At 47.6% G+C, this 144,179-nt stretch overlaps 1 protein-coding gene and 1 long non-coding RNA gene across 2 annotated transcripts; both read left to right on the top strand.

The window, feature by feature from the left end:
- The first annotated feature begins 39,825 nt into the window (after window positions 1-39,825).
- On the top strand, window positions 39,826-49,325 carry LOC140428750 (uncharacterized). Its single transcript, XR_011948855.1, has 3 exons — window positions 39,826-39,895; window positions 40,567-40,686; window positions 49,265-49,325. It is a non-coding gene; the product is annotated as an uncharacterized lncRNA (long non-coding RNA).
- Window positions 49,326-67,315: 17,990 nt separating this feature from the next.
- On the top strand, window positions 67,316-143,956 carry LOC140428749 (nectin-1-like). Its single transcript, XM_072515457.1, has 6 exons — window positions 67,316-67,454; window positions 94,348-94,683; window positions 108,039-108,374; window positions 111,260-111,371; window positions 121,724-121,777; window positions 143,492-143,956. The coding sequence occupies exons 1-5, from the start codon at window positions 67,379-67,381 to the stop codon at window positions 121,737-121,739; spliced, it is 876 nt and encodes a 291-aa protein (XP_072371558.1). The 5' UTR covers window positions 67,316-67,378; the 3' UTR covers window positions 121,740-121,777; window positions 143,492-143,956.
- The last annotated feature ends 223 nt before the right edge of the window (window positions 143,957-144,179 follow it).

Raw genomic sequence — 144,179 nt, 5'->3', positions numbered from 1 at the left:
ATGTGCAGGTTAGGTGGATTGGCCATGATAAATTGCGCTTAGTGTCCAAAATTGCCCTTAGTGTTGGGTGGGGTTACCGGGTTATGGGGATGGTGTGGAGGTGTTGACCTTGGGTAGGGTGCTCTTACCAAGAGCCGGTGCAGACTCGATGGGCCGAATGGCCTCCTTCTGCACTGTAAATTCTATGAAATCTATGAAACAGGTACTTTGGGGTAGAAGATAGGTGCGCAAGGTATGCGGGGGGGGGCAGCGAACCATGTCCACATGTTTTGGACATGTCCAAAGCTCAGGGGATTCTGGCAGGGGTTTGCAGCCGTCATGTCCACGGTGTTAAAAACATGGGTGACACCAAGTCCGGAGGTGGCGATTTTTGGGGTCTCGGAAGATCCGGGAATCCAGGAGGAGAAAGAGGCAGAAGTCATGGCCTTTGCTTCCCTGGTGGCCCGGAGGCAGATATTATTAGCTTGGAGGGACACAAAGTTGGAGACCTGGCTATCTGACATGGCTGGCTTTTTCTGCTTGGAGAAAATCAAGTTAGCCTTGAGAGGATCATTGCTATGGTTCGCCCAGAGCTGGCAACCGTTCGTCGACTTCTTTGCAGAAAATTAAACGTCAGCAGAAGAGGGGGGGGGGGGGGGGGGGTTAGTTTAGATTAGAACAGGGGATTAATAAAGGTGGGACCTGTAAGGGAGGAAGCAGGCTTTTTGCACTATGTTTATAGACTTATGTACGCTGCTTATTTTGTCATTGTTGTAAAACCAAAAATACCTCAATAAAATAACTTTATTAAAAAAAAAATGGAATAAACCTCCAGACTGGAATCCAAATTAAGTTCCTAGTCATAGTTTGGACCACTGCTTCTTCAAAGAAAGAAAATTTGAGTGTATCCATGTCTTGGACGGGTTGCACCTGAACTAAAATGGGACCAGCGTCCTTGCCGAAATGTTTGCTCGAGCTGTTGGGGAGGGTTCAAACTAAATTGGCCAGGAGATGCGATCCTGAGAGACGATTCAGCGGAGGGAGATGTACAGCCAGAATTAGAAGAAACAGCAATTGATTCAGGAATGCACAGACGTTGTAGGCTAGTTAAGTCACAAGGGAGTTTCGCAATTTTAATGCAAGGAGCCCGACAAACAAGACAAATGATTTGAAGGAATAAATTGAATCATGGGGGTATGATGTCATTGCTGGCACTGAGATATGGTTGAGAGAGGAGCAGGATTGGTAGCTCAATATTTCAGGATATTGGATCTTCAGGAAAGACAGGGAAGGAGGTAAAAGAGGAGGGGTGTTGCTATTTTAATCAGGGAATCAATTACAACATTAAGGAGGGACAACATCTTAGAAGCTGTTCAAATGAAGCCTTATGGGTAGAACTTAAACACCCAAAAGGGGGCAATCACATTGCTGGGAATGGTCTATAGCGCCCCTAACAGTCTGAGAGAAATAGAAGAGCAGATATGTCGGCAAATTTCAGAGAAGTGTAACAATGGTAGAGTTGTGATACTGGGGATTTCAACTTTCCCAACATTAACTGGGGTAGTCATAGTGTGAAAGGTTTAAAAGGAGTGGAATTCTTAATATGCATCCGGGAAAATGTTTTAAACCTGTACGTAGAAGGTCTTACAAGAGAGGGGCAGTCTGGACTTAATTTTTGGTAATAAATTCAGGCAAGTGGTTGAAGTATCAGTGGGGGGGGCATTTTGCAGACAGCGATCATACTTCCATTCGATTCAAGATTGCTATGGAAAAGGACAAGGATGGGCCTGAAATCAAAGTTCTAAACTGGTGGAAGGCCAAAATAGGTCAGATATGGTTTGGCCACAGTGGACTGGGAGCAGATACTTTTGGGTAAATCTGTGACAGAACAGTGGAGCGCATTCAAGAAGGAAATAGGGGGAGTACAGGGTCAACATATTCTAATAAATAAAAAGGGTGGGACAAACATTATCTACTTGGGGTTGGCCATTGATGAAGGAACTGTGCCTGAGACACTATTCTAAAGAACTCTTATAATAATGTTTTGGAACTGAGGTAGTTGGCCTCCATCAACTTCAACCATTTTCCTTTGTGCTAGACATAACTCCAACCAGTAGCGAGTTTTTCTCCTGCTTCATATTTGACTTCAATTTTTCCAGGGCTTCTTTTTTTTTAAAATATATTTTATTAAAGTTTTCAAACACAATTTTTTCCCTTACAAATCAAAGAAATAAAAATAAAGGTAACATGATAACTGCAATATAACATTGTGTAACTAACATGGTAAACTAACCAAATAACACAAAGTAATACTCCCCCCCGCCCCCTCTCCCCCTCCAAAAACCCGAACAGTTTACCCCCCCTCCCTCCGCCCCCCCCCCCCCCCCCCCCCCCCCCGGGTTGCTGCTGCTGGCCATCTATCTTCCCTCTAACGTTCCGCTAGGTAGTCGAGGAACGGTTGCCACCGTCTGGTGAACCCTTGAGCCGATCCTCTCAGCGCAAACTTCATCTGCTCTAGTGTTATGAACCCCGCCATATCGTTTATCCCGACCTCCAGTCCAGGGGGTTTAGCTTCCTTCCACATGAGTAAAATCCTACGCCGGGCTACTAGGGACGCAAAGGCCACGACATCGGCCTCTTTCGCCTCCTGCCCTCCCGGCTCATCCGCTACTCCAAATATAGCTAACCCCCAGCCTGGCTTGACCCGGACCTTCACCACCTTCGAGATCACTCCCGTCACTCCCCTCCAATACCCCTCCAGTGCCGGACACAACCAAAACATATGTGTGTGGTTCACCGGGCTTCCCCCGCACCTCCCACACTTGTCCTCCACTCCGAAGAACCTGCTCAACCTTGCTCCCGTTATGTGTGCTCTATGCAGCACCTTAAATTGGATCAGGCACACGAGGAAGAGGAATTTACCCTGCTTAGGGCATCAGCCCACAAACCCTCCTCAATCTCCTCCCCGAGCTCTTCTTCCCATTTTCCCTTCAGTTCGCCCACCAACTCTCATCTCCCGGTATATCTCTGACACTTTGCCCTCCCCGACCCACACCCCGAAAGCACCCTGTCCTGGATCCCTTGTGTCAGGAGCAGCGGAAATTCCCTCACCAGTTGTTTCGTGAACGCTCTCACCTGCATATATCTAAAGAAATTTCCCCGGGGCAGCTCATTTTTCCTCAAGTGCTCCCAAGCTCGCAAACGTCCCGTCTATAAATAACTCTCCCACTCTCCTGATTCCTACCCGGTGCCAGCTCTGGAATCCTCCGTCCAGCCTCCCTGGGGCAAACCTATGGTTGTTCCTGATCGGGGACCACACCGAGGCTCCCAGCACACCCCTCTGTCGCCTCCATTGCCCCCAGATACTTAATGTTGCCGCCACCACTGGGTTTGTGGTAAATTTTTTTGGGGAGAGCGGTAGTGGCGCCGTCACCAGCGCTTTTAAACTCGTCCCTTTGCAGGACTTCATCTCCAACCTTTTCCACGCTGCTCCCTCTCCCTCTATCATCCATTTACGAATCATCGCCACGTTGGCGGCCCAGTAGTAGTCGCCCAAATTCGGCAACGCCAGTCCCCCTCTGTCTCTGCTACGTTGTAGGAACCCCCTCCTTACCCTCGGGGCCTTCCCTGCCCACACGAAGCTCGTGATGCTCCTATCTATTTTTTTAAAGAAGGCCTTAGTGATCAATAAAGGGAGACATTGGAACACAAATAGGAACCTCGGGAGGACCATCACCTTAATTGCCTGCACTCTGCCCGCCAATGACAGCGGCTGCATGTCCCACCTTTTGAAATCCTCTTCCATTTGTTCCACCAGTCGTGTCAGATTGAGACTGAGTAAGGTTTCCCAGCTCCTGGCTATCTGAATCCCCATGTATCGGAAGTTTATTTCCACTCTCCTTAACGGTAGGCCATCTATCCCTCTACTCTGGTCCCGGGGTGTATCACAAAAAGCTCACTCTTTCCCATGTTAACCCTATATCCCGAGAAATCTCCAAACTCCCTCAATATCTGCATGACCTCTGTCATCCCCCCCACTGGGTCCGTCATATACAGCAGTAGGTCATCCGCGTAGAGTGACACTCGGTGTTCCTCTCCCCCTCTAATCACCCCTCTCCATTTTCTGGAGTCTCTCAGCGCTATGGCCAGTGGTTCAATTGCCAACGCGAACAGTAATGGGGACAACGGGCATCCCTGTCTTGTTCCCCTGTGTAGTCGAAAATACTCCGACCTTTGCCAACCTGTGACCACACTTGCCGTTGGGGCCCCATAGAGGAGTTTAACCCAGCTGACAAACCCGTCCCCGAACCCGAACCTCCTCAGCACCTCCCATAGATACTCCCACTCCACCCTATCAAATGCCTTCTCTGCATCCATTGCCACCACTATCTCTGCCTCCCCCTCTGCTGGGGGCATCATTATCACCCCTAATAGCCGTCGCACGTTGACATTTAGTTGTCTCCCCTTTACGAACCCTGTCTGGTCTTCGTGCACCACCCCCGGGACACAATCCTCTATCCTCGTTGCCAGCACCTTTGCTAGCAACTTGGCGTCCACATTTAGCAGTGAGATAGGCCAAGAGGACGCGCACTGCAGCGGATCTTTATCCCGCTTCAAGATTAGCGATATCGTCGCCTCCGACATTGTTGGGGGTAGGGTCCCTCGTTCTCTGGCCTCGTTAAAGGTCCTTACCAGCAGCGGGGCCAACAAGTCCACATATTTTCTATAGAATTCCACCGGGAACCCATCTGGTCCCGGGGCCTTCCCTGCCTGCATGTTCCCCAGCCCCTTGGTAACCTCGTCCACCCCAATCGTCGCCCCCAGGCCTTCCACCTCCTGTTCCTCCACCCTCGGGAACCTTAATTGATCCAAAACCTGCCACATCTCCTCTTTTCCCGCCGGGGGTTGGGACCTATATAGTCTCTCGTAAAAGGTCTTAAACACCTTGTTTATCTTCCCTGCTCTCCGCACCGTAGCTCCCTTTTCATCCCTAATTCACCCTATCTCCCTTGCCGCTGTCCTCTTTCGCAGCTGATAGGCCAACAGGCGACTCGCCTTTTCCCCATATTCATATCTCATCCCCTGTGCCTTCCTCCACTGGGCCTCCGCCCTCCTTGTGGTCAACAGGTCAAACTCCGTCTGGAGTCGTCGCCTCTCCCTGTATAGTCCTTCCTCCGGGGCCTCCGCGTTTTCTTTATCTACCCTCAAAATCTCCCCCAGTAGTCTTTCTCTTTCCTTGGCCTCTATTTTCCCCTTGTGGGCCCTGATGGAGATCAGCTCTCCTCTGACCACCACCCCTCCCCGTCGTCATTGGCCTCCAGGTACCTTTCGATACATCCCCGCACCCTTCCGCAGACTCCCCCATCCGCCAGTAATCCCACATCCAGTCGCCAGAGTGAACGCTGCTCCCTCTCCTCTCCTAGTTCCAGGTCCACCCAGTGTGGGGCATGATCTGAAACAGCTATGCCTGAGTACTCCGTTCCTTCCACCCTCGAGATCAGTGACCTTCCCAAAACAAAGAAATCTATCCGGGAGTACACCTTGTGAACATGGGAGAAAAAGGAGAACTCTTTGGCCATCGGCCTAACAAATCGCCACAGATCCACTCCCCCCATTTGGTCCATAAACCCCCTAAGCACCTTGGCCGCTGCCGGCCTTCTTCCGGTCCTAGATCTAGATCTATCTAACCCTGGGTCCAACACGGTGTTGAAGTCATTATCAGGTTTCCTACCTCCAGGTCCGGGATACGTCCCAGCATCCGCTTCATAAATCCCGCATCATCCCAATTCGGGGCATATACGTTAACCAACACGACCTCCATCCCCTCCAGTCTGCCACTCACCATCACATATCTGCCTCCGCAGTCTGCTACAATGTTCCTAGCTTCGAATGACACCCGTTTCCCCACCAGTATGGCCACCCCTCTGTTCTTTGCATCCAACCCCGAGTGGAACACCTGTCCCACCCATCCTTTCCTTAACCTAACTTGGTCCGCCACCTTCAGGTGCGTCTCCTGAAGCATGGCCACGTCTGCCCTCAGTCCTTTCAAGTGCACGGACACTCGGGCCCTTTTAATCGGCCCATTTAGGCCTCTCACGTTCCACGTGATCAGCCGAACTGGGGGGCTGCCTGCCCCCCTCCCCTGTCGACTAGCCATCACCCTCTCTAGGCCAGTCCCACGTCCCGGTTCCACGCACCCACCCGTTCCCCAGGCGGCGCATTCCCACCCCGACCACCTTTTCTTTTACCAGTTCCTCTTCGATCTCTGCAGCAGCAACCCTGTTATCATCCCCCCCCTCCCCCCCGCTAGATCCCTATCTAGCATGATTACTCCCCCCATATTGCTTCCGAAAGTCAGCTGACTTCAACTGACCCCAGCTTCTCCCGCTCTCTCCTTGACCCCCCCCCCCCCTGTGGGGAACTCCCATCTACCTTGCGCCTATCTTCCCGCCATCATCTTTCTGGCGCGGGAACAAGAACAATAAGCCCCGTGTTCTCTAGAGCCGTCCCGCCCCTTGTGGCGCAGCTCCCTCTGCCGCCCCACTTCCATTCCCCATCCCCCGCCTATGACTCTTCTTCCCCCTCACCGGCGCCCACATTTCTTAGTGTCCCCCCCTCCCCAATTTACATCTCTATATACATTAGCATTGTCGTTTCCCCTCCAACATCAGTCCCTCAGTTCTGATCCAGTTTCTCATTTTTAATGAAGGTCCATGTTTCTTCCGCCGTTTCGAAGTAGTGATGCCTCTCCTGGTGCGTGACACACAGTCGCGCCGGCTGCAACATCCCGAAATTCACCTTCTTGTGTAGCACCTCCTTGGCTCGATTAAAACTCGCCCTCCTTCTCGCCACCTCCGCACTCCAATCCTGGTACACCCGTACCACCGCATTCTCCCATCTACTACTTTGTACCTTTTTGGCCCATCTCAGAACCACCTCTCTGTCATTGAAGCGATGAAATCGCACGATCGTTGCCCTAGGTGGTTCTCCCGCCTTTGGTCTCCTCGCAGGGACCCGATGGGCCCCTTCCACTTCCAAGGGGCCCGAGGGGGCCTCAGCTCCCATTAGCGAGCATAGCATCGTGCTCACGTAAGCCCCGCCGTCCGCTCCTTCCACTCCCTCGGGGAGACCCAGGGTCCGAAGGTTCTTTCTCCGTGATCTGTTTTCTTGGACTTCAATCCTTTCAATGCACTTTTTGTGGAGCGCCTCGTGCGTTTGCGTTTTGACCGCCAGGCCCAGGATCTCGTCCTCGTTGTCCGTCACCTACTGCTCCACCACGCGGAGCTCCATCTCCTGGGTCTTTTGTGCCTCCTTAAGCCCCTCAATTGCTTGTAGCATCGGGGCCAGCACCTCCGTCTTAAGCAGCTCCACACACCGTCTCAAGAATTCATCTTGGTCCGGCCCCCATGTCGCCTGGGCTCTCTCCGCCGCCATCTTGCTCCTTTTTCCTTCTGCCCCTGTCCTCGAGGATTCTTCGCGATCTGGCCGCCGCTGCTGATATTTTTCTTTTTCGTTGGGGGGGACTCCCTGTTGTCTCACCCCACACCGGGTTTCGTCCCGAAAAAATTCCCCGTTGGGGCTCTTAAAAGAGCCCGAAGGTCCGTTCGAGCTGGAGCCGCCGAAACGTGCGGCTTAGCTGGTCATCGCCGCAACCGGAAGTGATCTTTTCCAGGGCTTCTTGATACCACACTCTGTCAAACAGTGCCTGGATGTTGAGATAATCGTTTTCACTGCACCTCTGAATTCATGCTTTTTGTTCATGTTTGTGTCAAGGCTGTAATGAGGTCAGTAGGCAAGTGGTCTTGACGGAACACAAACTGAGCATTGGTGAGCAGACTATTGCTGTGTAAATGCTATGTGATAACGCACACCTGGACCTCTCTACCTCGCTTCCTTCCTTTCAGACGCTTCTTAAAGCATGCCTCTTTAAGCAGGTTTTTGGTCATCTGACCTAATATCTGCTTATATGGCTCAGTGCTATATTTTGTTTAATAATGCACCTGCTAAGTGCTTTGGGATGTTTATGTTAAAGGATTTATATAAATATAAGTTGTTCCCAGTGTTTCTTGACACCACGTGGAATGACTCAAATTGGCTGAATATTGGCGTCTTAGATGCTGGTGACCTCAGAAGGATGCTATGATGTATCATCCATCAGACCGTCTGGCTGAATATGATTGCAAATGCTACAAACTTGACTATTGCACTGACATGCTGGACTCTCTCATTATTGAGGATGGTGATGTTTGTGGAGCCTCCTCCTCTGGTTATTTGTTTAATTGTGCACCACAATTAGTGTCTTGAATTTGGTAGGTTTGTAAACTTTTGATCTGATTGATTGGTTGTGCAATCACCTTGTTCTGCCGATCGCATGCTGCTTCCGCTGATTCGAATGCATGCCGTCATGGACTGTAGCTTCACCATTTTTAGGTATGCCTGGTGCTGCTCCTGGCATGCTCTGCTGCACTCTTCATTGAACCGAGGATGATCCACTAGCTTGTTGGTTAGTGAGGGATTTAAGAAAATGCATAAGAACATAAGAAATGGGACCAGTGTTAATCCATTCGACCCTCTGTAGTGTTGGGTGTTCTGATGTACAGGTGAACCAACACGGTTGTATTTGGTACAACGCTGTTTTATTTCAACTTGTTATTTACAGTTCTGTCTTGATACTCTGCACATGGTGACTCCCTGTGTGTGATGTTAATCAGGTCCTCTCCTTGTCCTGGTCTCCAGATCTACTGGCCACCAGGTGTCGTGTTTCTTCTCTTATACTGTCTCTGTCCTTGTCTATGATTGGTTGTCGTGTTGTGTGTGCTGATTTGTCTGTTGGTGTGTCTATCATGATGTGTGTGTTTGAATATCATGACACCCTCAAGGCCGCTCTGTTAGCTAATTAGATCTGATTGTCGTCTTCACTCAGCTCTCCTGCCTGGTTCCCATAATCCGAACTACCTCAATTATCAAAACTGTCTGGCTCAGCCTTAAATATATTCAATAACCCAGCTTCAACTGCTCACTCGGGGAGAGAATTCCAAACACCAACCAGTCAGGCTGCAGGAGCAGAGGGGCATGGGTGAATAAGTATATAGATCATTGAATGGGGCAGGACAGGTGAAGAGAGCAGTTAATAAAGCATTTAGTATTCTGGGCTTTATTAATAATGGCATAGAGTACAAGAGCAGGGAGATTATGCTGAACTTGTACAAGACACTAGCTCGACCTGAGCTGGAGTATTGTGGACAATTTTAGGTGCCATACCATGAGAAGAATGTGAATGCATTGTTGAGAGTGCGAGAACCAAGAATGGTTCTAGGGATGAGAAACTTCAGTTATGAGGATAGATTGTGAGGTTGGGATTGTTGTCCTTGGAGAGAAGAAGGCTAATAGGAGATTTGACAAAGATGTTCAAAAGCAAGCAGGGACTGGACAGCGTAGATAGGGACTAACTGTTCCTACTGGTAAAAGGATCAAGAATGAGAGAGCGCAGGTTTAAAGTGATTTGCAAATGAAGCAAATGTGATGTGAGAAAAAACATTTTCACACAGCGAGTGGTTTAGTTATGGAATGCACTGCCTGGAAGTATGAGCAGGTTCAATTGAGGCATTCAAGAGGGCATTGGATGATTATTTGAATAGAAAAAATGTGCAGGGTATGGGGAAAAGGCAGGGAATGGGACTAAGTCATAATGGTCAATTTGGAAAGCCAGTGCAGACGCAATGGACCAATTGGCCTCCTTCTGCGCAGTAACAAACCTGCAATTTTCTTCTTAAATAGGAGACCTCTTATTCTGAAATAGATCCCCTACTTCTAGATTCCACTGCAAAGAGAAACTTCCTCTCAGCATCTATCCTATCAAGCCCGTCAGAGTCTTACATGTTTCAATAATATCACCTTCTAATCTTCAATAATGAAATCTTCTTCTCCTGGAATGAAGAACTTGTCTTATGAGGAACGGTTGAGGATTCTGGGTCTGTACTCGTTGGAGTTTAGAAGAATGAGGGGGGATCTTATTGAAACTTACAGGATACTGTGAGGCCTGGATAGAGTGGACGTGGAGAAAATGTTTCCACTTGTAGGAAAAACTAGAACCAAAGAACACAGTCTTAGACTAAAGAGACGATCGTTTGGAACAGAGATGAGGAGGAACTTCTTCAGCCAGAGGGTGCTGAATCTGTGGAACTCTTTGCCGCAGAAGGCTGTGGAAGCTAAATAACTGAGTGCCTTTAAGACAGAGATACATAGATTCTTGATTAATGAAGGGATCAGGGGTTATGGGGAGAAAGAAGGCAGGAGAATGGGGATGAGAAAATGTCAGCCGTGATTGAATGGCGGATCAGAGTCAATGGGCCGAGTGGCCTAATTCTGCTCCTGTCTTATGGTCTTATGGTCAATAAGTATAGGCCCAACCTGGTCAACCTTTTCTCGTAAGACAACGCTTTAATCCCAGAAATCAATCTAGTAAACCTTATCTGAACCTCCTCTAATATCTTCTTAAATAAGGTAACCAAAACTGCACACAGTACTCTAGGCGTGGCTTCATCAAGTCCTGTACAGTTGTAGCAAGGTTTCCTCACTTTTAGGCTCCATCCCCTTTTCAATAAAGACCAGCACTCGATTTGCTTTCCTAATTACTTGCTGTGCCTGCATGCTGCCTTTTTGTGATTCATGTACCACAGCATTTTAGTCTCTCTCCATTCAAATAATATTCTGCTTTTTTATTCTTCCCACGAAAGAGGACAACCTCACATTTGTCCTCATTATAGGCCATGTAACAAATGTTTGCCTATTCACTGAACATATCCATATCCTTTGCAGGCTATTTGTATTCTCCTCACTACTTGCTTTCCTATTTATCTTCACAGTGTCAACAAAACTGGCTGCAACACAGAGGAAATGCCGAGACAAGAGGTTACAGATTGTGTTTGAATACAATTCTGCTGCTGCTAATGGCCAACATCATGGATGCCCAGTTTGAGCTGCTAAATCTGCTCAGAATCTAGCCCATTTGGCAAGGTGATAGTGCCACAGAACAGTCCATATCCTGAATGTGAAGCCAGGGTTGGGCAATGGTCACTATTACCAACATTGACATTGACAGATGCATATACAGTAGATTGGTGAGGACAAGTGCAGGGTTTCCCTTCTTGTTGACTGTAGCCACCTGAGTTGGCCAAGTCCCGATTTAAAATGGCGAATGGCAAAGGCTGAAGGGAAATTCAGCCAACACAGGCAGAAACCAGCAGGTGCAGGTTTGCTGTGTATTTAACTCTGCAAAAGCCCAGACAGCATCAATACCAGCGACCATCAGCATAATAATGTAGCAGCCATCTACATAAGCAATCCCCGGGAACAATAGCAACATTTGGGACAGACAAAACTAAGCCAGACTCCCCGGCGCCAGCAGAAGCCAACACAAAAGAGGTTAACGGACACCTCAAGACCGCCCATCGATCAGGGAACCGCTCCAGTATTGGAGAAATCGAACCAAGCAATTGGAACAAAATCCAATCGCCTAGAACCAGGTACAGGGTCTGCCCCGAAAGGCGGGAAGCCCCTGGGGACTATAAAGTTAAGCCCCAAGTTAAAATCAGCCGCTCTTCTTCCTCACCGGGTCACCCAGCAACGCGAACCAACATTGACCGTGACCGGTCCAGTGGCCGCCGAGAGATCGTGAGTCTTAAGTCAACGCTCACTACGAGATAGGCGCTCCTAGCTATCAATCCGTACCTACTTTGAATCCCGCAGACTCAGAACCCGAACAAAAGGCCATTTGTTCCCCTGACCTGGTGGGCCAGTCCGAAGCTAAGTACAGGCCTGTTAGTCGTAGAAGTAGCTTAGACGTAGAATTTGTGCATGAGTAGCGATTACTGTGTATAATAAATGTGCTTTGATTTAAATCTTACTAACCGGTGTATTGAGTTATTGGTCATTACTCGAACTTGAACCTCGTAGCGGTATCATAAAGATACCTGGCGACTCGAGAGCAAAGGTTATAAAACAGAGCCATGTGAACCAACCAAAAGTTTGCAACATATTACTGGCAACATTCTGACGGGACCCGACTTAGAAGTGGCGTAACCACTCCGGGAGAACCCAAAAATTTGAATTAGAGATCCAATTGGGAACAGAAAACCACAAGTGTTCAAGCAGTTCTGACCAATCCTCATAATTCGGAAGTGTGTGTATGCATGCGTAACTAACAGGGCTATAAGGTACACTGATAGATTTTTTGTTGCGACAAAACTGTCGGGAAATTGTACTTCGGAAATGAGCGAAAGCCGTACCCGTATTTACAGCACCGCCTTAGCTCCCCTGTTCCAAATTTAAAAGAAACATTCGGACAACAAAGATGGCAATGCAGGCAATGCAGCGCCTCATGAACCCAGAGGAATTTACGGTCACAGCGACCAGCAGCAGTAGAGTAGGACAATGTCCCGTATGGAGGAAGAAATTAGGCAGTGCTTCAAAGGGAAAGGATGGCCCCTTTGGAGCGAATTCTGTAGCAATGAGGAAACAAGTCCCGGGAGTATAGGACATACTTGGTGGGAGAACCTGAGCAAGATTCACAAGAAGAGCATAGGGAAAGCTCGCAGCCAATGGCAATCGTGCCCTGCTTGGCACAGTTGCGAGGCACAGAGGAGGTCATTAGGACGCTCCGGAAAGAGATAGAAGGCATACATTGAATGAGTAAGATCGATGTTAGTGAGGTAGAAAGAGAGAACTTAGAGTTGAGGAGCAAGTTGGCAGCAAAAGCTGGAGAGGTGGATGATGCCAAGATGGGTCACCAGTCTTGTCTGGCGCATTTAAGCAGCTTCCAGTCCCAGGCCTATCAGGACACGCAACGTGCAGTCCTGGTACGTGAAGAAACCGAGAAGCAGGTAGAAGCATTGCAGAAGCAGTGTAGTGACCTGAAGGCAGCGTTAAGAGCACTCCATGCTGCCACCACGGAGCAAAGACAAAGCTCGTTAGACCACGCAAAGTGCCGGAAGCAGATTGCAGAGCTACAATCTCTGCTTTCAGTCCAAAAAGGATTCCGGGAAACCTTTGGAGCAAAATTAGATGAGGAAGATGGCCCTGATTGGGAAGAGTTGAATGAAACAGCACAGAGATATATTCAGGGAACATGTGCGCAGGGAAAGCCACAAAAGAGGTAAGTGCCCCAACCCCCCACAGAGCAGATAGTTCAGGCTCCAATGAACCCAGTCACCACCCACCGCACAGCCACATCGGACGATATGGAATTTTTGTATACCACCCCCTTAACAGTGACCCAATTACGGGGCGCATGTGAGAAAATCACACCGTTCCTCCCCACCTCAGACCCCCACCATTTCTTTGCCAGAGTAAACAGCAGGCGACCATGTACGGCCTGGATGAGCGAGAGCATGTAAAGCTCACAGTTTTAAGTTTAGACCCTTCGGCCGTAGCAGCCCTTCCCGACCCACAGAATGTAGGAGGAGGCACCTTTGCAAAAATGCATACCGCGATCCTGGATGCGATCGGGTATAACCGGGGTGACCCCGTAGATGGCCTCAATAAATGCAGGCAAAAGGAAACCGAGCACTCCACAGCATTTGCTGGACGCCTGTGGATCCACTTTGCAGCAGTTTTTGGAGACTTAGACCCTGCCCATTTGTCGCCAGACAACATGGCCAAATGGACCCGCACCCTTATCTCCCATGCCACAGAAACAGGACAGAAAGCGTGCGCGAATTATGATCCCTCAGAGGAGGCTCATAATGAAAAATGTGTAGTAAAAGGATTGTCCCGCGCCTGGGAGCAGTCTGTACAAAACAAACCCGCAGTTAAAAATCCCAAAGAAAAGCAGGCCGACGCGGATATACAGGCAGTTAAAACATACCAGAACCCCGCATGGGTAAATGAAGGAAAGAACAGCCCCCCACAAAAGTCACAGGAGTGTTACAACTGTGGACAATTGGGACACTTTGCAAGGGAATGCAATGCGCCACGAAAGCCACAGAGAGCCCAGCAGACGGGCACTCTAAGTAGGAATAAGACAGAGCCATTCATAGTGTTAGCACCCGTTCAGATCAGACGGACCTGACCGGAACGGACTGACGGTGTTCGAGCTCCCCCGGTTGGGTCTGCGACACCCTTTGGGATAGGTCCGGATGACTGGTAGTTGCAGCGAAAATTCGGGGACAGCCCATCGAGTTTCTCTGGGACACAGGAGGGTCCCGCACCACAATAAATTCCTCCACCATGTTCCAAAAGGACACATAGCCCACTACAGCCACTATCACCCTCAGCGGCTTGACAGGCCACTCACAGCAGGGACACATCACAGCCCCTGTACCCATTCAAATCGGAACCATCACCACCAAGCACCCCGTAGTTTTAGTTCACCTGCCCCACACAGCAGAACACATTCTGGGAATAGACTTCATGAATTCCCACAATCTATCATTTGATCCAGTCAACCAGTGTGTCTGGAAATTGGCAAAGTCTGCAAGAGCCCCCGCAACGATCACAATAGGTGAATACGCCAACAAAATCAGTGCAGTAGGCGAATTTTGGTTCAACCCGACCACACTTAGCACGGACAAGCAGGTTAGGGCAGTTCTGCAAAAGAACAGAACAGCATTCGCGACCCACAAACACGACTGTGGACGGATGGCTGGTTCCATACAAATCACAGGACCTGACCCAAGACCCCAAAAATAGTATGGATTTCCCCAAGAGGCAGAGGGAGAAATCGCAAAAGTAATCGAAAGCTTATTAGAGCAGGGCGTACTTAGATCAGTAGCCTCCACTAATAATGCCCCGATTTGGCCAGTGAGAAAGCCCGATGGATAATGGTGACTGACCATCGATTACTGGGAACTCAACAAAATCACCCCGCAGCAGCCCCCACAGTAGCCACAAGTCCCGAGACCATGCTCAAACAGGGAATCAATTCCCGATTCTTTACGGTTTTGGACATCAGTAATGGATTCTGGTCCATTCCATTGGCAAAGGCGAGCCAGTACAAATTTGCCTTCACCTTTAAAAACCAACAGTACACGTGGACATGCCTTCCACAAGGATTCCACAACTCCCCCTCCATTTTCCACTGACAGCTGGCAAATGGTTTAGCCAAATTTTCTCGCCCCAAATGTCTGGTCCAGTACGTAGACAACCTACTACTGCAGACAGACACGAAGGAAGAGCACATTGAGTTTCTGTCCGAACTCCTGGAGCTCTTACATTCAATTGGTTGTAAAGTTAACCCCAAAAAGGCCCAGATTTTGGAAGATAAGGTGATATATTTGGGTACAATCATCACACATGTAAACGCGAGATCGAGCATAAAAGGATTGACTCGATTGCTAAATTGCCCCTTCCCCAGAACGTTTCAGCCCTCCAGTCATTTTTAGGACTGGTTGGCTACTGCCGAAAGCACATTGACGGTTTCGCCAGCAAGGCAGCACCCTTCTCAGACCTCCTAAAGAAAGGAGCCCCCTGGGTATGGCTTCCGCAGCATACGGATTATGTGGATGCGTTGAAGCAAGCACTCATAGCAGCCCCCGCACTACAAGTTCCAGCCCCTTACGCTATAGAGGTAGCAAGCACAGACCGCACCCTTTCGGCCGTGCTCCTTCAGGAATGGCACGAACAGTTAAGGCCGGTGGCTTACGCCTCCAAAGTTTTAGATGCTGTGGAGCAGGGATTTTCAGCCTGTGAAAGGCACCTGCTCACAGTTTTCTGGGCAGTACAGTATTTTTCATACATTACTGGACTCAACCCCATCACTATTCTCACCGAACACCCCCCCCACCCAAGTTTTACTGGACGGACGACTCAAGGACGGTACAGTCAGTCAGATCAGAGCAGTTAGATGGACCCTTCTTTTGCAGGGACGGGACATCACTGTTAAAAGGACAAAGACCCACACTTTTTTAGCCGACAACTTACAGTACCCCGGAACCCCCTATGAATGTGAAATTATCTCTCCACGCCACAACACAGGCCCCTTTATTGCAAAAACACCCCCCAGAAAGATAGGTAGTTCAACCCAGAGCCCCAAGCACACAGACACGTGCAAACCCATAAAGATATAGGTGGATGGATCTTCCACAATATTAGAAGGGAAGCGCATAACAGGATGCGGTATTTATGTCGAGGACGCGCAGGGACGCGCCCTAGAAGAAATAGCAATAAAACTTCCAGGACACTTAGGCGCGCAGGCAGCGGAACTTGCGGCCATCGCATACATAGTGGAACACCCAGATTCCTTCCCCAGCCCAGCAGACATATACTCGGATAGCCTCTATGTCTGCACAGCCTTACGGAATTCCTGCCCCTGTGGAAAGCAAGAGGATTTGTTTCCGCAGACGGAAAACCCCTCCCTTCAGCCCCATTGCTCCGTCACATTTTAGAGAGAGCACAGAACAGGACTTTTGGGATAGTCAAAGTTCGTAGTCACCATCGTTCCTCCCCCCCTGGAAATGTAAAAGCAAACGCACTGGCTAAAGCAGGTTCCAGGCATGGATATTTTTGGACACCGCCCAAAAGCGCACCATTGAATGCAGTTCAGGTCTCGCAGACTAATATCAAGGATTTAGTGCAGGCCCAGAAGCAGGACAGCAATCTCAGGGAGATTTTAAAAGGAAACTATCCAGCACCCTATGAGAGGTTTAAAAATGCTCTGACCACACATGACTGTGTGGTGTTAAAAGACACCCTTTATGTGGTTCCTGAACAAGATGGGAATCAACTGATTTGCTTATTCCATAACGGTCATGGACATCAGGGAATCGATCCCACGACAGCCCACATCAGGCAGCTCTGCTGGTGGTTGAGTTTAAAAGAAGATGTTACTCACTACGCTGAGAATTGTCTTATCTGTGCCCAGAATAATCCGGACAAATATGCCAAGAAGGCTCAACTCAGTCACACCCGACCCGTTAATGGCCCCTGGACTAACCTCCAGATTGATTTTATAGGACCATTGCTCCCTTGCAGAAATGGTTATAAATATGTACTCGTGGTGATAGACACATTTACCAAATGGGTGGAAGCATTCCCGTCCAGAACTAACACAGCAAAGACCACAGCCAAGATTTTGACCCACCACATCTTTACGAGATGGGGACTCCCCCACAGCAATGAATCCGACCAAGGTTCCCATTTTACGGGACGTGTCATGAAGAATGTCCTCACGATATTTGGCATTACCCAAAAAATTCCACATTGCATACCACCCCCAGTCAAGTGGTATCATGGAGCGCATGAATCGGACCCTAAAATCCACCCTCAGAAAAATGGTCCAGCAAAACAACACCACTTGGGACTCAGTCCTCCCTTTTGCACTGATGTTTCTGCGCAATACAGTTTCAACTTCTACAGGTTATACACCACACACTCTCATGACCGGACGCCCCATGAAAGGCACAGAATTTTTATTAGGCTTAGACTTGACCAGCCCCGAAGTGACGGCCCTCACACATGAGAACGCAGTCAAGCAATTAGGAGAGAATGTTAAAACGGCTCAGCTAGCAGCCGCAGTGAAATTGGGCACAAGAAAGAAACAGAGCAAGGCTTGTTTCGATAAGACAGTGCATGCGACTGAGTTCAGTGTAGGACAGCAAGTCATGCTCTCCGTATAAAACCCCAGCACATTCCTGTCACCAAAGTACTCGGGTCCGTACTCCATTGCGGACAAAGTAAGCCCTTCCATCTACAAAATAAAGTACCCCAATGGAAAGACCGCGTGGTTCCATATCAACCAGCTGAAGGCATATGGAACACAGTCTCACCATGCACACCACGTCATGCTCGACGCAGCACACCACATCCCACCCACAGCCAACGTAACCCTACCATCCCCCAACACGTCCAGCCCAGCCACAGACTCAACCTCGACTCCACCCCCGAAATTTACACTCCGCCCCGGAACGCCCACAGACTGCAGCAGCAGCGACAGCGACTGTGACTCAGACGATAGCCACAGCACACCTCAGGAATTTCCTCTCCAGCCTCCTTCGGTATTCTGGAGTAGATCCCATCAGGCCCTGGGGACTTATCTACCTTAATATTTTTTAAGACACCCAACACCTCGTCTTTTTGGATCTCAATGTGACCCAGGCCATCTACACACCCTTCTCCAGACTCAACATCTACCAATTTCTTCTCTTTGGTGAATACTGATGCAAAGTATTCATTTAGTACCTCGCCCATTTCCTCTGGCTCCACACATAGATTCCCTTGCCTATCCTTCAGTGGGCCAACCCTTTCCCTGGCTACCCTCTTGCTTTTTATGTACGTGTAAAAAGCCTTGGGATTTTCCTTAACCCTATTTGCCAATGACGTTTCGTGACCCCTTCTAGCCCTCCTGACTCCTTGCTTAAGTTCCTTCCTACTTTCCTTATATTCCACACAGGCTTCGTCTGTTCCCAGCCTTTTAGCCCTGACAAATGCCTCCTTTTTCTTTTTGACAAGGCCTACAATTTCTCTCGTTATCCAAGGTTCCCGAAAATTGCCGTATTTATCCTTCTTCCTGACAGGAACATGCCGGTCCTGAATTCCTTTCAACTGACACTTGAAAGCCTTCCACATGTCAGATGTTGATTTGCCCTCAAACATCCGCCCCCAATCTATGTTCTTCAGGTCCCGCCTAATATTGTTATAATTAGCCTTCCCCCAATTTAGCACATTCATCCTAGGACCACTCTTATCCTTGTCCACCAGCACTTTAAACTTACTGAATTGTGGTCACTGTTCCCGAAATGCTCCCCTACTGAAACATCTACCACCTGGCCGGGCTCATTCCCCAATACCAGGTCCAGTACCGCCCCTTCCCTAGTTGGACTGTCCAAAAATTGTTTTAAGAAGCCCTCCTGGATGCTCCTTACAAACTCCGCCCCGTCAAAGCCCCTGGCACTAAGTGAGTCCCAGTCAATATTGGGGAAGTTGAAGTCTCCCATCACCACAACCCTGTTGTTTTTACTCTTTTCCAAAATCTGTCTACCTATCTGCTCCTCTATCTCCCGCTGGCTGTTGGGAGGCCTGTAGTAAACCCCCAACATTGTGACTGCACCTTTCTTATTCCTAATCTCTACCCATATAGCCTCACTGCCCTCTGAGGTGTCCTCCCGCAGTACAGCTGTGATATTCTCCCTAACCAGTAGCGCAACTCCGCCACCCCTTTTACATCCCCCTCTATCCCGCCTGAAACATCTAAATCCTGGAACGTTTAGCTGCCAATCCTGCCCTTCCCGCAACCAGGTCGCTGTAATGGCAACAACATCATAGTTCCAAGTACTAATCCAAGCTCTAAGTTCATCTGCCCTACCCGTAATACTTCTTGCATTAAAACATATGCACTTCAGGCCACCAGACCCGCTGTGTTCAGCAACTTCTCCCTGTCTGCTCTGCCTCAGAGCCCCACTGTCCCTATTCCCTAGTTCTCCCACAATGCTCTCACCTTCTGACCTATTGGTCCCGTGCTCACCCCCCTGCCATACTAGTTTAAACCCTCCCGTGTGACACTAGCAAACCTCGCGGCCAGGATATTTATGCCTCTCCAGTTTAGATGCAACCCGTCCTTATATAGGTCACACCTGCCCCGGAAGAGCTCCCAGTGGTCAAGATAACGGAAATCCTCCCTCCTACACCAGCTGTTTAGCCACGTGTTTAGCTGCTCTATCTTCCTATTTCTAGCCTCACTGGCACGTGGCACAGGGAGTAATCCCAAGATTACAACCCTAGAGGTCCTGTCTTTTAACTTTCTGCCTAGCTCCCTGAACTCCTGCTGCAGGACCTCATGCCCCTTCCTGCCTATGTCGTTAGTACCAATATGTACAACGACATCTGACTGTTTGCCCACCCCCTTCAGAATGCCCTCTACCCGTTCGGAGACATCCTGCACCCTGGCACCAGGGAGGCAACATACCATCCTGGAGTCTCTTTCACGTCCACAGACGCGCCTATCTGTGCCCCTGACTATATAGTCCCCTATTACTATTGCTCTTCTGCGCTTTGACCCTCCCTTCTGAACATCAGAGCCAGCCGTGGTGCCACTGCTCTGGCTGCTACTGTTTTCCCCTGATAGGCTATCCCCCCGACAGTATCCAAAGGGGTATACCTGTTCGAGAGGGGGACAACCACAGGGGATTCCTGCACTGACTGCCTGCCCTTTCTGGTGGTCACCCATTTCTCTGCCTGCACCTTGGGTGTGACCACATTTATATAACTGCGATCTATGACGCTTTCCGCCACCTGCATGCTCCTAAGTGTATCCAATTGCTGCTCCAACCAAACCATGCGGTCTGTGAGGAGCTCCAGTTGGGTGCACTTTCTGCAGATGAAGCTATCTGGGACGCTGGAAGCCTCCCGGACCTGCCACATCTCACAGTCAGAGCACTGCCCGCAGTGGACTTTGTTCCAATCGCTTGGTTCGATTTCTCCAATACTGGAGCGGTTCCCTGATCGATGGGCGGTCTTGAGGTGTCCGTTAACCTCTTTTGTGTTGGCTTCTGCTGGCGCCGGGGAGTCTGGCTTAGTTTTGTCTGTCCCAAATGTTGCTATTGTTCCCGGGGACTGCTCATTAGTATATAGATGGCTGCTACATTATTATGCTGATGGTCACTGGTATTGATGCTGTCTGGGCTTTTGCAGAGTTAAATACACAGCAAACCTGCACTTGCTGGTTTCTGCCTGTGTTCGTTGAATTTCTCTTCAGCCTTTGCCGTTCGCCATTTTAAAACCGGATTTGGCCAACTCAGGTGGCTACACACCTCCTTGTGATCCTAACGCGAAGCGTGAAGGAACACATAACTGTGTTGCTTTCCATTCCCTGACCCAGCGAGCACTCTTTGATGGCCTCTACACTGACCATAACTATGCAAAAATGTTTTAACTAACAATTCTGAGAGGCGCTATGTCAAACAGGAACATGCATTACAAAACAAGAAAATGGGAACCTCTAACTATCCTTAATAAACTACACTCACTCAAATATTTGATCACACTAACTTCCTAAACCATACAAACAAAATCATAGCAGTTTTATACACATTTTCCTGGCTTGGCAGTCAAGCTCAGGATCGTACAATTGCTCATGAACATTTCTTTAATAACAACAAAATGCAAATGAATGCTCTTTATTATAGATTGTGCGGGTTGGGGGTCTGGTCGCATCCGAAAATAGGGGATCTTATTCTATATACCGGGATTCGAGCCCGGTAGGCTCTCCTTCTCCATTTTCTCAGACGAATAGTCTGCATGATGCAGTAGAGTATCGCCAATACCAATCGGGATTCTATCAAGTAGGACAGGGAGTGCCAGGTTATAAACCTGTCACACCAAGATGGTGTGGTGTCGCTTGTGACTGGGCTCTGGGTACTGTGGGGAAGTGAATCATTAACAGCTGGGGGAGGTGAGGTCAGGGGGTTCGCGTTCGCGCATAACCAAATGTCCATTATAACGATGAGCCATGCGGAGGATGTCCTCATGGTTCTTCTTCTTTCACTTCTCTTCTCTTCTCTTCTCTTCTCCGGTCCAGGAGCTTCTGGAGTTCTGTGAGATCAAGCATAGTGTCTGTTACTACCTTGTGTTAATATCTCATACGATAGCCTGTCTGTCCTTTAGTGCCAATTACTCCCTTTATACCTGGTCACTATGTGTGACTCCCTCATTTTTTTCTCTCCAAAAACCGAATTTCAGGACAAGACACACATACAGATAATGAACCAGTGAGAGCCGTCTCGCAGACTGTGCGGTTTACCCGCACTGTCCGCAGAGACTTGTAAATGTCCCAGACGCCAGTTCAGCGGAACTCGTCTGTCGACGGAAACACAGACCCCCGTTCGTAACTGCTCTTCTGGTTCGAGGAAGGAACCAATATGGCAGCCCCCCACGATGACTACATTTCTTGCCCGTTCTTGTCAGTTGCTCAGGCAGTGGAGAAACGGCTTGGGACCTGCCCTGCCTGGGAACCCCCCCTCTGGTCAGCTATGCTCGGGTAGGGCACACACGGCATTGGTCGCCGTCCTACCCGGGGACTCCATCCAAATCGTACCCGTTGCGGCCCATACGCACCTCATTTCGGAATGTTTGGTTCAAAACGTTTTCTTTTGTTTTCAGGTGACCCTTAGTTTGCCAACCTTATGCTATTTATATCCTCAAACATTGGGATGGTAAGCCGCACAGTCTGCGAGACGGCTCTCACTGGTTTATTATCTGTACGTGTGTCTTGTCCTGAAATTCGGTTTTTGGAGGGAAAAAAATGAGGGAGTCACACATAGTGACCAGTTATAAAGGGAGTAATTGGCACTAAAGGACAGACAGGCTATCGTATGAGATATTAACACAAGGTAGTAACAGACACTATGCTTGATCACACAGAACTCCAGAAGCTCCAGGACCGGAGAAGAGAAGAGAAGAGAAGAGAAGACGAAGAACCATGAGGGCACCCTCCGCGTGGCTCATCGTTATAATGGACATTTGGTTGTGCGCGAACGCGAACCCCCTGACCTCACCTCCCCCAGCCGTTAATGATTCACTTCCCCACAGTACCCAGAGCCCAGTCACAAGCGACACCACACCATCTTGGTGTGACAGGTTTATAACCTGGCACTCCCTGTCCTACTTGATAGAATCCCGATTGGTATTGGCGATACTCTGCTGCATCGTGCAGACTATTCGTCTGAGGAAATGGAGAAGGAGAGCCTACAGCGCTCGAATCCCGGTATATAGAATAAGATCCCCTATTTTCGGATGCGACCAGACCCCCAACCCGCACAATCTATAATAAAGAGCATTCATTTGCATTTTGTTGTTATTAAAGAAATGTTCATGAGCAATTGTATGATCCTGAGCTTGACTGCCAAGCCAGGAAAATGTGTATAAAACTGCTATGATTTTGTTTGTATGGTTTAGGAAGTTAGTGTGATCAAATATTTGAGCGAGTGTAGTTTATTAAGGATAGTTGGAGGTTCCCATTTTCTTGTTTTGTAATGCATGTTCCTGTTTGACATAGCGCCTCTCAGAATTGTTAGTTAAAACATTTTTGCATAGTTATGGTCAGTGTAGAGGCCATCAAAGAGTGCTCGCTGGGTCAGGGAATGGAAAGCAACACAGTTATGTGATCCTTCACGCTTCGCGTTAGGATCACAAGGAGGGTGTGTAGCCACCTGAGTTGGCCAAATCCCGATTTAAAATGGCGAACGGCAAAGGCTGAAGGGAAAATCAGCCAACACAGGCAGAAACCAGCAGGTGCAGGTTTGCTGTGTATTTAACTCTGCAAAAGCCCAGACAGCATCAATACCAGTGACCATCAGCATAATAATGTAGCAGCCATCTATATACTAATGAGCAATCCCCGGGAACAATAGCAACATTTGGGACAGACAAAACTAAGCCAGACTCCCCGGCGCCAGCAGAAGCCAACACAAAAGAGGTTAACGGACACCTCAAGACCGCCCATCGATCAGGGAACCGCTCCAGTATTGGAGAAATCGAACCAAGCGATTGGAACAAAGTCCAATCACCTAGAACCAGGTACAGGGTCTGCTCCGAAAGGCGGGAAGCCCCTGGGGACTATAAAGTTAAGCCCCAAGTTAAAATCGGCCCCTCTTCTTCCTGACCGGGTCACCCAGCAACGCAAACCAACATTGACCATGACCGGTCCAGTGGCCGCCGAGAGATCATAAGTCTTAAGTCAACGCTCGCTACGAGATAGGCGCTCCTAGCTATCAATCCGTACCAACTTTGAATCCTGCAGACTCAGAACCCGAACAAAAGGCCATTTGTTCCCCTGACCTGGTGGGCCTGTCCGAAGCTAAGTACAGACCTGTTAGTCATAGAAGTAGCATAGACGTAGAATTTGTGCATGAGTAGCGATTACTGTGTATAATAAATGTGCTATGATTTAAATCTTACTAATCGGTGCATTGAGTTATTGGTCATTACTCGAACTTGAACCTCGTGGCGGTGTCATAAAGATACCTGGCGACTCGAGAGCAAAGTTTATAAAACAGAGCCAAGTGAACCAACCAAAAGTTAGCAACATGACTCTCTCACTATCTGGCATAGACTCAGTCTACCAGTAATGGATATGAGGGCTCAGCCAGCTCAGTCAGTACTAGTGTTACAGAGTCTCTTTTGATGATGGGCATTGAAATGCCCTACCCAAAGTACATTTTCGGGCCTTTCTATCCTCAGTGCTTCTTCCAAGTGGTGTCCAACATGGAAGAGCACTGATTCATCAGCTAGGGAGCGGGTTAGACGCCTACCCATGAGGGTTTCCTGGTCCATATTTGACCTAATGCCATAAGACTTCATGGGGCCTGGGGTCAAAGTTATGGGTTCCAAGAGCCACTCCATCCTTGTATGCCATGCTGCCACCACCTCTGGTGGGTCTGTCCTGCGGTGGAGAGGATATACCAAGGAATGGTAATGGATGTGTCTGGGATATTGGCTCTAGGCATGATTCAATGAGTATGACTATGTGAGGCTATTGTCCTTCCAATCTTGACACAAGTCCAGAGATGTCAGAAGACACTGTAGGGTTGGCTAGGCCGGTTGCATCTTTTCCATTTCCAGTACCTAGGTCAATGCTGTGGTCAGCCTAATTCTCATTCAATCTTTCTACCTTGCTTTCATACAACTGAGTAGGTTGTTGGGCCATTTCAGACACAAGCCAGACCGAGTAAGGACAGCCGATTCCCAGTGTCTGAAAGCAGAAAGGTACAAGCATAAAGGAGCATAAGGGAGATGCTCTGGCTGATTTTGCAACCCAGCTCTTGATCTGTAGCATTGTAGGTAACAGATGAGGAACATATCAGCCATGATCGAATGGTGGAGCAGACTTGATGGGCTGAATGCCCTAATTCTACTCCTATATCTTCTGAACTTATGAACAAGGGCAGGTTGGGGTGAGGCAGTGACGAAGCACAAGATGTGTATAGTTACACCAACTGTGGCTAGGAAACCTAAAGAGATTGTGGGATGAAAGTGGGATGAGGAAGATCAGTTCTGAGCAAACTACCATCATCATTGGTTTTAGCCCCAGCGCTGGCCACTGCCTTCAATTTTCCCAGTACTGTCTCCTTCTTGGGGGTGAGCACATGCAGTTGTGCCTGATCTCTGCTGGTTTGCTGCTGCCACCTATTATGGGTCACCTTGTCTAGCAAAAGAGGAGCTCATTTTTCAGTGAGCGTGATGATCTATGTTTGGGTGACTTGCCTGCTACAGTTGAATAGCTGGCAATGTATGGTGGCTGTGAAATATGAGGACAGAGCTGGCAACACTGCTAGGTGTGTGAGAGGGAGATGGGACCATGAAGGTGAAGTCTCTCTTGGGCAGTCCCTCAGCATCCAGGATGACTTACTTCCACTCCTGGGAGCTGGGATCTGCAGTGGCTAAAAGGTCCGATCCTGGATCCGCAGACTGCCACAGGCCTGACAGGTGGTGTTTGATGAGGTGGGAGGTTGGGACACTCTGGATTCTGCACTCTCCTTACGCTGTTTACACTTGGCCTCCGCATGCTCCACCCTACGATGCTGGAGGTGATTGGCACCTTCAAGGATGCTTTTTCTCCAGCATCGATTCTAAGGCAAGCGATTCTCACATGTCGGTGGGGATGTTGCATTTATTTAGGTAGGCTTTCAGAGTGTCCTTGTCGTGTTTCCTCTGCCCACCTAGTGATCACTTGCCATTGCGGAGCTCGGAATAAAGCACTTGTTTTGGGAACCTTGTGTCGGGCATGCGGGCAATGTGGCCCACCCATCGCAGCTAGTCGAGCGTGGCCAGTGACTCAATACTGGGAATATTGGCCTAGGAGAGGGTGTTCACACCCTCGAAGGAGTTCACGAAGGTGAAGCATGAGTTGTGTTTGATCTAGGTTTTTGGTGAATGATGAGAGTTTGGTGCATTGAGCAGTATCTGAGACAATTGGTGCACTGGTAGCATATGGCACATGGTGATGCATTCACTGGCTTTGACCACTCATGTGAGATCAACATATTTTCAGCATTACATCCAAGTTCTCAGAGTTGGACTGCTGGCATTACATGCAAGGGCTCCCTGCTCTCAGTGGCTCTCATATCAACCCTGGAAGGCCTTCTGGTCCCCTCAGGGGACCCTCTCTCCTCTTCTGCACTTCCTCTGCCAAAGCCTCCAACGCAGCATCCAGAAACACTTTCTGATCTGTTGTGCCATCTCTCAACTCTTCAACTCTCTTCAGCCAGTTTCAGCCTTGCCTCAGCCATTGTGCCCTTTATCTTTCAGTTGTGCAGTCTGGCGTTAAATGATACAGGCTATCTTTACACCACTTTGGCCCTTGTGATGAGCCATGCAGCCAGAAGAGTGCGTTCAGATGTTGATGGCACACACCACAATGATTGCAATTAGCAGGCAGCATAGAAGTTTGAGTTCTGCCTGCATCACTTTGAACAAGGGCAGGTCAATTGCCCATCGCAATCCTTCCACCCAATTTTTGGAACTATCCAATTTAACACCAACAGTACCTAAACAATTGTTGAAAAGGCACTCAAATTATAAAACAAATTAAAGAGCAACTAATTCACATGAATATATGGGGTCACAGAATGAGCGGCTCATGTGCGATCCCCACAGGCATTGTATAGCCTACAATGGTACACCCGCACTCCCTTCATCTAGAACCTGGAGGGATTGTAACAAGGGACGGTATAGTGACATCAAAAATCAAGGATATGAAGTTCAAAAGGGTGAAAACTAATATTGAACAAAAATGAAGGAACTTAAAGCAGTTAAAACATGTTTTGTGTGGGGTGGAAGAGGGGGATAAAATCAATTGCTGCAGATGGTTTCTCAAAATTACCCGGTAGATAGGATTTACTTTGTTTCAAATTCATTTTACGGGGTATGGGCTTCGTTGGTTAGGCCAGCATTTATTGCCCATCCCTCGTTACGTTTCAGAAGGTGATGGTGAGCTGCCTTAAGGAACTGCTGCAGTCCTTGAAGTGTAGGTACACCCACTGTGCTGTTAGGGAGGGAGTTCCAGGACATTGCTCCAGCGACAGGGAAGGAACGACGATATATTTCCAAGTCAGGGTGGTAAGTGACTTGGAGGAGAGCCTCCAGGTGGTGGGGTATCTCAGGTCCTTCTGGATGGTAGTGGTTGTGGGTTTGGAAAGTGCTGTCTAAGGGACCTTGGTGAGTTACTGCAGTACATCTTGTACACATGCCTGACACTGTTTATCGGTGGTGGAGGGTTTGAATGTTTGTGGAAGGAGAAGCAATCAAGCGGCTGCTTTGTCCTGGATGGTGTAGAGCTTCTTGAATGTTGTTGGAGTTGCACTCATCCAGGCAAGTGGAGAGTATTCCATTACACTCCTAACTGGTGGCATATAGATGGTGGAAGGCTTTGAGGGGGGTCAGGAGGTGGTTTACTCGCCGTAGGATTCCTAACCTTTGACCTGCCCTGGTAGCCACAGTATTAATATGGTAAGCCCAGTTCAGTTTCTGATCAATGGTAACCCCTAGGACATTGATTGTGGAGGATTCAGCAATGTAGTGCCTTTGAATGTCAAGGGGCAATGGTTAGATCCTCTCTTGTAGGAGGTGGTCATTGCCTGCCACCTGTTTGGCCCTAATGTAGCTTGCCACTTGTCAGCCCATGCCTGGATATTGTCCCGGTTTGCTGTATTTGGACATGGACTGCTTCATTATCTGTTGACCATAAGACCATAAGACATAGCAGCAGAATTAGGCCACTCGGCCCATCGAGTCTGCTCTCTCATTCAATCATGGCTGATATTATCTAATCGCCATTCTCCTGCCTTCTCCCCATAACTCTTAATCCCCTTATGAGTCAAGAACCTATCTAACTCTGTCTTAAAGACATTTAATTATTTGGCCTCCACAGCCTTCTGTGCCAAAGATTTCCACACATTCACCACCCTCGGACTGAAGAAACTCCTCCTCATCTCAGTTTTAAAGGATCGTCCCTTTAGTCTGAGATGGTGTCCTCTGGTTCTAGTTTTTCCGACAAGTGGAAACATCCTCTCCACGTCCACTCTATCCAGGCTTCGCAGTATCCTGTAAGTTTCAATAACATCCTCCCTCATCCTTCTAAACTCCAACGAGTACAGACCCAGAATCCTCAACCATTCCTCATACAACAAGTTCTTCATTCCAGGGATCATTCTTATGAACCTCCTCTGGATCCTTTCCAAAGCCAGCACATCCTCCCTTAGATACGGGGCCAAAAACTGCTCGCAATACTCCAAATGGGGCCTGACCAGAGCCTTATACAGCCTCAGAAGTACATCCCTGGTCTTGTATTCTAGCCCTCTTGACATGAATGCTAACATTGCATTTGCCTTCTTAACTGCCGACTGAACCTGCAGATCAACATTAAGAGAATCGTGAACAAGGACTCCCAAGTCCCTTTGGGCTTCTGATTTCCTAAGCATTTCTCCATTTAGAAAATAGTCTATGCCTAAATTCCTTCTTCCAAAGTACAAACTTCACACTTTTCCACATTGTATTTCATTTGCCACTTCATTGCCTACTCTCCAAGCTTGTCCAAATCCTTCTGCAGCCCCCTTGCTTCCTCAATACTACCTATCCCTCTACAGATCTTTGTATCTTCTGCAAACTTAGCAACAGTGCCTTCTTACAGATCATTTATGTATATTGTGAAAATTTTGGTCCCAGCACAGACCCTTGAGACACACCACTAGTCACCAGCTGCCATCCTGAAAAAGACCCCTTTATCCCCACTCTCTGCCTTCTGCCTGTCAGCTAATCCTCAATCCATCCCCTTAACACCATGGGCTTTTAAATTATTTAACAGTCTCTTATGCAGCACCTTGTGAATATGAAAATGAAAATTGATTATTGTCACAAGTAGGCTTCAAATGAAGTTACTGTGAAAAGTCCCTAGTCGCCACATTACGGCGCCTGTTTGGGGAGGCTGGTACGGGAATTGAACTGTGCTGCTGGCCTGCCTTGGTCTGCTTTCAAAGCCAACAATTTAGCCCTGTGCCTGTCAAAGGCCTTCTGGAAATCAAAATAAATCACGTCCTCTGGTTCTCCTTTGTCTAACTTTCTTGTTACCTCCTCAAAGAACTCTAACAGATTTGTCAGTCACGGCCACCCTTTGACAAAGCCATGCTGAGTCAGTCCTATTTTACCATGCACTTACAAGTACTTTGCGATCTCATCTTTAATAAGACTCTAAAATCTTACCAATGACCGAAGTCAGGCTAACCAGCCTATCATTTCTCGTCTTCTGCCTCCCTCCCTTCTTAAACTGGGTGTGTTACATTAGCCACTTTCCAGTCTTCCGGGATTCTTCCTGCCTCCAGTGATTCCTGAAAGATCATCACTAATGCCTCCACAATTTCCTCAGCTATCTCTTTTAGGACCCTGGGGTGTAGTCCATCCGGTCCAGGTGACTTATCCACCTTCAGACCTTTCAATTTCCCCAGAACATGCTCCTTATTAATGGCCACTGCACTCACCTCTCCCCCTGGTTCTCCTGGAGCTCTGGCATCCCACTGGTGTCTTCCACCATGAAGACTGATGCAAAGTAACTATTCAGCTCATCTGCCATTTCTTTGTTTCCACTATTACTTCTCCAGCCACATTTTCCAGTGGTCCAATGCCTATTTTTGCCTCTCTCTTACCTTTTATATGTTGAAGAAAACTCTTCCTATCTTCTTTTATATTACTAGTTAGCTTGCACTCATACTTCATCTTCTCCCCCTTATTGCTTTTTTAGTTGTCCTCTGCTCGCTTTTAATGGCTTCCAAATCCTCTAGCTTCCAACTAAATCTTCGCCACTTTGTATGCTTTTTCTTTAGCTTTTATGCTGTCCTTGACATCCCTCATCAGCCATGGATGCCTTGTCCTTCCCTTAGCATGTTGCGTTGCGAATGTTGCTGAACATTGTGCAGTCATCCACAAACATAGCAACATCTGACCTTATGATGGAAGGGAAGTCATTGATGCTGAGATGGTTGGGCCAAGGACACCCTGAGGAAATCCTGCAGTGATGTCCTGGAGCTGAGATGATTGACCTCCAACCACCACAACCATCTTCCTTTGTGCCATGTATGACTCCAACCAGCGGAGAGTTTTCCCCTGATTCCCACTGAGTCCAGTTTAGCTAGGGCTCCTTGATGCCATACTCAGTCAAATGCTGCCTTGGTGCCATGTCAAATGCTGCTTTGATGTCAAGGGCAGTCACTCTCACCTCACCTCTGGTATTCAGCTCTTTTGTCCATGTTGAACCAAGGCTGTAATGAAATCAGGAACTGAGTGACCCTGGCGGAACCCAAACTGAGAATCCATGAGCAGGTTATTCTGAGTAAATGCTGCTTGATAGCACTGTTGATGACACCTTCCATCACTTTGCTGATGATGGAGAGTATACTGATAGTGTGGTAATTGGTTGGGTTGGATTTGTCCTGCTTCTTGTGCACAGGACACACCTCAGCAATTTTCCACATTGCTGGGTAGATGTCAGTGTTGCAGGTTACTTTTCGACACAAAGAGCTAAGGTGGATCATCGATCAAGATTCCCCTCGCTGCCCACAAAGTATTAATAAGATTCATATTTCCTGATCTGGATAAGTGTAGGGGCTTGTTAAGAGATCTCCATTCTTACACTTTGACATGCAACCTGCCTCAGGATCTGACAATGTCGAGGCTGTGACTCATTGTGTGTTTCCCTTTCTAAATTTATAAATCTCTCTAGCGTGTGACTATCTGTCCGGGTGTTCATTTCAACAGTCATAGTGATTACACTGGGTGCTGCGGCGAGGCTTGTAAGATCGACTACTTGCTACTCCTGAAGTTCAAGTATAAAAAAGGAAGTGCATCTGATAAGTACATGTAAAAGTGTTACTTCCTCCCATAAAAACATGTTTATTTATTCCCAATTATTCAAAAAGGAAGTGTAATCATCCTCCAGATTTAGAAGCATAGTGAAGGAAAATTCTCCCATCCCATGATCGGAACGGTTGCTTCTTTTGGGCTGGCCAGGGGTTTCATGTACTCTACTCCATTGACAGTTTGATCTCTGCGCCTTCTGTTGAATACAGACTTCAGAAAAGAACAGAATAGTGTACCCCAAAGGAGCAGGTATTTAGTAACTTATGTATTTTGCCTTACAAATGCTGACTGACTTGTAGTGCACATCCACCATTTTACATCTGATCGTCATGTGTGTGTAACATTGTGCACATTGTACCAGAATGTGAAGAGTCCTGATAAATTGTTACTGACCTGATTCGTTAACTCTGTTTCTCTCCACACAGACTGCCCGACTTGCTGATTATTTCCAGCGTTGCTGCCTGGCCAAGGAACCACCGTACCGGGAACTCAGTCCTGGGCAGCAGACCACCCGCCACAGGAGAAGAGCAAAAAAATGTTTGTGTGTAGTCCTCAATGCATCTCTAAAGAAGTCAAACATACCCGGGGGACTCACGGGAGACCCTGCAGAGGTGAAGTAGTGACATTGGAGGGAACGCACAAACCTCCAGAGAAGCACTCTGCCCCTCTCCAAGTACCACCTGCCCTGCGTGTGGAAGGATCTGCAGAACGCACAAGGGCTTGAGGTTCATAAGGAGGAGGTATTAGAAATTCTGGAAAGTGTGAAAATAATAAGTCCCCTGGGCCGGATGGGATTTATCCTAGGATTCTCTGGGCAGCTAGGAAGGAGATTGTTGAGCCTTTGGCTTTGATCTTTAAGTCATCTTTGTCTACAGGAATAGTGCCAGAAGACTGGAGGATAGCAAATGTTGTCCCCTTGTTCAAGAAGGGGACTAGAGACAACCTCGGTAACTATAGACCAGTGAGCCTTACTTCTGTTGTGGGCAAAATCTTGGATAGGATGTGTAATCATCTGGAAAGGAATAATTTGATTAGAGATAGTCAACATGGTTTTGTGAAGGGTAGGTCGTGCCTCACAAACCTTATTGAGTTCTTTGAGAAGGTGACCAAACAGGTGGATGAGGGTAAAGCAGTTGAGGTGGTGTATATGGATTTCAGTAAAGCGTTTGATAAGGTTCCCCACGGTAGGCTACTGCAGAAAATATGGAGGCATGGGATTCAGGGTGATTTAGCAGTTTGGATCAGAAATTGGCTAGCTGGAAGAAGACAAAAGGTGGTGGTTGATGGGAAATGTTCAGACTGGAGGCCAGTTACTAGTGGTGTATCACAAGGATCTGTTTTGAGGCCACTGCTGTTTGTCATTTTTATAAATGACCAGGAGGAGGACGTAGAAGGATGGGTGAGTAAATTTGCAGATGACACTAAAGTCGGTGGAGTTGTGGACAGTGCGGAAGGAGGTTACAAGTTACAGAGGGACATAGATAAGCTACAGCGCTAGGCTGAGAGGTGGCAAATGGAGTTTAGGCAGAAAAGTGTGAGGTGATGCATTTTGGAAGGAATAACAGGAAGACAGAGTACTGGGCTAATGGTAAGATTCTTGGCAGTGTGGATGAGGAGAGAGAACTCGGTGTCCATGTACATAGATCCCTGAACGGTGCCAACCAGGTTGAGAGGGTTGTTAAGAAGGCGTACGGTGTGTTAGCTTTTATTGGTAGAGGGATTGAGTTTCGGAGCCATGAGGTCATGTTGCAGTTGTACAAAAGTCTGGTGTGGCCGCATTTGGAGTGCTGCATGCAATTCTGGTCACCGCGTTATAGGAGGGATGCGGAAGCATTGGAAAGGGTGCAGAGGAGATTTACCAGAATGTTGCCTGGTATGGAGGGAAGATCTTATGAGGGAAGGCTGAGGGACTTGAGGCTGTTTTTGTTAAAGAGAAGAAGGTTAAGAGATGACTTAATTGAGGCATACAAGATGATCAGAGGATTGGATAGGGTGGACAGTGAGAGCCTTTTTCCTCGGATGGTGATGTCTAGCACAAGGGGACATAGCTTTAAATTGAGGGGAGATAGATATAGGGCAGATGTCAGAGGTAGGTTCTTTATTCAGAGAGTAGTAAGGGTGTGGAATGCCCAGCCTGCGCAACAGTAGTGGACTCGCCAACACTAAGGGCATTCAAATGGTCATTGGATAGACATATGGACGATAAGGGAATAGTGGAGATGGGCTTTAGAGTGGTTTCACAGGTCGGCGCAACATCGAGGGCCGAAGGGCCTGTACTGCGCTGTAATGTTCTATGTTCTATGTACATTGGACATATCAACCACCCGGGAGCCCACTGAACCGGGTGGAAGCAAATCATCCTCCATCCCGAGGAATCCCGAATAAGATGCTGCTTTCCAGAATTCTCTGTTTTTATTTCAGAGTCCCGGTGTTCACAGTTTGTTGCTTCTTGTAGAATGCAAAAACCTTGTTAACTGAATTTACTGCATGGGAATGGTCAGATTTGTATATGAATGAGGGTGGGTAGGAATATTTTTGGCTGTTCTGTCCGTTTCCCTTTTATACCCGCAGTCAATTGTATCCCCGTTGCAATTCCAATGGATACTGGATCAACTTGCGATCAGTATAATTAAAGCTACTGAAGAAAACCCGATTGAAATGTCGATCGCACTTTGTTTGAGTTCCTGCCTCGGTTTGTGGTTGCCTCAGTTCATTCGCCTCCATCCCTATTACTTATATTGTCTTCCTCTGTCTACAGGCATGTGTCATGGATACACACAGATCTCCGATAGCAGTCTGTGCCTCTCTGTACTGTTAATCGTTAACACTCTATAGTTTATGCTACTTTGTCATATACCCACGCATCGGCTGTGTAAAGTATGTTATACTCTCTTCCCCACCCCACACGCTCATCACCTTTGCACTGGTTAATTAAATGTCTTGCTGATTCAGTGGTATTAGGTCAGGTAACTTTGTAGTGGTCAGTGATTATTAATTATCACTTACCTGATGCGGAAATTGAACAAATTAGTTATTTTATTTATCAGGGAATGGCACGGCCTTGTACTGAATGATAAACATATACATTGTGGGTAAGCGCTTTGGGATTTCTTAATTGCTGTCAATTTGTAAGTGTGAACTGTTGTGGTTTTGCATGAAGCAGGTCTGAAATTCTGCAGCTTATCTAACAAGGAAGCAGGAAGTTGCATTGACAGAAATGTGGGATTCATCTGGGAAGAAGCACTTCTGCTGCAGCTATTTGTCCTGTAGTGGCTTAAGGGACGCCAGAAAATGTTATCTACCTAGAACTACAATTTCCTGCCCTGGGTAGAGCTGTGACGGGAAACATGCACACAGTTTCGCTCTCAGCCAGCTCAAATTCAATATCCAGCTACTTTAATTAATTCTTTGTAAATGTAATTGTCTAGGAAGTGCAAGTTTGTTTTTAAACGTGATGACCCTCCACTGCCCTGTCAAATGCAAGTGGTGTTAAATCGTCTCTTCTACAGTCGGGTCAAGCCATAATCGATAAAATAGAAACCCCAAATGCAGCTACTATTATTAACTAAACTGGCACCTTTTAAAAGTAATTTTCATTAGTGTTGGTGAGTATTTCGAAGTGTATCTCACACGCACGTCCGGGACCAACACCGGCTACAAGGAAAACGGTGTTATTGGTTTAATGTCCGTTTTAATGTTGCAGCTAAAATGTCTGAACCAAAAGATTGGTGTTGTGAGTCAGAATAATCCAAACGGATCATGTTGCATTGCCGTGGTTCTGAATTCGTTCTCCAACCAGCCGGCTGCATCTTCTGTTCACTGAATATTGAACACTTTACACGTTATAATGCTTTATTATTTGAGTATAATGTGCCAGTCTCTTGAGTTTGACTCCTTTTAACGAAATCATTGTTATTTTTCTAACTGATCGGAAAGCATGTCTCGCTGTTTAGGACTTATCTGTTGCAATTGACAGGAACGGGATTTGGATTTTGGTCTGATGCAACCCCATGTTTTTTCAATATATCGAAATATAACGGAACAAAACCTAACAGTTTGATGAAAGAAATCACGATACGGAAGCAAGGTGCTACATAGATAGATGTTTATACATTTATATTTATTTAAATATATATCAAGTAAAATTTTAAATTATTAATTATTATTTAAGTGTAGCGATGTTATCAATTTACGTATCACGCCCTATCCGTTAAATTAGTTTATGTATAATATCCGCAACACGGAAATTATCAACGAGAAAATCGTGCAACTAACTCATCATTTAAACGTTTGACTTGAAATATGTATTCCCAACTCCAAGCAGGCAGTGTGGACACTGACTCGCTCTGCTTTACATGCACTGGCCAGCATTGTTCCGGGCCTGTCTTTCATTCAACTACTTTCTCAACCTTTTTACATCTTCATTGCAGACAGTTGGCAGTTTAGTTTCGTCGCTCGCCTCCTCTAACCACTACCTGAGCAGGAGGCGAGAACCACTCGCAGTTACTCAGAGATTCAGGAAGTTGCAATTGCGCCTCGTGAAACAAGTTGAAAGTGGAGTGGGCTTGGTTCCGTGATGAAGTGGACGAGAAACCCCCTAATGGCTGCCCTGTACAGCTGGTGGTTGCTAGGTAAGTCCCTGCGGACAACTGGCACGTTCTTGTTGCCTCGCCTTGTCTATATTGTGTTGTATTGTAATCAACTTGCAGCCTAACCCTGTGTCTCCCCCCCCCCCCCCCCCCTCAATCTCTTTTAGCTGTCCTGCAAACAGCGGCCGCAGGAAGCATTACCAAGGTTGTAAATGGAACGGTCAATGGCAACATCTTCCTAGAAATTCCAGCCATGGTCATCGCTGAACAGGTACACACCATAGCCTGGATACATGTGAGTCCCACCAGCCGGCACTCCATCGTTCATTTCATACCTGATAAGGACAACCAGGAACCATACTGGTTCAGCGACTACCATCCCCGGGCACAGATCTACCCGAACGGCTCTCTCTCCATCCAAAATATCATGCTGAACGACTCCGGGACATATTCCTGCACCATCACAACACAGAATGGAGAAGAGTTCACCCAGGACACGTTAGTGAACGTGATCGGTGAGTACACCCGACTATTCGGTGTTAAATGCAGGAGAAAGTCAAGAACTGGCTAATTATTGCAGTCCTTGAAACGAATTTGTAAGTATTAATGTTCATTAAATAAAATAATTGGAGGGGGAACACAATGCGTCAAACAGTCCCTGTATATGCACAGGGGAGATTACTGAGCGCGGCCTGACCTGATTTTCCTGCAATTAAATCCTTGGAGCGAAACGTTTTGACATTTTTTAGATTGTGTGATGCTCAATGCTGCATATGCGTCTTCGTCATCCATACCAATCTTTACCAGAAGCTAGATGGCTCGCAAGATCAAACAAAGATCCCTGCCTCGAGAACTCGCTCCTCACGTCCCAGTTTCAGAAATGCAAATGTTTCCACAGGGGAGGAGACACTCAGCTGTGTTTCTCCCTCACAACCCGCCTTCCACCGCGGCTTGGCGAGCCGGGAAGCACCACATTTACTTCAAGATCTCACCTTCCAAACTAAATGGCACCTTGCATCTTGCTGCACCTCACAGCTTTTACAGCCTACACTTTCGCCCTGACACATAAATCATTATTACCTCATTGATTTGTTATCACGAATCACTTTGAAGCGTATCAGTTATCACACATAATTGGAATTCTCAATCCATTGCCTGTCTCTATAGTGACCAATACAACTTGGTCTCCCTGCCCGTTAGGGAGCAATGAGAATCTCCCTTTGGAATTCCTGCTTTTCCTAACGAATCTTTAAGGTATATCTGACCCCAATGTCAGCACCAAAACATATCTCTACTGGTGACCGCTTGAAAAATAACAGCTATTAAAAAGGTGTGTTAAAATAGACTAAGATAGATAAACTTATACAATTAAATGGTATTATTAGGGACACCGATCTCCAAACAATGTCTGGGAAAGGGCGTTATTTTTGACAAGATTGAATCACAGGTTCTTGCCACCAGGATTTGACCACCCCCTCAGCAATGCAAACAGCGGAAGGAACCCCGTACTAAATTCAAGGCCTATACCTGTGTACCTGTGCAAACAGAAAAGGGTAGTCAGAGAAATATCAGTTTGTCTGCCATGAAATTAAAAGGAATGTGTCATTGATAAAGTGGTTAGCGTGAGTCCTTTGAATGTGTGAGTCATTCATGTCCACCCCCACATGTCTGGCGTTTTGAGGACAGACATCTAAAATTCTGCCCGACACCGCTCACCTAAAATTCATTTTTGAGTTTCCTTGTTGTTATTGCATCTCACGCATTTCTCTCCCCCCATTAACCCCCGCCCCGCCCGCCATTCCTTCTTTCATTTCCTCTTCCCTGTAAATGCATTTCACCGCTGCCATTATTTGTGTGTGTGTGTGTAGGGGTGTCAGGAGAGACTTGGCAGTGCTGTCTGCTGCTGTGTTCACCTTCTGCACGGCGCTGCTGCTGGCGGTGGAACCACCGCGCGCTAGTAGGAAAATCCCAGGCAATATCTAAAGGTTAAAGAGAGTTTCTGAACTCCTGCAAAGATGACCAATTTTTGCGGCAACCGCTTTAGGTGGCGGGGGCAGTACCTTCAGCACATTTGGCAGTTTGCTGAGGAGGGTGGGGGTCAGCCAGCTCTCCCTCCCAAATGGCTGCCACTCCTCCTTCCATCTGATTTAGGGCTAACCAGGCACAGGACACTGGCGTTAATCTGTAGGGTGGAGTGGTGCATATTTGAAGAATTAAGAGCAATGAAAAGGCTCGACGAGGAAATAATGGGAATGGAAGTGATAGAGTTTTCAACAGCACAGAAAGATGCCCTTCGGCCCATCGTGTGTGTGCAGGTCATCAAATACAAATCTCTTCTAATCCCATTTACCTGCACTTGGTCCGTAGTCTTCTTTAAATGTTTCCAATTAAGGGGCAATTTAGGGTGGCCAATCCATCGACCCTGCACATCTTTGGATTGTGGGTGAGACCCATGTAGACACGGGGAGAATGCGCAAACTCCACACGGACAGTGAGCCGGGGCCGGGATTGAATCCAGGTCCTTGGCGCCATGAGACAGCAGGAGGTGCGCAGTTTTACATGCTATGGTTTTTCAAGTGTTCACAGTCTGAAGGAAAAAAATGTTTTATTGGCAATGAGAGACCCATTTCCTCAATTCAGTCTGTCTGGCTTGCAATCCCCAACTCAAAGTAGCCATTTTTGGATGAAAAATTGTGTGAGAATTTGAAGTCAATTTGAATAAAAAGGTGTCATCATGTAAAGTTGTTGGATTGTTTGAGAAGTCCCAACTGATACAGTAACACCATTTTTCGAAGGGGACAGTTTGTCCTTACTAGGTCAGCCTTTGTGTGACTCCAGCCCCATACCAGTGTGGTTGACTGGTAGCTGGTTTTCCGACAGCAGAAGGCACTCAGTTGTATCAAACTGCTACAAACACGAAGTGCAACACCATCACCTTCTCCAAACAACTAAGAATGGGTAATGAATGCCAACCTTGCCAGTGACAGTAAACAAAAACAATTGGTCTCAGCAAGCCAGTGGGCAGTGTATGCTTGCGAGTGGGCCTGCTCTGATTCTATCATCCATTTTGTGAGCAACCTCACCAAGACCAACAAGTTCTTGATTAATCCCTTTTCTAATTTGGAAACAAAAATATGTTGATGATTCTACCTGGTTAACAAACTGAACATTATGGTTTTGGGGATTTTTATGTTTGTATTATCACGGCATCCTGTTTTTGAAGTCTATAACAATTGTGTACTTCTCGCTTGCTTTTAAATCTCTTTGTTTCATAGATTTAGCGAGGGATTAGAATCATTCAAATGGATCTTTCCAATGTTCTGCGTTAATACATGTAGTATGTTTAATTAGAGGTTGCTGATGTCTGTGAAAGATCAGTGTGAATGGAATCAACAGAAAAATCCTGTATAAGGGCAATATAGAAGTAGCATGATACTTATGCAGAGGTTACAATTTTATTAGAAAATCCATCAACAACAAACATTATGGGTCTAGCTCATCAATTCTGTTAGCATCACTTAATCATAAATCCTTATTTTCATTGGTTGGTCTTGGACCTTGGGTTTGTTTGCATCATACAGTATCTGTTTTTATTCATTCACGGGGCGTGTGCTCCAATGGCTAGGCCAGCATCTATGGTCTATCCTTAATTGCCTAATTTCATAGGTGAAAACCCATGCTACTGCAGTTGGCTATGAGCCTCCAAGATAAAGGTTTTTTAACTGACTAAAGCAGTTTGTGAGATTATTGGCCTTGTTGGTGAATTAGATAACGATACTGTCAGATTTGTAAAAGTAACCAAGCATCTGCCTTTTTGCATATCTGCAAGTAAGTTTTGTATTTCACATTTATAGCTCTGCCAGCAATGGTAACGTTCATCAGTCCACATTTTGAGAATGGCAATCATGAGGTAACCATCAGTACAAATAACATTTATGTTACTAGTCCATCTCAGCGAGTGTACTGTTTCAGAAATTTCATTGGCCTGTGGATCAGTTGCCAATCGGATAGAGTTGGACCATGGAAAAACAGCAATCATGCAAAAGATCTGACCGTGGCCCAACCAATGGGAAGTAAATAATTCCCATAGCAATAAAAAAACATGTTGTCTGCAAGTAACACACAAAATTTCTCCATTTGCCACTAGCCGCAGCCTCTGCGAACCTCCCTGATGACTCTTAGGACTGTGTTCACCTCCGCAATTGTTTCCTCAGCCTCCACTTCCTCCCCAGTCTTCAGTTTCTCCATGGTCTCCATCTGTCAGCAAAGCTATGAGTGACCAACAAACATCATTAAAAATACAAATTGCCGAAATGTTGTGGCATCTTATACATCTGACAGTATCCTAATTCACAAAAATGTATATCTGCAAAAAGACCAATCCATGTTTGTTATTAATTACACATGAGCATTTTCATTTCCAGGGGAAGTAGTGATAATAGATGAAACTGCAGACTCTAATCTAACTCATGTGAAAGCCAATGAAACGAATGGTAAGAATGCTGTTTGATGAGCAGATTGCTCTATTTTGTAAAACTAATGCATAAGTTATTAAAAAAGGCATAGCAAATTAAACTTATAACATCCCAAATATTATTTAAACTTTAATGTCTGTTTCTATCATTTCTGATATTCTGTTCTTTCTGCCAACTTCTAAAAGCTACCCCCAAACCTTCTAAACCTCCCTCCAATCCCCTTCATTCACTCGATTGACATATATTGAGGAAGTTGCAGCCTTTTTAAGAAACTAAAAGATGTTTATCTCTTTTACCTCCTTTGTCTGATACAGAGCCCAAAGCACGGTTTGAGCTCATATGTAGGCGGACAATTCTGTGGCAATGGAACGAGTGCTGAATTGCTGAAGGTGTTTAAAGTGAAACTTTGACAGGACGTAGATAAGCACGAATGTAAATACACAGGCCTCCATTTTTCCTGATCAAAGAATTAATTGATGTTGCAAGCAATGTAACTGGCTTTATGCAATATTTTTGTCTGAGACCAAAACCATTAAGATAGCAGTGCCCATTAATACCTGATTATAAAAAAAGCTAAATTGCACAATTCCTACTGTTGCAGCTCCTCACTGAGATATGGTCATCTTTATTTACAAAATATCTCTTCAATGCCACCTGCTCTCATCAATTATGTTTGATTTACTTTTTAGATTACCTTGTAGTAAATTGTGGCTTCATAGCTGCGTTCTCTGGAGCAGGAGCACTGATCGTCATAGCTATTTTAACATGGGCTGTTGTGAGATATTGTAGGAAAAGGTCAAGGAGGCAAGGTAAGTGGAGACAAAGTAAAAATGTGAATTAGATTATTGAGAGAGCAAAAAAATGGATTCTACGCAAGTACAAATCAGGGAGCACGGGAGCACTAAGTGATTGAAAATAAGCATTAATTAGAATCTCTTTTTTAACTATGTAAATAGAAAAAGTCAGCTGGTATCAGTAAAGTAAATCAAAGCAGTTGGATTGTCAGAAAACAATTTTCTAATGGGCTTTAGTGAAGAAACTTGCTGAGTTTGCCTGGTCTATGTGAACTCACAACGTGCCTAACTCTTAGCTGCTCTCTGAAGTGATCCATCAAGCCATTAAATTGCTCTGCAGTTCAAGAAGAAGACACACCTTCAATGTTAGCATTGTCAACAATACCTATATCCACAAATTAACTGAAAGAAAAACAACCAACATTGTAAATTTCCATAATCTCATCGATTGATCTCTATAAGGTTGCACTGTGCAATTTATTTTTTTTAATGTGGATAACCAATTAAACAACTGACCTGTCAATGCAGATTCAGAGAAAGGCTGTGAATGACAGCACAAAAATCAGGGAAATGCTTAAAAGTCTTATGTTAATTTCTACACTGATTTTCTCCCTGGTCTGCCCTATCTTTCGCGGAAGACCTGAATGAACAACCCCCACATTTTATACAAGAAGAACAATTTGCATTCATATAGAGCTGTTAATATGAGAAGAAATAATTAGCTAAAAATAGATCCAAACCCAGAAAATTTATATTCAAATCTAGGATAGGTGAAGAAAAGCTAGATCAAAGACACACAGTGGGATTCTCAATTCCTGACACTACATGTTGACACTGGGGCAGGATTCGCGAACTTCAACGACAGCAAAACTGGCACCGCACCTGGACCGATTCAGTGACCGTTGAGGGACTATCACCGGCACCGCGTAGAACACAATCGATTCCAATGAGAAACGTTGCGGGATTCACCAGTACCATGATTGACACTCGGGAGGTTGACAAGCTGCAGCTGTATATACATACTTCACTCCCCACGGACACTCATCCCAGCCATAAAGATGGCATTGGCTGCGCTGGAGCGTGCCCATCCTGCTGATGGGTCGGATGGGGCCAGAGAGCATCTGGGGGGGACACCCATACGGCCTGTGGCCCAAGGTTCAGAGTAGGCAGTCAGTGGTGTGCACAGCCACATGGCTGCATTGGAGGCTGCGGTAATGTGTTACGTGCCGTCCACCCCGACCCCACAGCCCACCTCCGACTCCCTCCGGCCCTGACAGGAGCCCCCAGCCAGCGGCACGGCATGACTGTCAGTAAACTATGACGATGTTGGACACTCTCCATCCAACACCCCTCCCTCAGCAGCCACAGCGCCTGTTTCATAAGTTTTAAAAGCACGGTAGCACAGTGGTTAGCACAGTTGCTTCACAGCTCCAGGTTCGATTCCTGGTTTGGAGCACTGTCTGCACGTTCGCCCCGTGTCTGAGTGGGTTTCCTCCGGGTGCTCTGGTTTCCTCCCACAGTCCAAAGATGTACAGGTTAGGTGGATTGGCCATGCTAAATTGCCCTTAGTGTCCAAAAAAGATTAAGTGGGGTTACTGGGTTACGGAGATAGGGTGGAGGCATGGGCTTAAGTAGGCTGCTCTTTCCAAGGGCCGGTGCCGACATGATGGGCCGAATGGCCTCCTTCTGCACTGTAAATTCTATGATTTTATGAACCTCGCCATTCACCCCAATAGAGGTGGAGAATCGCAGAGGCCCCCGGAGAATACCTGGTCAGGCCCGCTAATGATATGCTAACGGTGTTTACTGTATGTGCGGAGTGGAATGCATTGACGTTGCTGTCAAGGCACCGGAGAATTGCGATTTGCCGTGTGTGGTGGTATGTATTAGGGGTAATTGTGGTACCTGTGAAGCCGAGAGGCTATTGGCTGACAGGTCCCGGGTCCTGGTTGGATCTGCCGACTTCTGGCTCCGCCCTGAAGGCGGAGTATAAGAGCCCAAGCTTCTCCCTGCAGCCTCATTCTGTTGCTGAGCTGCTGGGGACAAGTCTCGCTTAATAAAGCCTAGATCGACTTCATCGCTTCTTGTCTCGCGTAAGTCATTGTGCGCTACACCGTGAAACCGGCGCCCTCCATGATTTTGCCATCAAAATTGATTCTCCATCCAATCCAATCACGTTTCCTGATTCAGGGGTCAGTTGAAGGAGAATCCCGCCCAAGTGTTTTAAGGAGGAAAGGGAGTTGGAGAGGTAAAATCACTAATTAAAACATCAAGCATCAAAGCAATAAACATAATTAAAGAGGTCACAAATTAGGATTAGATGTATAAGAAAAGTTAAGTTATTGTCTACCTGATAGTTATTTTTTTTTTACCAATAGAGGATAATGGTGATTACACAGTGTTGTATTTTTAAATGATTTTTAAAAATTCATTTACCGGGTGTGGGCGTCTCTGGTTCAGCCAGCATTTATTGCCCATCCCTAGTTGCCCTTCAGAAGGTGATGGTGAGTTGCCTTCTTGAACCACTGCTGGACTTGAGGTGTAGGTACACCCACTGTGCTGTTAGGGAGGGAGTTCCAGGAGGTGAAGGAACGGCGATATTTTTCCAAGTCAAGCTGATGAATGACTTGGAGGGGAACCTTCAGGTGGTGGGGTTCCCAGGGCTCTGCTGCTGTTGTAAATGGTAGTGGCCATGGGTCTGGAAAGTGCTGTCTAAGGAACCTTGGTGAGTTACTGCAGTGAATCTTGTAGATAGTACACATGGCAGCCACTTCAATGATTTGCATCATCGTAGTTTCAAGCTGTGATTGTCCAATATCATCTCACCGAGGATCCTTGCAACACTTCTTCACCACCCAGTAAGCCATTCATAATCATCTCTGATTCCAACAGCTTTGAAAAATGGAAATTAAAAAGTTACAGATGTTTCTGAAATGTTCTATAGAAATGACATAGTTAAGATTTATCATCATACAAAAATCAGTATTGCATTTATTGTAAATGCACAGAATCCCTACAGTGTAGCCCACTCGGTCCATTGAGTCTGCGCCAACCCACCAAAAGAGCACTCTACCTAGGCCCACTTCCTCGCCCTATCCCTGTAACCCTGTGCATTTATCATGGCCAATCAACCTAACCTACACACCTTTGGACACTAAGGGGCACGTTAGCATGGCCAATCCACCTAAACTGCACACTTTTGAAAGTGGAAGGAAATCGGAGTACCCAGGGGGAAACCCACGCAGACATGGGAAGAATTTGAAAACTTCACACAGATAGTCACCCAAGAGCGGAATCAAACCCAGGGCCCTGGTGCTATAAGGCAGCAGTGCTAACCACGGTGCCACCCATACTAAATAATCCTGCAAAAGTATTAAATTGCTTTTGCAAATGAATAATAATTTAAATGAGCATAACCGTACATCAAATAATATTTTGTGTAACTTTGCAGTCACATTTTCACTGTTGTATTATTCAGAAAACAGGTTGTTGTATGGCTTTGGAAAATACAGATCACATCATAGACCACAACCACAGACATCTCGTGGACCAATAAACCACAAACATTGTTCACCAATTTTTTACATAATGCTGATAACACAGATATTACATGGAAAGAAGATAGCAATTACTTTACACTACAAACAATGTAATCGACTTTAAAGGATGGCGTGCTTCATAAAAGTCAACCCATTAAGCAACTCATACTGAGAGTGCAAAGTAACTCATTCTATCAATGTCTGCCCCTGTAAATGTCATGTAAGCACAATGTAAAACAGCATCAGAATACATACTAATACTCCTTTTTTTGTGGTAAATACAATAGATAGGATAATTTATACCTTTAAGCAAAATACTGCGGATGTTGGAAAACTGAAATAAAAGTGGAAAATGCTGGAAATACTCAGCAGGTCAGGCAGACTACGTGGAGCGAATAACAGGTTTCAGGTTGATGTCTTTCCATCATTCATACACCTATTTGATATTCAGTGCTAATTTAAAATGATGTGTAAGCACAATGTAATTATTTACAAAGAAATAATATATTCTAAAATTTCAAGAATTGCAGATTGTAATTTCAAAACCATACATATATATTCAGGCACATTGGGAGGAACCTTAACCTCAAAAGGTTGGTGAGTTTGTGTTGGGGTTATAGGTTAAAGTGTTAAAAATCTGAATCTGAGTCCAACCTTCTGCCAACCCGCCCATTTCTCAGCTGTGATTCAGTTGTTAGTACTTGGTACTTAGTCAAAATGTTGTGGGTTCAAGAACCACTCCAGAACCTTTGACACAACAAGCCAGTGCAGTATTAAACGAGTGTGGCATTGTCTTTCAGACAAGCCATTAAACCAATGCCCTGCCTGATCTAACAGGTAGACATAATGGATTCCATGTCACTATATTGAAGAAGAGCAAAGGAGATTACCCGTCTGAACTGGGCACTATTTATTCCACAATTACCATCATAACATGATAACATCATTAACATATTGAATACATTCAAGAGGTGGCTAATACGGCACATGAGGCAAATGGGATTAAGGGATATGGGGAGAAAGCAGGATCAGGCAGTTGAGTGGACGATCAGCCATGAGCGTGATAAATGGCGGAGCAGGCTTGAAGGGCCAAATGGCCTCCTCCTGCTCCAATGTTCTATGTTTCTATCACAAAAACAGATTATCTGATCATTGCTGTGTATGCATTGGCTGCTGAGTTTCCTTCATTACAATAGTGACTATACTTCAAAAATACTCCATTTGCTGTAAAGTGTTTGGGCATATCCTGTGGTTGTGAAAGGCACAATTTAATTTTTTTTAAATTCATTTTTGGGATATGGGCGTCACTGGCTAGGCCTGCATTTACTGTCCATCCCTAATTGGCCTTTGAAATGCAATCTTTCTTTTCATTTCTGGTTTCACCAGAGCCAGGATTGGATTGTGCAAGTGGCCAACTTCTCCCAGGAGGCAGGTTGGCAATTTAAATATTATTATGTGCATGCGTCATATATACCCACCATTTCAAATGTAATCCTCAGTGCCCAAGATTTTCCCCATTGCCCTACTACTTATCCACTCTCCCTCTCTGACCCACCCCTCGACACACACTGTGGGTCTCCAATCCAATCTCCCCCTAGGCTCTGATCCCTAAGACCTCTAGACCTACCTGGTCCTGAGGCTTCTTCTCCAGCATTCTCTGCCCTACTGAAAGCAAAGCCTGACGTCTGAGAAAGGTACCTGTCAATATTGTCTGAGGCTGAAAAATTCCACATGGGGAAAAACCTGGACGTGTGGGTTTCCCGTGTGGGACCGGACACCTTCGCTGGATTCTCAGTTCCTGAGTGTTGATGCCAGGGCAGGATTCGTGAACTTCTATGACAGGAAAACTGGCGCCTTACCTTGACCGATTCAGCGACCGTTGAGGGGCTAGCACCGGGCCTCATGGAACACGATTGATTCCAATGGAAAACGGTGTCTGATTCACCGGGTCTGAATTGACATACGCGAGGCTGACAAGCTGCGAATATACACACTTCACTCCCCAAACACACGCATCCCAGCCAACAAGATGGCACTTGTTGAGTTGGAATGCACCCATCCTGTTCGGTCAGCTGGGGTCAGAGGGCACCTAGGGGGATACCCATATGACCCGTGGCACTAAGTTCACAATGGGCAGTCAGCGGCATGTGCAGCTGCATGGCTGCCATGCAGGCTGCGACAATGGTGTTCCATGCGCATCTACCCCAACCCCATAGCCCACCTCATGGCACCCCCTGCTACTCCCTCCGGCCCTGGCTGAAGCCCCGCAACCAGCGGCACAACCTCCAGCACACTATGGCGATTTTGCACACTTTCTGTACCCCCTCTCTCCCCCTCAGCAGCCATGGCACCTGTTTCACCTTGAAAACACAAGTGAACCTCGCCATCAGGAATTCGCCTCGATGGAGGCGGAGAGTCGCGGAGACCCCGGAGAATACCGGGTCAGGTCCGCAAATGATATCCCAATGGCATTTACCTAACATGCGGAGTGGAACACATTGACGCCGCTGTCGAGGTACCGGAGAATTACGATTAGGCGTGAACCCAGTGCCCGCCACGATTTCGGCATCAAAACCGATTCTCCGCCCAATCGCCTTTCCCGATTTTGCCAACAGCAAACGGAGAATCCCGCCCCCTCACTTCCAGCAGGTCAAAATTTTAAAATCTTCTCCATTATCTGGGAAAATACAAGCCATTCTTTTCCTGTAGAGATTTCTCATGGCTATGAAAGGCAAATTGACAAGTAAATGGAAGAAAATTACATTGGCTTTGGCACTGATTTATTGACTTAAGTAGCCTTGCTGTAATATAAAAGCAGTCTGTGTGAGAGGGTGATTCTCTTGTACTTTCCTGGGCAAAATCAAATGCTGCTATCATATTTGATTACCCATACAAACCAGTGATGCAATTCATTTTTGCCCCCAGCCATTCGAAAAATAGAAGTTCTGGAAAGAAAATTATGAATGATCATTTCAAAGCATCTATTATTGGCAGTTGTAGTTCTGTTGCTTTCATGGTATGAAATTTGTCCAGTGTAGATTTCAAAGTAGCACAATTTCAGGTTATGCTATAATCTCAATGAAAATTTAAAATGCAGATGGGGAGAGAGAGGGCAAAACTAGTTTTAGAGAGGCTGCTGTGACAGAACCTGATTGGCAAAATGTAATTAGAAATATTTAATTACAGCTTGTGTTGATCTTAAACCAATATTTGTGTAATGTAGTGGACAGCTATCAACCCCAGTTACAATTGTTCATCCAAAGTTTTGCTTATGCATGCTTGGATGCTCATTTTTAATGTTAGGAGTGCACTGTGTTTAAGTAATGTCTGCATATTTTTCAAATGTAACATTGCAGTAAGTCACAGACATGCAATACTTGCTGTGAACTTTAATTGGTGTGAGAGTTCCTGCCAGACAGTTTCTCACGCCTCCAAACCTCATTGGTCTCAAGTGTCAGATCAGGAACTGACTTCTATGTTACATACCACTATTTTCATTTTGATGCTCATCAGAAACCTTTTCATATCAAAGTGAAAGTGGTAATACGTATAGCAGGATCAAACTGAGAAACTGGCCTGAATTTAAACACACAACTTAAAATAGGGAATAAAATGGAAGTCAGTATTTGTTCTCAGAGACAAAATGCATTGCTATTAAATAGCAATGGTCAAATAAACCGATTCTAGTTCTCTACAGCAGGAAGGTGGGTTCACCATATCTACTATAACAGGGCTTCCATCATTTGAATCTAGGTCATGAATTTGGCTCCACTTAAATTGAACAGTGGCAGCCGCTTCCTCACATGAGTGCTTCTTATAAAAGTTGATTGCCTTATGTCTACCAACCTGGTAGTATTACCCACTTATGCCTTCAGGAGACCAGGATCAAGTGTATGTCTATTTCCCAGGGCTCCCAGTGCACATCATCTGGAGGTTTCCTCTGAGTTTGCCATGTGCTGAGTTCATAATAATAATGGGCTGGATTCTCCAGTCGCCGACGCCAAAACCGCATTCGGAGAACGGCCGGAGAATCCAAGTTCTCGACCAAATCGGGGGCGGCACCGCGTTCGCGATGCTCCGCCCCTTCCAAAGCCGGCGCGCCATGTATTTACGGCCTCAGGACATTGCCTGAGGTCCGCCCCCCGGATGCTCCGCCCCCGACTGGCCGAGTTCCCGGCGACGTGGGTCGCGTGTGGTCTCACCTGTCGAGAACTTGGCATGGTGGCTGAGGACTCATTCCAGCGCCGCCATAGTCAGGGGAGGGCCGATCCGTGGGCAGGGGGGCATTATTCGGGGCTGGGGGCACTGTCGGGGAGGGGGGGGGGGGGGTTGGTCCTGGGTGTGTGAGCCGGCCAAAGGTGGGGACTATTTCTTCTCGGCCTGGTCCGTGGGCTGCGTCCGCCATGAAGTATGGTCTGGCTGCTGTAGTCTGCCGCTGTGCGCATGTGTGGCCACAAAGCCGGCAATTCTCTGGGGTGTGTCAGCAGCGAGAGCCAGGTGCTCTACGCTGCCGTCCTAATAGCCGCCAGCAAAACGGGGAATCGGTAGCCGTTTTGCGCCAGTTTTCCTGCCGTAAAACGCCACCAGTCCCACGCCGGCGTGGGGACATAGCCCCAGAATTGGAGAATCCAGCCCCATAGCTTTACCATCAATGGCTTTATTAGAAAGTGCCATTTTAAATGTTTTTGATCAGTTGTCCTTTTGTTTCAGTAACTGGGGGTGTCTCTGCAGGATGCTTTTAAGATCTCCTATTGAATCAAATGCAGTTTCCAAAGACCCCTGTTTACCCTTTAATCTGAGAGCAGGGGAAGCTTTGGAGAAGGAGAATCGAAAGCAATCACATAATAATAGGGGAAAATAAATATAATTTGAATCTTACTGCTTTGTGCTGAAGCAATATGGTTACAAATCAATATTCTGAAGCATGTTGTCACGTGGAAAACACACATCACACCTTAAAATCCAAGTTCAGTGTGAAATTGTATGTAAACAAGATTTCCCCCCATTTCTTGAAGAAACATTCACCATAATTATACATTTTTTTAACTCAACAGGTAAAGGAACCAAGGACAAACAATCCCATAATGAGAGTGAGGATGTCTATGAAAATATGGGGAGAGTACCGCAAGAAGCCTGAACAAAGACATGTAAAAATATAATTATGTCAGTTATGCCAAATAAATTTTTTTTAAATCCCTTGATCAGTAAATCCTTGACACTCTCGACATTTTCCTGCTGTAACTCTGGTGAGAATGTGTTGCAAAGCCTGCAAACTCAATCAGGACTTAGGGTATGCTGGGTCTTGCCTAATATCAGAAATTCAGAGAGCCTTTGTTCAGGGTGGAGCTTCCATTCACTCCAAACAAAGGTACAAGCACTGAGAAGGTGGGCATTCCATACAGTTGTTCCTGTACCTCTGGTCTCTCAGGAACATAGCGCCTCTTTGGAAGCCAGTGTTGCACTAAGATGGAAACATACCAACTTCTTCCATAGGGGCTGCAGCGGACATGTTTAAGTGTCTTTTGAGGGAGGAAAAATAAATCTCAGACACCAAGGCTGCATTTTCCAGCTTGATCTGGCAGCCTGAGATGTACTCCTGGAGGTACCGTCGCTGATTATTTGGCTGTAGCTGATGTGACTTTCTGTAATCCAGAGGTTAGCGGTGAACCAGTTCCTGGCATAATTGTCAAGAATGCAAATTGAGCAACTTTGACACATAAATATTAAACTTGGCTTGCACTTTTATAGACAGTCCTTACCCATTTTAAGTGTTTACAAACAGTAATATTCTTAATTAGCTACTGACAAGAATTAAATCCATTTGGTCCATCATGCATGTGTTTGGCTACAGAAAGAGTGATTCAGGGCACGATTTTCCCACTACGTTATTCCCAGTGAATAGCAGGAGAGGCCAGAAATGGGTTTCGCGCCGAGTCGAGCACGATGCACCCGACCCACTATGCCTAAGGCTATTTGGATCACACCCTCGCTGTTTGTGACCTAGATCAGCAAACTTAAATGAATCATTAAAAAGGGGCTGGTTTAGCATAGGGTTAAATTGCTGGCTTTGAAAGCAGACCAAGGCAGGCCAGCAGCACGGTTCAATTCCCGTACCAGCCACCCCGAATATGGCGACTGGGGGCTTTTCTCATTAACTTCATTTGAAGCCTACTTGTGGCAATAAGTGATTTTAATTTAATTTAATTTAATTTAATTTCATTTAAATATGTGTATCTGTTCGAGGCCACAGTCTCCTTGTTCCCAGTATTCACCGTATTGTGGGTGAAGGTGTGTATAAAAGAGGGGTTGTGAAGGAGGGGCCTGAAGGGAGGGACTGAAAGGCGGGTGCCCTTAAACTTGGGGAGGGCCGTCAGTGACCCCATAGTGGGGTATGCTCACTTGGAGGGGGAGGGGGAAGCGATGCCAATGAGGATGGATGGTGAGGGGGTCGGGTCATCGATATCCCTGGGTCGTGTGGGGATGGGAGTTGATGTGGGTGATGCTGGGAGGTTGCCCCTCTGGGACTGCTGGTGGGGTATTGCCCATACCTGCAGGGGGTCACAATGTCTGTGGGTGGGGGGACCCTCCCTATCTCTGAGGAGCCGGTCTTGCCGGCATCTTTAGTTACCCAATGCAGAAAAAATTCAAGTATAGGATGATTCAGTGAGAATTTTCATGAGCTCCAAAAAAATGACTTAGTGTGGGTGAATACCGATCTGGATCATTCCCAAACACTCGGCTGGAGTCATCCCACGAAACACACCCAAAATGGCACTTAGTCATTTTTTGGGGGTGAATCGCGCCCTCACTCTTTTTCATTTCATTGTTCTCTTCCCATATTTGTTACTCTAAGAAAATGTTCACTTTCCTTTTAAAAGCTAATATGCATCTTGTTTCTACCACGAGTAGAGAAAGTCACTTTCCAACAGCCCTTCATCAAAAAATCAATCTTTCTCTTGGTGATCATCTTACTTTCTGCCCTCTGGTTACCAAGTCACTAATCAGTGGAAATCATTTTTCCTTATTTACACCATTAAGACTCTTCAGAATTTTGAATACCTATCAAGCTTCTTTTTACCTTCCCTCCAATAATTCGAAGAGCCCCAGTTTCTCTAGTCTCGCAACCCTGGTGTCATCAGAATGAATTGCTCGTGGTGGAGACAAAGGGCACCCAAATCTGAATATTCAAACTGTAACTTAATGATTCATATACATTAAGTGTTACCACTTTCCCCGTGTACTCTGTGTCCCTATTTATAAAAACTAGGGTGCCAAATGTTTGCTTTTTTTCATTGTTACCAATTTGCATTCCCACTTTTAAAGATTTGTCTATCTGCTCTTTGAATTCCTTTACAGTTTTAGCATTTAGTACATTAGTCTCTTTCCTTCCTATTATAATCCATATTCTTCCTTCGAAGATGTATCACTTCACACTGCTCTCAATTCAATTTCATCCAACATCTATTTTCCTAACTTAATAATCAATGGTCTTCTCTGAAATTGCACAGGCTGGGAATTTCCTCAAAACTCCTACCATTCCTCTCTCCAGACTTCACTAGATGTGTCACAGAAACTCTGGGTGTGATTCAGTGGCCTCATCGTACCTGACTTGGTGCCGGGACGAGGCCGTTGAATCTTGCTATAGAGATAAAATCTGAGACACAAAGAAACACGTGACAAATGTCAGGCTCCAAACATAATCTAGAATCAGGCTGAATATGAAAAGTACTGTTGAGATCTTTTTTAAAAAAGGAATGAGAGGCAATTAAAGACATTTGTTAAAGGACAAAAAACACAGAGTAGTGGGGAATGGATGTTTTTCAGATTGGGAGGGAATGTGTACAGTGTTAGTCCCCCGAAGTTGGTATTAGAACCACTGCTCTTTTTGATAGATATTAGTGGCATGGACTTGGGAAAAGAGGACATCGTTTCAAATTTTACAAAAGATGCAGAATTTGGCAGCACGGTAGCATAGTGGTTAGCACAATTGTTTCACAGCTCCAGGGTCCCAGGTTCGATTCCCGGCTTGGGTCACTGTCTGTGCGGAATCTGCAAGTTCTCCCTGTGTGTGCGTGGGTTTCCTCCCACAGTCCAAAGATGTGCAGGTTAGGTGGATTGGCCATGCTAAAATTGCCCTTAGTGTCCAAATTGCCCTTGTGTTGGGAGGGGTTACTGGGATAGGGTGGAGGTGTGGGCTTGGGTAGGGTGCACTTTGCAAGAGCCGGTGCAGACTTGATGGGCCGAATGGCATCCTTCTGCACTGTGAATTCTATGGTCTTGGAAATGTAGTAAACAATGAGGAGAATAGTAGCAGACTGTAAGGAGACATAGGCAGACCAATGAAATGGGCAGACCCATGGCAGATTAACTTTAATGTAGAAGAATGTTCAGTGATATATTTAGGCAGGGTTATGAGGAGTATTTTTAAAAATACAATTTTTCATTCTTTTTCTGGCTGGATTTATAAAAACTAACTGTAATACCATTGTTAAATTGTAATATTTGTTCATCCAATTTGTGTAAATAAACCCCTTTATTGTGTCAAGCCCATGACTCGTGTTATGCTTTTCAGTGTATCTTTTGAGAGAGAGAAAGTGAAAGATGAATTCATGTAGCAGCATTTAATATATGCTGGTTGCCAGTATACAGCACAAAGGTTGCCCAATACAATTTTTTGGCCTTACATGAGTTGCTGCTAGGCAAATAAAGGTACACCTTGGAAAATACGGGACTTGAGATCAACTTTCAGAAGTAGCTGGTGACTCAGAACTGAAACCATCTTGTCTAATAACCCAAAGTCTGGTGCCAATGCATAGATACTAGAAATAAATAATAGATTCCAGGGAGGTTTCTCAATCACCCACTGTAACTTCAATAGGAAGGTGATGCAAATGGTGTTTCGATTGTTCTTCCTGGATATATGTCGATCTTATGACAAAGTTCTGGCATAACGTATGCCAAAGTTATGGCGTACAATTGGGCAAATGTTCCAATTATTGAACCCCATAATGTACTTTGGATTGCATGATTGGGCAGGATGCCTGGAAAATGCAGAAATGCATGATTGCATGTAATCATGCTGGAGCACAATGGAATATTGGAACAAATTATTCACAATGAGGGATGTTGTTTTCTGACCAGAAATACCTCCCCAAATCTTTTACGTACTCTTACTTAAAGAACTGTTTAATAATCATGGTGTGCTGAAAGATCCAGTTGCCTGTAAATATTTTATTTCAAATAAATTAATTCAATCTTTTGAGAGATTGCTACAGAGGGGGAGAAACTGGAATCTGTTGCATCCAGGTTAAAAATTGTGTGTTAAGTGTTATGGGCCAGGATTTAGAGAACCCCAAAGTGTATCATGGAGTTCACCTGACCCACAACTTTTAATTGATTGTGGTTTGGGGAGCACACAGCCCACTCTACAGGTGTGGTACAGCAGAAATGGAAAAGTATTTTTTAAAGCAAAACAATGTTTATTCTATGAACTCAAGTTAACCTTTTTAAAACATACAGTGAACATCTTAGCAACCATTAATTCAAATACAACCCCCAAAAACTACAACACTAAGTAACCCTTTAAGCTTTCCTTTTAACATCCATAAGACTTAAAAACAGAACCTTTAACAGAAGCACATCAGGTTAAAGTAACTACTGAGAGCAATTATTAGTTTTAAATCACCAAAGGATCGATTTACATTTTTTAGATTACAGAGAGAGACTCATACACCTTCTAGCTGTGACTGCAGCTATCCAGCTCTGAAATCGAAACTAAAACACACCCTGCCGCAAACAGCCTAAATCGAAAGTAAAAAGCTGACCGACAGCCCAGCTCCACTCACCCTCAGACATCACTGATAAACACCCATTTCTTAAAGGTACATTTCTTAAACACCCATTTCTTAAAGGTACTCTCATATGACATAAGAGCCCCACTGATGTCACCTGCGAGAGTGTCTCAAAACCCTGAAGGATAACTTGAAGAATGAACAACCCAGTGAGGAACCAAACTAATCTTTGTGTACACAATTAATCAAGAATATTTATTAAAGTAAAAATAAAGAAAAAACACACGACAAAAGACTACCTATGACATTTAAATATATTAATAGCTAAACATGCGGTTTTATCTGAAGGCACCTCTTGTTCCCCAAAAAACCCACAATCCCTGAACTCACTGAAACACTCCTTTTACCAAGCTACATCCAATTTTAGTAAATCTATATGGGTCCCATTGAGTTAATAGTTACCAAATAATACCACTTAGGTGAACAAGTCTGGGAAATATCATTTCCTGGTTCAGCAAAGGCACGAAACTGCGCCTTTTAGCAGAGAATATATGCAATCTGCATTGGCTCTAAATATTAGCTGGAACGGGCCTCCATGGCTCGTCACAGATGAAACTGGCCTGTCTGACTATTAGATGGAGAACTAGCCTCCTTCCCCAATGAGGATCTAGCAGTTATATAATTCAGTCTCTTTGATAGCCCACCCTGTGGATTCGGCTGTCTACGTCACTCGAATTCCTTGCCTTTAGAAGATATAATTTGTCTAGCCCACTGACCTCTACGAAACAATGTTTCTGATATGGCTATTCACACCTCAATGACCCTGGGTGCCTGTTTCCCTCGGAATTGGGCCAATCACATTTCATTATTCCTCTAGATGTCTAAATCTGGTGAAATCATTTGGCGCATCCCTAATGGCAAATAATAAAAATGGAGTGCCTTTGTCCCAATCATGAGGGTAATCTTGACTAGACACTCTCATTATAGTTTTCAAAGTCTAATGTCACCTCTCTAATATTCCCTGTGACTCTGGATGACACGGCAATGATTTGTATTGTTTTATCTCCAGGCTATTCATGTCCTCTTTAAATAACCTTGGCATGAAATTTAACCCTTGATCTGATTGTATTTCCTTCAGTAATGTTTTGGAAATGTCTAGGGGCTGGATTCTCCGATTTTGAGACTATGTCCCGAGCATGTGACTGGTCTTATGACCAAAAGGTCGGCGCCGCCCCCGCACCGATGCTCCACCCAGTGGGGGGCAAGCAGCCACGCCATGTCCCGGCTTTACCTGCAGATACGGAGAATGGCCGGGTCCGTGAATGTGTATGCATGCTGCGACGACCTGCGGCAGCTGTGCTGTTCAACGTGGCGCTGCCGCACACCGACCCAGTCTGCCAGATAGTCTGCCCCTATAACCCACCCTCGCCACCCTCTGACCACCCCCCACCAGTCCCCCCAGCCCTCACTGAAGCCCCCCTGCCAGCGGATCAGCTTCCACCCCCCGCCCCCCGACTGTGGCGGTACTGGACACAATCCGCAGCCGCCACGCGAGGTCCCCGAAAACTGTGAGCACACGCGACTGATGCTGTCGGGAAGTCGGCCGATCAGGGGCAGAGCATCGGGGGAGGGCCTCAGGTGATGTCCTCCCAGTAATGTCCAGTGTAAAAAAAGCGATTACACTGTTTTTGAGGGGGCCGAGAATCGGAAAAAAGTTGCCGCCCCCGATTTCGGGATAAAAACGGATTCTCCGGCCAATCGGCAAACGATATTTTTGCGTCGGCAATCGGAGAATCCCACCCTAGCGTCAGAGAACCCCCGGAGGCTGGCGCGAATCCCGCCCCGACGCCGGCTGCCGTATTCTCCAGTGCCATTTGTCTGGCGGGAACGGGATTCACGCCACACCGGTCGGGGGCCGCTGACAGTGGCCCCCCCCGGCAATTCTCCAGGCCCCGATGGCCGAGCGGCCGTCTGTTTTGGCCAGTCTTGCCGGAGTAGGATGCAGATGGTCCCACACGGCGGGACCTGGCAGGTAAGTCGGCGGGGGCGGTCCTCGGGGGGGGGCGCGTGGGTATCCAACCCCTGGGGGGGTCCCCACAGTGGCCTGGCCCGCGATCGGGGCCCACCGATCTGCGGGCGGGCCTGTTCCGTGGGGGCACTTATTCCTTCCGCGCCGGCCCCTGTAGGGCTCCGCCATGGCTGGCGAGGAGAAGAGAACCCCCCGCGCATGCACCAGAATACTCCAGCCGGTCTGCGCATGTGTGGAACCACGCCGGCAGTTCCGCGCATGTGCGAGATCACGCCAGTCCTTCGGCGCATGCACGACCTTGCGCTGTCCCGGCTGGAGCGGCGCCAACCCCACTGGCGTCCACCTAGCCTCCGAAAGTGCAGAGAATTCTGCACTTTCGGGGGCTGTTAACACCTGAGTGGGTGGCACCGGTTCTCTCGCCGGCGTGGGGACTTAGTCTCCAGACGGGAGAATCCCACTGTAGGTGTTTGGTAGATTCCTTCATAAGGTATAAAACACCAAACACAACAGTGTGGAACCAGTGGGCCCCACCCGGATGATCTGTCAAACGTGAGTTGTTATTGCCTTACTGACTGACCATACCCTCCCATTGACCACATGTCCATTCTACCCCAGGTCCTCCAGCCGACAGCGCCGGCTCATTTCGCATGGCCCCCTCTCCAGTCTCCCATAGAGACCACCTCAGAAGAGAGCTCTGAGGATGCCACTGTTAATAGTCACATTATACCCTCCACCAGTGCAGATACATGCACCTCAGTGAGAAATGTTAGTAGCCAAGCTTCTGGGGCACAATCTGGTGAGCACCACACTGCTGCTGATGTACATCAGGTGGAGGCAGGAACCCCCAGGCGAGACAGCAGTCGGAGGTCTGCTGGATCCAGGACCCAGCTGTGTCCCATCCTGATGCTGAGCCTGTGGAAAAGGTCATCCCAGAGCCGATGGAGACATTAGGGTGCGGCCGGGAAATTCAGAGGGAGATGTCAGCGTCTCTCCAACAGATCCATTGCCACTTGGAGGAGTTCCAGAGGCTACGGGCACTGGAGCTGTCACCGGTAATACGAGGCACTGAGGCCAACACTGCTAGGGTGGTGACCGCTGTGGAGACTCTGGTGCACGGCGTTGGCACGATTAGTGAAGGTATCCAAGGCATCGCTCAGTCCATGATGGCCATGTCTGAGGGTCTCGGCAGAATGTTCGACTCACTGGGGAATGTCACCCAGTATCAGGCTGCCCTTGATGAGGTGCTGTGGGAATCTGAAACCTTTAAAATGACATGAGAGTGGAGGATCCTGATGATGGGTCAAAGTGTGCTAAGGTATTGCAGAAAACAAGTCCAAGGTCCTATACTGTGATAACTAAGCAAGGACATGTTTTAAGGAAGAATAGACGAGCACTCTTAAAAGTGAAACAACCAGCTGCTGAACAGCATGTACATGAAAATTTACATTCATCGAAACCAACACAAGCAGTGAACGAGTTGAATGTCAATGTACAGAATGATGTTCAGAACAATGGTGCAATCATAGTAGATGTATAGAACTTCATACAGAAGTTCAGAACATATTTGGGAAGGATGCGAATGGTTTGAAGGGGGTGCAGAAAATATTTACTACAATGGGAAGAGAGATGAGGGATTCTATTTATGCGCAGAGACTGCAAGGTAGGGATTTTTCTTCTTTGAGTAGAGAAGATCAAGAGGAGATTTGATAGAGGTCATGAATGGTTTTATTGGAGTAAATAAGGAGAAACTATTTCTATTGGCACATGTGTCGGTAGCCAGAGGACACAGTTGGCTAAAGAACCAGAGGTGATGTGGGGAGTTAAAAGCAGATTCAATACTAATTTTCTAATAAATACTTGAAAGTCTGTGAGGTAAGAGCAGAGGTTTGTGACCAAGTGGTAACTTTACCAAAGAGCCACATAGGCACAATGGATCAAGTAACCTCCTTCTGTACTCTATCATTCTGCAAGAATATAAGAAATAGGAGCAGAAGTAGGCCATTCAATCCCTTACGGCTGCTCCACCATTCAATAAGATCATAGTTAATTTTTTAACTCAGCTAACCTTTCTACATTCTCCTCAAATACTCAATAACTGAAATGTATTCTAACCTCAGTCCAAAATGGTCAACCCATTGTTCTGAGTCGGTGATGCTTAGTCCTAGGTTCGACTGCAAGGGGTAACATCCTCCCAGCACTTACCTTGTCAAACCGCTTCATAAATGTCTTTGCTTTAATGAGACAACCTCTCATTTTCTCAAATCTAGAGAATACAGGCCTAGTTTCTTTTTTAAATTCATTTTTACGGGATGTGGGAGTCGCTGGTTGGGCAGCATTTATTGCCCAATCCTAGTTGACCTTCAGGAAGTGATGGTGAGTTGCCTTATTGAACGGCTGCAGACCCTGAGATGTAGGTACACCACAGTGCTGTTAGGAAGGGAGTTTCAGGATTTTGGCCCAGCAACAGTGAAGGAACAGTGATATATTTCCAAGTGGGGATGGTGAGTGACTTGGAGGGGAAACTACAGGTGGTGGGGTTCCCTGGCATCTGCTGCTCTTGTCCTTCTGGATAGAATTTACAGTGCAGAAGGAGGCCATTCGGCCCATTGAGTCTGCACCAGCCCTTGGAAAGAGCACCCCACACAAGCCCATGCCTCCACCCTAACCCCGTAACCCAGTAACCCCACCTAACCCTTTGGACATTAAGGGCCAATTTAGCATGGGCAATCCATCTAACCCGCACACCTTTTGTCTGTGGGAGGAAACCGGAGCACCCAGAGGAAACCGACACAGACACAGGGAGAAAGTACAAACTCCACACAGACAGTCACCCGAGGCTGGAATTGAACCCGGGATCCTGTAGATGTGAGGCAGCAGTGCTAACCACCACGCCACCGTGCTGGTCGTGGGGTTGGAAGGTGCTGCCGAAAGAACTTTGCGAGTTCCTGCAGTGCATCTTCTAGATGGTACCCATGGCTGCCACTGTTCATCGATGGTGGAGGGATAGAATGTTTGTGGAAGGGTAGCAATCAAGCGGGCTGCTTTGTCCTGGATGGTGTAAAGCTTCTTGAGTGTTGTTGGAGCTGCACTCATCCAGGCAAGCGGAGAGTATTCCATTACATTCCCGCCTTGTAGATGGTGGGAAGGCTTTGGGGGATCAGGAGGTGCGTTACTCACCAGAGGATTCCTAGCCTTTGATCTGCTCTGATAGCCACAGTATTAATATGGCTAGTCCAGTTCAGTTTCTGATCAATGGTGACCCCCCAGGATGTTGATTGTGGGGGATTCAGCGATGGTAATGCCTTTGAATGTCAAGCGGCGATGGTTAGATCCTCCCTTGTAGGAGATGGTCATAGTCTACTCAATCTCTCCTCATAGGACAATCCTCCTATCCCAGAACTCATTCTATTGAATCTTCATTTCACTCCATCCAAGGCAAGTAAGTATATTAGCCGAGATTCTCCCCCAACCGGCGGGACGGGCCGTACCAGCGCCAAAGAGTGGTGTGAACCACTCCGGTGTTGGGCCGCCGGGAAGGTGCGGAATCCTCCCCACTTCCGGGGGCTAGGCCGGCGCTGGAGTGGTTGGCACCTCACCAATCGGCGCCGAAGGGCCTCCGCCGGCTGGCGCGAATTGCCGCATGCATAGGAGCGCCAGTGTGTTCTGGCGCATGCACAGACCTGCTGGCGTGATCCCTGCGCATGCGCAGGGGGTTTCTTCTCCACGCCGGCCACTGCGGAGCTTTACACAGGCCGCCGCGGAGGGAAAGAGTGCCCCCACAGCACAGGCCCGCCCGCAGATCGGTGGGCCCCAATCGCGGGCCAGGCCACCGTGGGTGTCCCCCCGGGGCCGGATCCCTCACGAGGACTCCGCAGTCCACCCTCAAAGCCAGGACCCGCCAGTATGTACCTTGTCCATACCGACTTTGCGCAGGTGAAGGAGACACAGCCTGAGTCAGACACATCCAGAGTGGGAATTGGAACTTGGTAATTTGGTGCAGTGAGGTAATTCGGTGCAGAGTGGGAGAAGGTGCTTTTTCCCTACCGTTTGTTCTCTTTCTTCTGGCCAGTAACTGTTAATCTGCGGGGAGAGAACCAGAGAGCATCCTGGGAAGGCAAGTGACTTTTATTACCTTTTCAAATTGTGTGGGGCGTCAAAACTGAAGTGACATCACAGTAAAGCTGTGACCTGATTGGCTGGATGGGAATCTGTTAAATTTGAAAAAAAAATAACATTGCAAAACAAATCTAATTGATTAACTAGATAGTGGAGTAACTAAACTTGAGGGCAATGATCGGTATTTAGCATATAATTTTACAGTAAAAATCATCTAGCGTCAGGGCCATATAGTTAATTGTAACTCAATCTAACAATAATTCAAGTGTTTATTTTAAATTAATTAATTAGTGCTTAAATGTCACTCAACGGGGTGTAGTGCTCCACTGTGAGATGTGGCAGATCTGTGACGCTTCCAGCATTCCAGTCGACTACATCTGCAGCAAGTGTAACCAATGGCAGCTCCTCACAGACTGTGTGGTTTGGTTGGAGCAGCAATTGGATGCACTTAGGAGCATGCAGGTGGCGGAAAGGATCATAGATAGGAGTTATAGAGAGCTGGTCACACCCAAGGTGCAGGCAGAGAGATGGGTGACCACCAGATGGGGCAGGCAGTCAGTGCAGGTATTCCCTGTGGTTATCCCCCTCTTGAACAGGTATACTGCTTTGGATACTGTTGGAGGGCATAACCTATCAGGGGAAAACAACAGCAGCCAGAGCAGTGGCACCACGGCTGGCTCCGATGTTCAGTAGGGAGGGTCAAAGCGGAGAAGAGCAATAGTCATAGGGGACTCTATAGTCAGGGGCACAGATCGGCGCTTCTGTGGACGAGAAAGAGACTCCAGGATAGTATGTTGCCTCCCTGGTGCCAGAGTCCAGGATGTCTCCGAACGGGTAGAGGGCATCCTGAAGGGGGAGGGAAAACAGGCAGAGGTTGTTGTACATATTGGTACTAACAACATAGGCAGGAAGGGGCATGAGGTCCTGCAGCAGGAGTTCAGGGAGCTAAGCAGAAAGTTAAAAGACAGGACCTCTAGGGTTGTAATCTCGGGATTACTCCCTGTGCCACGTGACAGCGTGGCTAGAAATAGGAAGATAGAGCAGCTAAACACGTGGCTAAACAGCTGGTGTAGGAGGGAGGGTTTCAGTTATCTGGACCACTGGGAGCTCTTCCGGGGCAGGTGTGATGTGTATAAGAAGGACGGATTGCATCTAAACTGGAGAGGCATAAATATCCTGGCCGCGAGGTTTGCCAGTGTCACACGGGAGGGTTTAAACTAGTATGGCAGAGGGGTGGGTACCGGAGCAATAGGTCAGGAGGTGAAAACATTGAGGGAGAACTAGGGAATAGGGCCAGTATGGCTCTGAGGAAGAGCAGACAGGGAGATGTTGCTGAAAACAGTGGGTCTGGTGTCCTGAAGTGCATATGTTTTAATGCAAGAAGTATAACGTAAGGCAAATGTACTTCGAGCTTGGATTATTACTTGGAACTATGATGTTGTTGCCATTACAGAGATCTGATTGAGGGAAGGACGGGATTGGCAGCTAAACATTCCAGGATTTAGATGCTTCAGGCGGGATGGAGGGGGATGTAAAAGGGGTGGCGGAGTTGCGCTACTGGTTAGGGAGAATATTACAGCTGTACTATGGGAGGACACCTCAGAGGGCAGCGAGGCTATAAGGGTAGAGATCAGGAATAAGAAGGGTGCAGCCACAATGTTGGGGGTTTACTACAGGCATCCCAACAGCCAGTGGGAGATTGAGGAGCAGATAGGTAGACAGATATTGGAAAGGAGTAAAAGCAACAGGGTTGTTGTGATTTGAGACTTCAACTTCCCCAATATTGACTGGGACTCACTTAGGCTAGGGGCTTAGACAGGGAAGAGTTTGTAAGGAGCATCCAGGAGGGTTTCTTAAAGCAATATGTAGACAGTCCAACTAGGGAAGGGCTGTACTGGACCTGGTATTGGGGAATGAGCCCAGCCAGTTGGTAGATGTTCCAGTAGGGGGGCATTTCAGGAACAGTGACCACAATTCAGTAAGTTTTAAAGTGCTGGTGGACAAGGATAAGAGTGGTCCTAGGGTGAATGTGCTAAATTAGGGGAAGGCTAATTATATGAACATAATTGGGAACTGAAGAACCTCGATTGGGGGCGGATGTCTGAGGGTAAATCAACATCTGACATGTGGGAGGCTTTCAAATGTCAGTTGAAAGGAATTCAGGACCGACATGCTCCTGTGCGGAAGAAGGATAAATACGGCAAATTTCGGGAACGTTGAATAACGAGAGACATTGTAGGCCACGTCAAAAAGAAAAAGGAGGCATTTGTCAGGTCTAGAAAGCTGGGAACAGACGAAGCCTGTGTGGAATATAAGGAAAGTAGGAAGGAACTTAAGCAAGGAGTCAGGAGGGCTTAAAGGGGTCACGAAAAGTCATTGGCAAATAGGGTTAAGGAAAATCCCAAGGCTTTTTACACGTACAAAGAAAGCAAGAGGGTAGCCAGGGAAAGGGTTGGCCCACTGAAGGATAAGCAAGGGAATCTATGTGTGGCACGAGAGGAAATGGGCAAGGTACTAAATGAATACTTCGCATTAGTAGTCACCAAAGAGAAGGAATTGGTGGATGTTGAGTTTGGAGAAGGGTGTGTAGATAGCCTGGGTCACATTGAGATCCAAAAAGACGAGGTGTTGGGCGTCTTGAAAAATATTAAGGTAGATAAGTCCCCAGGGCCTGATGGGATCTACTGCAGAATACTGAAGGAGGCTAGAAATATGAAAATTGCTTATTGTCACAAGTAGGCTTCCAATGAAGCTACTGTGAAAAGCCCATAGTCGCCACATTCCGGCACTTGTTCGAGAGAGGAAATTGCTGAGGCCTTGACAGAAATCTTTGGATCCTCACTGTCTTCAGGTGATGTCCCGGAGGACTGGAGAATAGCCAATGTTGTTCCTTTGTTTAAGAAGGGTAGTAAGGATAATCAAGGGAACTACAGGCCAGTGAGCCTTACGTCAGTGGTAGGGAAATTACTGGAGAGAATTCTTCGAGACAGGATCTACTCCCATTTGGAAGCAAATGGACGTATTAGCCAGGGGCAGCGCGGCTTTGTGAAGGGGAGGTCGAATCTCACTAACTTGATAGAGTTTTTCGATGAGATCACAAAGATAATTGATGCAGGTAGGGCAGTCGATGTTGTCTATATGGACTTCAGTAAGGCCTTTGACAAGGTCTCTCATGGCAGACTTGTACAAAAGGTGAAGTCACACGGGATCAGGGGTGAGCTGGCGAGATGGATAAAGAACTGGCTAGGTCATAGAAGGCAGAGAGTAGCAATGGAAGGGAGCTTTTCTGATTGGAGGGCTGTGATTAGTGGTGTTCCGCAGGGATCAGTGCTGGGATCTTTGCTGTTCGTAGTATATATAAATGATTTGGAGGAAAATGTAACTGGTCTGATTAGTAAGTTTGCAGACGACACAAAGGTTGGTGGAATTGCGGATAGCGATGACGGGTGTCAGACGATACAGCAGGATTTAGATCGTTTGGAGACTTGGGCGGAGAGATGGCAGATGGAGTTTAATCCGGACAAATGTGAGGTAATGCATTTTGGAAGGTCTAATGATGGTAGGTAATATACAGTGAACGGTAGAACCCTCATGAGTATTGACAGTCAGAGCGATCTGGGTGTACAGGTCCCCAAGTCACTGAAAGGGACAACACAGGTGGAGAGGTTAGTCAAGAAGGCAAACAACATGCTTGCCTTCATTGGCCGAGACATTGAGTATAAGAATTGGCAAGTCATGTTGCAGCTGTATAGAACCTTAGTTCGGCCACACTTGGAGTATAGTGTTCAATTCTGGTCGCCACACTACCAGAAGGATGTGCAGGCTTTAGAGAGGGTGCAGAAGAGATTTACCAGGATGTTACCTGGTATGGAGGACATTAGCTATGAGGAGCGGTTGAATAAACTCGGTTTGTTCTCACTGGAACGACGGAGGTTGAGGGGCGACCTGATAGAGGTATACAAAATTATGAGGGGCATAGACAGAGTGGATAGTCAGAGGCTTTTCCCCAGGGTAGAGGGTCAATTACTAGGGGGCACAGGTTTAAGGTGCGAGGGGCAAGGTTTAGAGGAGATGTACGAGGCAAGTTTTTTTACACAGAGGGTAGTGGGTGCCTGGAACCCGTTGCCAGAGGAGATTGTGGAAGCAGGAACGACAGTGACATTTAAGGGGCATCTTGACAAATACATGAATAGGATGGGAATAGAGGGATACGGACCGAGGAAGTGTAGAAGATTGTAGTTTAGACGGGCAGCATGGTCGGCACGGGCTTGGAGGGCTGAAGGGCCTGTTCCTGTGCTTTTCTTTGTTCTTTGTTCTTTTGTTCTTTGGCCCCCCAACCGGCGCGGCACAATCCCCGCCCCCACCAAAAAACCGGCACCGGAGATTTCGGCAGCCGGCGTCAGAGAGGCGGGGCGGGATTCACGCCGCCCCCCGGCGATTCTCCAACCCGGCGGGGGGGTCAGAGAATCCCGCCCATTATTTCTTTGATATGGAAACCAATGCAGCATGGAATACTTTATGTGTAGTTCCGCACCCACCAAGGTCCTATATAATTACAGGAAGACTTCTTTATTCTTTTACTCTATTCCATTTGTCATAAACAATGGTATGATAACATACCTTTCCCAATTGCTTGCTGTGCCAGCATGTTCACAGTCTGTTATGCGTGAACAAGGAATATTTCTGTCTGCGGCTATTTTCAGTCTCTCCCCATTTAAAAAGTAATCTACATTTATGATTTTCCTTATTCTATAATTCTAATGTTGCTACATGGAAGGAAGCCATGCCCACCATGACATTGCTGGCTCTTTGATAGAATCACTCAATTAGTTCCCGATTGCCATACCCCACTTAAGTGCTGCTTTGATGTAAATGACAGCACTGTCCTGAGACACCACTTGGTGGCATCCTCACGTTACGGGCTCATGTTAAACAACACTGACTGTAGCAACTGCCATACCACCAGGTGACACTGTATGACCTTTTCCTCAAAGTACTCAAAATCTTTCTTAAAGCATTTCATTCACTAAATTTGAAATGTTCAAAATAATTTTTGAATAAATTAACAAAAAGAAAAGGATACACATTTCATGAAAACTTGATTGCATGCATCTAACAAATTATATTTTCTCTTGTTCAATGCCTTCCTTGGAGTTTTGATTTGAAGGCGTCAGCCGCGCTCTAAAACAAGACTTGAGTTTCATGATTGTGCTTACTGCTGTGATGTTGTAACTTGAAGAAAGATTCTAAGATTAGCAACGCGGGTGACCATGAGTTATCTTCCATTCCTACAGACGAGAATGTTTATTAATTAAATGGTTAGCACTGTTGCTTCACAGCGCCAGGGTCCCAGGTTCGATTCTCAGCTTGGGTCACTGTCTGTGCGGAGGCTGCAAGTTCTTCCCATGTCTGCATGGGTTTCCTCCGGGCACTCCGGTTTCCTCCCACAAGTCCCGAAAGACGTGCTTGTTAGGTGAATTAGACATTCTGAATTCTCCCTCAGGCGCCAGTGTGGCGACTAGGGGATTTTCACAATAACATCTTTGCAGTGTTACTGTAAGCCTACTTGTGACACTAATAAATAATATTATTATTAATTGCTTTGCATTGACCCAAATGGGTTTCCAAAAGGATTGATGATATTGGACATGATTTTGCAGGGAGGCATTGTGGAATCCTTTGCTCTGGACAGACTGAGATGCAGGTTCAGAATTGTATTTAACGACAATACATAACCTCATGCATCCCTCACCATTACCATCAAGGCAGGGAATCAAATCAGATTCAATGAGAAGTGCAGGAGGACATGCCAGGAGCAACAGCAGGCATACCTTAAAATGAGATGCCAACTGACAGCACTGAAGAAGCTACAGCACAGGACTACATGCATGCCAAAGTGCAAAGAATTCCCTTAATCTTTGAATCAAATTGAAGCTCTACAAACCTGTCATATCCAGTCGTGATTGACGATGAGCAATTGAATAACTAAACGGAGAAGGATGCTCCACAAATGTCCTAATCCTCAGCACATCAATGTAAAAGACAAGACTAAAACATTTACAAACATCTTCAGCCAGAATTGGCAGGTGGATGATTCAGGTCAATGTCTCCTTTTCTTTACGGATTCTGCCAGTATAACACTTGAAGATTGCCTAGATTCCATTCTCAACAGAACTGTGATGTTTTCCTTCTGGGCACCTTCCTTTGTAGCTTCAGGTGGCAGGGAGCACCTGCTTTCACATGTGTTCCGGCAGAGGACTGTCTGTGCGTAGTGCCGCATTTGACAATGGTTACATACCCTGTGTACTAATGAATTAGTATACTGTTCATTGATAAAACAAGCGTGGAGGTACATAAATTGCTATGTGAATGTAAATGATGAGAATGTCATACAACCCAAATAATTTGGTCTGTCTTTGCAGCTTATAGTAATCTTGTTGATATTTTCTGGAGTCAAATTCCCACCAGAGTTTCTCATTCCTAGCCCATCCCTCATTTCCCTTGGCAAGGTGGTGGTGAGCTACCTTCTTGAATCGCTGCAGTTCATTTGGTGTAGGTACACCCACAGTGCTGTTAGGAAGGTAGTTCCAGGATTTACACTCAGCAACAGTGAACAAATGAGTTGAGCTTTAAACTATATATTCGTGCCATCACTAAAACCGCCTATATCCAGCTCGGGAACATTGCCTCAGCTTATCAGCTGCTGAAGCCCTCATTCCATGCCTTTCTTAGATCTAGATTTGATTATTCCAACACACTCCTGGCCAGCCTTGCACGTGCTACCCTCCCAACATGCATGAGATCACCCAAAACTCTGCTACCCGTCTCCTTATTTCTGTTCACCCATCATTCCTATGCTAACTAATCTGACAATGGTTCCTGGTTAAATCAACACCTTGACATTAACAGCCCCGTCCATATTTTCAAACAACTCGACAGTATCATCCTTCACAATCTCTGTAATTTCCACCAGCCCCACAATTCTCCAAGATACCCTCCTCGTTTAACACCCCACCCTTGTACAAAGCTTTGATTAAATGTTCGTTGTGAAGAACTAAACACATGATGGCGCTATTTACTCCAGTAGTAAGTGGTAATTAGAACATAGTGAGCAGTGTATATGTACACAAGCACCACCCTTTTAATCAGTTTCACAAAGCTGTTGTGTCGAGCAAGATCTTTCCTGTCTCAAACTTCCGACCATTTTCAACACTTCTTCCTGCTGCTGCTCCATGAAAACCCTGGTGCCGGGTGCCGGTCTGCAAATGAAACTCTTTACCCTCGTACTGCTGGTTGCTGTTACAAATGGTGAGAATCCTTCACTTCTATATTTTTCACTTGTTAAAAATTTTAACACATAATGTGCTCATCGAACTCTGGGTCCTAGTAGTGATCGAATGTGACTAGGAAATGATTAAGAAAAAGGAAAAGATTTGGAGAAAACATTGCTCCGGTCAGTAAAATCTGGCAACGTATCAAAATGCTGACAGAAAAGAAATTTCAAACAAAATTTCACAATGTACATTAATGATCTAGAAGAAGGAACTGAAGGCACTGTTGCTCAGTTTGCAGATGATACAAAGATCTGTAGAGGGACAGGTAGTATTGAGGGAGCAAGGGGGCTGCAGAAGGATTTGGACAGGCTAGGAGAGTGGGAATGAAGTGGCAGATGAAATACAATGTGGAAAAATGTGAGGTTATGCACTTTGGAAGGAGGAATTTAGGCAGCGGCTATTTTCTAAATGGGGAAATGCTTAGGAAATCAGATGCACAAAGGGACTTGGGACTCCTTGTTCACGATTCCCTTAAGGTTAACGCGCAGGTTCAGCCGGCAGTTAGGAAGGCAAATGCAATGTTAGCATTCATGTCAAGACGGCTAGAATACAAGACCAGGTATGTACTTCTGAGGCTGTATAAGGCTCTGGTCAGACCCCATTTGGAATTTTGTGAGAAGTTTTGGGCCCCGTATCTAAGGAAAGATGTGCTGGCCTTAAAAAGGGTCCAGAGGAGGTTCACAAGAATGATCCCTGGAATGAATAGCTTGTCGTATGAGGAACGGTTGAGGACTCTGGGTCTGTACTCGTTGGAGTTTAGAAGGATGAGGGGGACCTTATTGAAACTTACAGGATACTGCGAGGCCTGGACAGAGTGGACGTGGAGAGGATGTTTCCACTTGTAGGAAAAACTAAAACCAGAGGACACAATCTCAGAGTAAAGGGACAATTCTTCAAAACAGAAAGAAGTCTTACAACACCAGGTTAAAGTCCAATAGGTTTGTTTCGAATCGCTAGCTTTCGGAGCACTGCTCCTTCCTCAGGTGAATCATTCATTAGTGGCCTAATTATGCTTCTACGTCTTATGGTCTTATGGTGTGCAATTGTGAAAATAGCTGCAATGATAAGGTCGAAAGGTTACATTATAAAAACTTGAATGAATTTACTAGATATTATTATGAAGAGCTAGTGAAATAAAGTGGAGCATTTTAACATTGGAGTAGCATGAGAAGTACCTCCCACATATCAACCCTCTCTTTGTACTGGAGGTTGCTGCTGTCTATTTCTTTACTTTTTCTTTTGTGTCTGAACTGGGTTGGGGAATTGGGTACTTTTGGCATCACTTTGAGAGATATTGATTCCTTGGTGCTTTTTGTTCATCCAGAAAAGATGATTTGAGTAGTGGGTTTGGTTGCACTATGTATCAGCTGTTATCCCGAGGGTCAGCCCTGTAAAAACCCCTTAGTGTGAAGCAACCATACAACAGGAATATTCAGTTCAGGCAGGCTAACCATTCGACTAAGCATCCCAGACTTTAATTGCTCAATCATCGGTGGCTAGTCCAGATTTGTTTATTGTCATCTCATCATCTGACCATGTGAGCAGAGGTGGTCTACTTCAACTGTGGGAGAAAACCAGCTGCCCATCGAAGCTGTTCAATGTAATCTCGTCCCAAGATAACATGATGGGTAAGGGCAGCTAAGATGGGGCAACATCGGAATCCTTTGAAATCTGCAGTGGGGTCAAAAAGGGTTGTTTTGTGTTCTGGGGCGGGATTCTCCGCAATCGGCGCGATGTCCGCCGACCAGCACCAAAAACGGCGCGAATCAGTCCGGCATCACGCCCCCCCAGGCGGGGGGTCGGAGAATCCGGCCCCTGATATCAGTTCTTTCTGACATATTCTTCTCTTAGCCACTACCTTATTCTGTCAGGTCATCTATAGGGGGCTGTCTGTTTACATTCCAGAATTGACAGAAAGCTGTCCAGTCTTGCTCACCTGAGATCAAAGACATAGGTGCACCAGATCCTTATCACAGATTTGCCTTACACTGACGATGCTGCACTAACATTCAACACTAAGGAATACCTTCAACGGCAAATGGACAGACTCTCTCTCGCCTGTAGAAAGTTTAGTTTAACCATCAGAAAAAAATAATGTCATGGTCCAGGATGTTTCCATCTCTCAACATGGACAATGTGTTGCTCAAGGTTGTTGACAACTTCCCATATCTAGGCTCTACACTCACCAGCAATATGTCACTTGATCCTGAAATCAATGCACACCTTGCAAAAATTACAGTTGTTATGTCCAAGCAGACTAAGAGAGTGTGGAACAGCAACTTGACTGAAAACACCACATGGGGAACCTACCAAGCCTGCATCCTTAGCACACTTCTCTACAATGGTGAGACCTGGACAACATGTGCTTGGCAGGAGAAAAGACTGAGCAGTTTCCACCTTTGCTGTCTTAGATACATCCTCAGCATTTTTTGCCAGGTCAAGTCCACCAACTCAGAAATCCTGTAGCTTGCTAATTCCATCAGCACATACTCATTGCTAAGCCAATTATGTCCGTGCTGGCTCAGCCATGTTTATTGGATGGGTAATGACCATATACCCAAATGAATCGACCATTGGGTCATGACCTCCTGGGCACCCATACTTTTTCAACAAGGACACCTGAAAGCAAGATATCAGGATGGTGGATATTGACACTGACAACTGGAATGAGTCTTTGACGGCAATGAACACTGGGATCTGATTGTTTGGAGAGGCAGTGGAAGAGGCGAGCTGAAAGGAAAAGCTCAACTGACGGAGAAGGGAGCCCAGAGAAAACAGTGGTCAATTAATCAAATACATTCTCAACCCTTTCTCAGAAGGCTGTCATCAGGTACTGATGGCCATATTTTCAGCTGCTTGGAACTTAAACTCTGGAATAACATGCTTAACCTTTCCACCCCTCTGGAGTGCTGTTGGAGATTTTATTATGGAATCCCTACATGCAGAAGGAGGCCATTCAGCCCATCGAGTCTGCACCAACACTTTGAATGCCCACACTACCTTGGCCCAATCCCGCATCCTATTTTTGCAACCTCACCCTGAGGGGCAATTTAGCATGACCAATCCAACTAACCTGCACATCTTTGAACTGTGGGAAGAAACTGGAGCACCCGGCGGAAACCCTCGCAAGCACAGGGAGAAAGTGCAAACTCCACAAAGACAGTTTCCTGAGGTCGGAATCAAACCCGCGACCCTGGCTCTGTGAGGCAGCAGTGCTAACCACTGTGCCGCCCCTATATTAAAGGTGCTATATAAATAAATATTGTTATTGAGTTGAACCTTTTGTAAACTAATGGATAATCACCAAGTGCTTGGGTTTTCTCAGAGTTAAGAATTTGAATTAACCCTTTGCCACAGGCCAGAGCAATGGATGGTCCTGGAGTCAATTTGTCCTGTTTTGAGAAGCATCTTTTCTCAGGTTTCTGCTCATACTCACTTGGCTATTACCAAATGCAACATCTGTCAAGAACTAGTGAAATCTGGCAGTGTAATATAATGCAATTTAAAAATATTGTTTATAAAGCTATTCCTTGGCATACTTAAGACAGGTAACTTATAAGTTTGAATGACCAGCTCACAATGGGTTTATCATGAATTAAGCACTTTTAATCACCATGTCAATCCACCACTTTTAAGTAACGTGTTTTTTTAATTACTCAGTTTTAAAAGATACACAGAATTATTTGTTAGTTATAATTCAGTACTCAGTTTCTTAATAAATTTAAGAAAAAAAACAGAAGCTCTTAAAACGTATCTTTTAGCCTTGTGTTCCCCAAAAAAACATAATCGTAAGAGACTCCTTAAAATTCTGCAAACAGGCACAATTAACTAACTATTTAACTAACTTTCTGGGGTATTTTGAGGACATACAGAGCGGATTGATTAGGGTAATTCTGTTGGTGTGTACATGGACTTCCAAAAGACATTTGATACATTGCCACACAACAGTTTGTGGCCAAAGTTATAGCTCATGGAATGAAAGGATACAACATTTGCTGAGTGACAGGAAACAGAGAGTAATGGTCAATTCATGTTTTCTTGGTTTGGAGGACAGTTTGTAATGGAGTACCGCAGAGTTTGGTCTTGGGACCTTTGCTTTTCCTGATGATTTAGACATTGATGTTCAGAGAACAATTTCAAACTTTCTCATTGATACAAAACTCGGAAGCTTGTAAACTGTGAAGAGGACAGCGTAGGACTTCAAAAGGACATAGACAAGTTGGAGTGGACAGATAGGAAGCAGATGGAAGTTCAATGCAGAGAAATGTAAAGTGATACCTTTTATTAAGAAGAACATGGAGAAGTAGTCTTAAATTACTCCAAAGGGAGTATAGGAGCAGAGGGATCTAAGTGCACGTGTTTATAAGTTATTAAAGGTGGCAGGACAGGTTGAGAGAGCAGTTAACAAAACATACAGTGGGGCGGTATGTGGCTCAGTGGTTAGCACTGGGTCTGCGGCGCTGAGGACCCGGGTTCGAATCGCAGCCCTGGGTCACTGTCCGTGTGAAGTTTGCACATTCTCCCAGTGTCTGTGTGGGTTTCACCCCCACAACCCAAAGATGTGTTGATTCGGTGGATTGGCCATGCTAAATTGCCCCTTAATTGGAAAAAGAAAAATAATTGGCCACTCTAAGTTTCTAAAAAAAACATACAGTGTTCTCAGCATTATTAATAGGGGCATAGAGTACAAGAGCAAAGAGGTTCAGTTCAACATGTACAAGACATTAATTACACATCAGCTGGAGTATTTCGTACAATTCTGGGCTCCGTATTTTGGAAAGGATGTGCAGACATTTGAGCAAATGTCTCTCCTCTCTCCCATCAGCACTCTCCCCTCAGCACTCTCCCCTCAGCCCTTTCCCCTCAGCACTCTCCCATCAGCACTCTCCCCTCAGCCCTTTCCCCTCAGCACTCTCCCCTCAGTACTCCCCCCTCAGCACTCTCCCCTCAGCCCTTTCCCCTCAGCACTCTCCCCTCAGCACCCTCCCCTCAGCCCTTTCCCCTCAGCACTCTCCCCTCAGCACTCTCCCCTCAGCACTCTCCCCTCAGCCCTTTCCCCTCAGCACTCTCCCCTCAGCACTCTCCCCTCAGCACTCTCCCCTCAGCCCTTTCCCCTCAGCACTCTCCCCTCAGCACTCTCCCCTCAGCCCTTTCCCCTCAGCACCCTCCCCTCAGCACTCTCCCCTCAGCACTCTCCCCTCAGCCCTTTCCCCTCAGCACTCTCCCCTCAGCCCTTTCCCCTCAGCACTCTCCCCTCAGCACTCTCCCCTCAGCACTCTCCCCTCAGCCCTTTCCCCTCAGCACTCTCCCCTCAGCACCCTCCCCTCAGCCCTTTCCCCTCAGCACTCTCCCCTCAGCACTCTCCCCTCAGCCCTTTCCCCTCAGCACTCTCCCCTCAGCACTCTCCCCTCAGCCCTTTCCCCTCAGCACTCTCCCCTCAGCACTCTCCCCTCAGCACTCTCCCCTCAGCCCTTTCCCCTCAGCACCCTCCCCTCAGCACTCTCCCCTCAGCACTCTCCCCTCAGCCCTTTCCCCTCAGCACTCTCCCCTCAGCACTCCCCCCTCAGCCCTTTCCCCTCAGCACCCTCCCCTCAGCCCTTTCCCCTCAGCACTCTCCCCTCAGCACTCTCCCCTCAGCACTCTCCCCTCAGCCCTTTCCCCTCAGCACTCTCCCCTCAGCACTCTCCCCTCAGCCCTTTCCCCTCAGCACCCTCCCCTCAGCACTCTCCCCTCAGCCCTTTCCCCTCAGCCCTTTCCCCTCAGCACCCTCCCCTCAGCACTCTCCCCTCAGCCCTTTCCCCTCAGCACCCTCCCCTCAGCACTCTCCCCTCAGCACTCTCCCCTCAGCCCTTTCCCCTCAGCACTCTCCCCTCAGCACTCCCCCCTCAGCCCTTTCCCCTCAGCACTCTCCCCTCAGCACTCTCCCCTCAGCACGCTCCCCTCAGCCCTTTCCCCTCAGCACTCTCCCCTCAGCACTCTCCCCTCAGCCCTTTCCCCTCAGCACCCTCCCCTCAGCACTCTCCCCTCAGCCCTTTCCCCTCAGCACCCTCCCCTCAGCACTCTCCCCTCAGCCCTTTCCCCTCAGCACTCTCCCCTCAGCCCTTTCCCCTCAGCACTCTCCCCTCAGCACTCTCCCCTCAGCACTCTCCCCTCAGCCCTTTCCCCTCAGCACTCTCCCCTCAGCCCTTTCCCCTCGGTCGCAGCGCCACGCGGTGACCGACCCGGAGCACCTGACAGACACGGCCCGCATCCAGCGCCTGGACGGCTAGCCGACGCAGACCAACCGGGTGAACCTGGCAGACACCGCTCCCGGCCAGCGCCTGGGCGGCCAGCCCACAGGAACTCCAGCTGCGATGGGGAGGGCAGCTCCAACAACAGCCCTCCGGCCCAGTCCAGTGGCGACACAACGACCCAGGACACCAGTACACAGGAGACAGACAGGCACGACACGACGACACAGGACACTAGCACACAGGGCACAGCCAGACATGAATTAACACAACACGATACCACACGGAGGGAATGGACATACAGGACATGGCACCCCAGGGAACCTCCGACCGCAGGTCCGATGAAGACACTGAGGTTGCGTCACAGCTGTCCCCTGCACCCTCCGCCACCACAGATACTCTCACCTCGGGTGGCCATTTTAGTTGTGAGGCTTCTGGGACACTAACTGGTGCGCACCACACAGCTGCGCCGCTACAGCAGGTGGAGGTAGGAGCAGCCGAGGGGCCGGACAGTCGAAGGCAGCCCAGCCCCGGCAAACACCTGCCGCCCAGACGGGTCCCGGGTTCCTGGAGTTCCCCCGCCCACCCATAGACCCGATGCAGTCAGGGACCCAGGGGCGTGAGAATGTGATGGCCGGTTTCCAGCACCTGCAGACGCAAATGCAGGAGTGTATCTGCGTCAGGAGCAGGAAATGGTGCCGGTCATGAGTGTCACACAGGCCAACACCGCACGGGTGGTGTCCGCAGTGGAGACAATGGTGGCGACGGTGTCGGGCATGGGACTGAGTATGTAAGGCCTGAGTCTATCTGCGCACGCAGCCTCTGCGGTACAGGACAGGGCCGCCGTCGCACAGGCAGCCATGAGCCAGAGGCAGCTGAACATCGCAGAGGTGCTCAACAACCTGGCCCGGTCTCAACAGTCCATGGCCCAGTCCCAGCAGGCCATCGCTGAGAGCATCAGCGCCATTACCCGGGTGGTGGATGGCGTTGTACAGAGCCAGACAGGGATGACAAACTCCCTGAGCTCCATGGCTGCGAACGTCCAGACCCTGGTCGATACCAGCGCGGGCCTCCAGGACTGGCAGCGCCAGGTGATGGTGGTGCATCGGGTGCTGGATCCGCTCGCACCCCCATCCCATGGAGAGTCCCGGGGGTCACCAGGACCCCGAGGGAAGAGGTGGTGCTGGGGCCCGTTCTGGCTCCCCCTGCAGGGGGGGTGCCGGAACTGCGCCACCTCGGACTCCCCCCCTACCGTCCCTGGTGCATCTGGTGGGCAGCGGGCAGAACAGGGTGGCACCACGCCATCCCAATTGCCCGAGGTGCAGTCTGCCCATCCAGGCCGGGCTGCCCCAGGAAACGGCTGCCAACGGGGACCCTAGTCCCAGGGCATGAATCACAGGAGTCCACCTCCAGTTCTGCTCTAGCGTCTGGGGGAACACCGAGACGTAGTCATAGGGCCCGTAAGGCCAGAAAGGTAGACACTGATGAATAAGTTGGCACAGGTGCAGGGCACAGAATAGTTAAATGGGCTAGGGCACATGTACAGGATGATGCACGATCAATAACTACTAAAACAAGATTGTAGTACAACTGAAGGCTTTAATAAGCTCGAAGTATTCCCCAGCAGCTCAGGTACAGAATGAGGGCTGCTGGGATGGCACGAGTTCTTATACCCCGCCTATTGGGGCGGAGCTACCATACTCTACAGCCAATGGTAAAACCCCTAGGTTTAACCAATGGTACTTCAGCCTCTCAGGTACCGTAATACCTGATAATACCACATTCACCCCCTGTTAAAAAAGAGTCCGGCGGGGGTGGTGGTCGGCAACTACAAAATGTAACAACATGGTATAATCAGTTATGGAGGTACCGTGATACCTCCTTACAGCGTTTAGTGATTATTTACATATGCCAGAGTACGGCAGACATGTACATTCAGTGTTTAATATTTACAGATCAGTTAAAATGTTGCAATTAGTCGTTCGGGGGCCCTGGTCGTCCTCTGTGATCGTCTGAGCCTCGGTGGTGACTCCGGTGGGGGCTCGGGCGTCTGTGACTCCGGGAGCGTGGCTTCGGCCTCCATGGCAGCTTCGTCACCCCTAGATGGCGCTGGTGGGAAAAACGGCTGCCCCAGGAAGGGGGCGCCTGCTGGGGGCGTCGGTGGGCGGGGGGACCTAGGCAGGGGCAGTGGGATGACTGATCCTCCTGTAAGGTGCTGTGATGGAGGGGGTGGGTGGGGCTGGTGGCTGGGATGTGCGTGGGGATTCGGCGGGCGCCAGGTCCCGTAGGGAGACCATATCTTGTCGGCTGTCAGGGAATGCCACGTAGGCATATTGGGGGTTAGCATGTAGCAGACGGACTCTTTCTACCAACGGTCCCGACTTGTGCGCCCGGACGTGTTTTCGGAGCAGGATGGGTCCGGGTGTTGCCAGCCAAGTCGGGAGCGAGGTCCGGAGGCGGACTTCCTGGGAAAGACAAGGAGACATTCGTGAGGTATCTGATTGGTGGTCGTACAAAGCAGTGACCGGATGGAGTGGAGGGCCTCCTGGAGGACTTCTTGCCAGCAGGAGACTGGGGGGTCCCTGGACCGTAGGGCCAGTAGAACGGTCTTCCAGACCCTTCCGTTCTCCCTCTCTACCTGTCCGTTTCCCCGGGGTTTGTAACTGGTCGTCCTGCTCAAGGCAATGCCCCTGCTGAGCAGGATTTGACGCAGTTCGTCGCTCATAAAGGAGGACCCCCTTTCGCTGTGTATGTAAGCGGGGAAACTGAACAGTGCAAAATATTTTGGAGGGCCTTGATGACGGTGGTTGCGGTCATGTCGTGGCAGGGGATGGCGAATGGGAACCGGGAGTACTCGTCAATCACGTTCAGGAAATACGTGTTGCAGTCGGTGGAGGGGAGGGGGCCTTTGAAGTCCATGCTGAGGCGTTCAAAGGGACGGGAAGCCTGAATCAGGTGCGCCCTCTCTGGCCGGTAGAAGTGTGGTTTGCACTCCGCGCAGATTTGGCAGTCCCTGGTGGCCGTCCTGACCTCCTCAATGGTGTAGGGCAGGTTGCAGGTCTTAACAAAATGGAAAAAGCGTGTGACACCCGGGTGGCAGAGGTCCTCGTGGAGGGCTCGGAGGCAGTCCACTTGTGCGGTGGCACATGTGCCGCGGGACAGGGCGTCAGGAGGCCCATTTAGCTTCCTGGGATGGTACAAGATCTCGTATTTGTAGGTGGAGAGTTCGATCCTCCACCTCAAGATCTTGTTGTTTTTTATCTTGACCCGCTGTGCATTATCGAACATGAAAGCCACCGACCGTTGGTCAGTGAGGAGAGTGAATCTCCTGCCGGCCAGGTAATGCCTCCAATGTCGCACAGCTTCTACTATGGCCTGGGCCTCCTTCTCGACTGAGGAGTGGCGAATTTCGGAAGCATGGAGGGTACGGGAGAAGAAGGCCATGGGCCTGCCCGCTTGGTTGAGGGTGGCCGCCAGAGCTACGTCAGACGCATTGCTCTCGACCTGGAAGGGGAGGGACTTGGCGATGGCGTGCATCGTGACCTTTGCAATGTCTGCTTTGATGCGGCTGAAGGCCTGGCAGGTCTCTATCGACAGGGGGAAAGTTGTGGATTGGATCAGGGGACGGGCTCTGTCTGCATAGTTGGGGACCCACTGGGCGTAGTAACTAATAAACCCTAGGCAGCGCTTCAGGGCCTTGGGGCAGTGAGGGAGGGGGAAATCCATAAGGGGGCACATGCGTTCAGGGTCGGGACCTATAACTCCATTTCGCACTCCGTAGCCGAGGATGGCTAGGCGGTCGGTGCTAAACACGCATTTATCCTTATTGTATGTTAGGTTAAGGATCTTAGTGGTCTGGAGCAATTTTCAGAGGTTGGTGTTGTGGTCCGGCTGGTCGTAGCCGCAGATGGTGACATTATCGAGATACGGGAATGTTGCCCGTAAATCGTACCGGTCAACCATTCGGTCCATCTCGCGCTGGAAGATCGAGACCCCGTTAGTGACACCGAAGGGAACCCTTAAGCAGTGATAGAACCGCCCATCTGCCTCGAAAGCAGTGTATTTGCGGTCAATAGTGCAGATGGGGACTGGTGGTAGGCAGACTTGAGATCCACCGTGGAGAACACCTTATAATGCGCGATCCTGTTTACCAGGTCGGATATGCGGGGGCGTGGGTACGCGTCTAGCTGCGTAAACCTATTGATGGTCTGACTGTAGTTGATGACCATCCTATGCTTCTCCCCGGTCTTTAGCACCACTACTTGAGCTCTCCAGGGGCTGTTACTGGCTTCAATGACCCCTTCCTTCAGCAGCCTTTGGACTTCTGACCTAATAAAGATCCGGTCCTGGGCACTGTACCGTCTGGTCCTGACGGGTTTGCAATCCGGGGTGAGTTTCGCAAACAGGGAAGGCGGGTCGACCTTAAGGGTTGCAAGGCCGCAGACAGTAAGGGGGGTATAGGGCCGCCGAATTGGAAGGTCAGACTTTGCAGGTTACACTGAAAGTCTAAACCCAGGCGTGTAGGCGCGCAGAGGTGGGGAAGTACATAGAGGTGGAAATTTTTGAATTCTCTTCCTTGGACTGTGAGGTTTGCTAGACAGAACCCCTTTATCTCCACTGAGTGGGAACCGGAGGCCAGTGAGATTCTTTGATTAACAGGGTGGATAAGGAGGGAATAGCGCCTTACCGTATTGGGGTGTATAAAGCTCTCCATGCTCCCAGAGTCGATCAGGCAGGACGTATTGTGGCCATTGATAAGGACAGTCGTCGTTGCTGTTGAGAGTGTTCGAGGTCGAGTTTGGTCCAGAGTCACCGAGGCCAGACGCAGTAGTTGTGGATTTTGTTCAGGTAGTGCGTGGTCGTCTAAGCTGGGGTCCTGGGGCCCCATCCAAGATGGTGTCTCCCATTGGTCGCCCATGGTGGCCGGGGGTGCACAAAATGGCGCCGCCCATCCTTCCAGCGTGATGTCCGAGGGACAAGATGGTGGCACCCGGGTTCCGCATGTGGCCCTTGGATATGGGGGTGGCGGCGACCGCTGGCCGCACAGGGCCCGTGGAGAAGTTCGCTGTGGCGGTCCAGAGTCACCGCTGGGGACTGCGGCCACTGCTCGTGCCTAGTAGACCCCCACGAAATGGCCCTTTTTGCCGTATCCCTTACAGATGGATGTGCGGGCCGTGCAGCGCTTGCGCGGGTGCTTTTCCTGCCCACAAAAGAAACAGCGGGGCCTATCGGGTTTGGCAGGCCGCCTTACAGTGCAGGCCTGTGGGGAAACGGGGAAGGTCTCTGGGTCGCCCGCTGCGGGATTCCACGCTGCCCAGGACCCCCCCCCCCCCCCCCCCCCCCCCCCCACCCCCCCGCCTGCAAAACGGAGGATCCCGCCAGCGGAGAATTCCGCCCCTGGTATCTGCATGGGCATCATCGTACCGGCGCTCCGCATCGATCTGGGCCTCCGTATAGGCGGCATCAGCCACGACCTCAACGGATAAACCCTGTCGCCCAGTGACCAGCCCCGCAGGCGGTGGGGGGGGGGGGGGGGTCCCTCAATATGGAGGGGATGAACGATTGGGAGAGTATAAAGGAGTCATGCACACTGCCAGGGTACCTGGCGCAGACGTGCAGGATCATCATCCTGTGGTCACAGACCACCTGCACATTCATTGAATATGTTCCCTTCCTGTTCAGGCACATGGCCCTTTCCTCCAAGGTGGGCCGCATGGTGATGTGCAGTCCATCGATCGCCCCCTGAAACATGGGTATCTGGGCAACAGCGGCGAAACCCGCTGCGTGTGCATCCTGGTGGGCGTGGTCCATATCCACCTGGGCACTGATGGCTGGGAGATGCCAGACAGGTCCCCACTTGGCGGCTGGAACGACCCCGTCGTGAAGAAGTTGAGGGCGGCCGTTACCTTGACGGCCACCGGGAGGGCATGTCCACCCCCAGTCCCACGTGGTGCCAGGTGTGCCATCAGGTGGCAGGTGCGGGCGACGGTCTCCCAGCTCATCTGGAGTCTCCTCCTGCACGCCCTGTCCGGGATGTCCTCGAAGGACATGCGGGACCAGTACACACGTTGTCGCATCGGACGCCTCCGTGGCCATGGCACACCTTCCTCCTCCTCGTTATCCTCGTGCTGTGGCTCCCACACGGCGTGGTGCTCCTCCTGCGCCTCTCGGGCGTGTGGCCCTGCGGCCTGGGCGGCTGGCACGTGCCCCGCTGCAGCCTGTTGCTCTGCAACAGGCTCCGCCACCTCCCTGTCACGCCCGTGCTCCATCTCCCACTGGGCCTCATGCAGGGCAGCAGCCCCCGCCACGGCAGCCAACAATGCTGGGAGATGGCTAACGTTGTACTATCTGTAGGGGGTGAGAGTAAGCAGGGTTTCAGCATTGGTATACCCCCCTCCACAACCAGGTGCCGTGGGCTACGTGGCCGGCCCGGTTGCCAGCTCGCGCCCCACCCCTGCCCCCCTTGGTGCTGTGAGACCTGTCAGCCGTCCCCCCTGCCAGGGCCACCGCCTGGTGGCACTGCCCTCACCGGTGCTGCCCTGGACCTACCCGCTGGTGGGTGCCGCCAGTTTTGTGAGGGTGTGGGGGGGGTTCTGCCACACGTCAGGATAGGCAGGCCGCCTGCGCCGCGACAGCGAATGGGTTAGGTGGACAGCCGCGTGTCTGCCGTCATGGGTTCTGGCCGTTGGATCCGCCCTGCAATGGCGGGCCGTGGCCGCCCGCAGCCTTTGTCGCCCCCACCGCTCCTTCCCCACCCCCACCCTGGATGTGTGGGACCACCCCCCCAGCCCTAATCCCGGATGTGTGGGCCCCCCCACCCCACTCCTGCACCCAACCCCGGGAGCTTCCCCCACACCGCCCGCAGACACGGCCGTGCCGCTCCCCATCCTGGGCTCTCTACCTCCCATCCCCAACGCCGTCAAACCTCCCCCCCGCGAGCAGCTCCACGCCGTCACCCACATCCTTCCGCAGCGTCAGCCAGCACAACTGGTTGACGCTGTTTTATAGCACGTTAGAACGCCGCCGGCGGGACTTCGGCCCATCCGGCCTAGAGAATCCCTGCTCCATCGGAGAATCGCCGCTACGGCCGTTTTCGCCGATTCTCTGTGCGGCCAGGTGCCATGGGCAGGCAACCGTTTTGGCACGCATCGGAGAACTGCGCCCGGCGGCACGGCGATTCTCCGACCCGACGGGAGGTCGGAGAATCCCACCCAATTTTTTAGACAGCGAGTGGTTAGGGTCTGGAATGCACTGCCTGAAACTATGGTGGAGGCAGGTTTAATCGAGGCATTCAAAATGGAATTAGACTGTTGTTTTGAAAAGGAACAATATGCAGGGTTATGGAGAGAAGATGGGAGAGAGTGGCAGGAGGTGAATTGCTCATTCAGAGAGCTGGTGCATAAACAGTGGGCCAAATGACCTTCTACATGTAACAATTCTGTGATTATGTGAATTAGCGGAAATTCCAAATGATGATTAAAGATTAAGGAAATTCAATTTGCATTGGATCTAATTTGCACTTAACATTCTGTGATCTTTTCCCATTTTGGGTGAATTGCTCCGAATAAAGTCAGCGCGGTTGATTGGAATCTCTATTCTGTGAAACTAATGAATAAAGCTTTTACTGTTTTAGGGAGAAGGAAACTTTGCCAAGATGCAACTGTGTGTTCTTGCGGGAAGTTTTGATTAGGCAGAATGGGTGGAATTAAATTCATTTGTCAGGAGGGATGGGGCAAGCAGAACACATATGTAAGTTAAGAAAAGCGGGTAAGGCAAAAAATGGATGAGCTCGCAGTGCCGGCATACAGAGAAGAAATAAGTGTTGTCAGATTGACTGAATCCTTTTGAAATTATAAGATAATTGGAGAATTAACTAGCATGTGTTTTAGGAAGGCCCAGGAAGAAAAGGCACAAAATGTGGTGGCAAAATGTGGCAATGGAGGGAACAGAGTTAAAATGGAATAGATTGGCAAAAGTGGTACTGCATTTCTATGCATAAAATTTAAATAAACAGCAAAGGGAAAATGTTCCTATTCGGAATATGTGTCAGGCCACTAAATGATCCAGGAGAGGTTGGTATAGTTTTGTGAGTTACAATGAGGCAGATGACTGATGAATCTCCGATGGCCAACCGGGGGAACTTCAATCTTCCTCAGAATGACTGAAATGCATAATGCATGTGAGTGGGAATTTATTGTAATTCTGAGGGACACGTTAAAACACTACATAAGGAACCCACAAGAGATATTGAAGTATTACTGTTCAGAGTTCTGCCATTTTTACCCCCTACCTAACTGACAATGTTAAATCTTCCTTTTGAACTTATTGCTAGATTAAAACCTCAACTACAAAAATAAATTCTAATATGTTGTAAGAGCTTAATTATCTACGCTAGATAGCAATTTGGTCTTAAGATAAAAAGCCTTTCTTTTTTTAAACTAAAGTTTTCAAACTGAACAAAATTATCTCGGGAGGAAACATACACAGAATATTGTAACAGATCTGTCTGGCTTAAAACGTTAGAATTTAGAATCTTCTAATTAAGACATCTGGAAAAGTTAGGTTTGTGAGGTTTAATGAGTGAGCCGTAATTTTTTTAACATGAAACTCTTTATTATTTTTATGGGATGTTGGCTTCGCTGGCTAAGTCAGCATTTATTGCCTATCTCTAATTGCCCTTGAGAAGGTGGTGGTGAGCTGCCTTTTTGAAATGCTGCTGCCCATGTGGTGTAGGTACACCCACTGTGTTTTTAGGGAGGAAGTTCCAGGATTTGACCCAGTGATGGTGAAGAGATGCCAATATATTTCCAAGTCAGGATGGTGGGTGACTTGGAGGGGAACTTCCAGTTGGCAGTGTTCTCATGTATCTGCTGCCATTGTCATTCTAGATGGTAGTGCTCTTTGGTTTAGAAGGTGCTGCCTTAGGTGCCTTGATGAGTTCCTGCAGTGCATCCTGGAGATTGTACACACGGCTGCTACTGTGCATTGGTGGTGGAGGGAGTAAATGTTTATGGAAGGGGTGCCAAACACGCAGGCTGCTTTCTCCTGGATAGTGTTGAGGTTCTTGAGCGTTGTTGGAGTTGCACTCATCCAGGCAAGTGGAGAGTGGAGAGTATACCAACACACTCCTGACTTGTGCCCTGTCAGTGGTGGATAGGCTTTGGGGAGTCAGGAGGCGAGTTATTCACCACAGGATTCCTAGCCTCTGACCTACTCTTGTAGCCACAGTATTTATATGGCTGTTCCTGTTCAGTTTCTGATTAATCGCAACCCCCAGGATGTTGATAGTGGGGGATTCAGTGATGGTAATGCCATTGAATGTCAAGGGGCAATGGTTTGATTATCTCTTATCGGAGATGGACATTGCCTGGCACTTGTGTGGCGCAAATGTTACTTGCCACTTGTCAGCCCAAGCCTGGATATTGTCCAGGTCATGTTGCATTTACAAGTGGACGGCTTCAGAGTCACAAATAGTACTGAACATTTTGCAATCATCAGCGAACATCCTCACATCTGTCCTTATGTTGGAAGAAATGTCATTGATGACACAGTTGAAGGTGGCTGGGCTTAGGTGGAACTCCTGCAGTGATATCCCAGGACTGAGATGACTGACCTCTAACAAGCACAACATCTTCCTTTGTGCTCGGTATGACTCCAACCAGTGAAGTGTTTCCCCCCTGATTCCCATTGACTCCAGTTTTGCTGGGGTTCCTTGATGCCATACTTGGTCAAATCCAGCCTTGATGTCAAGGGCAATCACTCTCAACTCACTTCTGGAGTTCAGCTCTTTTGTCCATGTTTGAACCAAGGCTTTAATGAGGTCAGGAGCTGAGTGACCCTGGCGGAATGCAAACTGAGTGTCAGTGACCAGATTATGGCTAAGTAAGTGCCAGTTGATAGCACTATTGATGACCGAGACTAGACTGATAGGGTGGTAATTGACCGGGTTGGATTTGTCCTGCTTTTTGTGTACAGGGTATACAGAGGCAATTTTACACATTGCCAGGTAGATGCCAGTGTTGTAGCTGTACTGGAACAGCTTAACTAAGGGCATGACAAGTTCTGGAGTACAAGTCTTCGGTACAATTGCCGGAATATTTTCAGAACCCATAGCCTTTACAGTATCCAGTTCCTTCAGCCATTTCTTGATATCACATTGGGTGAATCGAATTGGCTGAAGACTGACATCTATGATGCTGGGGACTTCTGGAGGAGACCGAGATGGATAATCTACTCAGCACTTCTGGCTGAAGATTTTCTTTTTATAAATCTAGAGTACTCATTTCATTTTTTCCAATTAAGGGGAAATTTAGCGTGGCCAGTCCACCTACCCTGCACATCTTTGGGTTGTGGGGGCGAATCCCACGCAACACGGGGAGAATGTGCAAACTCCACACTGACAGTGACCCAGAGCTGGGATGGAACCTAGGACTTTGGTGCAGTGAGGCAGCAGTGCTAACCACTGCACCACCGTGTTGCCCTTATGGCTGAAGATTAGTGCAAATGCTTCAGCCTTGTCTTCTGCACTAATGTGCTGAGCTCCCCCTCATTGTGGATGGGGATATTTGTGGAGCCTCCTCCTCCAATGAGTTGTTTAATTGTCCACCACCTTTCACAGCTGGATATGGATGGTCTGCTGAGCTTAGTTCTGATTGGTTGTGAGATCACTTCACTCTGTCTATCGTTTGTTGCTTATGTTGGTTGGCATGTGTTGCAGAGAAAAATACTGCTATTCAGCTAGGGTACTTCACTCTCCCGTTCATGAGAAACCAGACGGAGATTCTTTGTAATTACAACCAAAGTCTTCATTCAAACTATAGCAAGGGCTTGTGACATTCCAACTTGCCTTGCCAGAGAACCCTAATTCAAGTATTACACAGATAGTTATACTCCAGATTTGATTGCAAGAAATTAGCATATACCGATCAGTTGTTACTCACTATCCATGTCCAGTCACGATTATCGATTAGGTTTACATCATTCATAGTATATGGGCACAATTAACCAATCTACTTAATTATAATATCCAATCAATACAAAGACTCGTACATCCTGTCCTCTAATATTTATCACCGGTTTTCCATTATCAGGCCTTCCATATAAATTACCACTCCTGTCCGACTCCCCTAACTTCTAATGCTGTTTTCCGAAGGTAACAATGTTACAATAATAAACTCTTCTTTGTGATTATAACTCCCTTTCTGTCCATGCCAGACAATTTAGCACCAGAGCAAAATGATGAATGATCCCTCATTGTTTTTGCCATCCTTGAGAATGACCATCCATTACTTCTCTTTCCTGGGGCCCCATCACCAGCAAGATGTTTCCTTGGGGTGTTTTCCTACAGCTAGCAACTTCAGCTCAGCATCTTGTGTGACACAGATCAATACAGAAGAATTTTAACTCCTTCAGCACTTAGTGGATAGCTCGAGTTTTACAATTATTTCTGATATAATGTCTAAAACTACCCCCTTTCGGCATGCAAGTAGTCTCGTGTTGTAGCTTCACCAGATTGGCACCTCATTTTTCAGTATGCCAGGTCCTGCTCCTGGCAAGCCCTCCTGCACTCTTCAATCTTAGATCACATTATTGATTTGAATACTACAAAGTTTAAATAAAAACTTCAAATCCTCAAGGATAATCAAATTGGCAGGATACAAAAAAGAACCAAATAAGTTTTATGCTTACAATCCAAAGTGCAAAGCATAGCTTCAGCTATCTTTGTCTGAGTTTGACGGAGATCTAATAAGACCTCAACCCTCCAACTGCAAAGATCTCCAACTTCCTCCTGGATTTCACCGATCTGACTACTTGTTTACCAATGTTTGTAATGTAAAGAAAATATGTTACGTCTGAATAACATGACTATTGGCAATTCTACTGTTAGACCTCCTTGTCCCAAGAATTGCTCGGATAGAATCAAATCAATGCTTTTTCTGAAAATAGATGTCATGTTATCGGTTTAAGCCTGGTTAGCTCCTTGGAAAGTCCTCCCTATCAAGGCTTCTGTCTGTCTCTCTGTGCCTGTGAAAAGAATGTTTATTTTTCGCACAAGATTTTAGCTATATTTAATTAAGTTCACATTTTAACCCTTCCATAGACTAAGCCAATTCTACATCACCCCCTCTCGGTTAAAATAATTCTCAGGTGTTCCAAATGGGCAAAGGATACTATGATATTGAAATTGGTATGGTTTCTAGTACCTAATTGGGTCAACATCACAAGATGATGTGTATACATTTGTGCTTAAAAGTTTTGAATCTCTTTCTCAGTGAGTTTTTTTATTTGCTGTGTGTTGAATTCTCTCTGCCAAACTGACAGATGTTCACAAATAATGTTCAAAACCAAGGGTGAACATTAATTGTAAGAATAAAATTATTCTGACCCAAGGCCCTCAGTGCACACTCAACTTGGTTATGCATGGCAAAATTTGCTTCAAAATTGTTCTTACAGCTGCCATCCTACTTAATTGGAAGAAGTTCTGAGTTGTTATCATAATAATAACAAACTTTATTAGTGTCACAAGTAGGCTTACATTAACACTGCAATGAATTTACTGTGAAAATCCCCCAGTCGCCACATTCCGTCGCCTTTTTGGTACACTGAGGGAGAATTCACCTTATTCACCTCCATCGCCTTTTTGGGTACACTGAGGGAGAATTCTTTCGCAACTTGTGGGAGGAAACTGGAGCACCCGGGGGAAACCCACGCAGACACAGGGCATCGGACCGGCGTCCCCGGAAATTTTGGCGGCCCAGGCGATTCTCCCAACCGGCGTGGGAGTGGAGAATCGCGCCCATGGTTTTGATTCTGAGTTTATTGATGTCCAAAATTTTAAATAATGAATCTAATATTCCGAACGTTTTTAAGTGATATAATTTGACCTGAAGATTTACACTGAAAGTTTCCTGTTGATAATGAGAACTTTTATATATCTAGTTCTGAATCTCCTGTTGTCTCAAGAAATCATCACGTATCTGTTGATTCAATGTTCCAGCATCATGTAAAGAAGCCGTTTCAATCGCGAGGCAAGTTCCTGCAGAAGAGTAAAATCCGGGGCAGGGTTCTCCGCCGGATTGATTCTCCGTTTTGCCGGCGCCGGGCGGTTTCCCGATGCGTAAGGCTGCCCCACAATGGGAAACCCCATTGAACGGCTGGCGTAACGGAGAATCCTGTCGGCGGGTCGGGGCTGAAATGTGGTATGGCGGGGCGGAGAATCCAGCCCCTGGTCCTCTACATAGAACTCTGTATACTTAAATGTAATTGTTTTAAAGGTATTATGAGAAGAACAACCCCTACAACAATTGGGCAACGTGGTAGCACAGTGTTTCGCACAGTTGCTTCACAGCTCCAGGGTCCCAGGTTCGATTCCCGGCTTGGGTCATTGTGTGCGGAGTCTGCACGTTCTTCCAGTGTCTTTGTGGGTTCTCCCATTCTTGGCATGTGGACATGACATAGTTTTCCCAATGTTATCTGATCTTTTTGGAATTTTATTAGCCTCTCCTACTTTTGCTTCAGTTAAAAGTCTGCTTGACATATGAGCTCTCTAACATTCTGATTTCTTTACACCAAGACAATTTCTCTTTACTTCAAATGACTAATCAGTGTAGCTACCTTTGTTAATCTCAAATTTATTTTAATTTCACTTGGAATCCAAGTCGCATTTGTTGCTGTAATTTCAACTTTAATGAAATTAATCAAATCACACTGCAAATGTTCTTTTAGAGTTAATATTCAAGTGCCCAAATATAACTATTTTTATCTTCTTCTGACATGATAAATATACATGATCCATTTCCCATGGAATATTTCTCCGAACCTCTATTCGCTATTGTTTTCAGAAGTCGTTCATACCCTTCCAGATTTTCTTTTGTTCCACAAGCTTTTAAAGCTGAGTGAGTTTCACAATATTTTATTGCATTTTCTTTACATCTTTCTATGTTCGAATAATTTTGCCTCAGTCTGTTACCTTCTATTTTCGGAGTTAATCACATTTTAGGGTGTTTTGGTTGTTACTAATGATTTCAAACCTGCTTGTTGCATAACCATTCCAAATGAAATTGGCTCAGTGCATGTATACATCCTTGTATTCATAGACTTCCGTCCAGAATAATTGGGCGAAATTCTCCTGAAACGGCGCGATGTCCGCCGACTGGTGCCCAAAACGGCGCCAATCAGACGGGCATCGTGCCGCCCCAAAGGTGCGGAATACTCCGCATCTTTGGGGGCCGAGCCCCAACATTGAGGGGCTAGGCCGACGCCGGAGGAATTTCCACCCCGCCAGCTGGCGGAAACAGCCTTCGTTGCCCCGCCAGCTGGCGCGGAAATGACATCCCCGGGCGGCGCATGCGCGGGAGCGTCAGCGGCCGCTGACAGTTTCCCACGCATGCGCAATGGAGGGTGTCTCTTCCGCCTCTGCCATGGTGGAGACCGTGGCGGAGGCGGAAGGGAAAGAGTGCCCCATGGCTCAGGCCCGCCCGCGGATCGGTGGGCCCCGATCGCGGGCCAGGCCACCGTGCGGGCACCCCCCGGGGCCAGATCGCCCCGCGTCCCCCCCCAGGACCCCGGAGCCCGCCCATGCCACCTTGTCCCGCCGTTCAAAAGGTGGTTTAATCCACGCCGGCGGGACAGGCAATTTATCGGCGGGACTTCGGCCCATCCGGGCCGGAGAATCGAGCGGGGGGGGGGCCCGCCAACCGGCGCGGCCCGATTCCCGCCCCCGCCGAATATCCGGTACCGGAGACTTCGGCGGGAGGTTGGAGAATGACGCCCATCAACTTCACAGTGAAGCCAAAACAAGGACACACCCAATGTTTTTATGTCCATTATGTGCGTGGATGTTTTGACAAGGTGGTGGAGGGGTAGGGGGTTTCCTGCATAGAGGCTCGATTATTAGGTACAAATCATTGAAATGTGGTTCGTGACGTTGCACATCACTGACGGGGAAAGGGACAATCACAGTGAGCTTTTCTGCCAACATAAAATCACCGAACCCTCCCGACAAAAATAGGAGCGGAAAATCTGGCCTCTTAATAATCATATTCATACTTATATATTTCCATCCAACCTAGAACAGGTTAGGAATTCAGAGTGCCAAAGAAAACATGCACAAAGGCATTATTACCAGGAACCTCCTTTGCATTTTGCATTCTTGCAACATTTGCCTTAACATCATAAAACTTAATGTACAGCTTAAAATACAAGCATGCAAAATTAATAAATTATGTTAACAGTTTCAATCACTTTTCTTTCGACTACTTTTAGTTAATTACACACAGCAACCCTGAATCACCCCCTCCTCACCCTTATCTAGTTGCTGGAGCACATATCCCACCTCACAGATGCCTCCTCCTATTTGTTCTTAACGTTTGGGGCTTCCGGGGATGGTCCCACTGCACATTCACAACCACCTCACTCCTCCAGCTCCTGCTTAGTCACTTTCCCCTTACTCTGGTGCTGCTATGTCTTCAGCTCACCTACGAGAGGACCCCTACATCCAGTGAGCAGCCTTGTCCACTGGTTCATCCCCCCTCTAGGATAACCTTTGCTTTACAGGGAATTTCCCTGTTCCATATTTAGTGACAAACCTGTCCAAAGTTTATTTTGCTATTTCTTTAACTGTCAGGGTCCCTGCTCGTGGTCGTCCAAAGCTGCAAGACTCTTAAACAGGAGATCTTGCTACCCTCTATGGTCTGGACATTGTACTGAGTATCAATGATGAGAAACTACTTTAGATACAAATTCCACTTTATGTGGAGAACCTTTCTGAACTATTATGGGCCAGGGTTTAGAGAACCCCAAGGTATATTACGGAGTTCACCTGACCCACAACGTTAAATAGATTTTGGTTATGGGAGCACAAGGGCCCACTTTACAGATGTGGGGCAACAGAGAGCTAAAGTATGTTTAAAACAAAACAATGTTTATTCTATGAATCCAGTTAACATTTTATAAACACACAGTAAACACCTTATCACCTACAAACACTGATACTTTCCCAAATACAATATTCTATATGTGACCCTTAATAACTTCCCAAACAACATCCATAAGTTAAATCCTTTTTAAAATAAAGACAGCAGGTTTAAATGCTCTACAGAAACAGGTATTACTTTGAAATCATCAATGATCTGGAGACATTCTTTAGCTTGTAGAGAGAGAGATTATACAGCTGCTTGCTTTGAATGCAGCTATCCACCTCTGAAAACAAAACTAAACCCACTGCAGCTGCCAGCTCAAAACAAAAGTGAAAGACAGACAGCCCAGCTCCACACACACATGACATCACTGCAGCTATTTGATAAACACCCATTTCTTAAATGTACATCCACCAGACAGAACCCATTAAACAATAGTATCTGCTTACAACACCGGTTGTTTAGTAAAACCCGCGTGAAGGAGCTCATCCCCAGGTGGTCAGTCCACTGAACAAACTCTTCCACATGACTCCAGTGACTGACCAGATCGCAATTTCTGGTTCCAGCCCCAAAGTCCTAGACAACTTGCCTTGACATCCCTTTCTGACCCTGGTCTCTCGGCATGCAAGGTAATGTCTTAAATCGAGTCATCCGATTGGTTGGGAAAAGACCACCTGCATGTGGTCATCTCCTGCCCTCAGCAGGGAATGCCTCCAGATATCTGCCAGAAATGGATGTGGTAAGGAAGACAGAAAACCACATATACCTGAGAAGCCTTTGTCTATGAGAGGTTTTGTAGTCAGGGCCACCACCCCAGTGATGTGCTTTGACATGACTGTGTGTGTATGTGTGTGTCCCTCTTTAGTTGAAACGTCCTATATTAATTAAAAAGTTCAATATGAGCTTTAGCAGATGTCTTCAGTTAGAATTCTTCTCCCTTCATTTCAATGCCCTCTGTACTGCATGTTCCCACCACCAGGTGTTGAGTTCTGCACATCACAACTGGTTAGATTTTACTCTCAAGAGAAATACGAGGGATATCAAAACTGCCTTGCAATTTTCAGTTAACTAATGGGCTATTTTATAAACATAACTTGGTTGATATATGGAGCTGACTTTTTCTTTTATAATAATTAACGATAAATCCCCATAATTTTCAGTCTTGCGTTTCAGTGGAGCTTTATTACAAAGTCACCATATTGCACATTTTCTTTGCACAAAATTATACGCAAAATTGCAGGTTGGTTCATTTTAATCGGCATTGTTCCTTTAATATTTGATTCATTCTTTCATGATGTGCATACACATGCCTCTGAATATGTGGAAAACACGGATAAGTGCAGGCATTATGCCTCAAGCATGACATGACTAATACAATAATAATAAGACAATGAAGAAATTGTCGGAGCGAATTCCTGACATATAAGGTATGGGTACTGAAAGAACAACAATGAGCAGTAACCTAGAATTGCAGGAAGAAAGTTTGCGTGAAGAGGTACATAACTGAACAGATTGGTTGAGACAAAATCAATTACTGCTGCTCCAGGGAGGGTTAATTGCGCCACCCTCCAGAGCCCTCCATTCCTGTCTGCAGTTGCCAACATCCAGGATTGGCCGGGCGTCTCCAGGAATTAAAGATTAATCTCCACGATGTTGTTAAGAGAAACCAAGGAAAAAAAAATCATAAGAATGCTGAAAGGGAAAATATTTTCCTCAAACAAATTAATTTGATCATTTTAAAAGTATTGGTGGAAAAATGGCTGTTTGAATGGGCATGGCCTTGGAAGCAGGAGATCATGTGGTGAAACGGATACATCCAAATGTTGACAACTCTACTCTGGACCTTGTTTCTTATCTTCCTATCTTCAGGACATTCCTGCTCCAGTAACTACCCGGTTACTCCTTCTTCTGGAATTCAGGGTCAGGCAATGAGAGGTTCCCTCTTAGTAGGGAGAATCCTGCCAGAAATGTGCTGTGCAATTAGATTGAACTCCTCTGGGAAACTGGGTCATGTTTCCGTTAGTGGCAGAGGGTCAGCAAAGTCCTGCTGTGCTAGAACACTGGGGCTGGAAACATGGGGGAAGGCGTGGGGGGAGGTGGGGGGAGGAGGGGGTGGGGGGGATTCGGCAGGGCCTCCAACCAAAGGTAGGAATCCCGATGGCCTGGTGAATCTGTCATTGGGGGGAAAAAACGAGCTTCACTCCAGTCATGAAATCAATTGCGTGTCTCCTAGCCTGCCCGCTAGCCACAACGGAGTTCCTGCCCAGGCTTGGCAGGAACATGCAAGCAGGTCATTATCCCTAATTTGAATTTAATTTACTGGTAGGATGCCAGATTCACCTGCCCCCTGGGATTCTCCAGCCCCCACAGCCGGGATTCACGCTGGCATGAATTGATACAAGTGCTGAGAAACAGGGACTTGACAGCCTTCAGTCCAAGGGATGGCAAGGGATGGCAAGGGGTGGCAAGGGGTGAGAACCCTCCCTGTAATTGCATCCATGATGCCAAGGTGGGTGCCAGGGGCTTGGGCTGAGGGTCTTTCCTGAGGTGGAGGTCATTTGACTGGTCTTCCCATCTGCAGCCTTAAACCTTTTAAACATTCTGACAGCATGCCAAGTTCAAAGATCTGTGAGATGAAGGTTCTCAAGAGCATCCAGATACTGAAAACAAAGAGACAGCCTCAACAGAAAAAACAGTAGAAAAACAGTTGCCCCTCAGAGTTAATGGACCTGAAAGAGCTATATAAATAAACAATAGTAATCCTTCCTTTGAAACGGCTTGAACCTGTCAATCAAACGGCTTGTGAAAGACAATGGGGCTGGATTCTCTGCAGCCCCGTGCCAAAATCGCGTTTGGCGCCGGGGCAGAGAACCCAATTTCATGCCGAAATCGGGCCCGGTGCTGTCCGGCAATTCTCCGGGACTCGAGAATCGGCGTGATCGTGGAGTACGCCGCACGGCTGGTGGCCCATTGACAGAGGCCCGCCCAGCGATCCTCCACTCCCGACCGGCGAGGTCCCGACGGCGTAGAACTAACCTGGTATTGCCGGTCAGGATCCTGGCATGGCGGCTGCGGACTCAGTCCGCGGCCGCCCTGGTCAGGGCGGAGTGATCGGACATGGGGGGGGGGGGGGGGGGGGAGATCCTTATAGGCGGCTGGGGGTTAGATCCGCACGGTCAGACGCTCAGGCATGTGGCCGATCGGGGGGGGGGGGGGGGGGGGGTCTAATTATTATGTCTGCCTCCGTCGTCAGAGTCTGCCATGGAGCTCAGCCACTGGAGGCTGCCGCCAAGCTGCGTGAATTACTCCGGGTCCCTGCTAGTCCCCTGCAGGGCATTGAATTAGCTGTACTTTTTTGCAGGAATCTCTAGAGTAAATTCCAGTGTCTTTACGTCGGCGTGGGGACATAGTCCCATTTTGGGAGAATCCAACCCAATGGCCAGTGAAATTATATGTAAACAATGCAGTTCAAAGTCTTTAGGCTTCTAGTTTGCAGAGAGGTTTCAGTACTTTAAAGGGCAATGAAACTGACTGAAAAAAACACTTCAAATGTTTCCACCACTTTTACCTTCATCTGTCAGATCTTTAAACTTGGCATATTGACAGATTGTTTAAAAGGTTTAAAGCTGCAGATGGGAAGGCATTTACTTTATTCTCAGAGAATTGTAATTATGAGATACTGTGAGACTGTTCAAAGGGTATAAAGGCTGCAGGTAGGTGCCCATTGCACCACCCTGAGTTGAATTTAATTTAATAATGTTATCATAAACATCAGTTAATTCAGTCAAAATTTTCCAAAATGTTTCACAGCTCGCTAAAAGTACACTTGAATGTATAGCCACTGTGTGGAATGCAGCATCAAAAACAGCACGGAAAGGTCCCCCAATCACTAATATGATAACGATTACATAACTTATTTTAATGATATCGGATCAGGGATCAATATTATCTCAGACAATGGGGATAACTTCCTTGATCTTCCCTGTGGTATCTCTGACATTCACCTGAGAGGGCAGCATGGTAGCACAGTTGTTAGCACAGTTGCTTCAAAACTCCAGGGTCCCAGGTTCGATACCCGGCTTGGGTCACTGTCTGTGCGGTGTCTGCACTTTCTCCCCGTGTGTGCGCGAGTTTCCTCCGGGTGCTCCGGTTTCCTCCCACAGTCCAAAGATATGCAGGTTAGGTAGATTGGCTATGCTAAATTGCCCTTAGTGCCAAAAAAATGTTAGTTGGGGTTACGGGGATAGGGTGGAGGTGTGGGGATAGAGTGGAGGTGTGGGTTTAGGTAGAGTGCTCTTTCCAAGGGCCGGTGCAGACCCGATGGGTCGAATGGCCTCCATCTGCACTGTAAATTCTATGATTCTATGTTTAGCATCTCATCTAAAAGACAGCACCTCCACCAGCAATGCTCACTCACTACCGCACTGGCAGTGTCAATCCAGATTTAGCAATCCAGTGTCTGGAGTGCGACTTAAACACAGAACCTTGGTGAAATTTAGAATGGCTCACTGCATTTACAGCGCTTCCCCCCCCCCCCCCCCCCCACTAAAGGACTCTAAGACTCCACCCCTGACTCAGATGTGAGACTGCTACCAGTGAGCCACAAATGGCAGAATAATCCACTGCAACTCGTGAGCCTCTGTGTACTTTAGAGCAGAATTTAGCACAGATGATGTTTGTGAACGACTGACTTGTTATACTATTTTTTTCTATTTCACAGGGAAACCCCTGGATGTGGAGACACAGAAGAACATGACAGTGCTTTTAGGTGCAAGTGTTACATTCAGCTGTACTTCACATTTAGAAGATATTCTGCAGGTCACCTGGCAAAAGTTAAATGGTCAATCTGAGATCAACATCGCTACATTTAGTGAAAAATTTGGACCCAACGTATTAGAATCATTTATTGGTCGTGTTACTTTCACACAATCGAAGAGGCAAGTGTCCACTATCGTACTGTCTGGAATGAAGCTTGAAGATGAAGGATGTTATCAGTGTGTCTTTAATTCATTCAAAAGTGGCCAAAACACTGTGAAGACCTGCCTCACTGTAAATGGTATGATCGATACAAATAAGAGTATAAGAAAGTTTGAAACCAAAAAAGGCTTTGCAGCTTATCTCCTCCCGCAGCCCATACATACATGACTATTTTAATTGAGGATTTCATACCCAACATCTCTGTATTTTCTATTACTACCTCTATAACCCTTCCTCAACAGTTATTTCATCAAGCTTCTTATTAATGGTATCAATTGACTTTCGCCCACTTGGCAGGCTGGTACCCTGGCAATGCTGGTGCCTCCTGGGCACCTCGGCACTACCAGCCTGGCACCTAGGCAGTGCCAACCTGGCACCCAAGGTGCCCATATGGCACTTCCAGCTAGTAGGAGTACTTCCAGGGTGTCTGTCTCACAAATTGGGTGCGATATACCGGCCATGCTGCACCCGAAAAGCAGTATGCCGCAGCGCAATGTGGGCAGTAACTGCCATGAGACCGTGCTCCCGGAATCTACCCGGCTCACTATGCCTCGCGAGATCTAATGTGATCTCACAAGACTTTGCAATGTGAATACCGCCCATTGTGGGCAGAATCACTTTTTGGCAAATCTGCATATTAGAGCGATGTGGTGATAGGCATCACTGTAAAGACACAAGGGTTAATGTAAATATATGTAGACGAGCTAGACACTAGAGGGAGCACCAGAGACATGACACACAGACACTCAACCAATAGAACAGTTAGATAGGACACAACCAATGGGCATTCACGTTACACACAGAGGTGACACAACGACAGGAGGGCATTACACCAACCCATATATAAAGAACACAACACACATGATCTTCCTCTTTCCAGTGGAGACAGTCAGTGAGTAGAGACACAGGGTTGATTCAATATCACCTGGATTGTAGCAGACTGGTTAGTCAGTCTGAGTAGCTATAGAAGGATTAACAGTAGTGACGAACCCAAGGAAGAGAAGTGTAAATATTTTAATAAACGTGTTGAAGTTATCTCACGTCTGAACCTTCCTTTGTCAAGTGCACCACAAGGAAGCCGCTTATGCTACACCTAGAGCATAACAAGACAAGCAAAACAGCTCGTCTCACTTTAATATACAGTTCCCTGAGGTGACCAAGGCATTGGGATATATCCCCTTCACCTTGGAGACCTCGGGCGAGCGCCATTCAGTACTGGTCTTCACAGACGGAAAAGCCCTCGTGGGAGATTGGAGACCCTCAGGTGAATGTCCTCTTGGCAGGATGGTACCCTGGCACTGCTGGTACTATCTGGGCACTGCAAGCCTGGCATCCAAGCTGCCCATATGGCACTACCAACTGGCAGGGGCACTTCCAGGGTGCCAAGTTGGCATTTTCTGCATGGCAGTGATCAGGCCAGGGGTGCCTGGTCTGGATGTGGGGGGGGGAGGGTGTACGGGCCCCAGGGACCCCTGACAGTAAGTTGTGGCTTGGGGGGGATGTTTAAAAATGTCATCCCAATCTCTCTGCACTGAGGAGTTTTGGTGAATGGGGCTCCTCAGTGCAGGAAATGGGACTGGGCTTCGGCCTCACATTCCCCGCTAAGGCCCCACATCTAACCAGAGCTATGTTAGATAGCATTATGTTTCTCGGTGATACTAAATTCACCCGCTATGGACATTGTTCCTATTTGGTTCGATCATTTCTTTAAATCACAATATTCAAACAATGAGGGGGATTTTCAGCCTGCATTAGTCAACAACGAAAAGGACAATTCAGTTACAAAATGTGTGAGAATCAGGAAAAGCTATTTTCACTGGTGAGATCGCGTTTTCTGATTTTTCAGGCCCCTCACTGAGGGGTTGCCCTTCGAGACTGGCAGGTGGAAAGTGGGTGGGAGCAGGTGAATCCACAGGCTCAGCAGCGGAAGAGTGCAGTTAGAATGAACTCCCACACTTTGAAGCCTGAGGGATGAGCTGGCTACAGACTGTGCCAATGATTGTGTATGGGTGGCTGGCTGTTCAAGTTGAAAGGCTCATTTAATCCACAGCCGTGATTAAGACCTGGGGGATTGAGGGTGCTCTCTAAGGATGAGGTTGATTGCAAATTGCAGTCTTCACATGCATCAGGTGTGCCTTACCTGCCACAAGGGGAAGCCAGTTGTCTAATCAGTTTCCTAACCCTTCCTTGATGAATCAATTGTGGCGATTTAATCAGCATTGCAATGCATGAGCGTACAATTAATTGGAACCCAATTGTTAACCATTTACAAGCCTTGCCCACAAGCATTGAACTCCAAGGCTAATGCTCACATTTTCATAACAGAAAGATAACACAGATGTGGCCCCCAATGCAAGGCATTATGGTAAATGTGCTCAACAGACACTCAGTTCAGATGTTGAATGGCAGAGTCTCGTTCTCCCATGATGTAAGAACGTAGGTCCATTGAATGCACTCAACTGCCCTCATTCCTCACCCTTGGGGGTGTCACAGGGTCCACTAAGTCTCTCGAGGATCGAAGTGCTTCATTCAGGTGGAATGAAGAGAGGCAACCGTGGGCAAGTGGGGAGGGAGTGATGTTCAGTGTTGGGGCTGCTTAGCACAGGGCTAAGTCGCTGGCTTTGAAAGCAGACCAAGGCAGGCCAGCAGCACCGTTCAATTCCCGTACCAGCCTCCCCAAACAGAATATGGCAACTAGGGGCTTTTCACAGTAACTTCATTTGAAGCCAACTTGTGACAATAAGCGATTTTCATTTCATTTCATTTTTTTCAGTGGCAAGGGACTCACATAAGGGGATGCACATAGGTGGATGTCCCAGATCCTGAGGGGGCTGTGGGTGAGGGCATTGCTAGAACACCCCATCGTTCACTTTGACGTTCACTTCCTTTCAGGTTTTGATTCGGGAAAATCATGGAGCAAGTTGAGCTGGCAATTGCTTTATTTGCTATCGTGCAGTTTCATTGACGTGATGTGGAGGAGGGAGATGCAGAGCATGTTAATCCCCTGGGAGCAGGGCCACAAATGGCAGAGCTTTGGAGAAGACACTACAGGCCACATGTATACCACCGTGGGACAACCTACGTCCAGATGTCAGAGGTGCAATGCCAGAGAAGGTTGCGCCTGCGTGGGTGATGGTGGAGCACCTCTGTCAGGTGATACAAGAGCTAGCACCACATGGACTGGGAGGTCACCCATTGCCTATGGCCCTGAAAGTCACTGTCCCTCTGAACGTCAATGCCAGTGGCGAGTTTCAAGGCAGCACGGGTGGCCTGTGCAGCATATCCTAGTCAACCGGACAAAAGTGCATAAAGGAGGTCACAGATGCGCTATTCGTGAGGACCCACATATACATAAACTTGGACCAGGACTAGGTGAGCCAGGACACCAGGGCCATGCTCTTCACCCACAGAGCAGTCATGCTCCAGGTGCAGGGTGTCATCAACTGCATCCACATGGATCTGTGTTCCCCATGGTGGCATGGGCTGCCATTTCGGATCTGCAAGGAATATCATCCCCTCAATGTCTAGATTGTCTGTGACAACACAATGAATTTATGAAGGTATGTGTCCATTTCCTGGAGTGTGTCCATGGCAAGTTACATCGAGGAACATTCACAGATCCCAGCCATTATTGAGGGAGAGCAGTGGCTGGATGGGTGACTGCTGGAGGACAAAGGGTACCCATTCAGAATGTGGCTGATGGCACCAGTGCGAAGGCCACAAACACCCACTGAAACTCGCTACAATGAGGCTCATGCGTCAACTTGTGCACTGATCGAGCAGGTGACTTAACTGCTCAAGATGCGGTTCCGGTGCCTGGACCGGCAAGTGGGGGAGCCTTCCTAGAGGTTGCCCCACGAGGGGCAACTCACAGGCGATGTGGCAGAAGCACCTCAGGCGCTGGCCAGGGTCTGCATGGGACTAGGGCTAGGGATGCCCTCATAGCCTCTTGGTTTGGGGATGACCAGGAATATGGTGTGAAGGCCTCTCCAACCATGAGGACTGACATCTTCTTGCTACTGTGGTGCCTACAGGAGGTCATCCTGATGATCATAACATTCAAGGGCAGAGCGCTAAAGTGATTGGCCAGACTCTGCAGGATAATGATGATAACTTGCTGTAAGGACAGAGCGATTCTCTTCATATTGTCTATGAAATGTCTGACTCCTGCCTGACAAGACAGCTGAGCATGCCCTGCCAATGAATGGGGTGATCGAGGGGCCCAGAAAGTCTGAATGACACATCTCAACTGCTATTGTCTCCTCTGAGATCAAGGGTCCCAGTGTTTTTCTCCAGCTACTGACGAAGTGGACAGACTCAAGAATTTTCAGCCCTTGGCATCCACGGAATTAGAGGATACTGGCAGATATGAGAGGTCTGCGCATTGCTGTGTGCGGCGGTGATGGTTCTGGAAGGTGGGTGAGGTGGGTGTTGGTAAACCTTCCATGGATGGAGGTGACAGAGACATAGCGCTGTCATTCTCACACTGCACAAAGATGAAGAGTTTGCAAGGGGGTTTGTGGAGCATGGTGTCATAACATGATAATGTGGAGGATCTGTGTAGGTGAACAAAGTGATCTTTCATATAACTGCATTATTACAATGGTGACTTATCTCTCCCAGTTCCTAGATCCACCCGTGCCCACCAGGTGCTTATCGTTTCTTACTCTTCCTCACCCTCCTGCTACGTCTAGGTGTTTCCCCAGGATCCACAGTTGAGGTTGAAGCAGCCTGCTGACGTAGACATTCTGTTGCCTGATATGACCTTGGTGGGTGCCCCTGGTGGGTCTAGACCTTGAGGGTCCAGGCCTACGTTTAGGCTGCACAGGTGTTACAGTGCTGTCCTCCTTGGTGTGCGGGCCTGGAGGTCTGTTGGGGAGTATCAGATGGGCTGTACACGCACAAGGTTCCCTGGGTGGAAGGCCTCCAGCTGCATTCCTGCCGATCCTCATCCCTTTGGGTGCCCAGGAGCCATTGGGCTTCTGCACGGGATGGAAGGGCAGCTGGAGTGATATCAAGAAACCCTGCCGTCTTCTGGCACTGACACTTCTGGATTCCCACCACTGCCTGCACCATGCAGTTGAAGCCCTGCACCATTGAGCCCACACCCTCAGACATGGAGGTCATAAGCTGAATTGTGGAGCGAACATCCCCCAGCATGGAGCGGAAGTCCTGCGTCAAGGTCTCCACAGCAGACACCAGCCTCGCAATGATGGCCTTGCTGCGTTGGAATGACAGCATTATCTCATCGGACAGATGGCGATGGGACTCCTCCAGGCGGCATTACAGGCCGAGGAGGGATGCTGTCATCCCTTCCTGATGCTTGCAACTCTGCCTTTGTAGTTCCAGCAGCTCTGGGACAACCGTACCCATAGGCCCATCATTGGCCTAAGGCTCAGCACAGTCCTGAGCTATGGCATACCTCCAGTGTGCCGTTTCCCTGGGATGTTCCTGTCTCTGTCTGCTATGGATCTTCAGCTGTCAGTGACTCACCAGTGAGTGACTCAGAGGCCTGCCCTCCCACTGAGGTGTGAGTATCTGTGTTGGTGGAGGTGACAGCTAAGAATCCTCCTCAATGTTTGTCTCCGAGATGTCTCCCTCAGAGCTGCTCGAGTCTATGGTCTCCACAGGGCATGAGGATGATCCGGGCTGGTCGACTGATTGACCTGCAAGGGAAGGGAGATGGCATTAGTGGCATGGGCAGACTGATTGGAGAAAGTTAACTCAAATGAGGCTTGCACCATGGCTGCATGTGTTGACGGTTCTAACTTTTGTCTCTTGCCCCACCTCGCCACAAGTGTGGTCCTGCTCCTCGCCGGCCAGCTCAAGAGTCCTCAAAGTGCGTTCCGGTTTTCAGCTCAGGCATGACTCTGGCAGGCTGTGCCCACTCACATTGGTTGTGCTTGGGTTTGTCCTGCAATGAGACAGATGGGGAAAGTGTGGGCGGGAGTCCTGCCAGGTCAGATGATCATGAGCTCTGTCATGCGAGGTGAGTACGATTGGGGATGGTTGGAGCAGATAATCTACTGAGAGGAGACCATGGGGAGTTGAGGGGAGAGGGCAGAAGTGTTGGGACCCCGTGAGGTGGCTGGGAGAGAGATCACCGTGGAGGTGTGATTGGTGTGTTAAGGGAGACATTAGGAGGCAGACTTACTCTGGCTGCACAAAGAAGGTCATTTTCATCCTCTTTCAACACTGTAGTCCCATCCTCCTATGGAGCAAACAGGCACTCACTACCATGGCCACATCCTCCTAGGCGGTTTTGCTAACCTTGCTTGCTGGACGTCAGCGCGGTCGCGGGTACAGGATGTCATCATGCAGAAGTATGATGTGGGCTCCCTCAGTGAAACGTGGTGCTGTCTTCCTGGGAGCCATCCCCCTACTGGATTTGGAACATTGGGCAGCACGGTAGCACAGTGGTTAGCACTGAAACCCGCCTGAGTCCCGGGTTCGATTCCTGGCTTGAGTCACAGTCTGTGTGGAGTCTGTACGTTCTCCGTGTCTGCGTGGGTTCTGGGTGCTCCGGGTTCCACCCACAAATCACAAAAGACGTGCTGTTTGGTGAATTGGACATTCTGAATTCTCCCTCAGTTTACCAGAACAGGCGCCAGAATATGGCGACTAGTGGATTTTCACAGTAACTTCATTGCAGTGTTAATGTAAACCTACTTGTGACACTAATAAGGATTATTATTATTAACAAGTGCTTGGAAAGTGTTTAAAAGGAGTGTCCCACTGATTACAGAGATTAGGTTTTCCCGGGTGAAGGAATCAGAGATAAGCTACCAAGAGTACAATGTGAAGGGGGCGATATTGTTGGAGAGGACAGTGTGAAACAGATTGGTAAGCTCGAGGAAATACTTGTTAGGAAGGAAGATGTGTTGGGCATTTTGAAAAACTTGAGGATAGACAAGTCCCCCGGGCCTGACGGGATATATCCAAGGATTCTATGGGAAGCAAGAGATGAAATTGCAGAGCCGTTGGCAATGATCTTTTCGTCCTCACTGTCAACAGGGGTGGTACCAGGGGATTGGAGAGTGGCGAATGTCGTGCCCCTGTTCAAAAAAGGGACTAGGGATAACCCTGGGAATTACAGGCCAGTTAGTCTTACTTCGGTGGTAGGCAAAGTAATGGAAAGGGTACTGAAGGATAGGATTTCTGAGCATCTGGAAAGACACTGCTTGATTAGGGATAGTCAGCACGGATTTGTGAGGGGTAGGTCTTGCCTTACAAATCTTATTGAATTCTTTGAGGAGGTGACCAAGCATGTGGATGAAGGTAAAGCAGTGGATGTAGTGTACATGGATTTTAGTAAGGCATTTGATAAAGTTCCCCATGGTAGGCTTATGCAGAAAGTAAGGAGGCATGGGATAGTGGGAAATTTGGCCAGTTGGATAACGAACTGGCTAACCGATAGAAGTCAGAGAGTGGTGGTGGATGGCAAATATTCAGCCTGGATCCCAGTTACCAGTGGCGTACCGCAGGGATCAGTTCTGGGTCCTCTGCTGTTTGTGATTTTCATTAATGACTTGGATGAGGGAGTTGAAGGGTGGGTCAGTAAATTTGCAGATGATACGAAGATTGGTGGAGTTGTGGATAGTAAGGAGGGCTGTTGTCGGCTGCAAAGAGACATAGATAGGATGCAGAGCTGGGCTGAGAAGTGGCAGATGGAGTTTAACCCTGAAAAGTGTGAGGTTGTCCATTTTGGAAGGACAAATATGAATGCGGAATACAGGGTTAACGGTAGAGTTCTTGGCAATGTGGAGGAGCAGAGAGATCTTGGGGTCTATGTTCATACATCTTTGAAAGTTGCCACTCAAGTGGATAGAGCTGTGAAGAAGGCCTATGGTGTGCTCGCGTTCATTAACAGAGGGATTGAATTTAAGAGCCGTGAGGTGATGATGCAGCTGTACAAAACTTTGGTAAGGCCACATTTGGAGTACTGTGTACAGTTCTGGTCGCCTCATTTTAGGAAGGATGTGGAAGCTTTGGAAAAGGTGCAAAGAAGATTTACCAGGATGTTGCCTGGAATGGAGAGTAGGTCTTACGAGGAAAGGTTGAGGGTGCTAGGCCTTTTCTCATTAGAACGGAGAAGGATGAGGGGTGACTTGATAGAGGTTTATAAGATGATCAGGGGAATAGATAGAGTAGACAGTCAGAGACTTTTTCCCCGGGTGGAACAAACCATTACAAGGGGACATAAATTTAAGGTGAAAGGTGGAAGATATAGGAGGGATATCAGAGGTAGGTTCTTTACCCAGAGAGTAGTGGGGGCATGGAATGCACTGCCTGTGGAAGTAGTTGAGTCGGAAACATTAGGGACCTTCAAGCAGCTATTGGATAGGTACATGGATTACGGTTAAATGATATAGTGTAGATTTATTTGTTCTCAAGGGCAGCACGGTAGCATTGTGGATAGCACAATTGCTTCACAGCTCCAGGGTCCCAGGTTCGATTCCGGCTTGGGTCACTGACTGTGCGGAGTCTGCACGTCCTCCCCGTGTCTGCGTGGGTTTCCTCCGGGTGCTCCGGTTTCCTCCCACAATCCAAAGATGTGCAGGTTAGGTGAATTGGCCAATGATAAATTGCCCTTCATGTCCAAATTGCCCTTGGTGTTGGGTGAAGGTGTTGAGTTTGGGTAGGGTGCTCATTCCAAGAGCCAGTGCAGACTCAAAGGGCCGAATGGCCTCCTTCTGCACTGTAAATTCAATGATAATCTATGATTAATCTAGGACAAAGGTTCGGCACAACATCGTGGGCCGAAGGGCCTGTTCTGTGCTGTATTTTCTATGTTCTATGTTCTATGAATCATGTGGAAAAAACATTTTCAGCGAGTTTTCCCACCGGCACCAATGGGATTCTCCCTGCTTTTCCAGCCGGGACTGACACTTTGAAAAAAATATCAGAATTTTCCATGTATCATTTTAATTCTTGAGTGTTCTGTACATTGTCTGTTTGGATTAAAAATTGCACTTGAGCAAATTTATTGGTTCCAACTTAATTTATTGATTGGAATTTGAGATCCCTGATTTGCCATGAAGTGAAGCATCCAGCTGAATAGTGAAGAAAACGTTTCTTGATAGTATATTACTTATCAATTTAAACAGACCAGAGATGGACTGTTGTGAGATATATCCCAGAGAGCAGAACAGAGCTTGTTTGAAGCAGATTTTTAAAGGCGGTAGAATGCGGTCATATATTTCCCTCATAGCACGCCAAGAAAACCATCATAAGGAACAGCGAAATTTCCACAAAGTACAGTGCCAATAGGCAGAATCTCTTGCTCTCTCTGGTGACGAGCTTGCAGGCATAAACGAGTTTGAATTAAGTCGAATGATGGTGTACCTGAAATCTGCCACTTTCCCACTTCTGCTAGAATTAAGTCCTGGGTGGGAAGGCCCAGAGTCGACCTTCCCACCTCGTTGCTGAATGAGGCCATTAGTTTGCCAATGAATGACCACTTGAGGGCTTCATCCCACTGCCCTGGTGTTAAACCAGCTGCAGGCAGGTTTGTTGCTATGCAGAGTGCACGGCAGCCATAAACATGTGGCCAGCTTGTCATCTCCTGGTGTGTGGGGAAGGCTCCCTCAATCAAAAGCACTTAGTGCCCCAGTCAAGGAACTGGACATTGAGTGGGGATGGACCTGCTCAAAAACATCTCCTGCTCTGCCTGCCAACAACCCTGCACGCTTCTCCCCATGCCCCCCACCCTCAGTAAACACCATCCCAGCTCCTCACCTGCTCGGCCTGGGTCCCTCGAGCGATCCTTGGACTTGTCCTTCTGGCAGCCACCAGTGGTGCTGCTATGTTGGCAGCTCATTGTAGGTGAGGTTTTCTCCCCTGTGGTCTTTATTCCAGGGTTAAGTCTTGCTGCTGGCCTTGCTACTACTTGATTCACGTTTTGTTCAGCAAGCACTCCTTTCTGAAAAGAGGCATCAACAGACAAGCCCCCCTACACCCCAGCAAGATTCAGCCCAATATTATCCCTCAACCTTTGAGCAGGAAATAGTAAGCAGTAGGTAAAAGAAAAACAAATTTAACTTACCATCAAATTTTCTTCCGGTCCGTTTGTTCCATTTTTGCTACGAGAACTGATAAAAAGTACTGCTAATAATCTTATAGTAATTAAAATGTTGCAGTTGAAGTGCAAGAATTAATTAAAAAACAGTAACTGGAACCAAATACATACTGGAATATGTAGTGTGAAGTATTTCAAACAGCGGCCTGTAAATTGATTTTTGCCCAACATTGAGTAAACCTTGCAATAAATGACCCATAGACCACAATCAGTAAGGTTAAACAACACCTCCACCACAATAGTCCTCAATACCGGGGCCCCAAAAGGCTGCGTACTTAACTCCCTACTATACTCCCAAACACACACGCCTGTATGGCAAAATTTGGCTCCAACTCCATCTACAAGTTTGCTGATGACACAACTGTCATGGGTCAGATCTCAAAAAATGATGAGTCAGAGTACAGGAGAGAGATAGAGAACCTAGTGGTGTTGCGTAGCGACAACAATCTCTCCCTCAATGTCAGCAAAACTTAAGGAGCTGGTCATTGATTTCAGCTATCGTACACACCCCTGTCAGCATCAATAGTGCCGAGGTGGAGATGGTTGACGGCTTCAAATTCCTAGCTGTGCACATCACCAACAATCTGTCCTGGTCTACGCACGCCGACGCAACGACCAAGAAAGCACAACAGTACCTATACTTCCTCAGGAAACTAAGGAAATTCGGCATGTCCACATTGACTCTTACCAATTTTTACAGATGCACCATAGAAAGCATCCTATCTGGCTGTATCACAGCCTGGTATGATGTGGTAATACCAGGTATTGCGGTACCAGAGAGAGGAATGACCATTGGCTAGATCACGGGGTCTACCATTGGGCAATGTACATAGCCCCGCCCTGAGAGACGGGGTATAAGAACCAATGCCGTCCCAGCAGCCTTCACTTCTGTAACTTCGCTGCTGGGTACAGTTCTATCTGATTAAAGCTGAATCGATATGACTCCACGTGGACTCAAGCGTATTGTGGTAACTGCTCGGCCCAAGACCGTAAGAAACTAGGGAGTCGTGACCACAGCACAGTCCATCCCGTGAACCCACCTCCCATCCATTGATTCTATCTACAACTCCTGCTGTCTTGGGAAAGCGGGTAGCATAATCAAAGACCCCTCCCATCCGTGTTATTCTCTCTTCTAACCTCTTCCATCTGGCAGGAAATACAAAAGTCTGAAACACAACTAACAGATTCAAAAGCAGCTTCTCCGCTGTTACCAGACTCCTGAATGGACCCCTTATGGAATGAACTGATCTCTCCATGCATCTTCTCTACTTAATAATACTACACTCCGTATGTTTCATCTGATGTCTATGTCTATGTATTTACATTGTATGTCTATCCTATCTCCTATGTTTTGATGTATGGAATGATCTGTCTGGACTGTACGCAGAGCAATACTTTTCACAGTACCTCAGTACACATGACAATAAACCCAAATCCAAATCCAAGTGTGTTCTATCATGCCATCATTCCTGATGAACAAGAGATCCAGATATAATTGATCCTATACTGTGATCAGGAATATGATCAGTGGGATGACAGTCACATAATAATGGGCAGGACACTGGTCACTGATCACACTGAAGACAAAGGTCAGTGCTTCAGACTCCATTTTCGCTGAAATTAAGAAGTTACTTTTGATAACAGCTTTGAACGAACATGTTAAAACCCTTTTGGTTTGGCTGCTGTACAACAGAGAAAGTTGAAAGCCTGGCACCAACCAAAAAATGACGAATTGTCTACTTTAATAATGTTTAATAATAAGGAGCTGGTTTAGCACAGTGGGCTAAACAGCTGGCTTGGAATGCAGAACAAGGCTGCAGCACGGGTTCAATTCCTGTACCAGCCTCCCCAAACAGGCGCTGGAATGTGGCAACTAGGGGCTTTTCACAGTAACTTCATACTGGGGCTGGTTTAGCACAGGGCTAAATCGCTGGCTTTGAAAGCAGACCAAGGCAGGCCAGCAGCACGGTTCAATTCCCATTCCAGCCTCCCCGAACAGGTGCCAGAATGTGGCGACTAGGGGCTTTTCACAGTAACTTCATTTGAAGCCTACTTGTGACAATAAGCAATTTTCATTTCATTTATTGAAACATTAATATTGACCAGACACTGTGGGGGAAACTCTCCCGCTCTGGATCAAATATGGGGGGCACGATCGAACGGTCTTGTCACACACGACTCTGTGATGCGACGAGGCTGTTAAATTTCACGAGAGGCCTCTTGCAAGATTTGCGATGCTTGGAATGCCTCGCGAGACTTAACGAGATCTTGCAAGACGTTGAGATTTGTATCTAGCCCACCCAGTCTTACCTATTTAAGTGAGCCATTAGGCTCATTTAAGTATGTCAGCACCCAATTCTCCCAAGGCCTCTGAACAAACGCCCGCACCTGCAAGACCTTGCCATGGCTCCATTTAGCACAGAGCCACACAAACATGGACTAAACGTAACAGCATCTGGGGAGGACTCTCAGGTTATCGGAGGCTCCTGGGTGGTCGGGCTCCGGGCAGGGTAGTATCCGGGCTCTCCCACTGCGACATGGGCACCTTGGCAGAGCCAAACAGGCACCCTGGCAGTGCCACCCTGGCAGTGCCACCCTGACACTGCCAGGGTGCCCGGGTGGCACAGGCAGTGCCAAGATGCCCAGGTGCTGGATTGCCGGTGCCAGGGATCAGTCCCAGGGGTGCACTGCCCTTAAGAGGTCGGGTGAGGGTGGGGACTTAAGGACCCCCTAAGAGATAAGGACCCCCAAAGAAGTAAGTTGGGGAATTGGAAGGGTCCGGAGGTGATGGTGGGTGGTCTGAGGGAGGTCGAGGGATCGGGGCACCATGTAAAATTGGCTCCTGAATCCTTTCCTGCACTGGCGAGTTGAGCTCGTCAGTGCAGCACGTGAAATAAGTGCGACCTCGGCGGAGCTTTTCCTTACCCAGGCCCCCCAAAAAACAGAGTCCTGTTAGATAGTGGGTCATCCTCGACGCGGCAAGCACTGAGAAATACCCCGCTCTATGAACCCAAACAGGACTCTGTTTTTTGGGCATTCAATCGCATCAGGTATTTCTTATTTTCTCCTGAGAGGGTTGATGGAGCCTGTGTTTAGCATCTCATCTGAAAGATAGCATCTCCAATAGCATAGTCCACTCTCACTACTGTACAGAAAGTATCTGTCTAGAGTTTGCAGTTAATCTCTGAAGTGCAACTTGAGCTAACCACATTCTGCCTCAGGGATGGGTTTACAACCATGGAGCTCCATTGACATTCTAAGTCTTTTGTTGTTAGTAAAACTCTGAATACTTTTGAGATAAATACTTTTAGTGGAACAATTGATGTGTTTTAATATATTCTTTTTCCATTTCACAGTAAAGGACATAAATGTGGAGACGGAGGGGAATATGACGGCAGTTTTAGGTGGAAATGCTATCTTCAACTGTACTTCAGGTATAAAAGATATCCTGCAGGTTACCTGGCAAAAGTTAAATGGTCAATCTGAGGACAATATCGCTACAGTCAGTGAAAAATTTGAAGCCAATTTTTCTGGGGCATTTATTGGTCGAGCTGCTTTCCAACCATCAAAGATGCAAGAGTCCGTTATCGTACTGTCTGGAGTGAAGCTTGAAGATGAAGGATGTTATCAGTGTATCTTTAATACATCCAGAAGAGGCCAAAATATTGGGAAGACTTGCCTCACCGTATATGGTAAGACAGAAAAATATATAAATATTTAAAAAGCTTGCAGGTAAAAAAGTGAACTACGTTGTCAAGTTCAATGCCGTAACTTCCAATCTGCCCAACGTCGGGTTTGGGGGTGATCCCCAAAAATGCACTGGGGAATCCCTCTCGCAACCTTACAGGGAAGGGTTCACATGGTAATTTGCCATAAGGGCTAACTTCCTCTAACTTCCTTCAGCTAATTGCCCTGCACTGGGGACCACCTGATAATGTCATCTAAATCGCTAACTTTGGATGGTTCTGTCAGGGTTACACTAATAGTTACTCCGAGAAAGTTAGAAGAATCAAAACCTGCTCAAACTTCTGGGTAACTATTGTAAAGACCCAGACAGATCACCCCCATGGGACTAGCCCCACACAGAGCAATTCAGTATCCTTCACCATGCAAATGTTTGCATGGTGAGAATACAAGGCCGGCAACTGGCCGCCATTTTGACCTAGCAACCCGATTGCAAAGTCCCGCGGCTGACCACAGCCCCCCTCCACCTAAATCAGCCCCCCACCCACTCCCCCCCCCCCCCCCCGTATCGCAAAGCAGCCCCCCCACACCCATATTTTTAAGGTGCCCCCCACTTCCCCCAAGTATGGGTGTCAACCAACCTGCCCTCCCAGGGTCTGCTAAATAGGGTGATTCCTCCCTCCAGGGACCACCTAAATAGGGAGACCCCCAGGGACCACCCAAATAGGGGGACCACCTAAATAGGGACACTTCCCAGAGACCCCTGAAATAGAGAGACCCCCCCAGGAACCCCCTAAATAGGGAGACTCTCTAACTAGAGGAACCCCCCACAGGGTTCCCTGAACTAGAGGGACCCCTCCCACAGACACCCCCTAAATAGGGAGTCCTCCCACAGGAATCTCCTAACTAAAGAAATCCCTACAGGACCCACTAGCTAGAGGGACCCCTCCCCTCCACAGAACCTCTCACCCCCACCCCCTCAACCCCCCCCCCACAGAAAAGGGACCCCTGTCGGAAGCTAGAGCCGACAGGGGCAGTTAGAAAAATTACAGTTGTAGCGCTTACCTGGAAGTACCACGTGTCCATTCCTGGAAAGAGAACAGCTGTGACCTATGTTTAAACCCCTCCAATACATTAACTGCAAGCCATTCATTCATTTCTGGTAGCGGCTGTGATTGACAACTTCTGCAAACACAGCTGTCAGCATAGTTTCATTCATCCTCTTCATGGATGAGTAAGTCTAAATGCTGCAACCACACTCTTTACAAATATCAGCACATCAAAGAGAGTTAAGTGCTGTCAGTTTCCAGCTCAGCACTTCAAAATTACTCAAGTGTGAAGAGCCATGATTGGGTGGTCTTAACTCTTTCTGATGTGGTTGATGTTTGTAAATACTGTGATTTTCCGTTGCATCAAGGACCCTGCTACCAGCAACGGGCGGTGGAGATGTATTAATATTAGAAATTGCATTGATCTGATCCACCACCTCTTTCCACACAGCCCTGACAGATGCCTTTTTAAGAGTCAGTCATTTACAGCCAAACTTGTCAGATCTCCTTTGAATCACCTCTATCAACATAACTTCCAAGGCTCCTTAATAGAAAAGGCATTCTGCTCTGGGCACTTGTAAATTTTCACTTCATCCTCCAACAAACCTAGCACAAAACGGTAGAAAAACCATTTACAGAGGAAAGTGCAGATGGCTCTTTAAGGAATGGCATTTGCATGTTTTGCCTCTTGCTCTTATTCCGCCCTTCCCCAGGGCCTCCACACTCTCACTGCTTATCCAACCTATTTGCTTTGTGCAAATAAGGGAACATGAAATACCTATTGGCATATTTTTGGGTCCACCATTCAGTGTGTCCCAGACCTAGCAGAAACATTTGCTTCATATTTTTTTAATTTGCGTAATGCAGACTCCCATATATTTTGGAATCATACAATCGACTGGATACAAGATTAAATTAGGGACAAATTACATTTTTCCTGAAGTTCCGGTAGTTGCTTTGTCACTGTATAGACAAAATTCTTTGAAATGCTTAACCTTATTAATCAGAAATAAGTGGACAGAAATAACTGATTTTTTTTTTAAATAACAGATTTCTGGCATTATATTTACATTTTTTTAAATTTCTGAAGAACTCACAAAACTGGGACTTTTTGACCCAAAATCAAAATGATCAACACTGCAAAAAGAGAGAACACAAGGATTTTTCTGATAGCGGTGTTTCTCACCCCACCACCCAGTGAGTTGGCAGGGAACGCACCAGGACAACCCCCCAGCAATTTAACAGCATTAGTTGGCTGGGGATGGGACATCTTCCCCTTATTCAAGTGGAATTCCCTCCTCAACGAGCTGCCAATCAACCTAATTGACCAGAAGCACTGTAGTGCCAGCAGCGTCACAGGGAGCGACAACCATTGGCGGGATTACAAGCAGTCTCCAGTGCCAAAGTAGGTGCAAGCTATCATGGCGGAGATAGGAGGGGACCCCCCCCGGGGATGGTGGCAGGTCAGGCAGGGAATGAGTATCAAAGGGTTGGTGAAGGGTTGGTGAAGAGCAAAACCTTGAATGGAAGGGGCTTCTCCTCTTTCCACCTGAGGCCCAAGCGGGGTGATCTGCCAGGTTTCTTCCTAGTCCTGGAACTGCTCTCACCAGCCTCAAGATATGAGCTGACCTGCAAGTGGCCCTTAGATACCCAATAATTGGCCTCAAGGCCTTACTCGGCCCCTTGTGAAATTACAGACAGGTTGGTGCAGGTGGGAGGGCACCCGAAGAATTTTATTGCCATCCCCATCCCCTGTTTGTAAACCCACCAGTGCGGAACCATAAAATTCTGCCCATCCCTATTTTCATCAAAAATATTAATACTTTCCTTTTGTGTTTTTGCAGCACAAACAAAATCGCAGCTCCACATCTGGATTATTTCAGTACTGGTCACAATTCTGATAGTGATATTTATACTCAGCCTCTACTACTTCAAAAAGAGGACACATAAACCAAGGTAAGGAAACTTAATTGCTTCACTCAATGGTGAAGGATTTTCTGGAACACGGCATTTGTGGCTTGCCCGTAATGATGTGTTCCCTCCTCTTTCAGCTTGAACATTGTGCCAAAAAATGATGAGTGTGAGCTGGCACTTGTAATAGGGCATCTAGTAACCTTGGTAAATGATAGAACCAACAGTGTATCTCCTTAACCAATGAGATGTAAAGATGGAGAAAACAGAGAAATTACAAAAAAAGAAAACAGGGTGAAAACAGGTCAAACTAAATGAAATAAATGAAGAAAGACAAAGAGAGATGAGATGAAGAGGGTGAAAAAAAGGGCAGACAAGAAGTAAAATTCACATTTGAAGCTTCTTTTAAAAACCTCAAGGAATCTGCAGGATTGAAACTGTGCAGTTTCCGTTATTCCCTTTCCGGGCTGATGGGTTCAGTGATGTTACAGGAACATAAATCTCATCATTATATTATGTATAAGCACTAACTATCTGCAGCAAGTTTAATTAATTTTTACAGCATAAACGCAGCAATTGTTACCTCACTACGAGATTATCCTGTTTTCACAAGGCTAATGGCAAATCATCCTGCAGGTTTGGGCAATTCACAACTTGATGTGAATCTTTCTTGCCATGAATCGCTGTTATTTACACATTAATAAGGATGAGCGCATTAAACTCTTGTTACTTTTCTGCAAATTCAGGGCCCCAATGTTTTATAATATTAAGACACTTTGAATCAAATTGAAATCGGTCTAAAATTTAGTGAAATCACAGTCTTTGGTTCCAGTATCTCTTTAAATACATTCTTTCCCTTTGATATCTCGTTGTCTCACCCAATGTCTTTACAATTTACATAAGGGTAACTGCAAAAACATAATGGAGGAGCTGGCCAGAGTTGATTGGAAAAGGAGCCTAGCAGGGAGGACAGTGGAACAGCAATGGCAGGAGTGTTTGGGGTTATTCGGGAGACACAGCAGAAATTCATCCCAAGAAGGAGGAAACATGCTAAGGAGAAGACAAGGCATCCATGGCTGACGAGGGAAGACAAGGACAGCATAAAAGCAAAAGAAAAAGCGTACAACGTGGCGAGGATTAGTGAGAGGCTAGAGGATTGGGAAGTCTTTAAAAGTGAGCAGACGACAACTAAAAAAGCAATAAGGGGAGAGAAGATGAAATACGAGTGCAAGCTAGCTAGTAATATAAAGAAAGATAGGAAGAGTTTTTTTTAATATATAAAAGGTAAGAGAGAGGGAAAAATAGACATTGGACTACTGGAAAACATGGCTGGGGAAGTAATAATAGGAAAGAAAGAAATGGCAAATGAACTGAATAGTCACTTTGCATCAGTCTTCACGGTGAAAGACACCAGTGGGATGCCAGAGCTCCAGGAGAATCGGGGGCAGAGGTGAATGCAGTGGCCATCACAAAGGAGAAGGTTCTGGGGAAACTGAAAGGTCTGAAGGTGGATAAGTCACCTGGACCGGATGGACTATACCCCAGGGTTCTAAAAGAGGAGATTGTGGAGGCATTGGTGGTGATCTTTCAGGAATCACTGGAGGCAGGAAGAGTCCCAGAGGACTGGAAAGTGGCTAATGTAACACCACTGTTTAAGATGGGAGGGAGGCAGAAGAAGGGAAATTATAAGTCGGTTAGCCTGACTTCGGTCATTGGTAAGATTTTAGAGTCCGTTATTAAAGATGAGATCACAGAGTACTTGGAAATGCATGATACAATAGGACTGAGTCAGCATGGCTTTGTCAAAGGGAGGTCATGACTGACAAATCTGTTGGACTTCTTTGAGGTGGTAACAAGGAAGTTAGACAAAGGAGAACCAGTGGATGTGATTTATTTAGATTTCCAGAAGGCCTTTGACAAGGCGCCACATCGGAGATTGTTAAATAAGCTAAGAGCCCATGGTGTTATGGGTAAGATCCTGGCATGGGTAGAGGATTAGCTGACTGACAGAAGGCAGAGAGTGGGGATAAAGGGGTCTTTTTCAGGATGGCAGCCGGTGACTAGTGGTGTGCCTCAGGGGTCTGTGCTGAGACCACAACTTTTCACAATATACATTAATGATCTGAAAGAAGGAACTGAAGGCACTGTTGCTAAGTTTGCAGATGATATAAAGATCTGTAGAGGTACAGATAGTATTGAGGAAGCAAGGGGTTTGCAGAAGAATTTGTACATGCTAGGAGAGTGGCCAATGAAGTGACAGATGAAATACAATGTAGAAAAGTGTGAGATTATGCACTTTGGAAATAGGAATTTAGGCATAGACTATTTTCTAAATGGGGAAATGCTTCGGAAATCAGAAGCACAAAGGGACTTGGGAGTACTTGTTCACGATTCTCTTAAGGTTAACGAGCAGGTTCAGTCAGCAGTTAGGAAAGCAAATGCAATGTGAGCATTCATGTCGAGAGGGCTAGAATACAAGACCAGGGATATACTTCTGAGGCTGTATAAGGCTCTGGTCAAACCCCATTTGGAGTATTGTGAGCAGTTTTGGGCCCCGTATCTAAGGAAAGATGTGCTGGCCTTGGAAAGGGTCCAGAGGAGGTGAATGATCCCTGGATGAACAGCTTGTCGTATGAGGAACGGTTGAGGACTCTGGGTCTGTATTCATTGGCGTTTAGAAGGATGAAGGGGGATCGTATTGAAACTTACAGAATACTGCAAGACCTGGATAGAGTGGATGTGGAGAGGATGTTTCCACGTGTAGAAAAAACTAGAACCAGAGGACACAATCTCAGACGAAAGGGACGACCCTTTAAAACAGAGATGAAGAGGAATTTCTTCACCCGAGGGTGGTGAATCTGTGGAACCTTTTGCCACAGAAGGCTGTGGAGGCAAAATCACTGAGTGTCGTTAAGACAGAGATAGATAGATTCTTGATTAATAAGGCGATCAAGGGTTATGGGGAGAAGGCAGGAGAATGGGGTTGAGAAAATATCAGCCATGATTGAATGGCGGAGCAGACTCGATGGACCAAGTGGCCTAATTCTTCTTCTATGTTTTATGTTCTTATGCTCTCCCAAAATTGATTAATTTAATCTCTTTACTTTAGCTTTAAGAATTTGAAAGAAAAGTATCCAAACTTTACCTTTGACACGTTTCTTTCATCACCTTGCATATCCTATCCTTTCAACCACAACCCCATTCAAATCTATTCCTGTTCTATAAATGTTTTTACTCAATTACCTTATGTAGTCATCTGTCTGAAGTCTTGCTATGCTCATTACTTTGCTAACTTTATTAATAACCACAAGCTGCGAGCATATTACATTGATACATAGATACATAGAAGATAGGAGCAGGAGAAGGCCTTTTGGCCCTTCGAGCCTGCTCCGCCATTCATCACGATCATGGCTGATCATCCAACTCCATAGTCTAATCCTGCTTTCTCCCCATAGCTTTTGATCCCATTCTCCCCAAGTGCTATATCCAGTCGTCTCTTGAATACATTCAAAGTTTTAGAACCAACTACTTCCTGTGGGAATGAATTCCATTTTTCTTGTATTGACCAAATGATCACACAACCAGTATTTAGTTCAAAAGATAGTTTATTATTAAACACAAGACTTATCTCTATATGCAATGATACACGCGGCTACGCATTAAACTACACCTATCAACTAAGATGACCTTTACTTAGCTTCTGGATGACCGGCTCTGTGCGGGTAGATAAGACTTTTATCTGAATCCCCACGTGTGTCGGCTGGAAATCGTCAGGTTCGTCTCGGCTGCGGCTCGTCTCTCTCAGATAGCGATCGCGGGTCTTGAACTTGGCTGGTCGTTATGCTGCAGTTGGTGTGGGCACAGGCCAGTCCCAAAAGACACCGATCCCTAGTGGCAAAGTGCCTTTTATCCTTCTCCTTTTTTGCGTCCTTTTGGGCGGTGCTAACTCAGGATCCAATGGTTGATAGGGTCTTGATCACCCTAATCGATTCTGGCCAATTAGGGGCGGGTACCTCGATGGCTGGGCAGGTCCTAGTTACCATTGTCCCAAGTACGTATGCCTTTCCAAATAAGGGGAAGCGGCGTCAATGAGTCTGCTACTGTTGCTATTCCTTGATTTGAGTCGATTGTCCTGGGGAAATCAGTGATTGACCTTTAACAGGTGCAAGTTTCAGTTCCGTCTGGTTTTCCTTTGCACAAAACACAAGGGCTGTGTACTGTCTGTGTCCCAACTTGACCACAATTCCCATTATCCTTTGCGGGCAGCCATTTTCGATGGCCACAATTAACATATCACACTCAGTTTACATTCACACAATCACTCTGTTCCTTGCTTTAATTCCCACTCGCATTCAGTTTAAAAAATATGACTGGAATATTACCAACAGAAAAATGTTGGGTGGAAATTTCCCTTTGACATGTAGAGTGTGGTAGCAGGTAGGAAAAGTGGCATTGAAACCGTTGGCCCTAAGGCAGCTTTCTCTACCATATTGTTCAGAACTTAGCAAAAAAGACTTGAACACGTGGGTACCAGAACGTGATGCTGGCAGGGAAGGCGCCGATTCAGCCCAACCTGCCAACAACGTAGTTTGTTAAAGATGCCATTTTTTAAAGACCAGCTCGGCACAAAAGTTAAAATGGAAGCCCCCCCCCCTCGCCCCTCCCGTGACTGGCCACCACCCCCGCGCGTCGCAATGCCTCTCTGGCAATCTGGAGATACTTAGGTACTGCCCTCTGGCACTGTCCTCTGGCACTGCCCTTGGTACAACTTCCCGAATACAAAATGGAAACTTTGCAAAGATTGCAGGGAAAATGGACAATACTGAGAAAACAAGCAGGTTCAGGGTTTGTCTGCATATTGGAGCCGCAGCTCCTAGACAAGACCAAAACTGCAAACCCATTAGCATACTAATGACCCATCTCCGGGAACAAAAGAGTAACATTTGAGTAACCGATACTAAGGCAGACACCCCGGCACCAGAGGAGACCAGAACAAAGCAGGCCAACGGCCACCTAGGACACGCCCAGCCATCAGGGCACCCACCCCCTTTATTGGAGGAAATCGATAAGAATGATCGAGAAACGGCCCAATTAATTGGGGCCAAGTTCAAGGCCAGCCCAAAAGCACGCAAAGCCCCTTTGGGTAGAAGAAGAATCCCCCAAGAGAGAATCGCTCTCTTGGCTCCGGCTCTCACCGAGGAGAGACCTGCCCAACAGCTGCACCAGAACAAGTAAGTCCTAGGTCAACGCACGCTACCTGACAGACGACCTTAGCTGTTCCCCTTCACCACTTCGACCCCAACAGCCTCAGAACCGAACAACGGCCATTGTTCCTCTGACTGAGTGGGCGACCGAAGCTAAGTATAGGCTTTAGCAGTAGTGATAGTTTGGTCTGTAGTATTTGTGCATGAGTATATTTAACTGTGTGTAAATAAATAAGCATTTGACTTTGAACTAACTAACTGGTGTCTTGAGTCTATGATCAGTATTCGGTTTGAACCTTGTGGCGGCATCGAAAGATACCTGGTGACTCTTGAGCAAAACGTAATTATAAATTAAGGAAGGCAACCATATTGACCACCATATTCAGAGCCAAATAAAGAGAGAAACATTTAGCAACAATCTGTGCATGCAGTGGGAGACCAGTTGTAATTCACGCCAATGTGGCCTCACGCTGTTGTGAATGGGATTATCTAATGGAGGGTTGGGGGGGGGGGGCCTGATAATGATAATCAAATGTATATGATGGGATACCTGGCATTGAACATCAGGATTCCCATTACATCACTGGTGGGGAGTGGGGACAATACCGATGAAACTTCTGCCGATATAAAATACGATTTGGGCCTCTCGTTAGATTTTCCGCTCCCGTCACCAAATCCGCCGGGGAGAACAGGAGCGGAAAATCCCAGCTGGTACAATTTCTTAAGCTTTCCTGACAGATTTTCTTGACAACCAGACTTTATGGATATGACAATGCTCATGGTTTGCACTAATGATAATCAGAGGTGTTTACTCTGGCAATCAAGTTTACTTTCATTGCACTCAAAGCAGGCCATTTTGGAGAAGTGTCATAAACATTAAGGCCGCTGGTATTAAAGATAAATTGGTGGCATTGATAGAGGTTTGGCATAAAACAAAGTGGTGAATGGAAGTAAATATCTGTCTCTTCAAATGACAAGAATGTAGTTGATAATGTGTTCCAAGGGTAGTGTTGTGACCTGTTCTATGTGTATAGATAAATGTTGGTGATTAGCAAAGTAGCACACGAATAAAAACAGTGGCACCTTGTACTCAGCAAATGCCACATTATTGGCAAAATCAGGTCTTCATGCTCCTGTTAAATTTCTTGAATGTCAACATATAGCAGCAGTAATCATAGATTATCATAGAATTTACAGTGCAGAAGGAGGCCATTCGGCCCATCGAGTCTGCACCGGCTCTTGGAAAGAGCACCCTACCCAAGGTCAACACCTCCACCCTATCCCCATATCCCAGTAACCCCACCCAACACTAAGGGCAATTTTGGACACTAAGGGCAATTTATCATGGCCAATCCACCTAACCTGCACATCTTTGGACTTTGGGAGGACACCAGAGCACCCAGACGAAACCCACGCACACACCGGGAGGATGAGCAAACTCCGCACAGACAGTGACCCAAGCCAGAATCGAACCTGGGACCACTGGAGCTGTGAAGCAATTGTGCTATCCACAATGCTACCGTGCTGCCCACTGTTGAACATTATAGTGATCTAATAACATTTTCTGTTGACTCCTGAAATAATGCCGTGTCAAAGAAATTGAGTCCAGTTTTCACTGGCATTGACAGTGACTTTTAGATATTGCTACTTGGCTGCCAGAATTATTTCCAGGAAATTGTATTGACCTGAGGTCAAAGCCTGTTGAGGCAAAATTTACTTATCCATCATATGTCAGTGAAGATCTTGGTATGAGATGTGTCTGCAGTATTCACACTGTATTAGAAAGTAAGAATTTCAAAATATAGGTGTGTGAGGGGTATTTGGAGAGATTAGTGCTGTAACCTGCCAGGATCCTATTTTTTTTTTTTTTTTTTAGAAAATACAGCACAGAACAGGCCCTTCGGCCCACGATGTTGTGCCGAACCTTTGTCCTAGATTAATCATAGATTATCATTGAATTTACAGTGCAGAAGGAGGCCATTCGGCCCTTTGAGTCTGCACCAGCTCTTGGAAAGAGCACCCTACCCAAACTCAACACCTCCACCCAACACCAAGGGCAATTTGGACATTAAGGGCAATTTATCATTGGCCAATTCACCTAACCCGCACATCTTTGGACTGTGGGAGGAAACCGGAGCACCCGGAGGAAACCCACGCAGACACGGGGAGGACGTGCAGACTCCGCACAGACAATGACCCAAGCCGGAATCGAACCTGGGACCATGGATCTGTGAAGCAATTGTGCTATCCACAATGCTACCGTGCTGCCCTTAAGAACAAATAAATCTACACTATATCATTTTACCGTAATCCATGTACCTATCCAACAGCTGCTTGAAGGTCCCTAATGTTTCCGACTCAACTACTTCCACAGGCAGTGCATTCCATGCCCCCACTACTCTCTGGGTAAAGAACCTACCTCTGATATCCCTCCTATATCTTCCACCTTTCACCTTAAATTTATGTCCCCTTGTAATGGTGTGTTCCACCTGGGGAAAAAGTCTCTGACTGTCTACTCTATCTATTCCCCTGATCACCTTATAAACCTCTATCAAGTCGCCCCTCATCCTTCTCCGCTCGAATGAGAAAAGGCCTAGCACCCTCAACCTTTCCTCGTAAGAACAATTGGCTAAGGACAATTGGAAATTTACTCCCTTGGAGTTTTTGAGGATGTAACTGAAAGTCACCAGAGAAGACCATACGCTGCTCGCACTTTGACAAGGAGCTGACTGGTGGTGATTGAACCTGAGGGTCAGCACACCTCATGCAAGGGGAAAGGTTATCTTGGGAAATCAGGATTGCATGGTAGCAGAGTGGTTAGCACTGCTGCCTCACAACTCCAGGGACCTGGGTTCAAATCCGGCCTCAGGTGACTGTGTGGAGTTTGCACTTTCTCCCTGTGTCTGCATGGGTTTCCTCCGGGTGCTCTGGTTTCCTCACACAGTCCAAAGATGTGCAGGTTAGGAGGATTGACCATGCTAAATTGCCCTTAGTGTCCAAAAGGTTAGGTAGGGTTATGGGGATAGGGTGGAGGCGTGGGCTTAAGTAGGGTGTTCTTTCCAAGGGCCGGTGCAGATTCGATGGGCAGAATGGCCTCCTTTTTGCACAGTAAGGGTTCTATGATTCTATGAATATTAACTTCCTGATAGGGAGGCGGAGCAATCGTTAACCTTTCAGCTGTATAAATAGAGCCGGCCAGTATGATACCAGCTGGAAAGAGTGAGCCAGCAGTAAACTGCTGAGCTGTGTAAATATATTGCTGTAAATAAAAGTTACTTTCGGTTTGATTCAACAAACTTGTGCTGGACTCTTGGCCCTCACAAAAATAGGAAAAAGTTACATGTCTCATTTTTCTAAAACTTCTGTTATGCAGAAGTGCATTGCTTCAGTCTGTTGGCTTACAGCAGGGGCAGTATCACAAGTGACGTTCTTATTGCATAAGAAAGAAAAAACAACATGAGATTCAACTATTTTTAGCCTTGGGCGAGATTCTGCGGGAATCGGCAGGGCGGGCAACTCCAGCGCGAAGGAGTGGCATGAACCACTCTGGCGTCGGGCTGCCCCAAAGGTGAGGAATCCTCTGCACCTTCAGGGGCTAGGCTAGTGCCGGAGCGGTTTACACCGCGCCGGCTGGTGCGGAAGGGGCGTGGCGCCACGCCAACCACTGCCAAAGGGCCTCCCCCGGCCGGCGCGAGTTGGCGCATGCGCGGGAGCACCAGCATGTGTTGGTGTCACCCCAGCACATGCGCAGGGGGGTTCATCTCTGCGGCAGCCATCACGGAGGTCCACAGCAGCCGACATGGAGGAATAGAGTGCCCCCACGGCACAGGGCCACCCGCAGATTGGTGGGCCCAGACCGCGGGGCCAGATCCTCCCGCTCCCCCCCGAGGACCTCGGAGGCTGCCCGCAGAGCCAGGTCCCGCCGGTAAGTACCGACTTTAATTTACTCCGGCGGGACCAGCCATAAACGGGCGGCCACTTGCCCCATCGTGGGGCGGAGAATCAACGGGGGCCCACTGCTAGCGGCCGCTGATTGGTGCGGTGCGATTCCCGCCCCCGCCAAATCCCCGGCGCTGGAGAATTCGGCAGCCGGCGGGGGCAGGATTCACGCCGCACCCCCGGCGATTCTCTGACCCGGCGGGGGGTCGGAGAATCCCGCCCCTTGTCTCTCATTCTATTGTTTTTTGGACTGGGGGAAGGTACATAGTGTGATTACCCAGGTGTCAGTACAAGCACTACTGTTTGATAACTCCAACCTGAGTTATCGAGCACAATTTCAAAATTTGCAAACATTGGCATAAAACTGAGAAGTGTTGTGAACTGTGAGGAAGATAGTGATAGACTTCAAAAGGACTTAACAGGCTGGTGAAATGGGGGGACACGCAGTAGGTGAGAATTAATGCAGAGAAATGAGAAGTTTTACATCGAGTAGGAAGAACAGCGGGGAGAGAAAATATAAACTAAAGGCTAAAAGGCGTGCAGGAACAGAAACCTGGGGGTGTGGTGCAGAAATCATAGAATGTGGAGGGGCAGGTTAAGAAAGTGGTTAAAAAGACATGCAGCTTTATAAATCGAGGAAGGAAGTTATGGTGAAGCTTTGTAAAATACTAGTTTAACCTCAACTGGAGTCTTGTGTTAAATTCGGGGCAGGAATTTTAGGAACTGGTGAATGCTTTGAGACTGTGCAGAAAAGGTTTATGAATATGGTTCCAGGGATGAAGGACTTCAGTAACATGGATAGGTTGGAGAAGATGGCGTGTCCTCCTTTGAAATGGAGAGGTTGAGAGATTTGATAGAGATGAGAGGTCAAGATGGAATAGATAGGGCGAAACTATTTCTGTTAGAGGAAGTCTAGAACCAGGGGACACCAATTTAAAATGAAGGGGGGGAAAAAGCAATGGCGACATGAGGAGATTCCAAAGAGTGGACAGTACGTGGAATACATTGCGTGAGATTATAGTGTAGAGGCAGATTCAATCATAGCTTTCAAATGGGGATTGGATAACCACCTGAAGGTAGAAATTTGTAGGGTTGTGGGGAAAGCGGGGTGGTGTGCGGGAAGTGGGACTAGTGGAATTGCTCTTGCAGAGACATGCACTGACCTAATGGGTCAAATGACTTCCTTTGGTGCTGTAACCATTCCATGAATCTACGGAATCCTGATTGATTTTCTTTTGTTGTTCTTCCTGTTAGAGATTGCCAGACTTGATGGGGCAGCCACGGTTCAGAATTCACAACCTTCTGCAGGTAATTGCTGCTGATTATTATCTTTGATGGTCCCGCTTTGTGTTTTAACAACAGCTTTACATGGGAGAATGAACATAACATGAAAATGAAATCATTACTGAATTAACTTGCACATTCACCATGAATTATTAAGCTACTGAAAAGCAAACGCTACTTTAACATCAGAGCCGAATTTTGAATGGGTCCGGAAATTCCTGCCCGAAGTTAACAGACTTTTGGCTAGTCTGTCAAAATTTCCATCTCGCCTGCGCCAATATCCACCGTGGGCAGGACCCGAAAACCCCTTAGTTGACATGAATTGGAAATAATTGGTCCCAGGAGAGAATTTAGGCGTTTGGAGAGAAGGCCCAGAAGCAGTAGAAACAAGGCAGAAGCCAGTGGATCAGCTGCCATTTTATTTCTCACTCAAGACCGACTTGAGTTTCATCACCACTCTCAGCCTTAGTGGAAAATCTAGAGTCTGAAACATGACCACTTGTACACTGCTTTGAGGAAATGAGAGAACAAAATTGGGAATAGATAGACATCCTGGGCGTCATTCTCCGACCCCCCGCCGGGTCGGAGAATGGCCGTTGGCCGCCGTGAATCCCGCCGCCGCCGAAGTCTCCGGTACCGGAGATTGGGCGGGGGCGGGAATCGGGCCGCGCCGGTTGGCGGGACCCCCCGTTCAATTCTCCGGCCCGGATGGGCCGAAGTCCCGCCCAGAAATTGCCTGTCCCGCCGGCGTAAATCAAACCTGGTATTTACCGGCGGGACCAGGCGGCGTGGGCGGGCTCCGGGGTCCTGGGGCGATCTGACCCCGGGGCTGCCCCCACGGTGGCCTGGCCCGCGATCGGGGCCCACCGATCCGTGGGCGGGCCTGTGCCGTGGGGGCACTCTTTCCCTTCCGCCTCCACCACGGCCTCCACCATGGCGGAGGCGGAAGAGACTCTCCCCACTTCGCATGCGCGGGAAACTGACAGCGGCCGCTGACGCTCCCGCGCATGCGCTGGGAAACTGACAGCGGCCGCTGACGCTCCCGCGCATGCGCCGGGAAACTGACAGCGGCCGCTGACGCTCCCGCGCATGCGCCAGCTGGCGGGGAAACAAACGCCATTTCCGCCAGCTGGCGGGGCGGAAATCCCTCCGCCGTCGGCCTAGCCCCTCAATGTTGGGGCTAGGCCGGCAAAGCATTCCGCACCTTTGGGCCGGCGCGATGCCCGTCTGATTGGCGCTGTCTTTGGCGCCAGTCGGCGGACATCGCGCCGTTGGGGGAGAATTTCGCCCCAGTACTTTGTTCAGCAGAAATAAATTTACTTTTTGTTTTTCTATTTATAGCGAGAAAAGGAAAAGTATACAGAGGGTGAAAATCAAATATTGTAACGGCTCAATCTTGATGTTGTTTGGAGTTAATGATTCAAAAACACCTATACAGAAACCCCATCAAGGTTAAATGAACCTCACACCAGGGAACTTGTTTGGGTGGATGTATTTGGGAAAATTCTGTAATGCTCCAGAGACTGGAAGCAGAAGTTAAAGGGGAATGCCTGGGGGCTCTAGCCAGTGTTTAACCATTATATTGCGATGGATGGGGCAAACCTTTTAAAATGTGGTTATTATTTTAGACTTAATTCACAACTGAGGCTCACCACTTAGCAACATTGAAAAAATGTTAAAATGAGATTTACCTTCACTTGGTTTCCCCAGAACGTGATTCAGCAGGGTGCGTAGGATGTCAAGTAAAAAAGAATACCAGCCGATTATACAACGGCATATCAAAAATAAATCTCCTCTGAAGTAATATGCAAAAATAGCAGAGAAGCATATCCATAAAAAGCTGTAAATTTTCTGATATGCTTATACAGGATATTGTTATTTAAAATAGAAATTGGAACAACTGTCATTCAGTTCTTCCTTCCAGAGTTTGCATGAGTGCAGAAAATGACATGTCTAATATTTTTGCAGCAGGCGTAAGGTTGAATGATCATCCTTGCCTGTGATCTTTACAAGACCCCATTCATGGGCGCAGATTGGAAAATTGATCATTGTGCTCGATTAGTGGAACTACACAGTTTGTTATACTACAAATAAGCCCGCAGACCAACTCACCTAATTCTTTTGCGTTCTCATTGAGTGAGGCTTCATTCTGGGATCTGAGTCCTGCAAAATATATTGAAAAGTGTGATTTAAGATGTGCCTTAATACAGTGGCAGGACTTTCCATATGGTGATGGTGGTGTTTCCCATCATGCCACCGGAAAAGTCAGCAGAAAATGCATTCTGAGTGCCAGAAGCCCAGGAGAAGGTAAGTACGGTGAGCTTGCGGGAGGCAGAGGGGGTAGCACATTTTAAGGAAGTGTAACTCAGTCGGGAAAGGGGTTATCAATTTGGAAAATGCCCCCACACTTTCCTGCATCAGGCTTGAGCAGGTTAACCTGCTGGGCAACAGCTACCTTCCCTCCCCCATCCCAAAAATTGAAGCCATGCAGAAGAGGCCAATTATTGGCCAATTAAGGGCCTCAATTGGAATAAGGGCAGGTGGATTGCCCTAAGTCTTGCCCATCCCTCATAGATCAGCGGCAGGTTGATAGGCGGCGAAATGGCCATTTGGTGGTCTTTACAGGCTGCCCGCTGTAAAATCGGCAGCAGGGGCTGTTGTGTTCGATGCTCGATGTCGAGCAAGGAATCTACCAAATGACTTGTGACTTGTCTAAACCAGGGTCTTTATTAAATCACACATCGTAGGATAACGATCTATTACAGAGCAAGTTATCATGGAGTTTCTTTATACTCTCCTCAAACTATCCCTAGTGCATGACTGTTTTCTTGTACGTCTCATAACCATCTGAGGATCGCCGGATGTGACCCCGCTTATATCTGCATGCCTTGTCACATGATCACTGTCTTGAGACTGCATGGTGCATCTGTACCACCACCTGCTGGTTGGCGGTCGCACCACCAGCCATTCTATGATATTGTTTACAGGCATATAACCACATCCCCCTTCCTGAGAAACATTATTGTTTGTTTACATCCAATATTACTATTTCAACTTTGTACATTTGTGATATGTTCAACAATGTGAATATAAGTTTAACTAGGGGGTGCCCATAAACATGATATGCCTGGTCAGTGTCAGTCTCTTTCACACAGTTCATTGTGCCTCCCTCACAGAATCATCCCTGTGATCATTTGAGCTTTTGCCAACCTTTGCAACGATCGGTTTACACATTGTGACTTGTTCCAGGTTACTGAAATGACTCTCAGATTCTCGAAGACACTGAGGATGAATGGGAAGACATTGATGATGAATGCGATGATAGCAACGCTGATGTTGAAGAGATGGATGGCTCCGAGAGTGAAACAGTGGAGGAGTTGATGACAATCTCGCCATGCAGCTCAATGGATCACTCATTTTTTTCTGGAACTAGGCCATGATGACCCAATGCCTGGATCATCACGATCAGAGAGTGTCAGCATCTTAGGCCTCTTAGTTCGTCTCCTCTGTACTTTGTGCCTTTGGAAGGCCTGCATCCGTGACTACCATGCGTGCATCATCAGCTTCTTTCTTTTCCTCTTCTTGCCATAATGCTGTTTGCAGCTTCTCTTTGTGCTTGCTGGTTCTTTTGTCCCTGGTTTGTCAGTCATTATGCCAACTTCTCCTTTTTTACTTTTGTCAGTGGGATGAGCTAGCTCTCCCAGTCTGCTCCTCTTTCTTATTCTTGTTCTGACAATGGGTTTACAAAGTGTTTTGTGTTTGTGTTGAAGCTTGGCAGGCTCTACTTCAGTGCTGGTCTGCACCGTGTGCTTGGAGGTCTGTGGAGTTTCAGGTGGATTCCGAGGCACTGACCCGTCATCACTGGATTGTGTGACCACGCCCACTTCTGCAGCCTCAACGGAATGTTGGAGCGCCTTGCTTACTGGTGCCTAGGTGGAGTTTAGATTTACGGCAATAGATGCTGCCCCTTCTTGGCTCGCTGGAGCATTGCTCAATGGCTCTTCTTCACTCGATATTACGATGCTGACACTCTCTGGTCGTGGTGGTCCAGGCGTTGGGTCATCATGGTCTAGTTTGAGAAAGAAATGAGTGATCCATTGAACTGCATAGCGAGATTGTCATCAACTCCTCCACTGTTTCATTCTCGGAGCCATCCATCTCTTCAACATCAGCGTTGCTATCATCGCATTCATCATCAATGTCTTCCCATTCATCCTCAGTGTCCTCGTGAATCTGAGAGTCATTTCAGAAGTCTGGAACAAGTCACAAAGTACCTCTAGAGCAAGCTTCTCTAAGATTGGGACAATGTCGTCTATTTCTAGCTTGGTCAGTGACTGGTCCTCTGTGGTATCAGCAGCTTCGATTTGAGTTTTTATTTCGGAGTGCGCCATCTCAGAGCATGGTGGATTTGTACCACCACCTGCTGGTTGGAGGTCGCACCACCAGCCATTCTATGATATTGCTTACAGGCATATCACCACAGGGGCCTGTAAAATTCTGCACACTGTGTTGGTGTTGTGCCAGTTGTTCTATTGAGTCTGGACTTAACCTCTTCCTTTCTTTTTCCTTCTTTGTTATTATAACTTGGAGAACTGAACCTTCATTTAAGGAGAGAGATACAGGCAGCTGCAAGATTGTGTTTTATGTTCAAGAATTAGAGTTTGATTACCTTTCTTCTCTGTTCTCTTAATGTTTTTATTTGTCATGGAAATGTTCTTGGATAAACTGTAGTTTTGCCACATGCGGTATGTTACAGGTTATGGAAAAGTCTGACTTGCGCTCAGCTGCAAGTTGTCTGTCGGTCCTGTGCAGCTGGCCTGATGTTCCGGCTTACTAATCGAAAATCGACATCTTATCTCTTTTTATAATTTGCATGGTGTGATGGATTTTGTCAATTTGTTGAACAGAGGATCTAAGCTCCAACACATTAGAACAGATGGACTATGGTGGGTCAACACCCTAATAGTCCGGGGACTGCCTGCCTTGATGTGGGGCAGCACGGTAGCATAGTGGTTAGCATAATTGCTTCACAGCTCCAGGGTCCCAGGATCGATTCCCAGCTTGGGTCACTGTCTGTGTGGAGTCTGCACGTTCTCCCGTGTGTGCGTGGGTTTCCTCCGGGTGCTCCGGTTTCCTCCCACAGTCCAAAGATGTGCAGGTTAGGTGGATTGGCCATGCTAAATTGCCCTTAGTGTCCAAATTTGCCCTTAGTGTTGGGTGGGGTTACTGGGTTATGGGGATAGGAGGTCTTAACCTTGGGTAGGGTGCTCTTTCCAAGTGCCGGTGCAGACTCGATGGGCCGAATGGCCTCCTTCGGCACTGTAAATTCTATGATCTATGATCTATGTAATGTTTTTCTTTCAGTGAACCACTCTCGGTGAGCTTGGTCTCTTTTAGGTATGCTATATTAATCTTCAGCCCATGTGCCATGTCGATCACAGCTGACATGCGCTCAGCTGCAAGTTGTCTGTCGGTCCTGTGCAGCTGGCCTGATGTTCCGGCTTACTAATCGAAAATCGACATCTTATCTCTTTTTATAATTTGCCTGGTGTGATGGATTTTGTCAATTTGTTGAACAGAGGATCTAAGCTCCAACACACATTAGAACAGATGGACTATGGTGGGTCAACACCCTAATAGTCCGGGGACTGCCTGCCTTGATGTGAGCGGTGTCTGACCACAAGGACACGATGGTCCCTTCCAAAGTCAGAGACAGCCCATAGCACCCTATCTTTACACAAAGTCAGTTGAGCTTATCACTCGTGACTACTGTCTGTCATGTTGTGTTAATGTTCTGAAGTGAAATGGGAGTGTCTTCTTCAGGGTGTAAGTTTGGGCAAAGTTTATGGAGACCTTATGGCTGCCCAAATATCAGGGTCCCACTCTCAGCCTTCTCGGTTAAGTCCAAAGGAATGCAAATCACTATGTCTGGCACTAGCTCAGTTGTAGGTTGCCGGAAAGATAACTGGTGCGATCTAAGGGGGACAAAGTTTCTAATTGTCATTTGTGGAGGGTGTTGCTGAGAGTTTCCCGCCAGCTCTGCCAGCGAGTTCCCAACTGCTATCTAACCACTTATTAGTCACCTTTTTGGGCCCTGGGGAGTTTCTCCCCGGTCAAGTCCACACTTAGAGTGGGATTTACAGGCAGTTTATGCTGGCGGAAAATTCCGGTCCCATGCCGGCGCACTGGTTTCCCGGCGATGAGGGTGGTGTCACTGGGAAATCCCATTGACAACGGCGGGGTCAGTAACTCCCAGGGCGGGCCGCCTCCGCTGCCGAAAAACACGCGGCGGGGTGGTCGGTAAATCCTGCTTTAGAATTATTTTCTTCACTGGGAAACTGAATTCGCTGGCCAGACCAGCTCCTCCGAGATCGGGCCACCATTTTGAAAGGCTGCTCCGGTGTCTAAGAGGGCTTGTGGGTCCCTCACCCCCCCCCCCCCCCGCCCATGGGCAATATCACCCCCCACACAGATGGGTATTAACGCACAGTCCCCCAAGTGATGGCATCCTGCTATGAGGTCACTGAGATCTCTCGAGGTGTACCGGCTGCCGGGAAGCCCGCGGGATGCTTACCAGAAAACAGAGAAATAATTGATTGGCGAAGGGCAGCTCTGACTCTATTGTCCTCGTGGCTAGTTAATGAGTATATGTCACCTTTTCTGGCTCCCCAGAGGTTTGAGGTTATTTTGAAGAGGGTATACCCCATGTATTTATCTACATTACCACAGTGACTGGACAGTAATGCATGGAATTGTTACTTTCTTCTGCAATCTTTTTAAACCGCACCTCGTCTTACTACAATGGCCTCAAGGCTTGCTTGATGTGGCAGATTTGAATATGTAGAACAAGGTTAAAACCCTGAATGCAAATTCAAAAATATTTTCAGAACGCAGAACTTTTTTAAAAAACTCAGGTTGATTCCTGAGAATATGTTTGAGTGAATTACAGGAAGTGTTACGGTCTGATGCTTACCAGATAAGCAGATGTTTTTGTATTTATATGGTGAGTATTTTTCACTGCAAATCTTTTAGTATTTTAACAGTTAGTTACATCCTACCTGGGTCTGCTCCTCTCCTCCACCCACCATTGATGGATCTATTAATAATAAAATATGGTGTGGAATTCTCCGTTCCGCGATGCTGGAAATGCAAATCGTGATCGGGCGGAGAATCGGGTGAATTTAAAAATCAAGGTTTGCACCCGGCACCAATTTCGGCACTATGCCCCAGTCCCTCACTGGTGCAGATATTGATGTTTACGCCACGCACCGGCAGATCCATGCAAAACTGAAATTTGCATGGATTTCATTATCAATAGCGGCACAGCATGCTCCACCCTTCAGCTCTTCACCACCCCTTTTAGGTGGAATTCTCACGGGCGTGAATTTGTGCAAGTATTGACAAGTGGGCTCTGGGCACCATGGCTGCAGAGGGAGAGCGGGAGGTTAAAAAACTGCGAAAAACCCTCAAAGAATGTCGGGCTAGCTGGGAGGGCTGGTTTCCCAGGCTGGGGGCTGCACCGGGGATCGAATTGGTGCCAGGTCCGTGGACTCGGGGTGTGCCCCTCGGGATCGGGGTGGCCTGATTCAGACCATCATTGCGCAGTTATGTCTTTTAAATGCACCCATTTGGTGCTCTTTCCAGGCCCTTGGCTGTTCACTCTGCTGGGTGCTACCTGTGTCCTTTGAATACTCAGGTAGCCTCGGTCAACAGGGAGCCGACTCAAGCCACCCCTCTGTAAACCCTCATACCCTAGCGGTTTCATCGAGGAGATCAGCATGGCCAAGCTCAATCAGGTGCCCACCAAGAATTGGCACTTCTCAGAAGCGCTGCTCCATTGAAGAGGTATTGAGGGAATCAGCAGAGCCCATCCTAATCAGAGGACACCCACACCATGGTCTTTGGTAACTAACTGTCTGTCTCAGAGCAGAGGCCTCACCAGTGATCCCCTCCAGACAACCGGCTATCTCCTCTTGGTGAGACTATCAGCACTGACTGCCTCTGCCACCACTTCCCAGGCGGTATGCAGACTTGAGTCTGTAGCCCATCCTGAGTAAGAGGGTGTCCCTCCTCTCCTCACTCGCATGGAGCCGTGGGTCCACTTTGGACTCTTGACCTTGGGGTGCGCGGCCGGGAGGGGGGGGGGGGCAGGTCTTCTTTGAGCCATCTTGATGGCTGCAGTGGGTGTGTGATAAGTGAAGTGCTTAAAAACAGCTCCAACTGCAGGTTCTTTGGCGCTAGCTCTGGCCCCAGTGGGGTAGCACTGTTTCTTCACAGCGCCAGGTTCCCAGGTTCGATTACCGGCTTGGGTCACGATCTGTGCGGTGTCTGCATGTTCTCCCTGTGTCTGCGTGGGTTTCCTCCGGGTGCTCTGGTTTTCCTCCCACAAGTCCCGAAAGACGTGCTTGTTAGATGAATTGGACATTATGAATTCTCCCTCAGTATACCCGAACAGGTGCCGGATTGTGGCAACTAGGGGATTTTCACAGTAACTTCATTGCAGTATTAATGTAAGCTACTTGTGACTTGGGAACTGCTCGGAAGTCGAGCCAGCAGAGTGCTGGTCCATTAGCATGTCCTAACTCACTTACCGAATAGTGTCCTCAGCAAATGACAGGCTATTCAGTCCTGATGACAATACTTAGTCTCCCAAAGGCAGCACGGTAGCATTGTGGATAGCACAAATGCTTCACAGCTCCAGGGTCCCAGGTTCGATTCCGGCTTGGGTCACTGTCTGTGCGGAGTCTGCACATCCTCCCCGTGTGTGCGTGGGTTTCCTCCGGGTGCTCCGGTTTCCTCCCACAGTCCAAAGATGTGCGGGTTAGGTGGATTGGCCATGCTAAATTGCCCATAGTGTCCAAAATTGCCCTTAGTGTCGGGTGGGGTTACTGGGTTATGGGGATAGGGTGGAGGTGTGGGCCTTGGGTAGGGTGCTCTTTCCAAGAGCCGGTGCAGACTCGATGGGCCGAATGGCCTCCTTCTGCACTGTAAATTCTATGATAATCTATGAAATGGAGACTCCGACCGCCATAGTTCACACGGAGTTCATACTAGTTATATTGAAAGGAAATTAGACAGTTGTTGAAAACACATTGTTGCACGATCAATGACCATTAAAGCGAGGTTGTAGTCCAACTGAAGGCTTTAATAAGCTAGATGTTTCCCCCAGCAGCTCAGGTACAGAATGAAGGCTGCTGGGGTGGCACGGGTTCTTACACCCCACCTATCAGGGTGGAGCTATCATATATTCTACCAATAGAAAGCATACAGTTTCCACCAATGGTGCTTTAGCCTGTCAGGTACCGTAATACCAATAATACCACATTCACCCCCTGTTAAAAAAGAGCCTGAAGGGGGAGGTGGCCTGAAACTCCAAAACATGGCAACATGGTATAATTAGTTATGGAGGTACCATAATACCTCCATACAGTGTTTAGTAACTATTTACAATTCTGATAGCTATGTACAGTTGATGGTTTATATTTACAGATTACAATTAAAATGAAGCAGTCAGTCAATCGGGGGCCCTGGTCGTCCTCTGTGATCGTCGGAGCTTCGGTGGTGACTCCGGTGGAGGCTCAGGCGTCTGTGACTCCGGGAGCGTGGCTCCGATCTCCATGGCAGCTTCGGCACCTCTCGACGGCGCTGGTGGGAAAACGGTTGACCTGCGGGGGGTGTCGGTGGGTGGAGGGGCCTAGACGGGGCAGGCAGAAGAACCGATCCTCCTGTAAGGTGCTGCGGTGGAGGGGAGGGTGGGACTGGTGGCTGGAATGTGCGTGGGGTTCCGGCAGGCGCCAGGTCCCGTAGGGAGACCGTATCTTGTCGGCCGTCGGGGTACGCCACTAGGTGTACTGGGGATTAGCTTGGAGCAGATGGACCCTCTCGACCAATGGGTCCGACTTGTGCGCCCGCACGCGTTTTCATAGATTATCGTAGAATTTACAGTGCAGAAGGAGGCCATTCGGCCCATCGAGTCTGCACCGGCTCTTGGAAAGAGCACCCTACCCAAGGTCAACACCTCCACCCTATCCCCATAACCCAGTAACCCTACCCAACACTAAGGGCAATTTTGGACACTAAGGGCAATTTATCCTGGCCAATCCACCTAACCTGCACACCTTTGGACTGTGGGAGGAAACCGGAGCACCCGGAGGAAACCCACGCACACATGGCGAGGATGTGCAGACTCCGCACAGTTTTTTATTATTTTTTTTCTTTAAAAATCCAGCACAGAACAGGCCCTTCAGCCCACGATGTTGTGCCGAACCTTTGTCCTGGATTAGTCATAGATTATCATAGAATTTACAGTATAGAAGGAGGCCATTCGGCCCAAATTGTAGGAGCAGGATGGGTCCGGGTGCTGCCAGCCAGGTCGGGAGCGAGGTCCCAGAGGAGGACTTCCTGGGGAAGGCAAGGAAACATTTGTGAGGTGTCTGATTGGTGGTCGTACAAAGCAGTGACCGGATGGAGTGGAGGGCATCCGGGAGGACTTCTTGCCAGCAGGAGACTGGGAGGTTCCTGGACTGTAGGGCCAGTAGGACGATCTTCCAGACCATTCCGTTCTCCCTGTCTGTTACCCCGGGGGTTGTAACTGGTCGTCCTGCTCGAGGCGATGTCCTTGCTGAGCAGGAATTGACGCAGTTCATCGCTCATAAAGGAGGACCCCCTATCACAGTGTATGTAAGCGGGGAACACAAACAGTGCAAAGATGCTATGGAGGGCCTTGATGACGGTGGTTGCGGTCAAGTCGGGGCACCGGATGGCGAATGGGAACCGGGAGTACTCGTCAATCATGTTCAGGAAGTACATGTTGCGGTCGGTGGAGGGGAGGGGACCTTTGAAGTCCAGGCTGAGGCGTTCAAAGGGACGGGAAGCCTTTATCAAGTGCGCTTTCTCTGGTCGGTAGAAGTGCGATTTGCACTCCGCGCAGATTTGGCAGTCCCTGGTGGCTGTCCTGAGCTCCTCGATGGAGTAGGGCAGGTTGCGGGTCTTGACAAAATGGAAAAAGCGAGTGACCCCCGGATGGCAGAGGCCCTCGTGGAGGGCTCGGAGGCGGTCCACTTGTGCGGTGGCACATGTGCCACGGGACAGGGCGTCAGGAGGCTCGTTTATCTTCCCGGGATGATACAAGATCGCGTAGTTGTAGGTGGAGAGTTCGATCCTCCACCGCAAGATCTTGTCGTTTATTATCTTGCCCCACTGTGCATTATCAAGCATGAAAGCAACCGACCGTTGGTCAATGAGGAGAGTGAATCTCCTGCCGGCCAGGTAATGCCTCCAATGTCGCACAGCTTCTACTATGGCTTGGGCCTCCTTTTCGACTGAGGAGTGGCGGATTTCGGAAGCATGGAGGGTACGAGAGAAGAAGGCCACGGGTCTGCCCACTTGGTTGAGGGTGGCCGCCAGAGCTACGTCGGACGCATCGCTCTCGACTTGGAAGGGGAGGGACTCGTCGATGGCGTGCATCGTGGCTTTGCAATGTCTGCTTTGATGCGGCTGAAGGTCTGGCAGTCCTCTATCGGCAGGGGAAAAGCTGTGGATTGGATCAGGGGACGGGCCTTGTCCACGTAGTTGGGGACCCACTGGGCATAGTAGCTAAAAAACACTATGCAACATTTCAGGGCCTTGGAGCAGTGAGGGAGGGGGAACCCCATAAAGGGGTGCATGCGTTCAGAGTCGGGGCCTATAACTCCATTTTGCACTACGTAGCCGAGGATGGCTAGACGGTCGGTGCTAAACACTCATTAATCCTTGTTGTATGTAAGGTTAAGGATTTTAGCGGTCTGGAGAAATTTTCGGAGGTTGGTATTGTGGTCCTGCTGGTCATGGCCGCAGATGGTGACATTATCGAGATACGGGAATGTTGCCCGTAAACCATACCAGTCAACAATTCGGTCCATCTCGCGCTGGAAGACCGAGACCCGAATGTTGCCCGTAAACCGTACCAGTCAACAATTCGGTCCATCTCGCGCTGGAAGACCGAGACCCCTTTAGTGACACCGAAGGGAACCCTTAAGAAGTGATGGAGCCGCCCATCTGCCTCGAAGGCAGTGTATTTGCGGTCACTAGTGCGGATGGGGAGCTGATGGTAGGCGGATTTGAGGTCCATCGTGGAGAAGACCTTATAATGCGTGACCCTGTTTACCAGGTCGGATATGCGGGGGAGAGGGTACGCGTCCAGCTGCGTAAACCTGTTGATGGTCTGACTGTAGTCGATGACCATCCTATGCTTCTCCCCAGTCTTTTCCACCACTACTTGAGCTCTCCAGGGGCTGTTACTGGCTTCAATGACCCCTTCCCTCAGTAGCCTTTGGACCTCTGACCTAATAAAGATCCGGTCCTGGGCACTGTAGCGTCTGCTCCTGGTGGCGACGGGTTTGCAATCCGGGGTGAGGTTCGCAAACAGGGAAGACGGGTCGACCTTAAGGGTTGCGAGGCCGCAGACAGTAAGGGGGGGTATAGGGCCGCTGAACTGGAAGGTCAGACTTTGAAGGTTACACTGGAAGTCTAAACCCAGGAGTGTAGCCGCGCAGAGGTGGGGAAGGACGTAGAGACGGAAATTTTTGAACTCCCTTCCCTGGACTGTGAGGTTTGCTACACAAAACCCCTTTATCTCCACTGAGTGGGAACCGGAAGCCAGGGAGATTTTTTGATTAATGGGGTGGATGAGGATAGAACAGCACCTTACCGAGTCAGGGTGTATGAAGCTCTCTGTGCTCCCAGAGTCGTTTAGGCAGGACGTCTCATGCCCGTTGATGCATATGGTCGTCGTAGCAGTTGAGAGTGTTCGAGGCCGAGACTGATCCAGAGTCACTGAGGCTAGTCGCAGCAGTTGAGAGTTCTCTTCGGGCAGTGCGTGGCCAGCCGAGCTGGGGTCCTTGGGGTTCATCCAGGATGGCATCTCCCATTGGTCGCACATGACTGGGGGTGGACAAAATGGCGGCGCCCATCCCTCCAATGTGGCGTCCGCGGAACATGATGGCGGCGCCCGGGGTCCGCATGTGGCCCTGGAATATGAAAATGGCAGCGACCGCTGGCCGCACAGGGCCCGTGGAGAAGTTAGTGGTTGTGGTCCGCATTCGCCGCCGGAGACCGCGGCAACCGCCCGGGCCTGGCATACCCTCACGAAATGGCACTTTTTGCTGCATCCCTTGCAGGTGGATGCACAGGCCGGGCAGCGCTGGCCGGGGTGCTTTGCCTGCCCGCAAAAGTAGCAGCGGGGCCCCTCGGAGTTGCCAGCCCGCCTTGCAGCGCAGGCCTGTGGGGGAATGGGGGAAGTCTCGGGGTCGGCCACGGAGGTGTTCCACGCTGCCCAGGGGGCTGCCGTGTGGTCGGGAATGTAAGCACGGGCGTTCCTGGAGGCCACGTTCAGGGAGCCTGCAAGGGCCCGTGCCTCCCTGAGACCCAGGGTCTCATTTTCTCACAGGCGCTGGTGGATTTGTGACGATAGCATACCTGCCACGAAAGCGTCCCGGACTAAGAGTTCCGTGTGTTCGCTCGCTGAAACTTGCGGGCAGCCGCAACTTCTGCCCAACACCAGGAGTGCACGGTAGAATTCTTCCAGCGATTCCCCACGGGTTTGTCGCCTTGTTGCAAGCAGGTGCCTGGCGTAGATCTGGTTTACCGGGCGAATATAGTGTCCTTTTAGCAGCTCTATTGCTGCATCAAAGTCTTCCGCTTCCTCGATAAGGGTGTAAATCTCCAGGCACACCCTTGAGTGCAGGACGTGCAGTTTCTGCTCTCCCGTGGGTGCGTTATCGGCCGTCTCAAGATACCCTTGAAAGTACGCCAGCCAGTGCTTAAAGATTGCCGCTGAGTTCGCCGCGTGGGGGCTAAGTTGCAGACACTCCGGCTTGATTCGGAGCTCCATCCTTTCTTCTTAAAAGCTAGCTTATTAAATTGATGCACGATCAATGACCATTAAAGCGAGGTTGTAGTCCAACTGAAGGCTTTAATAAGCTAGATGTTTCCCCCAGCAGCTCAGGTACAGAATGAAGGCTGCTGGGGCGGCACGGGTTCTTATACCCCACCTATCAGGGCAGAGCTATCATACATTCTACCAATAGAAAGCATACAGTTTCCACCAATGGTGCTTTAGCCTGTCAGGTACTGTAATACCTATAATACCACACACATATAATAAACACAACAGGGTACCATTAGGAGAATAGAAAATAAGAAATGGTTCATGTGGAGAAAAACACTGAAGCAAACGTGATGGGTCATTTGGCTGGCGGCTGTGTAGTTTCAATGATTCTGTTAATTGAAAGGAACATTTGAAACTTTATAGGATATGTCAGTAAATCCTTAAGACCAAATAATTATTCTGCTGTTCAATAAAACCGGCCAAATGATTACACTGGCAGCTCCATAGTAAATTATTTTTTCATTATTTCCCGGGATGTGCGTGTCCCTGGCTAGTCCAGCATTTATAGCCCATCCCAAATTGCCCTTGGGAAGGTGGTGATCAGCCGCCTTCTTGAACGGCTGCAGTCCATGTAGTGGAGGCACACCCATGTGCTATTAGGAAGGGAGACTTTTATCTGTATTGTAAAAGGCTATGGCGTGATCTAACCAAAATAAAACAGAGTCCATTCTGGGCGAGATTAGCAGGGTCGTTCCCGCTATCTGACAGCATTCTGTCTTGACACCAATACCACACTTTAGCATCATTGCCTGCACGGAGGAGCTCTGATAATTGGAGCTCCCCAGTGCAGGAAGAGATTGGGACACCCTTTTTAAATGGCACCCCGATCTCCCGACCCCGATGCAACCCCCAAAACCCCCCCAAATGCCCCAACTCAACTGTTGGGGAGTCCTCGAGCCCCTATGCACCCCACCACATACGGGGGCAGAACACCCCGGGTACATGGGCACAATGCTAGGTTGGCACCTTGGCACTGTGAGCCTGGCATGCTGGCAGAGCCCCACCAGCCTAGCAGTCACACCTGGACACCCTGGCAGTCCATGCTGGCAACTGGGTGACACTACCAGGGTGCCCAGGTGGCACCAGCAGTGCCAGGGTACCAGACTGCCCAGAGGCGAACCACCCGGGGACCTCCGATCATCTGGGAGACACCCACTCCCCCACTTCAGGTACCGTCACGCCTTGTCCCCGTCAGTGGGGACCAGTACTGAACAGCGCCTGGCTGGGGTCTCCTCAGCGAGGTCGATAGATGCCGGGTGGTCAGTCAACCTGGCATCAGCACGGCTAAATGAGTTCTTAAACTTACTTAGCCGTGTGGGACTAGGTCCTGCCCATTGTGACCCAATGCGAGATCTGGTTGGGTCTTGCGGGGCATAATGGATGTCGAGATTCCTGGGGGAGGTCTCTCACGGGATCTACCAGCTGCATCCTACTCCGATTCCAGTGGGATGCAGCTGGTGTATCGCACCCATAAATCTGTTGTGGGGTTGTGGAAAACATATTTCTACTTGCAAAATCATTCTTAATAAAACAAGACCCTCTGTCAGTACAACATTTGCCAAAGCAGATCCACTCAGTTCCTGACCTCATTCCAGCATTAGTCCAAAAATGGATAAAAAAGCTGAATTCCAGCGGTGAGGTGGGAGTGACTGCCTTTGACAACAAAGCGGTATTTGACTGAGTATAACATACTCAGAACCCTAGTAAAGTTGAAGTCAATAAAAATCAGGTGGAAAATTCTGCACTGGTTTATGTCATACCTAGCACAAAGGAAGGTGCTTGTGGTTGTCGGTAGCCAAGCATCTCTGGCCTAGGAGATCATTACAGGTGTTCCTCAGGGCAATTTCCTAGGTCAGACTGTCTTCAACTTCTTCACCAATTACTTTCCATCATAAATCCAGAGGTGGGATTGTTTGCTGATGATTGCACAGTGTTTAGTACTGTTTGTATCCTGTCAGATACTGAAGTAGTCTGTGCCCACATGAAGCAAGCCATCAGTAACCTTTAGGCTTAGGCTGAATAGTGGCAGGTAATATTCATACCGCACAAGTGTCAAGTAATGACCATCTCCAAAAAGAGAGAATCTGACCACTTTTTCTTGCCATTCAATGGCTACCCACTATCAACAGCTTGGGGGTCACCATTGACAAGAAACTTAACTGTACCAGCTGCATGGATACATAAAGAGCAGGTCAGAGGCTGGGAATTCTGTGCTGAATAACTCACTGAGTCCTCTGCTGTAAACCCTTTGTGTGGCCCTTGCCCTCTGATGAACTGGCACCCTCTTTGTCCCACGCAGGCTGTTTGTACCAGGTGTCTCACCACACACACATCCTCCTTCTTTACTTTCCTCTAAAGTACTTGCTGGGTCAGTGGCCGTAATTTTCTGGCCGTTGCGATGCAATTTTCCCACCGGCAGCACCCCCCCGCCAATGGGTTTTGTGGCAGTATGTGGTGGTTACAATGGAAAATCCCATTGACGATCGGAGGGAAGACAGAATCCCACCACCAGCGAATGGCATGTGCTCAAAAATCATACGCCTGACAGTCCAGAGATTCCAGCCCAGCGTCTGGGCTGGCGGCTGCGAGCGTTGGAGTGAATGGTGCTGTTTCATCTTCTAGTTTCCTTCACTTTCTTCCTACTCTTCAGCTTTCTCATTCTCCCTCCTCTTCTCTTTTACCACTGCCTGTCCAGATGGCAGCTCTAGGGGATCTGAATAGTAAAAGGACACAGAGTTATGGTGAGTGGAGTGGGTCAACAGTAAGAGGTGCATAGTTACACCACCTGCAACCTGTAAATATGAAGAGATTATGGGATGAGTAGGAAGTGGGATACAAGATGGAAAATGATATGAGGAAACTGTCATCTTCGATGGTTTCAGACCCACCATTGGCCAAGGCCTCAATTATGGCTGCTCCATTGATGGCGAGCGTTGTTTTTTCCAATGGATAGTCAGACTCACCTGCCCCTCTTGGGATAGCTCCTGCTGTCTCCATTTGTGTGTCCCCTTGTTCTACAGGCGAGAGGGTAGTGTATCAGTGAGTGTGATACAATGTGTTTGGTTGATATAGCTGTCGTGAATAGCTGGCAATGTGTGAACATTGTGAGATAGCTTGGCAAGACTTTAAGCAGTCAATATGTGAGGTGAAGCTATGAATCTTAGATATGAGTACTGACTGAAGGAGGCTATTGGTCAGCGAGTGATTGTGGTGTGGTGAATTGAGCAGTTGCTGAGGCCATCATCGAATCCCTACAGTGCAGAAGGAGGCCATTCAGCCCATCAAGTCTGCACCTACCCTATGAAAGAGCACTTCACCTTGGCCTATTCCTCTGTCCTATCCCCGCATCCCTGTAACCCCACCTATCCTTTTAGACACTATAGGGTAATTTGGCATAGCCAATCCACCTAACTTGTACACCTTTGTATTGTGGGGCACACCTGAGCACCTGGAGGAAACCCACGCAAACTGGGGGGAGAAAGTGCAAACTCCACACAGATAGTCACCTAAGGTCAGAATCGAAAAGGGCCCCTGGTGCTGTGATGCAGCAGTGCTAACCTCTGTAATACCATGCCGCCCCTAATTGATGTAGTTGGTGGGATATGACATCTCAAGATGCATTCACTGACCTTAACCACTGTGCGAGGTCATTGAACCTCTTTCATCGCTACATCTAGATACTTGGAACCATCCTCCTGGCTTTGACCACCACAGCTATCTACTCCTACTGCCTTCTGATCGGTTGTTCGCAGGGCCTCGTGAACCCTGCAATGGACAATGTTTCTCCTTCTATAGAATCATAGAATTTACAGTGCAGCAGGAGGCAATTCAGCCCATCAAGTCTGCACCCGCCCTTGGAAAGAGGACCCTATCCAAGCCCATGTTTCCACTCTATCCCCATAACCCAGTAACCCGACCAAACCTTTTGGACACTATGGGGCAATTTAACACGGCCAATCCACCTAACCTGCATATCCTTGGACTGTGGGATGAAAGCAGAGCACCCGGAGGAAACCCATGCAGACATGCGGTGAAAGTGCAAACTCCGCACAGATAGTCACTCGAGGCCAGAATTGAACCTGTGACCCTGGAGTTGTGAGGCAGCAGTGCTAACCACTGTGCTACCGTGCCACCCCTCCTATATTCCTTCTTGCCCACAGCCTCCAGTGCAGCATTAGAAAACCTTGGAATATATGCTGTGCCATAGTATTCAGTATTTTTCTTGCACTGATTCTCTTCCGTAACCAGTGCCAGCACCTGTTGCAGCCACTTCCCCTTTAAGAAGTGCAGGCTGGCTTGAAGTGGTGCAAACTTCTCACTGATCTGGCATGCAGCCATTCAATAGTGAGACTGGCTGCACACAGAAATAATTTAAATGAGCTCGTAGCACCAGGTTTGTGTACTACCTACAGCAGAAGCAAAAAAACATGGTTTCACCGCACGCTGCAATCCCTGCATCCATTTTTGAGCCTTACACAATTTCACGGTCGGTGGGCGGAACCTTCCTAAAATTTGACTAAGTGTTATTTTTGGTGCGGAAAACAGAGTGAATCGTGCCGGCCCCGTCAGCTCGATTTGGACCGGAATTGTTAAGACACTTTTTTTTAACAGGAATAACATGTGTCTGAATCGGCCGTCCCGGGATCATCTGAGCAGTTCCATCAAGGGAGCACTGCATTTAAACAGCCCCACAGCACTTGTTCACAGTCCAGCCAAGAGGATGGAGCAAAAAAGCCGACTGCAAGGTTCACCGAGGGTGCCCTGACACGGATGCTGGATGCTATGCAGGAGAGGAGGGCAAGTATTTGTCCACAGGTGGGCAGGAGACCCTGAGAGTGTCCTGTCTATCGGATTTACCCCTTCCAGATATTGAGTGCCTCTGGCCCAGCAGACAGATCAGGGTGGCACCACAATACCTGTGCCATCCGAAAGTAGGCCAGGGCCCGCCAAGTCCTGGCCCTCCAGAGGATGGTCCTCTCAGGCAACATGACATGGCAGACAGCAGGCCACCTCAACCTCAGATCTTAGGGAGACACCTAGATGTAGTAGTGGGGTTAGGAGGGTTAAGAACTTGTTGTCACACAACGTGGGCACTCGTGATGTTAGGCATTAGAGATGTAGAGCACTCATGTTTGTTTATATTTGTTATATTTGATCTCATTGTGTATTTAAATTCCCCTTTGTTAATCACTTTTAGGCTGCCCAATCTGCACTGATTGATGACAGCAATGGTAGATCTAACATTAGGGATGCAGTGGGACTTTCAGCACCACCTCCATCCCCTCTGTGCGGTGATGTCCTCCCAGTAAAGATGTTTCGCTGCTCTGACAGGACTCAATAATGATAAATGGAAAACCCTAACCGAACCCATAGTCCCCCGAGACAGCGTCAGGAGAGATGAGTAACTCTGCGCATCATCGCTTTGAAATGACCCAAGTCACAGGGAATTTGCAAGCTGCCATCAGCCAGACAGGAGTCAGATATTCACAGTACCTCTGAAGAGTTTCACAGCTCTTTCCTCGCTGCAGATCATCACGGTCCGGTATTGAATGGGCAGCTAGCATCATGAGCTCCTTGAGTTGTTAGCCCTCGCGAGCCCCCTGGGAGCATAGGAGGGATTATATATGCAGAAGGGTCAACCAAGTGTCCTCCCTAAACCTGGACCGCCTAGAATCATATCACGATGAAGGCGTCTCTAGCCTTCCTGCTCATGGGACCACTGAAGGTTCTTTCAGAACAGACTTACGGACTCCCCTGATCTCTAGGCCCCACCCCCAATCTCACAGACTCCTGCAAATGGACTTCAGAGACCCCTGTGAACGGAGCTACAGACCCCCATGAGATCAATCACAGATCAATCGCAGCTACATTCTTCTTTGTTTCCCCCCCTCCCCCAGAGTTGTCCAGTGCCTTCTCTTCCCTGGGACTCCCTGGCTCCCTGGTAGATAGTGATGACATGTGCAATCACCACCAACCTCCCTCTCGGAAGTCATGGTGCCAGTTTTCCATTTTTCAAGAACGGTCGTGATTTATGTCGGTGTGACATCACGCCAGCTTGGTGGGAAGATACAACAAGGGAGGACAGTGCATGTAAATCAGACGCGCACCCTTCCTGGGCATGAACCTGATCACGTCACTGGAGTGGGGCTGGGAAGATCGCAAACTGAAATCTTCCCATCGAGAATCACGTTTCCGGCATCTTGTGAGATTTAGCAGCCATTATGGGAATTGTGCCCACAGCTAACATGGCTGTTAAATCGCAGCTGATGTTTCTCAGAATTATGGGTATGAAATAAAATTTTACTAATTTGCTCAGTCCGAGGAGACAAATACAATTAAATAGCTCGTCTGGATCCTATCAGAAGTGAGAAAGGTGATCAGATTAGTATTGGTGTTTTCAGCTTCAATTTTCTTTGGAATTCCCACTAACCCTATCAAACCTCAAAGAGGAAGCTGGCTAATTTCCTGTTACTTATGGTGTCCCAAATCAGGAAGAATTGATCTGATATTCACAATTCAAAAGAAAGGAAATAACTCACTGGACAGATTATTTTTGACCATAGATGTTTTGCACGCTCAATATAAAAAGGCATTTTATGCATATACAGTACAGATAAAGGGTGGTTGCAGAATATTGGTTAGCTCACTTGAGCTCCTGTTTTCTAAACCCCCAAACTTTGATTCTGGTAAACAGTGGGTGGGTTGTCTGTGGCTCGATTTTTGGGCTGAAACTAATTTCACCACGATTCTGCCTTGTTTCTTCCATCTTATCTAATAGGAAGCATGGATGTATCTTCAATGATGTATCAATGATGTTGGCGATGTTTGGGGAGTTAATAGGCTACAAGTGAATTCCATCAACCTCTCCTTTTCTATGTCCATGGGGAATTCTTGTCAGCTGACAGCTGGTGTGAAGGCTTTAGGAAAACTGAACCATTGCTAATGAAAGCTAGTCAATCCCATAGGAGATTTATTACTGACCACTGAAAGCTAAATTAATTCCCACAGGAAATTGGCCCTTCCAGGGCCTCTTTTTGGCCAGAGCTTCCAGCGATTGGCGTCCTCACTGTCTTGACACCCTCACCCCACATATTTAAGTGACCTCAGTTATTGTAATTTAGGTTGTGGTCTGGGCCTGTCGTCTTGGGGATTTAGGAAATGGCATACAGGAGCACTGTACTGTTACTCTTTGATAGACACAATATAGCATAAAGCTGTTGATCGCTCTTATTGCAGATATAGCCTTTGGACTAGCCAGTGTAGCAACTTTGGGAGTGAATTAAGTGTCATCTACCCAGTTAACTGAGCACACCTTTGAACAGAGATATCTGGTGGCAAAAGAAGCAGAATCAGTTCCACACAAACTTCAGATTTGGCCTCAGGGATCTACGGTGGAAGGCATGAAAAGCTTTTGGAAATTTTGGGCTTGTTTTGCGTGACAACCTCTTTTAAATCTCTTCCTCTTTTCTTTAAACAATTGGCATGCAATTTTTCCCTTCAGTCATTCTTAAAACAAATCTGAGTTTACACCTCATGCTTGAATTATTATGCAAACGAACTATTCCGGGCAGTCGACCCTGTACTTTCTGACTCAGTGGGAGGAAAATTACCACATTTGTGAAAGGCACATACTTCGTGATCAAGTGAGGTCATTAAAATCTTTATAACACTTCAGGGGATCCTTTGCATAATGGGTGTCCCACACATAACCACAATCAGAACTTCCACATTTTATGTTGCTTTATAAATTATGAAATCTAATTTCTGCATTTTGGTGTCTCTCAAATTTATTTGTTTGCACTTTTTTTTAGGCGATTAAATCGTCTTGGATAATAGCAGATCACCTGGCAACTCAGGAAGAGTTTCCAGTCCAACTTCTAACTACAAGCAATTTGACCCAAAACCAGGATTTACAAGAAATGGCACCAGGCATGTGGTGACAGACTTTCTGCTCCTATGTGTAGACAGTGTCACCTGGCAACATTACTACGACACTTGAATTAAACATTAAACTGTGCCACCACGTGCATACCAGTGCTTACACCATTCATATGAAATCATTGAAAAAATTATTTGAAAACTATAGCCTCATTTAAATAATGGACAAAGGAATTGTATATTTATATGTTCATGCACAGCATAATGTCAACAGTATTGAGAATTTATTTATTACCAAAATGTAAAATTGATTGAAGTGGCATTGTTCTTCTGTTTTCAATGCATGGGAGTTAGCCATTTCTCTTTTTGTACTTTGGCCATAACAACACTTAAAAAAATAGTAGCAACTTGAACAATATAGAAGTGATTAATGTTAGAAAAAGTACAGAGCACAAATATATATCATATTTCCCATGTAGCCAACTGACAGAAAATTTTTCAATGCATGACATAAATATTGGAAATATAGAATTTTATTGTGAACTCACAAGTTTTATATATTTGAATTTACTTCCACAAATATATTGTGGCTTTAATTTAATGCGACTATAATTGATTTCC

Source organism: Scyliorhinus torazame, chromosome 8 (assembly GCF_047496885.1).
Source record: "Scyliorhinus torazame isolate Kashiwa2021f chromosome 8, sScyTor2.1, whole genome shotgun sequence".
NCBI lineage: Eukaryota > Metazoa > Chordata > Chondrichthyes > Carcharhiniformes > Scyliorhinidae > Scyliorhinus > Scyliorhinus torazame.
The sequence above is the reverse complement of the archived record's forward strand: the minus strand, read 5'-3'. Positions and strand labels throughout refer to the sequence as shown.

Bases quoted from the DNA above. Each gene is read 5' to 3' on its own strand.
- LOC140428749 (XM_072515457.1), top strand. From the start codon at position 67,379: ATGAAAACCCTGGTGCCGGGTGCCGGTCTGCAAATGAAACTCTTTACC. The intron at 94,684-108,038 runs GTATGATCGATA...TCCATTTCACAG, and splicing joins GACCTGCCTCACTGTAAATG to TAAAGGACATAAATGTGGAG. The intron at 108,375-111,259 runs GTAAGACAGAAA...GTGTTTTTGCAG, and splicing joins GACTTGCCTCACCGTATATG to CACAAACAAAATCGCAGCTC.